The sequence below is a fragment of the Coregonus lavaretus genome (genome assembly GCF_964263955.1).
Source record: "Coregonus lavaretus genome assembly, chromosome: 24".
NCBI classification, from domain to species: Eukaryota; Metazoa; Chordata; class Actinopteri; order Salmoniformes; family Salmonidae; genus Coregonus; species Coregonus lavaretus.
The window spans coordinates 26,398,155-26,520,050 of record NC_140011.1 but is presented as its reverse complement, the minus strand read 5'-3'; the positions used below and the strand labels follow the sequence as shown (position 1 = coordinate 26,520,050).

The window sequence follows — 121,896 nt, the reverse complement described above, 5'->3', positions numbered from 1 at the left end:
ATACCCTGCTGGAATTCGGATTAAGCTGTTTGCAAGTCCTAATAATTTGAAATATTGCTCAGAAAAACAGGTGTTTTAATTAGCGTATGCTTACTTCAATTATGACCTTATACTGATTAAAATAAGTATAGTAAGGTGTTTACATGACCATTGCCATACTCTGCCTACTGCCATAAATCAGTTTAATATCGAATTATTAGTGTATATGTAAATGTACTCATTTAATTGATATGGAGGACTGCTTCTTCTGAGGAGTACCAATATGGCCGGTGGCTTCAAAGCCTCTCATTGGCCAATACATATGCCGCGTTCAAGACAACTCAGAAATCGGAAATGTCCGATTTGGAAAATCATTGTAGATAGGAAGCTCTACACAAAAACTGAACGCACATTTTAACTCGGAGGTTCTGATTTTCAGAGTTGTCTTGAATGTGGCAACAGCAATCCAGGGTGTAATGCCACATTCAAGTCAACTCGGAAACTCGGAACCTCCGAGTTAAACTTTGTGTATGTTTTTTGCGTAGAGCTTCCTATTGGTTGATTCTGATACTTTCCAAGTGGGAAACTCGGACCTCATCTTTCTACAACAAGTTTACAAGTTACGAATTTGAACGCAGCATATACATCATTGCCCAAGACTCACATGTGACGTGACGTCAAATTTGGAAGTGTCCAAATCAGACAGGAGCTTCTCAGGGAGCAAACCAACCTTGAGCCGGTAAGAGCAAGAAAGAATATCCCCAAATATTGGTAGAATGGAGAAGATAAATGATGAAATGCTATGTTTACAATGTTTCCTGAAATGTTAGACATTTTATTTAACAACACAATCATCGAAATGGTCAGATACCCAGTAAGCTAGCTAGCTAGACCATGCCAGTCCACAGTAATCACACATCAAACCTATCATGTCCCCCCTTGGCCTTGGATTTGTCCCAATAGCTTTTTATTCTCCAAACTGTTTTGTGAGTAAAAGTGATACACCTGAACAGGGGTTTTAAAATCTTACCCTACGATCGAGGTCGGGAGTAGGCTACTGCTGGTTCTGTTCTACCTGATAATTAATTCCACCTACTTGGTGTCCCAGGTCTAAATCAGTCCCTGATTAGAGGGAAATAATGATTTAAAAAAAGCAGCGTAACGGCTTCAAGGTCTAGATTAGAATTTTAGGGACCTAGAGTAACTAAAAATCATTTTCAGAAATGTATTCTATTTGTTTCCAGAGTTTTCTCAACACTGTATAGGTCTACCATGCCAATTGCTCTATTCATGCTGTTGATACCAGTTCAACATGTTGAAGTGGCCTATTTAAAAAAAGAACAATGATAAACAGGGAATATAAAACAAGAAGACAGAATATATGGTGAAGTAAGGAGTTTTATTAAAAAGCAGACTTCTCAATGTTGCATTTGAAAGAAATCAGTTACTCTTCAACTACACAAATGTCAACCTCAAATAAAACTGATGGGGGAAGGAAAAAACATAATGGGGTTGGAGATTTAATATTCTTTATGCAACATCAAAAGTGTCATCTTGTGTTTGTCTTGTATATATTATTGATGCTTGAGTTAGAAGGCGCATATACATTTTAATCGTCGTCTTTTAAAATATAAAGCAGTCACAGAGATCCACCCCCATTAAAACCATTTTGCCACGTTCCAACCCTATGGAACTCAATCTCTCAGAGATCGACAAATGTCAAGTCACTTGTCCTATAGATTTGTCAAGTAGGCTAAGTTATCCCAAAGCGCTACCCTAGGATCAGCTTAAATTACCCTCATCCTGAACATGACATTTAGGAGTAAAAAACATAGCAGGTCCTGGATCAGTACTTAATGGGAACTTATATCTAAAAACAATCAGGTTCTCAATCAAATCTACAGCAGCTGAGAGAGGTGCACTGAGAACCTATAGTTGCCTAGGCCAGTGGGACCTCAAGTACCCCCAACAGTACATATTTTTGTTGTGGCCCCGGACAAGCAAACCTGATTCTACTTGTCAACTTATCATCAAGCCTTTGACAAGTTGAATCAGGTGTTTTTGTCTGGGACTAAAACAAAAAGGTTAGGGCTACTCGAGGACCGGAGTTGGGAAACACTGGCTTAGGCAATCCTGAGGGCCGGAGTTGGCACTGCCACGGTCTTCCACTCTGGAGTAGGTAGCTCACATGGACCAATAGCAAAGCTGGAAGCAACAAGGCAGGAATTAGCAGAAGCCCAGCTATTGATGACAGATCTCCCATAGCGCATGTGGGTCTTCCCTGTTCTGATTGTCAGCGCTCTGAGCACATGGCTTTGAAGGTTGCTCCCAGAGACTTAACTCTGTCATCCAACCTTCACTCTTAAATTTTTGAAAGATGTTTGTATTTTTTCTTTCTTTTGCTGGTATTATGTCCTAAGACAAACAAACAAACTTAGTGCAGTTATTTTCTTAGTCTGTCCATAGGGTCACATGCACATCCTTTACAATAGTCAGTCTTCCAATTCCTCAGACCTTACTGTAGTAAGCTGGGTGGGTTTATGCAAACAGTCAATAGGTTTTGTATTGGTAGACAAAATGGACACTCATTGATGGCCATCTGCTTTGTAAGAAGCGACCATAGCAAAGAACTTGATATAACTTCGAAGTAAAATGTGTCAAGATCATAGTCTTCAATAATGTAGGAATAATGGGCGTCTGTGTATCAGCATGCATTACAGACATTGAACAAAAAGCCCATTGTTACTGAGGCTGATCCTATTTCATCATGTCGAAAATCCATATGAAAGGACCTGTAGTTACTGTATATTAGAACCTCTCCTTTCAGGACTAAAAGCCACACCAGGGGTATTGAGTTAAAGCTCTGTAGAAGTGGGTACTGTAGGAATTGGGAAACCAAATGGCACACAAAGCAGTTGGTTATGGGGAACACTTAACAGCTCAGAGTACTGTGTGCAGACTGTTCACAGTGCATTGCCAAAATGGTGGATTTATACACCCACTCAGCACAATCCCATATTCTATCCTGCTCATTGTAGAATTTGTGAAGGTTTTGTTGGAAAAGTTGGACCAAAATGCAATTTCAGATTAGCACTGATTTCTGGTAGTCAATAGGCCTCTATTTAAACATGGTAAATTATAACATTGTATTATGTTACATAGGCTACATATTATGGGACAGCATTTTTTTTTAAGCCACCACAAACAGAGCTCACTCTCTTTAGGTTAGCCATGACATTCTCTGAGCTTCACTCAGTTTTCTAGTGCAACATCATTTCATTTCCAACTTCGCCCCCACAAAAATACATTAGGGCGAGAGCCAAGAAAACAGTTTGTGATTTTTTTTTTTGGGGGGGGGGGGGGGGGGGGGGCATGGACAGAATTATGTACAGAAGATGCAGTAAGGCATGCAGGAAGCGAATCAGATATAAACAGGTTGAAGCATTAAAAAAGGTAAATAAACAAAGACAATATACATAAACAAGGGTTCCTATGGGTGAAAGATTGTACTACTGTAGCCTACTCCATGACTCATCTGAAGCTTTTCCAGTCTATGTGGTCATTTATGGTGATGATCAAGTCTACATGTTATTCAGGTGGCTTTGAAATAACAAAGTGACACCAATAACTAAATATTCTGCACTCTAGCAGTACAGACCACTACTGACAAGTAGTGGAGTAAACTTGGTTGTTATATCATCCAGTAGCATGAAACTAACAAAGGTTTCTAATCTATATGATACTATGCCACTATTCTAGTCTGTCAGAATCTCTAGACCTATACAAGCATGTCCATGCAAAATGTCACAGTATTGTTTTTCTCGAGTTTACACATATTTTGCTGAAATTTAGGAAGGCAAATGGTTCGGGGCTTAAGTCCAGAATCATTATTATTATTTGCTTACAAGAACACAATAAAGCCTTAGGGGTAATTTTCCAAGAAAAAGCAAGTCACCTCCCATATCCTAACCTTGCCTGCCAATGTATTCTGAGAAAACAGAGCCTATTTACCGTCAGCATCTTTTACCTTAGCATTCAGAACTGTACATAAAACTTTACCTGGCTCTCCATTATGTCATCAGGACTCGAAAGCTTGTTTCATTATTTGCTGATGTCCCAATGCAAACAGTTGGTGATTTAGCACAACACTCTCTCCCCCTGCAGTCTCGATTAAGGCACTGATCCCCGCCCCTTCTTCAGAACAGAAAAACTCACCTCCCTAATGACAGTATTTAACTGGAAAACCATTTCACTTCCCCTTAGAGCCAGTAGTGGTTGCACATGCAAATCGACCAAAGGAGAAAGCAGTTATTACCTATATTACCGGTTTGGTATTCAGTCTATCTTTCCTATCTTATTTGTGACTTGCAACAAGCAGGTTTACTTATAGATGAATAGATGAATAGAGATTGAGAACAAGGAAGATAATTGGTTTCTTGTTGGGGATGTGGATAGAATAAGTCTATAGGCCTACAAACATTGCTAGTTCGACTGTACATTTGTGGATTTTCCACAATGGAAGACCTTCACAGTCCTTTATTGAAATCACAGAGCAGCTCCAGTGGCCTTTAGAGGGAAAGTCAGATACCCAACCTTTTTTTTCAAAGAAGTGTTATTCCATTCTTCTAATGACTACATACAACACTGTACAAGGTGCTAGAAAATACTTTTCTCTTGTGGCACCAAGATAGTGTATTTTACTGTACAGTACTGTTCCCGTACTCTACCAAGGCTAGGTGAAGCAGTTCTACAGTTTACATTTACCCATAGTCACACACACCCATTCACCCATCCCCCTCCCCGGCCATATTCTCCATTGCAGGTCACATTTCTCCAAAAAATACTCTTGTAAACATTTTTGTTTTCTCATTACCTAGTGCAATTATAACTCGGTGCTCCTTATTACAGAAACAGGACCATGTTAAAGCTTCCCCCAAAATAACCATAGATATTAAACACAACACAACGGGCCCAGTCTTAAAAATGGCACATATTTTAAAACATTTGAATTTGACAGAGGAAATGTGATCTTGTTTGTTCTCTCTTGTTTTGTTGTTATGAGATCCCAAGCCAATATGATAACTGCCAGCCTCTTGAATCTTGGCTTAGTGTAGGCTGTAGTCGAATGACACTGAGGACCAAATTATATTTGTTTCTAAAACCAGATCAATCTTGTTTTCACTTAATATAGAACAATAACATATAACAAACATGATGTGCTTTTGCATCATGCGATTATAAGACAACAATTCAAAGCAAGGCTTTTCAGAAGGCTGGCCGTTCAAATTATTGTCTTGGAAGTTGATTATTTAGGTTTTTGGGACCACTCCAATTCTACTGTCTCCTTACCTCATGTTTTTACCCAGGTTTTATGCTCAAGTACACGTTCATAAACTACAACATACAGTGTGGGTGTCTGATAGGCCTATCAATGTGTTACCCCAAGCAACCATTCCGGTAGGTTATTGACCAACAATTATCGTTAGAAGCTATTTAGACTCCTTCCCTACATTTGGCAAAAAGTATCAGAGCGAGAACAGACAAAATATATAAAAACAAAAGTGCAACAAAACTAGTAAATGTCGCTGTGCAACACTTCTCGTCTCCCCCCTGCCGTAGAGCAACAGTCGTCGTCAGCATGACCGAAGTCCACAAACCTCAAATCCTCCAATCGAACAGGGAGATATTGGGGCAAATTTCAGTTAGCCTACTTCTTTAGAACAGTCTAGGCAGCCCCATAAGCTCCCCATTAATCTCTTCCTATAACCTCTTCAAGTGCAAATACAATAAGCCAACAGAAATATATCATATTAGTTTCATTCAATAATTTACAAAAAACAAAATGGCGGAGGATGCAAAGAAGCTGTAGGCTGGGTGCTGTAGTCTTAGTGCTGATCCTTACGATCACGCCGTAACGTTAGTAAAACAGTGCTTTTCTCTGCATCTCACTTTGAAGTCCTCACTACTATGTAGTATGCTCATTTCAGCATGTCTCTAGTGCCCTCCACCCCAGATGAAAGCCAGGCCATACCGAGGTTACACAAACCTGGGTGAAACATAGGCCAAACACAGGTGAAATGCATGACTCCGAAGAGAAACGCATATAAAAGTATCTCCTTCCATATTAATTATATATCTTCAGGCAACTGCAGATGTTGTTTATTTTCTGTATGCAGATTCATAAGTGGCTCTGTTGTTGATGTGTTTTAGATTCTCTGTATTCGTTTTGCATGCAAGCTTTGTGTTAGTGCATGTTCGTGTCTCTGACATTTCCATTACTCAGAGTGTGTATTACTGTGTTCTATTGTAAGGGTATGCTAAGTTTGCAAGCACTGTTAAGCTGATTTGTCAGAGTCTCAGATGCACCGGTACTGTATTAGAGGTTAAAATCCCAAGCTGTGTGGGAACAGTGTGTGTGTATGTACTGTATGTACGTGCGTCTATCCGTCAAAAGACACAGGCATTGCATTGACTGGCTAATCGAAGATGACGTCATCTTGTCTAAGGATGATCCATAGACAAAAAGCTCTTCATGTTTCCAGATAATTTTTTCAATTGCGTGGAAAACCACAACCCTTAAGAGACAGGAAGGGAGGTTAAACGTTTATCCTCTCTCTCACAACATCACATGCTAGTTTTTTCCCCCACATGAAATTGTTCAACTGATTTGCTGTATGTTGCGATGAGATCATATTATTTCTTCCAAGAATTTAAGAAGGAATATGGTAATTTGTATTAAATACACTGAGCCATGTTGCTCCTGTAGAGTACTGTATGGTTAGTCTCTCACACAGCCAGTGATCTGTTTCAAGGTTACTTAGGTTATTTATAGAATCCATGCTGCTTTCCTAGAAAGAGGACTATCATTTTACTGTCTTATCTGACCCACACTCCATAGATGTACAGTAACTGTTACTGTTGTGTAGCAAGTTCTACAACTATGCAGGAATGATAACACAACAGTGTTACTTTGTTCAGTTTGAACTACAATGTGGTCTTGAAGATGAATACTAAAAATTGTCTGGAGAAAATGACCTGATGTCTCAGGTCTAAAGTAAAGTTCTTCCATGTTCAAATGAGAGCTTTTTTATCCTCGCTAAGTAATTATGTTTGTTCCCCAGCAATGCCTGTGTCTGTTCAGCACAACAAATCTTGTACTCCCTGCCCTGCTAAAGAATACACTGCAGTGTGTGTGTGTTGTACAGTAAGTTCTGAGAGCATGGCTTTTTGTGCTGAGAGGTTACCTTAGGAAAGCGCGGAGGAAGAGGGGTGGAAGAGGAGAGAAAGAGCGAGCGAAAGAAAGTGTGGTGGTGGATGGATCAGAGATAGACGTCGGAGGACGTTCACTGCCCGTTCATTCTCAGGTCCTCTCCAAACTCCTCCCCTTCCTGTCCCGGGGCCATGTCACCCCGCCCCCCGGCCTCGCCTCCTGGCATCAATGTCCCCTCCAACCCCGCCTCCTCCTCCTCCTCCTCTTCTTCCTGCTCCTCCTCCCCTGCCTGGGGACCAACAATTTCTGCATCCACACCCTCCCCTCCAGCCTCCCCTGACCCTGGGCTGACCGCGTCCAACAGAGAGTGAGTCCTGAGTGGGTCCTGGCGCTCTGGGTACAGCCTCTGGTCCAGGGACAGGCTAGAGGGGGTCAGGGATTTAAAATCAGTTTCGAAGGGGAGCACCACCCCAGGTCCAGCGGCTCCAAGGGCCAGGCCCAGGCCCACGCCAGCGGCCACCCCCACACTGGCCCGGTAGACCTCCATGCTGTCAGGTAGCATGGACTTGATCTTGGGTAGCCAGCGTTTGCGGACACGCCGCGCATTGGTGCACATGTCTGCAGCAATCACGTTCATCTCGCTCTCTTTGAAGTTGGGTGCAAAGTTCTGACAGTAGACTGGAGAGAGAGAGACAGAGAGAGAAAGAGACAGAGAGATGGAGAGACAGAGAGAGAGACAGAGAGAGAGAGAGAGAGAGACAGAGAGAGAGAGAGAGAGAGAGAGAAAGAGAGAGAGAGAGAGAGAGAGAGAGAGAGAGAAAGAGAGACACCGAGAGAGAGAGAGAAAGAGACAGAAAGAGTTGGAAGACATTCACTTTTGGAAATCAGCAGCTGTTTTACCTGTGGCTCAGTCTATATGAATAGTTGATAAAAAACAGAAAAACCAATATTACACTGCGACAAATTACAGTATGTCATTTTTTAAAAATGTACTAGAACTTCCATAAATTCATAAATGCTTGTGCTTTCATAACCTAAAATGGCTAATGGCTATCGACTAGTCTGGAACATCACACATCTTCATTCTAAATCTCATAAAACATCTACAATAGTTTGACTCTGAAACAGTAACATCATTCAACAGAGGCTGCCATACCCCTGAACCATTTTCCTCCATTCTAAACAACCAGATATTTAACAATGTAAGATCAACGTTTGATCAACGTCAGACTCACGTTTGACAGCGTTGAGCACACGGCTGTCCAGAGGTTTCCTACTGGGGTCACTGGTAGAGGAGCGGATGCCAGTTCCACAGCTGTTAGCCAGGGTGTTCCTGCAGGCACACAGAGCCAACACCAGAGGGCAGCGTGAACACCACTCCCATAGGAATACACGTTTCAAAACGACTGTACTGCACTGAAAACCGTAGGTTTATGTTGACTTGAGAAGATATATTCATACATAAACTCAGCAGAAAAAGAAATGTCTCTTTTTCAGGACCCTGTCTTTCAAAGATAATTCGTAAAAATCTTAATTGTAAAGGGTTTAAACACTGTTTCCCATGCTTGTTCAATTAACCATAAACAATTAATGAACATGCGCCTGTGGAACGGTCGTTAAGACACTAACAGATTACAGACGGTAGGCAATTAAGGTCACAGTTATGAAAACTTAGGACACTAACGAGGCCTTTCTACTGACTCTGAAAAACACCAAAAGAAAGATGCCCAGGGTTCCTGCTCATCTGCGTGAACGTGCCTTAGGCATGCTGCAAGGAGGCATGAGGACTGCAGATGTGGCCAGGGCAATAAATTGCAATGTCCATACTGTGAGACGCCTAAGACAGCCCTACAGGGAGACAGGACGGACAGCTGATCGTCCTCGCAGTGGCAGACCACGTGTAACAACACCTGCACAAGATCGGTACATCCGAACAGGTACAGGATGGCAACAACAACTGCCCGAGTTACACCAGGAACGCACAATCCCTCCATCAGTGCTCAGATTGTCCGCAATAGGCTGAGAGAGGCTGGACTGAGGGCTTGTAGGCCTATTGTAAGGCAGGTCCTCACCAGACATCACCGGCAACAACGTCGCCTATTGGCACAAACCCACCGTCGCTGGACCAGACAGGACTAGAAAAAAGTGCTCTTCACTGACGAGTCACGGTTTTGTCTCACCAGGGGTGATGGTCGGATTCGCATTTATCGTCGAAGGAATGAGCGTTACACCGAGGCCTGTACTCTGGAGCGGGATCGATTTGGCGGTGGAGGGTCCGTCATGGTCTGGGGCGGTGTGTCACAGCATCATCGGACTGAGCTTGTTGTCGTTACAGGGAAGACATCTTCCTCCCTCATGTGGTACCCTTCCTGCAGGCTCATCCTGACATGACCCTCCAGCATGACAATGCCACCAGCCATACTGCTCGTTCTGTGCATGATTTCCTGCAAGACAGGAATGACAGTGTTCTGCCATGGCCAGCGAAGTGCCCGGATCTCAATCCCATTGAGCACGTCTGGGACCTGTTGGATTGGAGGGTGAGGGCTAGGGCCATTCCCCCCAGAAATGTCCGGGAACTTGCAGGTGTCTTGGTGGAAGAGCAAGAACTGGCAAATCTGGTGCAGTCCATGAGGAGGAGATGCACTGCAGTACTTTATGCAGCTGGTGGCCACACCAGATACTGACTGTTACTTTTGACTTTGACCCCCCCTTTGTTCAAGGACACATTATTCCATTGCTGTTAGTCACATGTCTGTGGAACTTGTTCAGTTTATGTCTCAGTTGTTGAATCTTGTTATGTTCATACAAATATTTACACATGTTAAGTTTGCTGAAAATAAACGCAGTTGGCAGTGAGAGGACATTTCTTTTTTTGCTGAGTTTATATACTAAACTTTGTGCAAGTAAGGGCCTTGAAAACAAGGAATCTAAATGTAAGTTGGATATGTGTATGGATTTTGAGTCTGAATACGATCATTCATGAAACAGACACTTCATCATGAAAACTATACTGGTAAAGCTAACAGCTTCTGGATCTGAGCCACACCTAAAACATGTAAATCATTTAACTATTAATCAATACCTTTTAGATTATCTTTGACTTACCTGTCGAAGAAGGTGGCGAGCAGGCGACGCAGTAGGACTTTGTGTTTGATGCCAGCACACAGGTGACAGTTCATTAGCTGGCCTCGTGTCATAAACACAGATGTTCCTTGGGTGGTGTGAGAGAGAGCTTCCTGAGTGAAATAGGTTTCCCCATCACGACTCCATTACCCCTATGTATTTCTATCGCTACTTTACAACCCAACTCTGCCAACCTCTCATTTCTTTCATTAAACATTTATGCTGTAAAAGTACTCTCACCCAGACAGTGCTATTTCACCCCATCACTTATCTTCATTTCCATCACTTATTTTATGTGACACCTCTTGAATAAATACGATTTCCATCGTATTCATTACAAATGGCAAATCAACTGGAACTTGAACATTTCATAAAGCATTTGATCTAATCTCTACCTTCTACCTCAACCCTTTTACCAAAGACCAACAGAGATCTCAGCCTTGCTACTTCAAAAAACTGGTCTCATCTAACCAGTATTCACCAATCCCCCTCTCTTTCTCCCCTCCTGCTGCCTACCTCCAACCAGCTCCAGTTTCTCCCCCGGGTCTCCTTCGGTGTAGAGCTTGGGGTGGCAGCGGTAGCCGATCTGGCTAACGAGGCTGGCGGGCAGGGCCACCAGGTCCCTACGGATCAGCACACAGGAGCGACTCTCCAGGGACAGGGGCATGGCTGCCATCTCTGGCTTTTCCTGGACTGGAGAGGTACAGGTGAGGAGAGGGAGAGGGTTAACTCTATAGTGGAGAGTTATGGATAGAACAATAAACCCTTTCTATAGAGGGGGAGGCAAAATCACCCTGGGTGAAATACAGAGAGACAAAGAGAGACAGGCAGACACACAGACTACTATCTAGTCCTTCTACACTGCTCTTACATATTTCAAAGAGAAAGCTAGATAGGATTTAACATCAGGATACACAAGGTTGAGGTGATCTCCATTAAAAGTGAGGGTGTTTAATAAATGATTCAAGGCCTATCACAGCTAAGTTCCAGATAAGCAACGTGCTGTATCAGCATCTTGAGAGACACAGGTTTCAAACTGGTTACAAACTGTGGATTAATTTCCCTCCCAAAACCTTCACATTGACCTCTAAGATTGCACACACACACACACACACACACACACACACACACACACACACACACACACACACACACATACACACACATACACACACCTCCACTCCACTCCACTCCACTCTACTCTACTCTCAAATATCCCACAATGTCACCCTGGGGTGTTCTGACTGATTGTAGATAGAATGGATTTCATAAATATCTGAAACTCTAGACTTTGACAAACCTGTCCAATAGCAATGCCCTGAGCAGTGAAACATATAAACCTCTGCAGTAGGGACAGTGAGGTGTTTTAGTGTCTGTGTGTGTGTGCGTGCATGCGTGTGCATATGTGCAAGTATGCGGGCGTGTGTTTGCATAAAAGCCAATTCATGCTTGATCTGAAAATTGAGGGTGTGAAGCAATTGCGGAGGCATTCAGAGGCCAAATGAAGCTCCGTACCGCATCGCCGGTAACAATGTGGAGGGCTCTGTATAGCGTATTGACACGATTGGTTGGTGGTAGGTGGTGGCGGGAGGTCCAGTATAAACACAAACTCACTTCCTTGACAACTTCCTTCACAACAGCTCTGCTCAGCGAAGCGAAAGAAGTATAAATGCCCTGACTTTTACAGATGCCGTATTGCAGTAAATGCTGTACGGCCACTGCAGATGTCGGATTGACCATGCAGAGCCTTTTAGTCATGTAATTAATACAGTAATTATAACTTCATATAGCATTCCCACAAGTCTACATAAATAAGCCTTTTTATAGCCCACAAAAAATGAGCATAACATGACACAATGCTAATAGTGCATGATGTTCATGATTTATGTCATGAGATGCATTATATGAAATCCCATTTTATGAAGCCACATGTGACATTATATATGACACATTCATGATTTTGTAAAACAATGTATAGGACAGCCTAGAAGACTGGCATGCACAGCTATCAAATGTGGTGCGGCAGGTAGCTTAGTGGTTAAGAGCGTTGTGCCAGTAACCGAAAGGTCTCGGGTTCTAATCCCCGAGCCGACTAGGTGAAAAATCTGTCGATGTGCCCTTGAGCAAGGCACTTAACCCTAATTGCTCCTGTAAGTCGCTCTGGATAAGAGCGTCTGCTAAATTACTAAAAAGTGTTACCTGATACAAGAGTACTAACCTGATCCAGCTCACATGCAACATTCAGTAATGTTCAAATTTAAAATTGCCCCTTAAAACCTATTTTATACATGGCTGTTTTTGTGTGTATAAGGTGGATGAATTTACATAACATGCATATTCTTTGATTCTAACATTTAAAAATGAAAAATATATTGCTTCATTTTTGCATGTCTCATGAACAGTGTTGGGGGTAACGCGTTATAAAGTAACGTGTTACAGTACTCTGATTACTTTTTTGTGGTAACGAAATAACCTAACACATTTGTTTTTCAATTTAAGTAATCAGTTACTAAGTTACTTTTTCAAATAAGTAACGACTTACTTTTACAAATTATTTCCCTTTTTCTTTGTTGGCTCAAATAAAAAATGAAAATCCCTCCCCATACGCTACTGTACATTCGTCGTGCTCTTCCTGTTTCTACAAGAATGTTGAGGCGGGTAGCTGGCATAGTAGCTGGTAGCTAGATAGCTAGCGAGATGGCAGAGACAATAGCCTTTATCGTGGAATTATTCACATTACTTTGAATTGGTAGAAGAAAAGGACAGATGTTACCCCTCAAATCTTTAGTAAAGCAGGATTCACACGCAAATACAGGATCATCATGTTCAGGCGAATGCCCCATTTACTGTCAGGTAATAAAGCAAACAATGTAGCTAGGTGATCAAGTTAGGCTAAGTTGATAAGAATGGACACTTCTCCAGCTCCGTCTTCGCCATAAACATAATGGAAAGGTAACTACAATTACACAATGTGATCGTACTGTATAGTTTTACATAAAATCTCTCTGCCCAGTTCGTATCTGTGTGTAAAACAGATTGGTAGACAGTTGTCGTTGTATTTGAGCTCTCATTTTTCATGTGCCCAGTTGGTTTTATATATGTATTTACAGTACTTATGTGTAAATAATTCAACAAAATCATTTATTTTAAGTATTGTAAAGGAGATATTGTGTCTGTAATTATTACTTGGTATAGCCCAGAGTTATAGATTAGGCTACGGACAGTAGGCTATGCAAGCCATTCAAAGGTAGTGTACGCCCTTTACTGGGCATAAGAATGAATGACCAACACGTGCAAGGCATCTTCAGAGGGTTTTCTGTTTTTGGTAACGCAAAAGTAATGTAACAAGTTACTTTCCATAGTAAGTAACGTTGTAACTAGGGCTGATCAAGACCCAAAAATATATTAGTTGACCGAGAGTCGTCTGTTTTAACTTGTATTTATCCATATTTAGACACACCCTATGTGTTTTAATAAAATCAACTATATGTACTGAGCTTGCCTAATTCTTTAAGTGCACTGTTTGATGAAATAACTAAGACACAGAAATGACTCAAGAGGGAGCCAGACATCAAGATAACCAGAAGAAAAAACCTGTTCCCAACCGTCCCCATTCCGCTCTTGTTGGCCTTTGCCTTTTTCATGTGGAGGCCCAATTTACAATTTATCTTACAATTTCTACTGATCTGTGTGCCAGTTATGATTTTCATATGCACATTTTCGTGGAACAGTTTAATTTCAATTATACTAACGTATTTTAGTTATATTGCAAACTAGGTAAAAATAGCCTACATAAAGCCAACAAACAAAAACATTGCAGGTAGAAAATATATTGATATAAATAAATATCCTATAAATCACTGGCTACACATGGAGGATTGTTCATGTTCTCTAATCGCATTCATCTCTCTACTCTGCCTGCCTACAATTAACTTGAAACATTGTATCAACTATCAACTGGGTATGGCCTGCAACTCGCGCTAGCAAACTTAAATTACTCCAGGGCCTCAGAGTTTCCTGTGCCAGTGCGCTCCAGACAGACACAGCTCTATTTGCGCAAGGGATAAGAAGTAATCCTTTTTTATGACGTTTCCACTGGATCAGAGCATGACCTTTTTCCCTTTCACACCAAGGGTCGGTGGTTATCGAAAGGGAGAGAGCTGGAAAGATTTTTCAAATACATTGAGGAACTATTGTCATTCTTAATGGATGTAAAACAGACTTTGTTGACTTGCTGTTTGAGGTGAATAAAAAAATACTTTGAGAAGCTCCACAGCTCATTAGTGGTGGTGAGTTAATACAATCAGAAATACTATCAGACATCCCCAAATGAGCACATTTATACATTTGCGCACAGACCAGGTAGCCTAGACCTACTTTTATACGTAATCAGGTGCGCGTCCTTCCTCAACAATATGACAGGAGCGCTCCAAACAAAATACAATGAATAAATTGACAACTCATAAATGGAATGAAATAAACCAAAACTTGTTTCTCACAAGTGTAGCATAGGTTTGTGAGCTCTGTAAACAACGTGTCCACGACAATGTGAATGGTAAACGACTGTAATAATAATATATTGAATGTATTAACAGAAATTGCCATAACCAAACAAACATTGTAAATGAGAAATTATGGGAATTAACGGTAAATGTACTACTGGTAGTATATGTAATGGTGAGTTGCTAGACATTAACAATCAAAGGGCAAACAATTCACACAATGAAGTTGACAATGACTGTGCACAAATTGGAGGGAGAGAGCGCATTCTGGAGAGAGACAAGCCTTGTGCATCTAAGCCACACCACCCTTCTTCTTGACTCAACATTTTAAATTATACCCAAGACACATTATTTTCACACCTACTGTAGGCCTAAGGAATACTCTCACAAACTGTGTTGGGTCCAAAGCAGTAGCCATTTATGGAAAACCAATGCAATTTCAAAACTAATGCAATTTCACTTATTTTCAAAACGTTATCAAATTTGTTCGGGCAGGTTTCGGCATTCGTCGTCACCGGCTTACTAGCTACTGCCGCTCCCATTCTTATCACTCCACTTGTCTTGTCTTGTCAATCACACACACCAGGTGCTCATCCCCTAATTAGTCTGTGTATAAGTGTTCCCTCTGCCCCCTTGTCTTTGTGAGTGATTGTTCTATGTGGGAGGAGAGTAGCTCGGTTGAGATACTCTCTCATTTATTTTGCCAGGGTTGATTTTCCCCTGTGTCATTACATTTATTGTATTTTCTGAGACTGTGTTTGGTCAGGGAGGATTGTTTCCCCTGTACCTGTTTCGATTGCCGTTGTAGGCGCATTGTACGTCTGGAAGGAATACATCTACATCTGGTTATTTTACTCCTGCGCCTGACTCCGTCCATCATTCACCACAGAATCACTCACCCGCTGATATGGAGTCAGCAGGAGAAGACCACATGCCTGGAGTCGTGGCATGGGTCCAGGAGCATTCCACAATGCTGGCCAGCTTGGGGGAAGCGATGGATCGGGTTCTTCAGGTCGTCCAACGCCTGGAGAGGAGAGGACCCGATCTGTCGAGACCAGCTGGCCAACCGGATCCAGCCACCTACACCCCAGCACCCGGAGGGATCCAGATACCCCGGCCACCGGCGTTTGATGGGACGGGAGCGCGCTGTAAAGGATTCCTTCTCCAACTGGAGCTGTATTTCTCCAGCATCAGGCCGGCGCCATTGGAGCGAGAGAAGGTATCCGTCCTCGTTTCCTGCCTCTGTGGGAGAGCCCTGGAGTGGGCCAGCGCGGTGTGGAACGAGCGGGCCCTGATCGACCATTTCCGGTGCCACCTATGGGAGGACATCCGACGGGAGATAGCCTGCCGGGATGCCATGCAATCGTTTTCCCAACTACTATCGGAGGTTTATCCGGGGCTTTGGCAAGGTCACAGCTCCCATTACCTCCTTGTTGAAAGGTGGGCTGTCCCGGCTCTGCTGGTCTGCTGAGGCTGACCTGGCCTTAAGTACTGGCCCACCCCGATCCATCACTACCGTTCGTAGTGGAGGTGAATGCGTCCGAGGTAGGGATAGGCACTGTCCTATCTCAATGCTCGGGCACGCCACCCAAGCTCCACCCCTGTGCCTTCTTTTCTAAGAAACTCAGCTCGGCGGAGCAGAACTACGGCGTTGGTGATCGGGAGCTGCTGGCTGTTGTCCGAGCTTTGACCGTGTGGAGGCATTGGCTCGAAGGGGTGAAACACCCTTTCCTCGTCTGGACAGACCACCGTAACCTGGAGTACATCCGGGCAGCAAGGAGGCTGAATCATCGCCAGGCCAGTTGGGCCCTCTTCTTCACCCGGTTTGATTTCACACTATCATACATTCCGGGTACGAAGAACGTGAAGGCAGATGCACTGTCCCAGCTGTATGACACAGAGGAGAGGCCCAGAGACAACACCCCCATACTCCCGGCCTCCTGCATCGTGGCGCCGGTAGTATGGGCGATGGACGCGGATATAGAGCAGGCATTACGCACAGATCCATCTCCACCTCATGTCCAGCTGGGCTGCGGTACGTGCCTGATCTTATCCGTGATCGTTTGATCTACTGGGCACACACGTCACCCTCCTCTGGTCACCCAGGTATCGGTCATACAGTGCGCTGCCTGACCGATAAATACTGGTGGCCTACCTTGGCTAAGGACGTGAGGGTGTACGTCTCCTCCTGCTCGGTGTGCGCCCAGAGTAAGGCACCTAGGCATCTCCCAGCGGGTAAGTTGCAACCATTACCAGTTCCACAACGACCATGGTCTCATCTAAGTATTGCTTTTCTTACTGATCTTCCCCTCTCCCAAGGTAACACCACCATCCTGGTCGTTGTGGACCGCTTTTCTAAAGCCTGCCGCCTCCTTCCTCTGCCCGGTCTCCCCACGGCCCTACAAACTGCGGAGGCCCTGTTTACTCACTTCTTCCGGCACTTCGGGGTACCAGAGGATATAGTGTCCGACTGAGGTCCCCAGTTCACGTCTAGGGTCTGGAAGGCGTTCATGGAACGTCTGGGGGTCTCGGTCAGCCTGACCTCTGGATTCCACCCTGAGATTAATGGGCATGTGGAAAGGCTTAATCAAGATGTGGGTGGGTTCCTGCGGACCTATTGCCAGGACCGGCCGGGGGAGTGGTCGGTGTTCTTGCCATGGGCAGAATATGCCCAGAACTCTCTCCGCCACTCCTCCACTAACCTAACGCCCTTCTGAAAAAACAAATAAATTGCTAGCTAGCAATGTTTTCCTTCTTTGGACCTGCGTTTACAATGTATCCAGTTTCGGTTTGTGTGGTTGTTGGTTTAGCTTTCTGTAACTTTGTAGCAATGGTCTGCGTGTGTAGGTGCATATTGCGTCATGATTGCAAGGTGTCCCAGTATCTTTTCCAACTGTCCCGATATCTTGTCCAACTGTCCCGTTATTTGGTTTTAATGTCCATTCTAGAATGCACTTCTAGCCAATCAGAAACGAGTATTCAACAATGCTGTGGTATAACATGTATTATATGTTATTTCTAACAGTAAATATTATTTCTACAGGTAAATGTGTGCTTTACCATTGTGGTATAAGCGGGAAAAACGCTTACGTTCTGTACATTACCTTGGAAAAATGAACTCCGCAAAGGGACTCGGCTCCGCCTCGTCCCGCTGCATCGTCCATTATTTTCAAGGTAATGTATAGAATGTCGGCATTTACCCCTTACATATCAAAGTGAACACTAGGGAAATAGCTGGCAGTTATAGTAATGTAATCAACATGTTACCATGTAGTTCTAAGGTAAATACCAGGTACAGGATATACAGTAACAGAGAACTGCATTATTAAGCAACAATACTTACTTCCATATGGGTTGGCTGAGCGCCCATAGATCTGACTGTAGGCCTCTTCCGTTATCCCGTCGTACGGCTCTTCCTCAAACTCCTCATCCTCATTCTGGTAGGAGGTGGGGCTGTCCGTGGTAGGCAGGCTGGAGGCCCCAGGACTGGACCTCTCTCCCCCGGCCACTGGATAGGGCTGCATCCCTGGGAAGATGGTGGTTCCCCCCGCCCCCGTGTAGAACAATGAGCTTCCCTTGGAGAGCCGCCCTCCCAGCTCAGATGAAGAGGACCCTTTCTTATGATGACTCAGGCTGGGCAACGGATCGCACCCCTCCTGTTTGATCCTCCGCGTGGGCTGCACCAGAGAGGGGGACCAGCCCGGCGGCCCCAGGATGGACGTCCCTGCCCCGGCCAGTGTGTTGTTGCTGGGGCTCTGGGGCTCTGAGCCTGGTTGCTGCTCCTCCATGGCTGCCGTCTGGGAGTCACAGTGGGGCGAGTTGGCCTTGAACATCAAGTCCATGCCCCGCTCCACAATATGCTGGATCTGAAGATACCCGGCAGTGTACATCACCACCAGCTGCTCGCTGGCTGCCATGGTCAGCTTGCCCGTGTAGCAGAAGGATAATATCAGCTGAAAGCAGGCGGGAGTCACCGACGAGGGCAGCTCGAACTGGCTCTTGGACGAGCTGCTGAACAGGTCTCGGAAGTAGAGGCTGCTGGCGGCTAGTACGGCCCGGTGGGCCTTGAAGGCCTGGCCTTTAACCAGGATGGAGACATCACAGTACTGACCCAGCAGGCGCTGCTCGTTGAGGGAGCCCAGCACCGTGTTGCCGAAGTTGGGGATCTCCAAGTGGAGCAGCTGGGACATGGTGGTGGAGGAAGAGGAGGAGGAGGAGGAAGGCTTCAGAGAGTCACCACAGACAAGGCCAGAGAAAGGGACATCTGTACAAGGAGAGAAGGAGGGATGGATTAGACAAATTGGAAAACTTGAGAAGAGAGGAGGATAGAGTATGTGAAAGACAGAGAGTAAAAAGACAGGGAGATAGATAAGTGAAAGCGATGTGTGAAAGGGAGGGTAGAGCGGGAAGGGGAGGGAGAGAGAGGGGGAAGTTGGAGAGAGAGCAGAAAGAGACATGTGAGAGAAGAATGTGTGAGCGAAGAGAGAGACATGGGAGAACTGCAGAAATATGGTATAAAAACATGAATTAAAGTAATATGCAAAGTAAGTATTCAAAGTAGTAGACTTCAATGATAAAAGGAACAGTCAATATAATCAGTGTAATGATATAACTGACATGTATTTTTCCAACTCAACAAGTATGCTCCCATCACTTTGACTGTATAAACTAAGCTGTAGCCAGCAAGGAAACACATGCATTATAACAGGAAAAATTAACTTCAGAGAAAACAAATAAATGTGACTTTGATAGCTCCCTTTACAATAACACCCAGTTACAGCCAGACATGCTCCCCAGACACATTTGCATACGTTCCTTCTTTCCATGAACCTTATCTCTGTGTTTTTCTCCAGCACACACTCGCCAGTTTCATTATTGAGCAACGCAGCAGAACGGTTTCCAGGAATACAAACTGAAAATTGTCAACCCCTCTCTCCCTCCTCCATAGACACACACATAGCCCTCTCTTCTCTTCTCCTCTCTCTCGCACACACACTTAGAGGGATGCAAGCACAAACACACACGCACACACACACCTCCATCCCAGACAGCTCTGACCTGTACAACCCAGTCCTCAGGAAAGGAGAGTGGTCATACCATGAAGCTTTCACACGCCAGCACCAGAAGAGAAGAAAGGAGCCTTGCTCTCTGTCTCACTCAGAGCTCTGATCTTTTCTCTCTCCCTCTGTTTCTCTCTTTTAAAGATTTCTCCCTCGCTCTTTCTCTCTCTCTCCTTTCACTCACCCTCACTCTCTTTCTCTCTCTCTTTCTCTCTCCCTCTGTCTCTCCTAGGGCTGAATTCAACAAGTGCTGCTGCAGCTGGAGAGAGCGCATCAATGATGAAGGGAGTGGGAGGCTTTCTGTGTGTAATCAATGCAGCATCTATACTTATGTCGCAGGGAGAGAGAGCGAGAGAGAGAGAGAGAGAGAGAGAGAGAGAGAGAAAAACACAGGCTACAGTTACAGACAGAGAGAGAGACGGAGACGAGGGAGGGAGGGGGTGGTCTGAGACAGAGGGAAAGTCATCTAAGGACAGTACGAGCAAAGAAAGACAATTGCGTTTGGAACAACTTCAGCTCCTATCTGGACGTAGGCAATGGCCAAGAGAGAGAACTTCATCAAATAACTAAATAAAATGAAAGTTGAATCAGAGAAAAGGGGGAGAAGAGAGAAAAGGAGTTAATTATACTGTCGGAAATCTGAAGGTGAAAGTAGCGCAGTCATTTGCTCTGAAATCTCCCGTTTAATGCAATAGCTTATTGAGAATGTGACTCACACAAAAACAGCTCCTACCATTACCATTACTGATTCTGAATGATGGAAAAGATGGAACTTGCTAGCGTTTGTGCAAGTATTACGTTAGAGTGTCCGTTTAAAATGCTGTGACTGTCTGTTGGGGGATTTCTAACATGAGTGAGTGAGTTCTCCCAGTGAGATATCATTGAGTTCACTCTATTAGTTTGTTCAGGTAGACATCTTCCTCTGTTGTTGTCTGGTTGCATTTTTGCACAGGCACTAAGCAGGGCTCCCGGACTGCTGTTCGGGGTGGATTAGAGAAGGAAAAAGGACCCCAGACGTCATTGAGTTTGACAGAGGAAAGCCCAGGGATAGGTTAGACAGCAGCTTACAGTACAGAGAGTGTCTCTGCTAAGGACCGTGAGGGAAGCTGTGAACATAAAACAACCATGACACAGACTGACACACACATGAGAGACAGAGAGTGAGACAAGAGAGGGAGAGATAGAGAGGGAAAGAGGGAGAGTGTGGGGTGTGCGCAACATGAAGTGTATGTGTGTAAAAAGTTGGAGATTCATTCGTAATTTACTCACTGCTTAGCTATGTAAACAACACCTGCTATGTAAACAACACCAGCACACACTCTCTCTCTCTCTCTCTCTCTCTCTCTCTCTCTCTCTCTCTCTCTCTCTCTCTCTCTCTCTCTCTCTCTCTCTCTCTCTCTCTCTCCTCTCTCTCTTCTCTCTCTCTTCTCTCTCTCTCTCTCTCTCTCTCTCTCTCTCTCTCTCTCTCTCTCTCTCTCTCTTCTCTCTCTCTCTCTCTCTCTCTCTCTCTCTCTCTCAGACAAAAACCCAGTCTGCCAGATGTAATGAAAATAGAGATACCAAAACTGGCCAAACGTCTCCCTTCACCACAGGAAAGAAAATGGAGAAGGGGAATCACACAGTCAGTTAGTGTGGTCCCACATCAGCATTCACATTCCTGCCACAGCAGTGGTGATGTCTGCATAAAACACTAAAACTCTCAGACACTTTCGGTCCCATTTAACACCTGCATACCGTCATTGACACGCGTCCCTCATACTGTCTGTCTATCTGTCTGTCTGTCTGTCAGCCACGCTGAAGCTTAGGATACCTCTCCCCCCTCACCTCCCTCCTGCTTTCTCTTTCCCCTCCCTCTCTTCACACCACTTTCCCTCTGAGCTGCTGTCTTTCTGCCAATTAATGCACACGGGGCTGCAATGCAGTGAGTCCCGCGCGCGCCACAGCAGAGAGAAGTGAAGCATGCTGGGTATAGAGTCTACAGACATGCATGTACGTGCCAGCCTGGGCAGAGAGGGGGAGGGGGGGCCTGAAATATGTTGAGTCAGGCAGACGGGACGACACAGCACTGCGCACAGTGAGAGAGAGAGAGAGAGAGAGAGAGAGAGAGAGAGAGAGAGAGAGAGAGAGAGAGAGAGAGAGAGAGAGAGAGAGAGAGAGAGAGAGAGAGAGACAGAGAGAGAGAGAGAGAGAGAGAGAGAGACAGAGAGAGAGAGAGAGAGAGAGAGAGAGAGAGAGAGAGAGAGAGAGAAAGAGAGAGAGCCACATGACAAGAATAACAAGATACTTCCATCAGAGAGAGTAATGCATCTGTGTGTGAGTGTGTTTGTGTGTGTCCCTTCACAGTCAACGTCGTTCCATGAGATGTTGTTTAATCTGTTTTTTAAAGGTAATTTACTGTTTGCTTGAGTAATTGATGATAGAAGGGAGTTCCATGCGATCATGACTCTGTATAATAATGTGCGTTGCAGAGAATTTGTTTTGTACTTGGGGACTGTGAAGAGACCCCTGGCGGTGTAGTCCCGTGTAGCTCAGTTGGTAGAGCATGGCGCTTGCAACGCCAGGGTTGTGGGTTCGATTCCCACGGGGGGCCAGTATGAAAATGTATGCACTCACTAACTGTAAGTCGCTCTGGATAAGAGCGTCTGCTAAATGACTAAAATGTAAAAATGTGGCATGTCTTGTGGGGTATGTATGGGTGTCTGAGCTGAATGTTATTTGATTATGCAGACAATCTGGAATTTGCATCACAGTAATATTTCTCATAAAAACCAGAAAAGAAGCAGTTAATCTCTCATCAACCCTCAACCAGCTGGCACACATGTTGTTGATGTTAGTTCTGTATGTGCAGTTAAGGGCAAGGTGTCCTGCAGCTTTGCTAGGTCTTTTTTTACTGCACTTGACCATATTACCGGACAGTTATCAAGATGGGACAAGACCAGAGCCTTAACAACTTGTACAGTTGATTTTTGTGTCAAAAAACACAGAGCATATTTTTATAACAAACATACCCCTCCCCATCTTCACAACAACTTTGTCAATATGACTTGACCATGACAATTGACCATCCAATCTTATACCTAGGAGTTTAGCTTCCTCAACTTGCTCAACGGTTAACCCTTTATGCACAACTCCAGTTGAGATTCAGGTTTTAGAGAATGTTTTGAGCCAAATTCAATGCTTTTAGTTTTAGATGTTCAGAATTTAAGACCAGTTTATTTTTAATCACCCATACTCCTCACTTAGAATTTCAGTGAGCTCACTGGCTTTGGGTGCTGACATGTAGAGTGTGGAATCATCCGCACACATAGTCATTCTAGCTTTCTGTAAGACCAGTGGCAAATAATTTGTAAAAATAGAGAAGATTAACGGCCCAAGGTAACTGCCCTGAGGGACACCGCACTGTACATATCTGATGTTATAGTAGCTTCCATTGAAGAACACTCTCTGGGTTCTATTGGATAAATAACTTTCCAACCATGTGATGGCAGGTGATGTAAATCAATAGCAAGTCAGTTTCTTCAATAACAATTTATGATCAATAACATCAAAGGCTGCACTGAAATCTAACAATACAGCTCCAACTATCATCTTATTATCAATTTATTTTAACCAATCATCTGTCATCTGAGTCAGTGTAGTACAAGTTGAGTGCCATTCTCTATATACATGCTAAAAGTCAGTAGTTAACTTGTTCTCTGAAAAATAGCATTGTATTTGGTCAGAGATAGGCATAATATGGAGAAAGGTCTCATGTGGAGATGCTGGTGCATAGCTGCGGGAGGTAGGGGTGCTGAGGGTGCAGCACCCCCTGAAAAATCGGAATAAGTAGACCTGTATTAGCGGACCGATATAGCTGTCTGTAGCGCAGGCAAACCCCCCCCCCCCCCCCCCCCCCCCCCTCCTGGATTTTCCCGCTAGATAGTCTGTTTTCCCAGTCATTTGTAATAATGATTCACAGATAGTGCTGATGTCATCTCGCGTGGACTTACAGTTTGTTTTCATCTTGCTGCAAGTCTCTTTCAGGGCATCCACCTCTCCCTGGGAGAACTGCAAACTGTTCTTAAGGTCTTGAGACTCTCTGGTCAGATCGTCCATTATTTTGTGGAGTCCACCAGTTTTTGGACAAATCTCTTGAAGCTATTTTCCTGTTGCTGTAACAATTACTTGTAGACATCTTTTTGTTGATTTAAAAGATCACGCACCTGTGATAGCAAAACACTGTCCTCTCCATTACTCCAAACTTATTTAACTTTGGGCGGCATGATGGTAGCAACGTAGGCTTACTCTGGAATTCCACGCAATTCCAGCCAGCACAGCTCACAGGGCCGATGGTGTCACGGTTTCGGCCGAGGCTGCTCCTCCTCCTTGTTCGGGCAGGTTTCGGCGGTCGTCGTCCCCGGAGTACTAGCTACCACCGATCTATGTTTCATGTTCGTTTGGTTTTGTCTTGATGTTGTACACCTGTGTCTAGTTAGTCCTCATTAGTGTCCTATTTAGTTCTCGTTGTGTGTGTCAGGTGTTGTGTGTGATTGCTCTTCTGTTTGGTGTTCTAAGCTACGTGTTTCCCTCCGTTGTTTTGGAGAGGTTTTCGCACATGTTAGTGCGCCTATTGTTTGACGCCTGTGTGCGCCTTTATTTCGCCTCCGGGCTTGTTTTGCTCGTGTACTACGTGAATATTTCACTAAAGTATTTTGGACTTAGTTTCTGCGTCCTGCGCTTGATTCCTGCACCACACCCACCTTCAGCACCCCTGACAGAATCACACACCATTAATGAATGGAATCAGCAGGAGCAACAGTCACGCCTGAGTCGCTGGAGGAGCATGTTCGCGGCCAGGATGACCAGATCAGACAAATGGGGACCGCTCTACAGGACGTCATCAACACCCTGCACCGATGGGAGTCCAGAGGGGTATCCACACCTCCACCTACCTTGCCACCCCCATCGGCCGGTCCACCAGTCCCAGGTCCGGAACCCAGTGGGATTCGGCTCTCGCTCCCGAGGGCGTATGACGGCACAGCTGCCGGGTGTCAGGGGTTCCTCCTGCAGGTGGAGCTCTACCTGGCCACTGTACACCCGGTGCCCTCGGGACACGAGAGCGTTTCCGCCCTCATCTCCTGTCTCACGGGCAAGGCGTTGGAATGGGCCAACGCCGAGTGGAGGAGGATGGACGCCACCACCATCTCCTACGCCGAGTGCGGGGGAGCGTCTATTCCACCTGAGACAGGGGAGGAGGAGCGCACAGGCGTTCGCACTGGAGTTCCGGACTCTAGCGGCAGACGCAGGGTGGAATGAACGGGCCCTTATCGACCATTTTCGATGTAGCCTACGGGAGGACGTTCAACGTGAGTTGGCCTGCAGGGACACCAATTTCACCTTCGACCAGTTGGTCGACATGTCCATCCGTCTGGACACCCTGCTGGCCACCCGTGGACGTCCCGAGTGGGGTCCGTCCATTCCACCCTCCGGCACCTCCGAGCCGAGCCCTATGGAGCTCGGGGGTGCTGGCGCTAGAGAAAGGAAGAGGAGGAGCCCGAGGGGGCCTGTCCCCTGCACCAATTGCGGTCGTGGAGGGCACACTGCGGCCAGGTGCTGGGGAGGGTTCCCCGAGGGAGGAGACAACAGGCCACGCACTGGGGAGCCTTCCCAGGTGAGTAGACGCCCCACTTACCCAGAGCTCTCTGTTGCGCTCTTTTGTATACCTGTTTGTTTTCCACAGGTTGCACCTCATTCCCAGCATAAGGCGCTAGTAGATTCAGGCGCAGCTGGGAATTTTGTTGATAGGAAGTTTTGTTTAGATTTAGGGATCCCTCTCCTGCCTGTTGACAAGCCTTTTCCCGTTCATGCTTTAGATAGCCGCCCGTTGGGGTCGGGGTTGATTAGGGAGATCACAGCGCCACTTAGGATGTGTGCGCAGGGGGGTCATGAGGAGACTATACAGCTGTATCTGATCGACTCTCCTGCGTACCCGGTGGTGCTGGGAATTCCCTGGTTAAGTACCCATAACCCTGCTATTTCGTGGCAACAGAGGGCTCTCAATGGGTGGTCTGCTCAGTGTGAGGGGCGATGTCTGGGTGTTTCCGTAGGGGCAACTTCGGTGGAAAGTCCAAACCAAGTGCCCGCACTGCACATTCCGCCTGAATATGGGGATTTGGCTCTCGTGTTTAGTAAAGCTAGGGCGACGCAGTTGCCTCCTCATAGACAGGGGGATTGTGCGATTGATCTCCAGGCAGGAGCAGCGCTCCCACGGAGCCACGTGTATCCTTTGTCTCAAGAGGAGAGAAAAGCTATGGAAACTTACATAGCCGAATCTTTGAGACAGGGATACATACGGCCCTCCACTTCTCCCGCCTCCTCAAGCTTCTTTTTTGTGAAGAAAAAAAATGGAGGTTTGCGCCCGTGCATTGATTACCGTGGTCTCAATCAGATTACTGTGAAGTACAGTTATCCACTCCCTCTGATTGCGACCATGACGGAGTCATTGCACGGAGCGCGGTTTTTCACAAAACTGGATCTCAGGAGCGCGTATAACTTGGTGCGCATTAGGGAGGGCGACGAATGGAAAACAGCGTTTAGTACCACGTCAGGTCATTTCGAGTATCTCGTCATGCCATACGGGTTGATGAATGCTCCATCAGTCTTCCAATCCTTCGTGGATGAGATTTTCCGGGATATGCAGGGGCAAGGGGTGGTCGTGTACATTGATGACATTCTAGTGTACTCGTCTACCCGAGCCGAGCATATAGCCCTGGTGCGTCGTGTATTGAGGAGGCTGTTGGAGCACGACCTGTATGTCAAGGCAGAGAAATGTCTGTTTTTCCAGGAGTCGGTCTCCTTTTTGGGTTATCGGTTGTCCGTGTCAGGGGTGAGAATGGAGGTGGATCGTGTGTCAGCCGTGCGTAATTGGCAAACCCCAACCACTGTCAAAGAGATGCAGCAGTTCTTGGGCTTTGCGAATTACTACCGGAGGTTTATCCGGGGTTTTGGACAGGTGGCATTTCCCATCACGTCCCTTCTGAAAGGGGGTCCGGTGCGCCTGCAGTGGTCAGCTGATGCGGACAGGGCCTTTAGGAGACTGAAGGACCTGTTTACGTCGGCTCCGGTGCTGGCGCATCCGGACCCCGCATTACCCTTTCAGGTCGAGGTAGACGCGTCTGAGGCCGGTATAGGGGCCGTACTCTCTCAACGGTCCGGCACGCCACCTAAACTCCGCCCCTGTGCTTTTTACTCTAAAAAGCTCAGCCCGGCGGAGCGAAATTATGACGTCGGGGACAGGGAGCTGTTAGCTGTAGTTCAGGCCCTTAAGGTGTGGAGGCATTGGCTTGAGGGGGCTCAACACCCTTTCCTCATTTTGACTGACCATCGGAACCTGGAGTACATCCGGGCAGCGAGGAGACTGAACCCTCGCCAGGCTCGATGGAGTATGTTTCTCGCCAGGTTCGTATTTAAAATCACGTACATCCCTGGGTCCCAGAACGGTAAGGCAGATGCGCTGTCCCGGCGGTATGACACGGAGGAGAGGTCCGTTGAGCCTACTCCCATACTACCGGCGTCTTGTCTTGTGGCACCGGTGGTGTGGGAGGTCGATGCTGAAATCGAGCGGGCGTTGCGTATCGACCCCAGCCCTCCACAGTGTCCTGTGGGTCGGAAGTACGTTCCGCTCGAGATTCGGGATCGACTCATTTACTGGGCTCACACGTCACCCTCCTCTGGACATCCGGGTATTGGCCGGACAGTGCATTGTCTTAGCACTAAATACTGGTGGCCCACGTTAGCCAGGGATGTGAGGGTTTATGTCTCCTCCTGCTCGGTGTGCGCCCAGTGTAAGGCGCCCAGACACCTGCCCAGGGGTAAGTTACAACCCCTGCCCGTTCCACAACGACCATGGTCCCACCTCTCAGTGGATTTTGTGACAGACCTTCCCCTCTCTCAGGGGAATACCACCATCCTGGTCGTTGTGGACCGGTTCTCTAAGGCCTGTCGTCTTCTCCCTATGTCGGGTCTTCCTACTGCCCTACAAACCGCAGAGGCACTATTTACCCACGTCTTCCGGCATTACGGGGTACCCGAGGATATAGTGTCTGATCGAGGCCCCCAGTTTACCTCCCGAGTATGGAGAGCGTTCATGGAGCGTTTGGGGGTCTCGGTGAGCCTTACCTCAGGGTACCACCCGGAGAGTAATGGGCAGGTAGAACGAGTCAACCAGGATGTGGGTAGGTTTCTGAGGTCGTATTGCCAGGACCGGCCTGAGGAGTGGGCTCGGTACATTCCCTGGGCCGAGATGGCCCAGAATTCTCTCCGCCACTCCTCTACCAACCTAACCCCCTTCCAATGTGTGTTAGGTTACCAGCCGGTTCTGGCACCTTGGCAGCAGAGCCAGATCGAGGCCCCTGCGGTGGATGATTGGATGAGGCGCTCGGAGGAGACGTGGAACGCTGCACACGTCCACCTGCAGCGGGCCATCCGTCGACACAAGGCGAGCGCCGATCTCCACCGCAGTGAGGGGCCGGTGTACGCACCCGGAGTTCGAGTCTGGCTCTCTACCAGAAACCTACCCCTCCGCCTGCCCTGCCGGAAGCTGGGTCGGCGGTTTGTGGGGCCTTTTAAAGTCCTGAGAAGATTGAACGAGGTGTGTTATAGGTTACATCTGCCTGTTGAATATAAGAATATTAACCCCTCGTTCCATGTGTCTCTTCTCAGGCCGGTGGTAGCTGGTCCACTCCAGGAAGGTGCGATAGGAGAGACTCCTCCGCCCCCACTGGACATCGAGGGGGCTCTGGCGTACACCGTTCGGTCCATCTTGGACTCAAGACGCCGGATGGGGGGTCTCCAGTATCTCGTGGAGTGGGAGGGGTATGGCCCGGAGGAGCAGTGCTGGGTGCCGCGGAGGGACATCCTAGACCCGTCTCTCCTGTCGGAGTTCCACCGGGACCATCCCGCGCGCCCTGCTCCGCGCCCTCCTGGTCGTCCCCGAGGCCGGGGTCAGCGCACGGCTGGAGCCGCGCGTCAAGGGGGGGGGGGGGGTACTGTCACGGTTTCGGCCGAGGCTGCTCCTCCTCCTTGTTCGGGCAGGTTTCGGCGGACGTCGTCCCCGGAGTACTAGCTGCCACCGATATATGTTTCATGTTCGTTTGGTTTTGTCTTGATGTTGTACACCTGTGTCTAGTTAGTCCTCATTAGTGTCCTATTTAGTTCTCGTTGTGTGTGTCAGGTATTGTGTGTGATTGCTCTTCTGTTTGGTGTTCTGAGCTACGTGTTTCCCTCCGTTGTTTTGGAGAGGTTTTCGCACATGTTAGTGCGCCTATTGTTTGACGCCTGTGTGCGCCTTTATTTCGCCTCCGGGCTTGTTTTGCTCGTGTACTACGTGAATATTTCACTAAAGTCTTTTGGACTTAGTTTCTGCGTCCTGCGCTTGATTCCTGCACCACACCCACCTTCAGCACCCCTGACAGATGGAAACAGCAACAAACAGCAGGGCTTTAAATTGCCACAAGCTCAGGAATATTAGCGGTCCCAGCCACAAGGGCTAACCACATCGCGGGCTGTGTTCAAACTGTCAAGGAAACCTGGCTAGCTCAATAGCAGGCAGCTAGGCTAGCTGCTTTGCCAAGCAGCAGCTCTTCAGACTTTAGGGTTTGGTAGTGTCCCGGGACAGATAGTAGCGGTCCCAGCAACTGAAGTAGCCGTCCCAGCAAGAATCTTAATTTGATCAGTCTTTTGTTGCTGAGAATTTTCCTGCACAGCAGAACATGCAAACGTGTAGTGTATGCAAGTTTTAAAAAGGCTTCTAAAGTTTGTAATTTCCACTTTGAAATTTCAGACTTGATTTGCCCTAACGAAAAATGTATCAACCCCTACAAAAATGTCCATTCATTATAATCCACATAATGATTAAAAATGTCTGATGCTGCAGGATTATTTTCCTGCAGTAGCAAACTGGCTCAAATTAAGATCCTACATCTGTAGGCTTAACACAATACATGTTTTAATGCATATAGTACAGCAGCACCTTTCAATGCTCATAATGTGTGCTATTGTATAAGCCTGTGATGATTCTATATCCCTTTGAGGATAGATAAAAGTCCATTCAAATTCTATACAATATTAAACAGAGGCAAACAGGCTAACAGCTTTCAAGCACAAAGTCTAGTCACTGCTATAATGATGAGGCTATACATTCTCAATATGAACAATCCCTCTCTATAAATATTCAGATACTGCAGTTGTTCTCATGTCTAAAGTTTAACAGACAACAGATTCCATCTACATTGTTGAGACAGTCGGCTCCATGGCAACAGTTCTACCAATCGGGAGAGCGCTTCGGCTCTCTGTCTGAGAGGAGCATTATGGTATGCATTGAGAGAAGTGAGAGAGAGTGAAAGAGAAAGATAGAAAGGAGGAACAAAGAAGAGGTGTATGAGTGCTTATAGCTCCTTATAATACAACGTCAGGCTTTGTTTGACTACTCCCGTGGGAGAAGTTGTCTGCGCAAAGTCAATGTCAGATAATTTCTGTTTGTCGTTGGAATCGTTTTGTGAATTACGACTTACGTAACATACATACAGCGATTTGTTTGTTGTTGATATGAATATTGTCTAGATTATTTTGTTCAACGCTTTCTTAGCTGTCTTTAAGCTCTCTTTATCATCGCAATGGCTACATATACAACACAACGTACAGTGTAAACGTACAGAGCATAACACATATTTATCATATTCATACAACACAACATCCATATATTCCCTAACTAGTCTGGTGCATAGCCTTATGGTTATCGTAGTAACTAACTACTATTTCTCTCAACCTCAACACTCACATCTCAACCACCCTTCACTTGAGTCCCTCAACACAGGTTTCTGACACTGTACTCCTGTAGTGGTACCTGTCTCTATCCCTCAGTAGCAGAGGGGAGGGAGTAAAATCAGTAGAGGGACTGCCAGTGAGTGCGCTAATGGACTCCAAGTGGGCGTAGGAGGTAAACAAACAAACATTCACAGCAGCCCCACTGACAATGAATACAGCATGAGAGAGAGGGGATGGAGGATGAGAAAGGGAGAGTGAGAAAGACAGGCAGACCTGGCTCTCAAGAGAAGACAGGCTATGTGCACACTGCCCACAAAATGACGTGGAAACTGAGCTGCACTTCCTACCAAATGTATGACCATATTAGAGACACATACTTCCCTCAGATTACACAGACCCACAAAGAATCTGAAAACAAATCCAATTTGGATAAACTCCCATATCTATTGGGTGAAATACCACAGTGTGCAATCACAGCAACAAGATTTGTGACCTGTTGCCACAAGAAAAGGGCAACCAGTGAAGAACAAACACCATTGTAAATACACCCTATATTTATGTTTATTTATTTTCCTTTTTGTACTTTAACTATTTGTACATCATTACACCACTGGTTGCCCCACTTGGAGTACATTAGCGCACTCACTGGCAGTCCATCTACTGACACTTGAAATGTCTTTATTCTTTTTGAACTTTTGTGAGTGTAATGTTTACTGTTAATTTTTTTATTGTTTAATTCACTTTTGTTTATCATCTATTTCACTTGCTTTGGCAATGTAAACATACAGTATGTTTTCCATGCCAATAAAGCCCCTTAAATGTAATTAAAAATTTAATTGAAAGAGAGAGGGGGTGGAACAGGGGAGACAGAGAGAGGTTGGTAAAAAGGGGGACAGAGTAACAGAGGCAGAGACATAAAAAGAGGAACAGACAGAGAAAATGACCTAGGTGGAGAGAGAGATAACACAAAAAAATGGCATTAGAGTGCTTGAAGAAGATAGCAGTAGAGAACTCAGTATTACACTAGAGAATTGAACAGGTCATTCCCTTCCGTCCAGGGAAACCCCTAGGAGTGGGTGTGTGTGGAAAGGTGGCATCCTATGACGATGCCACGTTGAAAGTCACTGAGCTCTTCAGTAATGCCATTCTACTGCCAATGTTTGTCTATGGAGATTGCATGGCTGTGTGCTTTTATACACCAGTCAGTAACGGGTGTGGCTGAAATAGCCGAATCCACTAATTTGAAGGGGTGTCCACATACCTTTGGTGATGTAGTGTATGTCCATTATTCCATGGCCAAACACATAGGGCATTCATGGAGAGACCTTCAAAAGATTCCTTTAGCAATACGATCTTTATAAGATCTATATTAATACATCATCAAAGAAGGCTTATGTATTCTTAGTGATTGTAAAACTGCAGTAACAATATAATCTAGTGTGATGGAAAATGTTATTGTGTGAAGAGACTGCCTTGAAAATATTCATCTTGTCTTTCGTGTCATAAATAATCCTTGGTTCTTGCCTGTGCTCAGTAAAGATATGAGGGGGGTGACATGACCCCCTCCTTAGGACCATCTGGCAGAACGCCCAGAATATGTTCTATAAGTTAAGATAGGAGACAGTGCCAGACACATGCAGGAACCAACCCTGTGAACCATGCCTATGTAACTTGTCTGTGTAAGCAGTATATAAGAGATCTAACGGGACTGCCACGACGGAGCTCACTTCAGACCGGTACTTTATACATCTAAGTTTGACTGTGACCTCTCCAGCTTGCTGTTAATAGACATTGATTAATTTAAGATTGACTTTGAGTGTCCCTGTGTAGAATTTCCACGACATGAGCATCAATATCCCCTAATAGCAATCTAGCCAGGGACACAAACGTTTGCTGTTTGCAACTCCCTTGTGTAAGTATTAGATCAATCATAGCATCCCTAGGAGTAGAGTTGAAACATGGCTCCCTTCGCGGCTTGCTCTCCTGGCTCATCCTGTAGACTTATTACATGCAAATGTGTCATCGTCATTTACATGCATGCTGCCAATGGTGTGCCCTTGTGTTTAAAGGCCCAATGCAGCTGTTTTTATATCTTTATCAAATCATTTCTGGGTAACAATTAATAAGTACCTTACTGTAATAGATTTCCATTAATATTGGCAAAGATTTATTTTTTAGCAAAAAACTATTTGTGACTCGTTTCAGGAAACTAGGCATATGTCGCGCTTCACTACTTCACAGGAGCGTCATTTGAACTAACCTTTCTTATCAAAATGCGTTTTTTGGAATTTTTTGTGAATTTTTATGTGCCTTAATAACAAACTTGTATGCCATCTATAAATACGAATAAAATTGTTAAATTACGAGCCTAGTTGGTTTAGCCATAGAAAAAGACAGCAAACATGATTGGCTGAGATAATGAGTGGGCTGGCCATGCCGAGAGATGAGTTCGGATTGGTCTGCCATGTAGCACACTTCTGTCTATAATATGAGCTGGTCAGTATGTGTAGGTAATCCTTTCTAACGCGGCTTCTTTCAAAGATATCACCCAGTAGAATTGCATAAGTGTTGCTCTCCACTCTCTGGAGGACCGAGTTTTGAAATCAGTGGAGTATGATAGCTAAGGAGATGGAGAAAATTCTGGCTTTTGATTGCAAATATGCAGACGGAGTCGAAAAGAGAACACACAGAAGGCTCCAGATAACATCTTCAAACTAAGGGCAACCATGGCATCCGTGACAGAGAGGGAGAAGTGTGTCTAGCTAGCTACATTTTCAGATATTACACGTTTCTAATTTTGTCCGAAAGTCATTTTCATTTCAAGTTAAAGTGTACTGTTAGCTAGCTAGCTAATGTCAGTGGTGTAAAGTACTTAAGTAAAAATACTTGTAAGTACTACTTAAGTAGTTTTTGAGGTATCTGTACTTTATTTTACTATTTATATTTTTGACTACTTTTACTTTTACTTCACTAAATTCCTAAAGAAAATTATGTACTTTCTCCTCCGTACATTTTCCTTGACACCCAAAAGTACTCGTTAAATTTTGAATGCTTAGCAGGACAGGAAAATTGTCTAATTCACACACTTATCAAGAGAACATCACTGGTCATCCCTACTGCCTCTGATCTGTCGGACTCACTAAACACATGCTTAGTTTGTAAATGATGTCTGAGTGTTGGAGCGTGCCCCTGGCTATCTGTAAATGTATCCGTCTGGTTTGCTTAATATAAGGAATTTGAAATTATTTATACTTTTACTTTTGATACTTCAGTATATTTTAGCAATTACATTTACTTTTGATACTTATGTATATTTAAAACCAAATACTTTTAGACTTTTACTCAAGTATGATTTTACTGGGTGACTTTCACTTTTACTTTAGTCATTTTCTATTAAGGTATCTTTACTTTTACTCAAGTATGACATTTGGATACTTTTTCCACCACTGGCTAATGTTAGCTGGCTGGCTAGCTAGCTAACATTACGTGTATGATCTGTGTAGTAATATTATTCGTATCTCAGAGCCATTTGCATTGCTAGGTCTAGGTAGGATTATGGTTCATTGTCTAAACAAAAAACTCTACTATGCAAGTAACTTCAATAGAATGTTTATGATGTCACTGCGACAACTGTCGATAGACGTAGCTGGTAAATTCGCTCTAGCTATCTACTCCGATTTCAGAGCACTCTCGTCTGAGTGTGCCAGAGCGCAGAATAACTGCTGAATTTACGAACGCTCAACACCCGTTGAATATGGCCGGTGTCAGCAATCGTTGGTTAAAAAATAGCGTAATTAAATTGTTGTCAGCAGCACAGTTGCAGTCACCAAAGCTCTGGATAACATACAAACAGCCTAACCAGCTCTGCTAGGGTGAGTAAAATGGTCAGAGTGAGCTGTTCTCTCATTTGTGTCTGTAAGTAGCTAGCAAGCTAGCCAACGTTAGCCAGTTAGCTTGGGTGCTTGACTGCTGTTGTTAGGTCAGAACACTCGGATCAACCCTACTTTTCGTCCAGAGCATCCAGTGTGCCCCCTGAGAGCGAAATGCTCTGAATTTACGAACGGCCAGAGCACACTCTGGCACTCAAGATTAAATTTACGAACACACCCGTAGTATAAACCAGCCTTTAGTCTTGAAATCTTTGGTTGTTTAGTACATAGCCTCACATATTAATATTTAAAGAGTTGGGGCTCAAATCCTAAATGGGTGTGAATGATGCTGAATGGGTGTAGACAAAGAAGAGCTCTCCAGTAGGTACCAAAACATTCAAGGGCCATTTTCTCAAAAGTGAGGTTACAAGTTGATCAACTTTCAAAGCAGAATTACTTTCCCATTGTTCCTCAACTGTAGTGTATGATATACAATTTTCTAGCTCTGAGTCTCTACTTTTATCCAATGTAAAAAACACAATTTCAAATTTTGCTACATAAGACCGAATCGAGCCGGTCGGTCACATTTCTCAAGCAAGAATTTTGCCAGGACTGTCTGGGAGTAGTCTTGAGTGTGGATGGGAAAACTGAAAACTAGCTGTTATTGGCAGAGAGATTTGGAACTCTCATTGTTATTGGTCTATTAACCAATTTACTGCATGGTCATGGAAAGCTGAAACTCCGGCCCATGAAAACCTGCTGATTAGAAGGTCCTGTGTAGATTGTATTTTCAACCAGCAACTATCAGGAAATAACACTGATTAAATGTTTTAACACTTTTACAGTGTTTGTTTCATCATATGTTGTACAATATGATACAAAACACAGGGAAAATAATTTTGACTGCACTGGGCCTTTAAGTGCAGGGGGGTCAACACTACAGACTCGGGCCTGCAGAATGTTACTGTCTCATACAGGGATATAGTTTCCACTCGGTCTGAGGTAATGGGAGGTGTGTGTGTGTGTGTGTGTGTGTGTGTGTGTGTGTGTGTGTGTGTGTGTGAAAGAGAGGTGGCGAGAAAGTGTAGCATGTATGCATGTGTATGAGAGTAAGTTGGTGTGAGTTTGAAAGAGAGAGTGAGAGAGAGTGTAGGCGTGTGCCTGAGTGTGTTCTTGTTTGTGTACAGTATGACACAGAGAGAGAGAAACGAGTGTAGGCGTGTGTGTGTGTGTGTGTGTCTGTGTGTGTGTCTGTGTGTGTGTGTGTGTGTGTGTGTGTGTGTGTGTGTGTGTGTGTGTGTGTGTGTGTGTGTGTGTGTGTGTGTGTGTGTGTGTGTGTGTGGAGGACAGAGTTGGGTACACCATCCTCTGCAGCGTAAGAGGACTCTATAACTCAATCTACAAAAAAACTCTGCTGTCTTCCTGTGCCATTGAGTCACCTGTTTTTAAGGACGGAACGCCCTGATTCTATATGAGTCAGCAGAAGAGAGGGGGAGAGAGAAAGGGAGAGAGAGAAATGAGATTAGAAACACAGAGATACATGGCATATGAAGGGAAAGTGAGTGAGTGAGAGAGAGAGAGAGAGAGAGAGAGAGAGAGAGAGAGAGAGAGACAGAGAGAGAAAGAGAGAGAGAGAGGGCAGAGGCACATAGTGATGAATGAGAGACAGAGACACAAACTGTAGTAGGCTATAAGCGTCTTGAAATTGGAAACTGATTGAGTGAGAGAGACGACAAAAAAGACAAAGAGAGAGAGTGAAAGACAAAGTGAAAGACAAAACATGCTAGTCAGGTCAGCAGAGCACATACATAACCTCCACTCTTAGCTGAGTGAATTACTGTATATCATGTGATGCACGTCTGACATCAGAGTGGGGCAACATGGCTGCTGATGCGCAAACTGAAAGGAGGACACATCATTCAGCATCACCGGTCACTGTCACTGCCGGCACACCGAAATGTACACAACACCCTCAGTATACTTCTGAACTGGAGCACAGAGAATTGGTTGCAGGGAAACTACTGTAAACCTGCAGGAAATATTGAATTTCATATCCAGCAAGGTCCATTTTATAACCTACAGATTTTCCATGGTAAGGACTTGGCAAACTTCTGCTGTACTTTGATGTGGGTCTATCCATGCCTCTAAAAATATACTGAACAAAAATATAAACACAACATGTAAAGTGTTGGTCCCATGTTTCATGAGCTGAAATAAAAGATCCCAGAAATGTTCCATACACACAAAAAGCTTATTTCTCTCAGATTTTGTGCACAAATTTGTTTACATTCCTGTTAGTGAACATTTCTCCTTTGTCAAAATAATCCATCCACCTGACAGGTGTGGCATATCAAAAAGCTGATTAAACAGCATTATCATTACACAGATGCACCTTGTGCTGGGGACAATAAAAGGCCACTCTAAAATGTGCAGTTTTGCCACACAACACAATGCCACAGATGTGTCAAGTTTTGAGGAAGCATGCAATTGGCATGCTGACTGCAGGAATGTCCACCAGAGGTGTTGTCAGATAATTTTATGTTAATTTCTCTACCATAAGCAGCCTGCAACGTTGTTTTAGAGAATTTGGCAGTACGTCCAACCGGCCTCACAACCGCAGACCACGTGTAACCACGCCAGCCCAGGACCTCCACATCCAGCTTCTTCACCTGCGTGATCGTCTGAGACCAGCCACCCAGACAGCTGATGAAACTGAGGAGTATTTCTGTCTGTAATAAAGCACTTTTGTGGGGAAAAACTAATCCTGATTGGCTGGGCCTGGCGCCCCAGTGGGTGGGCCTATGCCCTGCCAGGCCCACCCACTGGGCCCCTGCCCAGTCATGTCAAATCTATAGATTAGGGCCTAATGAATTTATTTCAATTGACTGATTTCCTTATATGAAGTGTAACTCAGCAAAATCTCTGAAATTGTTGCATGTTGCGTTTAACTGCTACAGTACCTAGCCAAGTCTGGTAGACCACTGATTTCCTTATATGAAGTGTAACTCAGCATGTTGCGTTTATATTTTTGTTCAGTGTAGTTTTATTGCTTCCACTTGCTTTCCACAGGCACAGCTAGACACGCAGGTATGGCGCTTTCCACGAACACACAGCTAGACACGCAGGCAAGAACGCACACACACACACACAGTGGAAGCAATAAAACTACACTGAACAAAAATATAAACGCAACATGCTGAGTTACACTTCATATAAGGAAATCAGTGGTCTACCAGACTTGGCTAGGTACTGTAGCAGTTACACCCCCCATACTCCACATATACGTGAACTCAAATAACATGTCACCTTAAATAACCCGTATTACTGGAAACCCCTGACCAGTCCACTCAAAGGAGGTGTCTTTTCCTATAGACCTAGTAATAAACAGCATAGACAAAGACTTCCTTATATTTACATGGGATTGACCTTCAGTGAGTTTACTTAAGAGAGGGAGAGTCATGGGTCTCCATGTAATCTCGATTAACCCAGAACTAAAATCTCTCGTCATTTGGTCAGATGCTTGATGTTTACGTAAACATTGAGCATCTGACCAAATTACACAAAATGTTAGTTCTGGGTTAACCGAGATTACATGGAGACCCGTAGTCTGTCCACGATAGATTAGTCTCCATGCATGATAGGATTCATAATAAGGGAATTGATTGTGGCAACTTTTTAAATCTCTTTAAATGTGTATCGCTGTAATAACTAAAATACTATGTAGTATGTTAGCACAATGTTGTAGTAATAATTATACTACTTCTATGACTTAATGTAAAGTGTTACCACACCTTTCATTGATATTTCTATAGCACATTTCCTACCCCACTGACTACACACAGTTAACAGTCAAAACACAATGACAAAAGCCCCCTTCAACATACAATTACCATGACAGGCCGGAGCATCTGATAATGCTATGCTAATTGCTAATGTGTGTTTGCAGTGGACTAGGGGGGCTGTGTAGCAGAGACTGTAGCGCCCTCAGATTCCAGGCTTTTTCCATTGGCCTGCACTGGCAGTCAACTAAACTCTCTGGCACAGACTGAACATACAAAGGACATACAGGGCAGGACTGCAGAGGGAGAGAGGGGTAATGGCGCCGGAGGAGATGGCTGCCGTTTTACGGGCTCCTAACCAATTGCGCTATTGTGTGTGTTTTTTTGCGTTATTTGTAACTTATTTTTTACATAATGTTTCTGCCACCATCTCTTATGACCGAAAAGAGCTTCTGGATATCAGGACAGCGATTACTCACCTCGTACTGGACGAAGATTTTTTCTTTAACGAGTCGGACGCGAAGGATTTACTTCAGACACCCGACAAGGCCCAAATCCCTGTCATTCGCAGGAGAAAGCGACGGAGATATCGGGGACGTAGGTCAGGGTGCCTTGTAAGGATCCGATGGAGAGTGGGTAATCTGCCTCTCCCATCAGTCCTATTAGCCAACGTACAACCATTGGATAACAAAATAGACGAGCTACGATCACGAATATCCTACCAACGGGACATTAAAAACTGTAATATCTTATGTTTCACCGAGTCGTGGCTGAACGACGACATGGATAACATACAGCTGGCGGGGTTTACGCTGCATCGGCAAGATAGAACAGCGGCCTACGTTAAGACAAGGGGTGGCGGTCTGTGTATATTTGTAAACAACAGCTGGTGCACGAAATCTAATATTAAGGAAGTCTCTAGGTTTTGCTCGCCTGAGGTAGAGTATCTCACGATAAACTGTAGACCACACTACTTACCAAGAGAGTTTTCATCTATATTTTTCATAGCTGTCTATTTACTACCAGAAACCGATGCTGGCACTAAGATTGCACTCAATGAGCTGTATAAGGCCATAAGCAAACAGGAAAACGCTCATCCAGAGATGGCCGGGGACTTTAATGCAGGAAAACTTAAATCCGTTTTACCTAATTTCTACCAGCATGTTACATGTGCAACCAGAGGGAAAAAAAACTCTAGACCACCTTTACTCCACACACAGAGCAAAGCTCTCCCTCGCCCTCCATTTGGCAAATCTGACCATAATTCTATCCTCCTGATTCCTGCTTACAAGCAAAAACTAAAGCAGGAAGCACCAGTGACTCAGTCAATAAAGAAGTGGTCATATCACGCAGATGCTGAGCTACAGGACTGTTTTGCTAGCACAGACTGGAATATGTTCCAGGATTCTTCCGATGGCATTGAGGAGCACACCACATCAGTCACTGGCTTCATCAATAAGTGCATCGATGACGTCATCCCCACAGTGACCGTACGTACATACCCCAACCAGAAGCCATGGATTACAGGCAACATCCGCACTGAGCTAAAGGGTAGAGCTGCCGTTTTCAAGGAGCGGGACTCTAAACCGGACGCTTATAAGAAATCCCGCTATGCCCTCCGACGAACCATCAAACAGGCAAAGCGTCAATACAGGACTAAGATAGAATCGTACTACACCGGCTCCGACGCTCGTCGGATGTGGCAGGGCTTGCAAACTATTACAGACTACAAAGGGAAGCACAGCCGCGAGCTGCCCAGTGACACGAGCCTACCAAACGAGCTAAATTACTTCTATGCTCGCTTTGAGGCAAGCAACACCGAAACATGCATGAGAGCATCAGCTGTTCCGGACGACTGTGTGATCACTCTCTCCGTAGCCGATGTGAGTAAGACCTTTAAACAGGTCAACATTCACAAGGCCGCAGGGCCAGACGATTACAAGGATGTGTACTCTGAGCATGCGCTGACCAACTGGCAAGTGTCTTCACTGACATTTTCAACCTATCCCTGACTGAATCTGTAATACCAACATGTTTCAAGCAGACCACCATAGTCCCTGTGTCCAAGAACACTAAGGTAACCTGCCTAAATGACTACAGACCTGTAGCACTCACGTCTGTAGCCATGAAGTGCTTTGAAAGGTTGGTCATGGCTCACATCAACACCATTATCCCAGAAACCCTAGACCCACTCCAATTTGCATCCCGGCCCAACAGACCCACAGATGATGCAATCTCTATTGCACTCCACACTGCCCTTTCCCATCTGGACAAAAGGAACACCTATGTGAGAATGCTATTCATTGACTACAGCTCAGCGTTCAACACCATAGTGCCCTCAAAGCTCATCACTAAGCTAAGGACCCTGGGACTAAACACCTCCCTCTGCAACTGGATCGTGGACTTCCTGACGGGCCGCCCCCAGGTGGTAAGGGTAGGTAACAACACATTTGCCCCGCTGATCCTCAACACGGGGGCCCCTCAGGGGTGCATGCTCAGTCCCCTCCTGTACTCCCTGTTCACCCATGACTGCATGGTCAGGCACGACTCCAACACCATCATTAAGTTTCCCGACGACCCCACAGTGGTAGGCCTGATCACCGACAACGATGAGACAGCCTATAGGGAGGAGGTCAGAGACCTGGCCGTGTGGTGCCAGGATAACAACCACTCCCTCAACGTGATCAAGACAAAGGAGATGATTGTGGACTACAGGAAAAGGAGGACCGAGCACGCCCCCATTCTCATCGACGGGGCTGTAGTGGAGCAGGTTGAGAGCTTCAAGTTCCTTGGTGTCCACATCACCAACAAACTATCATGGTCCAAACACACCAAGACAGTCAAGAAGAGGGCACGACAAAGCCTATTCCCCCTCAGGAGACTGAAAAGATTTGGCATGGGTCCTCAGATCCTCAAAAAGTTATACAGCTGCACCATCGAGAGCATCCTGACTGGTTGCGGCCTCCGACCGCAAGGCACTACAGAGGGTAGTGCGTACGGCCCAGTACATCACTGGGGCCAAGCTTCCTGCCATGCAGGACCTCTATACCAGGTGGTGTCAGAGGAAGGCCCTACAAATTGTCAAAGACTCCAGCCACCCTAGTCATAGACTGTTCTCTCTGCTACCGCACAGCAAGAGGTACCGGAGCGCCAAGTCTAGGTCCAAAAGGCTTCTTAACAGCTTCTACTCCCAAGCTATAAGACTCCTGGACAGCTAATCAAATGGCTACCTGAACATGCTCAAAGGGATATTCAATGTCTGTTTTACTCCTGAACTTATCTAGGCTTGCCATAACAAAGGGGTTGAATAATTTTTGACGCAAGACATTTCAGCTTTTCATTTTTCCTGAATCTTAGGAGTCGATTCCTAGCGGAATTGAATCTTGACATTCAGAAATGGTAGTCAACACCGGGAGTTGATGTGCAAGGAGCTCGAGGAATCAATAATTTTTTAGTTGAATCTCCACCACTACGTCATCGTCGTTAACAGTTGGAAAAATGGCAGAGAAAGGCAAGCGAAAGCAGCATAGTCCTGTATGGCAATACTTTGAGAAGTTAAATGAGAAGGAAATGCAAACTTTGCGAGGTGGAATTGAGGCACAGTAATGGCATCACAGGTGCAATGCTTAACCATCTCAAATGGACGCACCTTGAGGCCAATTGCTGGCAGCAGCACCGCTGCTTTGTTAATTCACTTAGAATTCTATTTCTTATCGTTTTAACAGAAAAATATGGCCGTTTAAATGTTACGAAAAACTGTCCATTTGCAACATCCCTAGTTGGATTTAAACCAAAGGCTTTCTTGAAAAGCTGTATTTTGAGGCGATTTTTGAATGAGTTGACTGTGTCGGCATTTTGTATGTGATGGGCGGTATCCAGATTTTCATACCTTCGGGGTATAAGGTATTAACGGCAGTGCACATTTCTTTCCAAAAGTAAAAGTACGATTTTAGGCAGCAGGGATCTTGATCCAGGAGGGGATTGGCAAGAAGCTTGATCTTGCAAGCTAGCCACTTAGCAAGTAAGTTGGCGAACCAAATTCATAGCTAGAGCACTGAGCTGGATATAATTTATTTGGCACATCTTAGATAGTTAACTTATAGTTATAAGCAGTGCCATATTCAGTGCATTTGGTAAGTATTCAGACTCCTTCAATTTTTCCACATTTTGTTACGTTAAAGCCTTATTCTAAAATTGATTAAATCGTTTTTTTCCCCTCATAAATCTACACACAATACCCCATAATGACAAAAACAGGTTTTTTGACATAAAAAAATAAAATAAAATAACGGAAATATTACATTTACATAAGCATTCAGACCCTTTACTCAGTACTTTTTTAAAGCACCGTTGGCAGCGAGTACAGCCTCGAGTCTTCATGATGCTACAAGCTTGGCACACCTGTATTTGGGGAGTTTCTCGCATTCTTCTCTGCAGATCCTCTCAAGCTCTGTCAGGTTGGATGGGGAGCGTTTTTAGGTCTCTCCAGAGATGCTCGATCTGGTTGAAGTCCAGATTCTGGCTGGGCCACTCAAGGACATTCAGAGACTTGTCCCGAAGCCGCTCCTGCGTTGTTTTGGCTGTGTGCTTAGGGTCGTCCTGTTGGAAGGTGAACCTTTGCCCCAGTCTGAGGTCCTGAGCGCTCTGGAGCAGGTTTTCATCAAGGATCTCTCTATACTTTGCTCCGTTAATCTTTCCCTCAATCCTGACTAGCCTCCCAGTCCCCGCCGCTGAAAAACATCCCCACAGAATTGTGCTACCACCACCATGCTTCACCGTAGGGATGGTGCCATGTTTCCTCCAGACGTGACGCTTGGCATTCAGGCCAAAGAGTTCAATCTTGGTTTCATCAGACCAGAGAATTTTGTTTCTCATGGTTTGAGAGTCCTTTAGGTTCCTTTTCGCAAACCCCAAGCGGGCTGTCATGCGCCTTTTACTGAGGAGTGGCTTCCGTCTGGCCACTCTACCATGAAGGCATGATTGGTGGAGTGCTGAAGAGATGGTTGTTCTTCTGGAAGGTGCTCCCATCTACACAGAGGAACTCTGGAGCTCTGTCAGAGTGGCCATCGGGTTCTTGGTCACCTCCCTGACCAAGGCCCTTCTCCCCCGATTGCTCAGTTTGGCCGGGTGGCCAGCTCTAGGAATAGTCTTGGTGGTTACAAACTTCTTCCATTTAAGAATGATGGAGGCCACTGTATTCTTGGGGACCTTCAACGCTGCAGACATGTTTTAGTACCCTTCCCCAGATCTGTGCCTCCACACAATCCTGTCTCTGAGCTTTACTGACATTTCCTTCGACCTCATGGCTTTGTTATTCCTCTGACATGCACTGTCAACTGTGGGACCTTATATAGACAGGTGTGTGCCTTTCCAAATCATGTCCAATCAATTGAATTTACGACAGGTGGACTCCAATCAAGTTGTAGAAATATTTCAAGGATGATCAATGGAAACAGGATGCACCTGAGCTCAATTTTGAGTCTCATATCAAAGGGTCTGAATACTTGGTAAAATAAGGTATTTCTGTTTTTTATTTTTACGTTTCTAAAAACCTGTTTTCGCTTTGTCATTATGGGGTATTGTGTTTAGATTGATGGGGATTTTAAAAAAATGTAATCCATTTTAGAATAAGTCTGTAACGTAACAAAATGTGGAAAAAGTGAAGGGGTCTGAATACTTGCATGGAGCCCCAGGCCGAGGGAGATTGACAGTTCTTTTGTGTTTCTTCCATTTGCGAATAATCGCACCAACTGTTGTCACCTTCTCACCAAGCTGCTTGGCGATGGTCTTGTAGCCCATTCCAGCCTTGTGTAGGTCTACAATCTTGTCCCTGACATCCTTGGAGAGCTCTTTGGTCTTGGCCATGGTGGAGAGTTTGGAATCTGATTGATTGATTGCTTCTGTGGACAGGTGTTGTCACGCCCTGGCTCAGGGGACTCTCGTATGTTGAGCCAGGGTGTTAGTTTCTATGTTTTGGTTGTGGGTTCTAGGATATTGTATTTCTGTGTTTGAGTGACTCCCAATCAGAGGTAACGAGTGTCAGCTGTTGGCTCGTTGTCTCTGATTGGGAGCCATATTTAACTATCTGTCTTTCACGTTGTGTTTGTGGTTTCTTGTTCTCAGTTTGGTTTGTGTATGTAACCAGAGACATCACGTTTTCGTCCGTTATTTTGATCGTGTGATCAGTTTAATAAATAATACTATGTTCACCTTCAACGCTGCGCATTGGTCCTCCTCCTCATTGGTAGACGAACGTGACAGAAGAAACCACCAAGATGGGACCAAGCAGCATGAAGAGGAGAGCGGAAGGACCTTGGATCAGGGGAGTAGGAGTTTCGGCTGGGCCACGCTTAGTGAAGAGGAGAGAGGCTGGTCGATGAAGCAATGGATCGAGGTTCTGGCGAGGACTAGGGAGGCCTGGTCCACGGGGAGAAGAGAACCCCAGAAAATTTTTAGGGGGGGGCTCACGACGTGGACGACGGGGCAGCAGGAGGCCGCGATGGAGCGGTCCAGCGGGTGTGAAGAGGAGGCCGCCGGGTTACGGGGGCCACTGGTAGAAGAGGGGATGGAAGGTGTGGAGGCACGGCGAGAGGTACTGGCGTGTGTTGCCAGTCCGGTCCGGCCCGTTCCAGATCCCGGTGTAGAGCCAGTGGTGTGTGTCCCCAGTACGGTCCGGTCTGTTCCTGCTCCCCGCACCGAACCTGCGGTGCGCGTCGCCAGTCCAGTCCGGCCCATTCCTGCTCCCCGCATCAAGTCTGTGGTGCGTCTCGTCAGCCCGGCTCTGCCCGTTCCTGCTCCCCGCACCAGGTCTGTGGTGCGCGTCGCCAGCCCAGTCCGGTCCATTCCTGCTCCCCGCGTCAAGTCTGTGGTGCGTCTCGTCAGCCCGGCTCTGCCCGTTCCTGCTCTCCACACCAGGTCTGTGGTGCGCGTCGCCAGCCCGGTCCGGCCAATCCAAGCTTCCCGCACCAAGTCTATGGTGCGTTTCGTCAGCCCTGTCCGGCCCGTTCCTGCTCTCCGCACCAGGTCTGTGGTGCGCGTCGCCAGCCCGTTCCGGCCCATTCCTGCTCCCAGCACCAAGTCTGTGGGGCGTTTCGTCAGCCCTGTCCGGCCCGTTACTGCTCCCCACACCAAGCCAGTGGTGTGCGTCGTCGGTCCGGCACGGCACATGCCTGGTCCACTGGAGCCGGATCCGCCGCCTAGGCGGAGTGCCCACCCAGTCCCTCCCCTGTTGTGTTTCGTTGGCGCGGTCGGAGTCCGCGCCTTTAGGGGGGGGTACTGTCACGCCCTGGCTCAGGGGACTCTCGTATGTTGAGCCAGGGTGTTAGTTTCTATGTTTTGGTTGTGGGTTCTAGGATATTGTATTTCTGTGTTTGAGTGACTCCCAATCAGAGGTAACGAGTGTCAGCTGTTGGCTCGTTGTCTCTGATTGGGAGCCATATTTAACTATCTGTCTTTCACGTTGTGTTTGTGGTTTCTTGTTCTCAGTTTGGTTTGTGTATGTAACCAGAGACATCACGTTTTCGTCCGTTATTTTGATCGTGTGATCAGTTTAATAAATAATACTATGTTCACCTTCAACGCTGCGCATTGGTCCTCCTCCTCATTGGTAGACGAACGTGACAGGTGTCTTTTATACAGGTAACAATCTGAGATTAGGAGCACTCCCTTTAAGAGTGTGCTCCTAATCTCAGCTCATTACCTGTATAAAAGACACCTGGGAGCCAGAAATCTTTCTGATTGAGAGGGGGTCAAATACTTATTTCCCTCATTAAAATGCAAATCAATTTATAACATTTTTGACATGCGTTTTTCTGGATTTTTTTGTTGTTATTCTGTCTCTCACTGTTCAAATAAACCTACCATAAAAATTATAGACTGATCATTTCTTTGTCAGTGGGCAAACGTACAAAATCAGCAGGGGATCAAATACTTTTTTCCCTCACTGTATACACTACCAGTCAAAAGTTTGGACACACCTACTCATTCAAAGGTTTTTCTTAATTTTTACTATTTTCTACATTGTAGAATAATAGTGAAGACATCAAAACTATGAAATAACACATATGGAATCATGTAGTAAGCAAAAAAGTGTTAAATAAATCAAAATATATTTTAGATTTTAGATTCTTCAAAGTAGCCACCCTTTACCTTGATGACTGCATTGCACACTCTTGGCATTCTCTCAACCAGCTTCATGAGGTAGTCACCTGGAATGATTTTCAATTAACAGGTGTACCTTGTAAAAAGTTAATATGTGGAATTTCTTTCCTTCTTAATGCGTTTGAGCTAATCAGTTGTGTTGTGACAAGGTAGAAGATAGCCCTATTTGGTAAAAGACCAAGTCCATATTATGGCAAGAACAGCTTAAATAAGCAAATAGTAACAACAGTCCATCATTACTTTAAGACATGAAGGTCAGTCAATCCGGAACATTTCAAGAACTTTGAAAAAGTTTATTCAAGTGCAGTCGCAAAAACCATCAAGCGCTATGATGAGACTGGCTCTCATGAGGACCGCCCCAGGAAAGGAAGACCCAGAGTTACCTCTGCTGCAGAGGTATTAGAGTAACCAGCTTCAGAAATTGCAGCCCAAATAAATGCTTCACAGAGTTCAAGTAACAGACACATCTCAACATCAACTGTTCAGAGGAGACTGCATGAATCAGGCCTTCATGGTCGATTCTGCAAAAAAACACTACTAAAGGACACCAATAAGAAGAAGAGACTTGCTTGGGCCAAGAAACGTTAGACCAGTGGAAATCTGTCCTTCGGTCTGATGAGTCCAAATCTGAGATTTTTGGTTCTAACCAGCCGTGTCTTTGTGAGACACAGAGTAGGTGAATGGATGATCTTCGCATGTGTGGTTTCCACGGTGAAGCATGGAGGATGAGGTGTGATGGTGTGGGGGTGCTTTGTTGGTGAAACTGTCAGTGATTTATTTAGAATTCACGGCACACTTAACCAGCATGGCTACCACAGCATTCTGCAGCGATACGCCATCCTATCTGGTTTGTGCTTAGTGGGACTATCATTTGTTTTTCAAAAGGACAATGACCCAAAACACACCTCCAGGCTGTGTAAGGGCTATTTGACCAAGAAGGAGAGTGCTGCATCAGATGACCTGGCCTCCACAATCACCCGACCTCAACCCAGTTGAGATGGTTTGGGATGAGTTGGACTGCAGAGTGAAGGAAAAGCAGCCAACAAGTGCTCAGCATATGTGGGAACTCCTTCAAGACAGTTGGAAAAGCATTCCTCATGAAGCTGGTTGAGAGAATGCCAAGATTGTGCAAAGCAGTCATCAAGGCAAAGGGTGGCTACTTTGAAGAATCTAAAATATACAATATATTTAGATTTTTTTTTTACTTTTTTGCTTACTACATGATTCCATATGTGTTATTTCATAGTTTCGATGTCTTCACTATTATTCTACAATGTAGAAAATAGTAAAAATTAAGAAACACCCTTGAATGAGTAGGTGTGTCCAAACTTTTGACTGGCATTCGGAAAGTATTCAGACCCCATCACTTCTTTCACATTTTGTTACATTATAGCCTTATTCTAAAATTGATTAAATGATTATTTCCCCTCATCAATCTACACACAATACCCCATAATGACAAAGCGAAAGCAGGTTTTTACACATTTGTGCAAATTTATTAAAAAATAAAAAACCGAAATACCTTACTTTAATAAGTATTCAGACCCTTTGCTATGAGACTCGAAATTGAGCTCAGGTGCATCCTGTTTCCATTGATCCTCCTTGAGATGTTTCTACAACTTGATTGGAGACCACCTGTGGTAAATTCAATTGATTGGACATGATTTGGAAAGGCACACACCTGTCTATATATGGTCCCACATTTGACAGTGCATGTCAGAGCAAAAACCAAGCCATGAGGTCGAAGGAATTGTCCGTAGAGCTCCGAGATAAGTGTCGTGACTTTCATTAATAAGATGACTGTTATTTTTCTAATTAACTAACTACACTACCGTTCAAAAGTTTGGGGTCACTTAGAAATGTCCTTGTTTTCGAAAGAAAAGCATTTTTTGTCCATTAACAGCAAATTGATCAGAAATACAGTGTAGACATTGTTAATGTTGTAAATGGCTATTGTAGCTGGAAACGGCTGATTTTTTATGGAATATCTACATAGGCGTACAGAGGCCCATTATCAGCAACCATCAGTCCTGTGTTCCAATGGCACGTTGTGTTTGCTAATCCAAGTTTATCATTTTAAAAGGCTAATTGATCATTAGAAAACCCTTTTGCAATTTTGTTAGCACAGCTGAAAACTGTTGTGCTGATTGAAGAAGCAATAAAACTGGCCTTCTTGAGACTAGTTGAGTATCTGGAGGATCAGCAATTGTGGGTTCGATTACAGGCTCAAAATGGCCAGAAACAAATAACTTTCTTCTGAAACTCGTCAGTCTATTCTTGTTCTGAGAAATGAAGGCTATTCCAAGCGAGAAATTGCCAAGAAACTGAAGATCTCGTACAACGCTGTGTACTACTCCCTTCACAGAACAGCGCAAACTGGGTCTCTGTTGACCCAAGCCCTCTTGGAAAGGAGGTTTTGGATGGGTCTTCGCTCAGCTCACTTGTAAGGCTCTGATTGTCTCCACTGACCACACTGTCTTCTCCTAACGCTGGCTGTAACACAGTCATTCATGAGGAGTATCTGTCGACAGGACCCCTTGGGAAAAATACGTTTAGAAACGTCTTGGTGCAGAATCTGACGCAAGGAGATATTACGATATCTCGTCACATTCAATCAGCAAACCTGATTGACCATTCTTTTCATAATTCCAGCCACAAAGGGGGGGGAATGCTAGCCCAGGCCCATTGTGAGCCTCGTCGAGGACGGTGGGGGGGTCGAGACTACGTGCAACACTGTACGAGGCCGCCCGATCAGGAAACAAATCTAGTTGTAAACTTCCCCATGAGAACAGAGAGGAGCGGAAAAGCCCCTCGACGGGGATAACCTTAGAACACAACTGAGATATCACTGAGGTGTACCACACTGGTCGTAAAAGAAGCAGTGGATTTTCCACCTCCAAAACAAATGGCAACAATAATCATTCCTTGCCATGTCTAGTAAAATACTCTAATCATGTGTTCCGGTAGGATAACATTTCAGAATAAATCGGTAGGATAGCTGATCCCCTTGGGTACCAATGCCAGAAACAGTCAGTCCAGCCACAATCAGTAAGAAGGTTAGAGACCTAACAAGTCGATTTGCCCTTGATAACAGCGACAGAGGAGTTAGTAGTCACTTAATAGAAGTCAGGAACCATGATCACACAGGGTACGACTGGTTCCGTGCTTATAGAGTACTTCCGTCGTGAGGTTAGCTCCTCTGTGGATAACATAGCTATCAAATAGACTCCTTCATACCTATCGCCACTACAATGGTGTAAGTTACATTGACTTGTAGTAAAACCACTACAGGCCCCCTTGGCATATAGCTTGGGGTTGGCACCGATTCTTACTGACCTCCAGTCATTGACATGGAAATTATCTGATGACATTAGACTCATTCTGAACAGGTTGCAGCCTACCAGGATACTTGGTTTTCATTCCCTTGATATGTGTGCTGATGTAAGCATAAACGCACATGTACAACTGAACATTTAATTAGGATTTATGCTAGGATCACTTAAGGGTCAGAGCAAAATTCCAGCTGTGGTAAAGTTGAAAATGTACCCTGAAGCCCTTTGCCTCTACAGCTACATGAATCACCAGTTTCTCCCCAGAGGTCCATAGGTCATCCCTGTAGACTGTCTGAAGCTAGTGCCTTACAGCTGTAGACTTATCATGTAGTTATCAACTTAGGTTAGTGCCCTAAGCAACACACCGCTAAGTAGGATCACCCTAGATATGACATTAGACACAATGCCATGATAGAGTAATTTAGCCAAGACCGTGGACGTATATAGAATACAGTCCAATTAGATGATTAAGGTGTGGTAACTATATTTTGTATATCTCTTGTTTGTGTTTTTGTTCATTTTTACTTTCATTTTCTTTGACTTAGGAAGTGATAGTGCCACAAACAAGTTCCCCATACGACCACCAGTTAGTGCCACAACGCCGCTAATTTGGGGAAGAAATTTAATAATGTATTTTGTGAGTGTGTGCAATGTTAACATCTGCCTAAGTTACTGCCCAGATCTACCAGCCTGGACAACCGGACGATGGGTCCGGAACGGCAATTCCCAACCCGGACATCCCCTGCCCATTCTTGTGGTGGTCTGCAGCTTGCAGAAATCCTACCAGGGTAACCAACCAGAGGGAGACCGCAACGATGATCCACAACAAGGACATCCTGTGGTCATTTTTATGGTGGGTTGCAACTTGCAGAATCCTTCCAAGGTTGAACCCACCAGAGGGGGACTGTCATGACTCCTAGCTGAGGATCCAAAGGCCTCAGACCAGTTTGGCAAATGGCTGATAACAACCAGACCCTCTCACCCACAGAAGAGGGGAAGGGGGGCTGGGCCTTAACACTTGGCACCTTAACACTTGGCCGTAAATTAGGCAGGAGGGGAATCTCTCCATTGCCTCTCAGTATTGGTAAAGGAATGTGCTTTGTCTCCAGAAGACCTTTGCGCCAAAACTTTTACGTCCAAAAAGTGAACACTGGATCAATATTTCCAACATCAGAATGTGGGGAATGGTCATTGGGGATCTAAAGAATAATCATGTCATATTGTTTATTATTTTGTGATTTCATTAAGGATGGTATCAAGAAATAACTGTAACTCGGAAGGTGTACACATTCTATCCGTCAAGTTTACACCCAAATGTTGTATAAAATATATGATTAAAGATGAGAGTATTTTTGTTAAGATAGGAATGTGATTTTTGTTTTCTAATGAGATAATTGTTTTTCATGTAAACTATGCACAGTGACTAGCCACGCCCCAAGTCAGCACAGACATCAATCAATCAATTTCAATTTTTATTTTATATAGCCCTTCTTACATCAGCTAATATCTCGAAGTGCTGTACAGAAACCCAGCCTAAAACCCCAAACAGCTAGTAATGCAGGTGTAGAAGCACGGTGGCTAGGAAAAACTCCCTAGAAAGGCAAAACCTAGGAAGAAACCTAGAGAGGAACCAGGCTATGAGGGGTGGCCAGTCCTCTTCTGGCTGTGCCGGGTGGAGATTATAACAGAACCATGCCAAGATGTTCAAAAATGTTCATAAGTGACAAGCATGGTCAAATAATAATCAGGAATAAATCTCAGTTGGCTTTTCATAGCCGATCATTAGAGTTTAAAACAGCAGGTCTGGGACAGGTAGGGGTTCCATAACCGCAGGCAGAACAGTTTAAACTGGAATAGCAGCAAGGCCAGGCGGACTGGGGACAGCAAGGAGTCACCACGGCCGGTAGTCCCGACGTATGGTCCTAGGGCTCAGGTCTCTCAGTTGGCTTTTCATAGCCGATCATTTAGAGTTGAAAACAGCAGGTCTGGGACAGGTAGGGGTTTCGTAGCCGCAGGCAGAACAGTTGAAACTGGAATAGCAGCAAGGCCAGGCGGACTGGGGATAGCAAGGTGTCATCATGCCCGGTAGTCCTGACGTATGGTCCTAGGGCTCAGGTTCTCAGAGAGAAAGAGAGAACGAGAGAATTAGAGAGAGCATACTTAAATTCACACAGGACACTGGATAAGACAGGAGAAGTACTCCAGGTATAACCAACTAACCCCAGCCCCCCGACACATAAACTACTGCAGCATAAATACTGGAGGCTGAGACAGGAGCGGTCCGGAGACACTGTGGCCCCATCCGAAGAAACCCCCGGACAGGGCCAAACAGGAAGGATATAACCCCACCCACTCCGCCAAAGCACAGCCCCCGCACCACTAGAGGGATATCCCCAACCACCAACTTACAATCCTGAGACAAGGCCGAGTATAGCCCACAGAGGTCTCCACCACAGCACAAACCAAGGGGGGGGCACCAACCCAGACAGGAAGATCACGTCAGTAACTCAACCCACTCAAGTGACGCACCCCTCCCAGGGACGGCATGAAAGAGCACCAGCAAGCCAGTGACTCAGCCCCTGCAACAGGGTTAGAGGCAGAGAACCCCAGTGGAGAGGGGAACCGGCCTGGCAGAGACAGCAAGGGCTGTTCGTTGCTCCAGCCTTTCCGTTCACCTTCACACTCCTGGGCCAGACTACACTCAATCATATGACCTACTGAAGAGATAAGTCTTCAGTAAAGACTTAAAGGTTGAGACCGAGTCTGCGTCTCTCACATGGGTAGGCAGACTGTTCCATAAAAATGGAGATCTATAGGAGAAAGCCCTGCCTCCCGCTGTTTGCTTAGAAATTCTAGGGACAATTAGGAGGCCTGCGTCTTGTGACCGTAGCGTACGTATTGGTATGTACGGCAGGACCAACTCGGAAAGATAGGTAGGAGCAAGCCCATGTAACGCTTTATAGGTTAACAGTAAAACCTTGAAATCAGCCCTTGCCTTAACAGGAAGCCAGTGTAGGGAAGCTAGCACTGGAGTAATATGATCAAATTTCTTGGTTCTAGTCAGGATTCTAGCAGCCGTATTTAGCACTAACTGAAGTTTATTTAGTGCTTTATCCGGGTAGCCGGAAAATAGAGCATTGCAGTAGTCTAACCTAGAAGTAACAAATGCATGGATTAATTTTTCTGCATCATTTTTGGACAGAAAATTTCTGATTTTTGCAATGTTACGTAGATGGAAAAAAGCTGTCCTTGAAACAGTCTTGATATGTTCGTCAAAAGAGAGATCAGGGTCAAGAGTAACGCCTAGGTCCTTCACAGTTTTATTTGAGATGACTTTACAACCATCAAGATGAATTGTCAGATTTAACAGAAGATCTCTTTGTTTCTTGGGACCTAGAACAAGCATCTCTGTTTTGTCCGAGTTTAAAAGTAAAAAGTTTTCAGCCATCCACTTCCTTATGTCTGAAACACAGGCTTCTAGCGAGGGCAATTTTGGGGCTTCACCATGCTTCATTGAAATGTACAGCTGTGTGTCATCCGCATAGCAGTGAAAGTTAACATTATGTTTTCGAATAACATCCCCAAGAGGTAAAATATATAGTGTCATGTCTGTGTGATGGAACGCCCCCTTTTACCAGAGTGAATAAAAATCCTTGGTAACAACATTTAGACCAGAAAGCGTGGAGCTGTGGCTACACGGCTGAAAATGGTTAGACCAGAAAGCATGGAGCTGTGGCTACACGGCTGAAAATGGTTCGAACGTCTCCCGAGTGGCACAGTAGTCTAAGGCACTACATCGCAGTGCTAGCTGTGCCACTAGAGATCCTGGTTCGAGTCCAGGCTCTGTCGCAGCCGGCCGCAACCGGGAGACCCATGAGGCGGCGCACAATTCGTCCAGGTGAGGGGAGGGTTTGGCTGGCATGGGTATTCTTGTCCCATCGCGCACTAGCAACTCCTGTTGGGGGCCGGGCGCAGTGTACGCTGACACGGTCACCAGGTGTACAGTGTTTCTTTCGACACATTGGTGAGGCTGGCTTCCAGCTTAAGCGGGCATTGTGTCAACAAGCAATGCGGCTCGGCTGGGTTGTGTTTCGGAGGATGCACGGCACTCGACCTTCGCCTCTCCCGAGTCCGTACGGGAGTTGCAGCGATGAGACAAGACTGTAACTACCAATTGGATACCAAGAAATTGGGGAGAAAAAGGGGTACAAATAAATAACACATTTGAAAATGGTTGGAATGTTGAACCTCAACACAAGGTGAAGAAGATAAACTCACTAGACCAAAAAGCATTGGCAGACTGCAGCTATGCATGTAAAGTGATCTAGAACTTTGACTAACCACACGAGGGGGAAGGAGAAAATCCCATCTCAGACAATCACTGAGTATCTGCTCTGAGTACACTCCACTATAAGCCAGAACAAAGAAGAAGGACATTGTGACCTATGGTGGACAATCTGAGCCTTACAAGTGAACTGAGCGAAGACCCAGCCAAAACCTCCTTTCCAAGAGGGCTTGGGTCAACAGAGATAGACGAGCGGCAAACACGTAAATACATTCAATTTATAAAAACCTGTTTTTGTTTTGTCATTATGGGGTATTGTGTGTTATTTAATTAGATTTGTATTTATTTAATCCATTTTAGAATAAGGCTGTAACGTAACAAAATGTGGAAAAAGTCAAGGGCTCTGAATACTTTCTGAATGCACTGTATATACACACACACACACACTGAGTGTACAAAACATTAGGAACACCTGCTCTTTCCATGACATAGACTGACCAGGTGAATCCAGGTGAAAGCTATGATCCCTTATTGATGTCAACTGTTAAATTATCTTCAATCAGTGTAGATGAAGGGTAGGAAACAGGTTAAATAAGGATTTTTAAGCCTTGAGACAATTGAGACATGGATTGTGTATGTGTGCCAATCTGAGGTTGAATGGGCAAGACAAAAGATTTAAGTGCCTTTGAAGGGGGTATGGCAGCAGGTGCCACGCGCACCGGTTTGAGTGTGTCAAGAACTGCAACACTGCTGGATTTTTCAAGCTCAACAGTTTCCCGTGTGTATCAAGAAAGGTCCACCACCCAAAGGACATCCAGCCAACTTGACACAACTGTGGGAAGCATTGGAGTCAACTTGTGCCAGCATCCCTGTGGCAAGCTTTCGACACCTTGTAGTCCATACCCCAACGAATTGAGGCTGTTCTGACGAACTGAGACTGTTCTAGGCCTATCTATCGGCAATCAAAAGCTGTATCTCGCTATGTAATGCAGTATCTCACAATTTCTTGGCTTGCAATTTCTCTGAACTTCAATAAAGCAGGGCCTATCATCAATGAATAGGCTAGGATATTCTACACGCATAAGGGGGTGCAACTCAATACTAGGAAGGTGTTCCTAATGTTTTGTACACTCAGTGTATATATATATATATATATATATATATATATTGAAAATGATACCGTCTGTATTTCAAAATACCCCGGTATACGGTATATACGGTATACAGCCCAACCTATTCCAGAGCCTGGGTGTTGAGCAGCTGAAGGCCTGGGCACCCATGGTGGAGAAGCGGAATGGAGGGGTGACAAGGAGACCAGCAGAGGAGGAGCAGAGGGAGCGGGAGGGGGCATAGACTGGGAGGTTAGAGAGGTCGGTAGGTGACAGAGAGGTGCCAGGTTGTGGAGGGCTTTGTAGGTGAGAAATGTCTTAAAAGTCAATCCGGAATTGGACAGGGATTCAATGTAGTTTGATGAGGATTGGTGTGATGTGTTCAATTGATCTGGTGCAGGTGAGGATTCTGGCAGCAGAGTTCTGGACCAGTTGAAATTTGTTGGTGAGTTTGGTGGGGATACCAGTGAGGAGTGTTGCAGTAGTCCAGTCGGGAGGTGACGAAAGCATGGATGAGGGTTTCGGTGCTGGAGTGTGACAGTGAGGGGCGGCGCCTGGAGATATTGCAGATGTGGATGAATGCTGTGCAGGTGATGGTTTTTATGTAGGGATCAAATGAGAGGTTATGGTCATGGGTGACACTGAGGCGTTTGACTTTGTTGACAAAGGGACCTGGAAACCGTCTATGGTGATGCTGAGGTTGTCCCGTTTGAAGAGAGTGGATATGGAGCCGATGAGCATGACCTCCGTCTTGTTGCTGTTGAGTTTTAGGAGGTTCATGCTCATCCAGCTGCGGATGTCTTGGTGGCAGCTGAAGAGGGAGGGGAGTGGTGGGTTTGGTGGAGAGGTAGAGCTGGGTGTCATCAGCATAGCAGTGGAAGTGAACTCTGTGATGGCGATATAGATTACACATGACAATAGTTGCCCTATAAACAGTTTTAATCTGCATATGCAACTGCCATACATGGTGGATACCTCGTGTTCTGGCCTGGAGCAGGGCAGGTGTAACCGTCATGTGAGGCCTAGTGTGTTTTATGCTAAACTAAGCCAATATGACATTCTCTCAGGAGACTGACCAGGTAAAATAAAGATGTCATTCTTATGTCATACTTTATAAAGGACTTATAAAGGATTTATAAAGGGTGACATAACAGCTCCCCTAAGTAGGTTGTATTGCCAAATGTGGCATTATCAATTCCCCCCAAAAGCTGTGCTTTTTAACACATGCTAATTAAGATGCAATTGCAGATTGTCATATTACAAGGTATCCACAGGTTTTCACATTACATTATTTGCCCTACAAACAGTTTGAATCTGGATATGCAGATGGTGGATCCCTTGTGGATACCTTGTGTTCGGCCTGGAGCAGGACAGGTATAACCGTCATTTGAGGCTTAATGTGTTTATGCTAAACCAAATTAATAACACATGCTCTCAATAAACTGACCAGGTAAAATAAAGATGTTATGTATACTATATAAAGCATTTATAAGTTGTAGTTCATCTAAAGTGAAACCATAGTAAGATACTGTGCAGAAGTTACACTGAACTCGAGCTGCACTACTTTTTTATATACTTGACTGTCAAGCACACTGTGTGTGCATGCACATATGTGTGGTGTGTGTATTTACAGATGTAGAATCTTAATTTGATCAGGTAGTACAAAGTTGTAGTGCATTGGAGGTTTAAAAAGGCTTCTAAAGTCTGTAATTTCCTTGCCCTAACGAAACATTTATCAACACCTACAAAAAAAGTCAATTAATTATAGTCCACATAATAATTCACATTTCCTGTTGCTGCAGGATTATTTTCCTGCTGTAGCCAACTGGCTCAAATTAAGATCCTACATCTGTAAGTATTCCAAATAGTCAAGTCACTTAAAAGCCTAGGGGACTGAGGGAATAACATGTACTGTAGGTCACTTAGATATATTAGCCTGTAATTGAGCGAAAGCCATAATCGGATAAAGCCTTTAATAAGAGAGAGCCGGACCCTCAAAAAGATAAGGGAAATGAAAATGCTGTTTTGAGCCCACACACTCTCAAGACCCATTTAGTGTTCACTGGAGAGATAACTCCAATGGTATTGTTTTCTGCCATAGCAAATTAATTTACATTTCACCTCAAGGTCCATGGACAGATACACATTAGTAATACCACTGACCGAGAGCTTCTGTATAGCATAATCTTATAGATAATGTAGGTAACACTTCCTTTTGAAGGTCTGCTATACTTCTTATACACATTACTATAGTTTTTTCAAAAATCAAGGTAAATTCATGTACTATATGATTACAAGTCCCCATAATAAATGATTAACATTTAGTGTTTTGTATGTATTCACAAATGCTAATGATACATTAACAAATTATTTAATGATTTACAAAACATCTATTAATGGTCTACAAACTATTTACTGATGGTTTTATAAGTGGTTTACAAGCAAACCTTCAGGAGGTTGCAATGGATACTATTGATTTATTTTCAGCCAAACCAAGACAAATCTACTCTTGAATTTTAGTATACAGTGGAAACGGGGGAAACTGAATGTGTGAGGCTATCAAAATGTCATTAGAATTCCATAATCATCCCACCCTTCAGTACTTCTCTTCATTTGCTGCAATGGCTATGTGCTCTCATTCATAGTGAAACACTTGGAACAGTAGAATGCACACATACTCTCTCTCGCACTCTCTCTCTCCTCCTCTCAAGCACGGACACATACACACACAGGCGCACACAGACACACACACACACACACACAGACACACACAAAACTGGCGTGACATCCATGCCATGTGATCTTACCAGGCATTATGCCAAAGGCCAATCATGTCACTTACCAGAAATCTCACACAGAGAGAGAGAGCACAAGAGAGAGAGAGAGAGAGAGAGAGAGAGAGAGAGAGAGAGAGAGAGAGAGAGAGAGAGAGAGAGAGAGAGAGAGAGAGAGAGAGAGAGAGAGGAAGGGAGGGAGGGAAGCAAGGACGTGGAGAGTAAAGGGCCTTTAGTTTTGCAAGAGCTCCTTGTCAATCCTCTCCACAACGTACACTGAAAAAGCATATGAAGCATTATGACTTTTCTCTGTTATCTCCAATGTTCTTGAGGCAGTAGGCCCCAAGTAACAAGGAGCACATGAGTTCTTATGTTAAATTGTTCTGGAGAGCATGTTTACTGTCCATTGTCGCAGTTCTTGGAAGACTTCCTGAAATGCACAGAATGAGCCAAAGCACCCAAATTAGTTACATTTCAAGAATCTGAATCTCTCTCTCTCTCACACAGGGAATCTCTGTGTGTGTGTTCATTTAGTGGGTTAACAGTTAAGAAAACACACTTTTCGCTCCTCTACTTTTCTTTTAAACCCCTCTTGTAGATCGATTTACACAACTAGGGTGTTTTGAGAAAAACGCCAAAGAGGAAAAGAATATGACAAACAATCCACTGTTGACCAAACAAGAACCAACGCCATGCTACACTACCTACAGTTTGATTTAATCTGCCACCCAAAATGTCAACAGTAGTTCAAATAAAGTCAACATATGTCGACATCACTAGTTAGGCTCCATAGGTAGGCCAACCCAGAATAAACACATTTTTATTGATTACATATGCTTAGAATGTTTGAAAGATAGAAAATAATGTGTCTCGCCATACAGATACAAATCAATCAAACTATTTTCAGTCCATTTCACACAATAATCCTTAAACACTATATTATATGGAAAAAATAAGGAAAAACTAAAAGAGAAAAAAGGTTTGAAACCATACCCATAACTAAACACACACATGTCAAATAGAATAAGGCAATGCAGTACTGTATGACGGAACCCACTCCACATCTAAATGACAGGAACTGTGTAGTGGACTCAGTTGACCTTGTGATGGGATCTGCGACAACACCGCTGGCCCAGAGCAACTGTACAAACTGTACATAAAGATGACGTATGAGAAAATAATGTATGCCTGCTCTGTATCACGTACCATGCACATTGTCATCCCATTGTTCCATCATCATCTCTAGAGGGCCTCACAGACAGAGGCCAGACGAACGCTGTTTAGGGCCTTTTTACACAGAGCCTTTGTAGTATGGTCACTCCCTCCCTCCCTCTCACCAAGTGCACTAGCTAAACCAAGGAGCCAAAGAGACTGTCACGACTTCGGCCGAGGCTGCCTCCCCTCCTTGTTCGGGCAGGCTTCGGCGTTCGTCGTCACCAGCTTACTAACCACTGCCGCCCCAATCATCATCACCTTTGTCTTGTCTTGTCAATCACACACACCTGCTTCTAATCCCCTCATTAGTCCGTGTATAAGTGTTCCCTCTGCCCCCTTGTCCTTGTGGGTGATTGTTATTTGTGAGAGTAGTATAGCTCGGTGGAGCTACTCGTACATTTTGTTGCCAGGGTAGATTTTCCCCTGTGCCTATGTATTATTGGATTCTACCGTTACAGTGTATTTGCCAGGGATGAGAGTTTCCCCTGTGCCTGTTTCATTGATCGCTATTTGAGCGCATTTGTCCACGAAGGAATAAACTCTGTATTCGGTGACTACTCTCCTGCGCCTGACTTCTTCCATCACACTCATCACAGAGACAGAAATCAACACTAGGCGTCATTTTGCAGTGAGCACTGTAAACAAAGAATTAGAAAATCTCAACTCAAATATTGGTTGTCAAATAAATAACATTTACTCCCACATACTGGAAGTTAAATGAAATATTTTCTCGCATTCCAAGCACAAAGACGTTACTATAAGGTTGACTATTCATATTACAAAAACCAGACTCAAGTTACGGTAGTACAAAAATATGAGAAAATAGTTATACTGGTAGAGCAACATAGTGGGTGGGTAATATAATAATACTTTTAGCAAAAATGTTTATTTTTAATTCACAATCTGTAGAAGCAATGAGAATAGAAAGGTTCAGAACTTTTGTAAAACATCACAGTACGGTTGAAATATATATGGCAAATAGAAATCCTATATGGATGGTGTTAAGAGATAGATGGGAGGTATTGAATAGAGTAGAAGGATGGGACTAATAACAAATAACAACAAATAATAACAAAGATATCTAATAATGTAAGCATACTGTGTCCATAATAAGTATATAGGTTGTATGTTGGGAGCTTTTGGGAAAGAGCACAGTTAGAAAGATATGGCATATAGAAGCAAACCGGATGGACATCATGAAAATGATCGGAGAGGTTGAGAGTAGAAGAAGTTCAGGAGCAAAAAAAAAAAATATATATATATATATATATATATATATATATAATAGAATTATTGTAAAATTAACTCTGTCCATAAGGTGTAGATAGTAATTATACATTTACATTACATTTTAGTCATTTAGCAGACGCTCTTAACCAGAGCGACTTACAGGAGCAATTAGGGTTAAGTGCCTTGCTCAAGGGCACATTAACGTCATTTAGCAGACGCTCTTAGCCAGAGCGACTCACAAATTGGTGCGTTCACCCTATAGCCAGTGGGATAACCACTTTACAATTTGGGGGGGGGGGGGGTTAGAAGGAATACTTTATCCTATCCCAGGTATTATAGACCGGAAGTAGAGGCCTGGGCATTGTTGTTCACTAATTTACTCCAAGTAGGGAAAGGATGGTGGGGTTGAAAAGTAATAAAGGGGAGTATATATATAAATAAAAAAAATAAAAAAAACATGGGGGATTGGAAGTGATGCAGACAATTACATTGATAGAAGATACAATCTATCTGCAATATTAAGCTGATCCATTCCCCCCGGGAAAAAAAAAAACAACCAAAAAAAACATAGTGTGTGGGTCCTACAATGCTGGAGAATAAACATAGAGGAAGGTTACAATAAACCTAAACATTTCCTTTACAGTCGATCGCCCCTTATGATAATGAGTCCATACTGTTCGGTCAAGCATCTGATGAACGGTGAAGTCAGTTGAGCGAACCCTACAACCTCTCTCTCTCCCCATGTACATGTCTCTCAAAATGTGTGTGTGTGTCTCTCTTCTCACTGCCCCCCTTGGCCCCCCTGTGGAATGTTTTGTAGTGTGGGGCCTATGGAGGAAGGGCATCTGAGGACATGGCACACACAAATACAGCTGTTGAGCGCCATCACAGCGCTTGGCAGCCGTCCAACTCAAAGACGGTTGGCGGTGAAGGTCTTGGTTGAGAAAAAATGTATTAACAAAAAGCACACTCCTTCCATGTACTGTATGTTGTGTTAAACATTGAAGATAATAACTTGGCAGTACACCTCGTTGCCCTCACTGACTTCCCAGCAATAAAGCAACCACTAAGAAAAAAGGTGTCATTGTGTGAAGCACACTATATATACAAAAGTATGTGGACACCCCTTAAATTAGTGGATTCGGCTATTTCAGCTACACTTGTTGCTAACAGGTGTATACAATTTAGCACACAGCCATGCAATCTCCATAGACAAACATTGGCAGTAGAATGGCCTTACTGAAGAGCTCAGTGACTTTCAACGTGGCACCGTCATAGGATGCCACCTTTCCAACAAGTCAGTTCATCAAATTTCTGCCCTGCTAGAGCTACCCGGTCAACTGTAAGTGCTGTTATTGTGAAGTGGAAACGTCTAGGAGCAACAACGGCTCAGCCGCGAAGTGGTAGGCCACACAAGCTCACAGAACGGGACCGCCGAGTGCTGAAGCGCGTAGTGCGTAAAAATCGTCTGTCCTCAGTTGCAAAACTCACTACCGAGTTCCAAACTGCCTCTGCAAGCAAGAACTGTTCGTCGGGAGCTTCATGAAATGGGTTTCCATGGCTGAGCAGCCGCACACAAGCCTAAGATCACCATGCGCAATGCCAAGCGTCGGCTGGAGTGTTGTAAAGCTCATTGGACTCTGGAGCAATGAAACGCGTTCTCTGGAGTGATGAATCACGCTTTACCATCTGGCAGTCCGACGGTCGAATCTGGGTTTTGGCGGATGCCAGGAGAATGCTACCCACCCCAATGCATAGTGCCAACTGTAAAGTTTGGTGGAGGTGGAATAATGGTCTGGGGCTGTTTTCATGGTTCGAGCTAGGCCCCTTAGTTCCGGTGAAAGGAAATCTTAACGCTACAGCATACAATGACATTCTAGACGATTCTGTGCTTCCAACTTTGTGACAACAGTTTGGGGAAGGCCCTTTCCTGTTTCAGCATGACAATGCCCCCGTGCACAAAGTGACGTCCATACAGAAATGGTTTGTCGAGATCGGTGTGGAAGAACTTGACTGGCCTGCACAAAGCCCTGACCTCAACCCCTTCGAACACCTTTGGGATGAATTGGAACGCTGACTGTGAGCCAGGCCTAATCGCCCAACATCAGTGTCGTACCTCACTAATGCTTGTGGTTGAATGTAAGCAAGTCCTCACAGCAATGTTCCAACATCTAGTGGAAAGCCTTCCCAGAAGAGTGGAGGCTGTTATAGCAGCAAAGGGGGGACCAACTCCATATTAATGCCTATGATTTTGGAATGAGATGTTCGACGAGCAGGAGTCCACATACTTTTGGTCATGTAATGTATATAGGAAGGCAGGCAGCCTGTCACACCCTGGTGCTGGGACTCATTATTGTTTATCCAGGGTGTGTGCAGTCTATGTGTTTATGTTCTATGTTGGGTGTCTAGGTTGTTGTTTTCTAGGTTGGTTCAATGACTCCCAATCGGAGGTAACGAGTGTCAGCTGTCGGCTCGTTATCTCTGATTGGGAGCCATATTTATTTCTGTATGTTTTCCTGTGGGGTTTGTGGGTTTTTGTTTCCTGGTTACATGTTCCGTATGTCAGTATTTTTGTAACTTGAGAACTTCACGTATCGTCTTTTGTTTTGTTTTCGTGAGTACGTTTATTAATAAATGATGTTCACTCGCAACGCTGCGCTTTGGTCCGCTTCTTCATATGTAGACGATCGTGACAGAAAAACCCACCAAAAGAGGACCAAGCGGCGTAACAAGCGGCAACAGGACCTACCTACGCAGGATTTATGGGAGCCTCCTAAGGACTTTTGGACATGGGAGGAGATACGGGCTGGAAAGGGTCCTTGGGCACAACCGGAGGAGTACCACCGCCCTCGTGAAGAGCTGGAGGCAGCTGCAGCCGAGAGGAGGTGGTATGAGGAGGCAGCGCGGAGTCGAGGCTGGAAGCCCGTGGTTACTCCCCAAAAATTTCTTGGGGGGGGGCTAAAAGGGAGTGTGGCGAAGTCAGGTAGGAGACCTGCGCCTACTCCCTGGACTGACCGTGGAGAGCGGGAGTACGGGCAGACACCATGTTACGCAGTAGAGCGCATGGTGTCTCCTGTACGCAGGCATAGCCCGGTGCGGTACATTCCAGCTCCTCGTATCGGCCGGGCTAGATTGAGTGTTGAGCCGGATGTCATGAGGCCGGCCCCACGCAGCAGGCCACCAGTGCGTCTCCTCGGGCCGGCTTACATGGCACCAGCCCTACGTATGGTTTCCCCGGTTCGCCTACATAGCCCGGTGCGGGTTATTCCTCCTTCCCGTACTGGTCGGGCGACGGGGAGCATACAACCAGGTAGGGTTGGGCAGGCTCAGTGCTCAAGGGAGCCAGTACGCCTGCACCACGCACCGAGCCTCATGTGTGTTCCCAGAGTCCTGTGCGTCCTGTTGCTGCTCCCCGCACTAGCCCTGAGATGCGTGTCCTCAGCCCGGGACCACCAGTTCCGGCACCACGCACTAGGACTTATGTGCGTCCCCAGGGTCCTGCATGCCCTGTTGCTTCTCTCCGCACTAGCCCTGAGATGCGTGTCCTCAGCCCGGTACCTCCAGTTCCGGCACCACGCATCAGGCCTACGGTGCGCCTCAGACGGCCAGAGTCTGCCGTCTGCCCAACGGCGCCTGAACTGCCCGTCTGCCCAACGGCGCCTGAACTGCCCGTCTGCCCAACGGCGCCTGAACTGCCCGTCTGCCCAACGGCGCCTGAACTGCCCGTCTGCCCAACGGCGCCTGAACTGCCCGTCTGCCCAACGGCATCGGAACTGCCTGTCTGCCCAACGCCGTCTGAACTGTCCGTCTGCCAAGCGCTGCATAAGCCGCCCGTCTGCCATGAGCCTTCAGAGCCGTCCGCCAGACCGGAGCCGCGAGAGCCTTCCGCCAGACAGGATCAGCCAGAGCCTTCCGCCAGACAGGATCAGCCAGAGCCTTCCGCCAGACAGGATCAGCCAGAGCCTTCCGCCAGACAGGATCAGCCAGAGCCTTCCGCCAGACAGGATCAGCCAGAGCCTTCCGCCAGACAGGATCAGCCAGAGCCGTCCAGCCGGGATCCGCCAGAGCCGTCCAGCCGGGATCCGCCAGAGCCGTCCAGCCGGGATCCGCCAGAGCCGTCCAGCCGGGATCCGCCAGAGCCGTCCAGCCGGGATCCGCCAGAGCCGTCCAGCCGGGATCCGCCAGAGCCGACCAGCCAGGATTCGCCATTCAGCCTGGTACTGCCCCTTAGTCCGGTACTGCCCCTTAGTCCGGTGCTGCCCCTTAGTCCGGTGCTGCCCCTTAGTCCGGTGCTGCCTCTTAGTCCGGTGCTGCCTCTTAGTCAGGTGCTGCCCCTTAAACCGGTGGGGGTCATTTGGAGGAGGCTACATAAGCGGGAAGTGACTATGGTGGGGTGGTGGTCTAGGCCGGAGCCAGAACCGCCACCGAGGAGGTATGCCCGCCCAGCCCTCCCCTGTTTGGGGGTTTTGAGGCGCGGTCGCAGTCCGCGCCTTTAGGGGGGGGTACTGTCACACCCTGGTGCTGGGACTCATTATTGTTTATCCAGGGTGTGTGCAGTCTATGTGTTTATGTTCTATGTTGGGTGTCTAGGTTGTTGTTTTCTAGGTTGGTTCAATGACTCCCAATCGGAGGTAACGAGTGTCAGCTGTCGGCTCGTTATCTCTGATTGGGAGCCATATTTATTTCTGTATGTTTTCCTGTGGGGTTTGTGGGTTTTTGTTTCCTGGTTACATGTTCCGTATGTCAGTATTTTTGTAACTTGAGAACTTCACGTATCGTCTTTTGTTTTGTTTTCGTGAGTACGTTTATTAATAAATGATGTTCACTCGCAACGCTGCGCTTTGGTCCGCTTCTTCATATGTAGACGATCGTGACACAGCCAAGTACATGCCTACACACACAATGTGCCTATAGGTTTAGTTTGAGTCCATAAGCAGAGAGTTGGGAGTCGCTCTGTCTGTATATCTTCGTCTTGTTTGGTATGACAGCTCAGATGGATTTCACAGTGTTGAGAGCTGTGTGTTAAAGGCAAACCTGTAGACTTGGAGTGCTGGATGCCAGCCATGTTAGTTAAAGCTACACACACACACACACACACACACACACACACACACACACAGGAGGCAAATGAGGCCAACCTCCAACTCGACACCATTCCACCTCATATAGATTAAAATAGAGGGGACATCTTGCAATGTACTGGTTTAACAGCTGTAAATCATCTCCAAACAATAACTAAACAACATAAAGTGTGTGTGTGGGAGAGAGAGAAAGAGTGTGAGAGAATGTGAGAGAGAGAGAGACAGAGAGAGAGAGTGTGAGAGAGTGTGTGAGCGAGAGAAAGCGAGAGAGCAGGAAATGAATAAATTGCCACAAGTCACATGTGAGGCGCAAACAGTACAGCAGGCATTGGTCACATGTCAGGGGCTTCAAGGGAAACAGACAGTGAGTGACATGCCAGTCAGACCCCATGTCATGGAGAAGCACTGATCCAATGTGTCACTGTCAGAGTGAATGGTTGTAAACCTGGGATTCTGCCAAAAGACACTGACTTTCTTTGACGATTTTGATAATTCTGTCATTTTTTGCCAACAAACAGCAAGGATGTAGCCTATTGAGATTCCATTGAATCAATAATGGACTATTATCTATTCACATTCACAAAGAAAATAATGTATGCTTATTCATGTGTCTCCATAGGCTAAGGCATGTAGGCTACATTCAAACATGTACAGACCCATTTAAGTATCAGACAGAATTACAAGAGGACATCTTAGTTAGATTATACCAAATTTATAAGCAATTCTCCACGCTGCATAGGCTACTTTATAGTCTACTCCTGAGGCTTCCGACTTAGATTTATTTTCTGTACACCATGACTTCACAAATTATGGTAGCACCGAGGACATGAAAATACTATGATATATAAGGTTGAAGCGTATATTATGCCACAAAATATTCCGTTCTGATAGCCGTGAGTCGCGTTGACCTAAGTTCACAGTATAGCCTCTCTCATTTGGATCCCATAACTTTAAGATCCACAGCTATGAATAGGCTACATGGTATGTAACATACTGTATATCTGGGGGTGTGGTTAGCTCGGTTACATGTGTGTTATAATGCCTATAGCCTACAAAGGGGTGGAGGGGTGGAGGGAGGAGGCGTTTTTGTTTTGGACATAACAGTGACTGATAAAAAAAAGTGGTCCCCAAAATGTTCATAAAGTTCATTGTCAAAGTAGCATTTCAAAGTTCATTGTCAAAGTAGCATTTATTTTCTAAACATCTGCGCAAATTCCTCTAGCATTATCAAAGTAGCATTTCTAAACATTGCGCAAATTCCTCTAGCAAAGCCTAGGCTGCTGGCGAGTTATATTTTTCGGGAATCCAATTGCATTAAATCAATGTCATGGTTCTAACAAAACCACAAAATCTACGAAATTATTAGGCTATTCTACAATACTATAAAAAGTGAAATCGTTGTTGTAGTTTATGTCAATGTCGCTATGTCATTCGTGAATTACTATATCAAGCGATGGATATGAAAGATGAGCAGATTAAACCTAACCTACATACGAAGAAATAAAACATGGCAAAACCATATGCGTTATACAAACAAACACTATAGCCTACATATCAAACCACGATTAAGACAAATATTTACCCGATATGTCGCTCCTCCATAAAAGGGTGCTGTCAGTAGTCGGCACAGCTTTATTTCTTGAGATGTAAAGTTTCCAGGTTCCGTCTGTAGCATGGGCAGGCCCCGAGTTCACCTCGTTTGCTCGCTCGCTCTCCTATCTTGCCTGCACGCCCCCAGCGCTCTCGCTCTCTCTCTCTCTCTCGCTGCTCTCTCGCTCTCTCCAATATATCCCTGTGCAGGAAGTGAATGCCGCTCACATGGACGCTATATGAACTGTGCGCATAGCCACAGACTGACATCATTCTACAGTCGATACACTTTCATTAAAGACACAGACTCGGAGTTTAGAGAGGCTACTGTACAGTCTTTCAGATGTTATGTACTTTACTGTAAATACAAAAAACAGTAGCTATACTCGGCGGGTGGTACTGGCAAGAACGAATGCCATGGAGCGCTCTACGTTATGCACCTCGAAGTTATGACACCTTTACATGAACTCGATTCATATGACTGAATTCACCACAAAGTTAATTGTTTTACTGTACCGAAATCTCGCTAAATAGCAAGCACGCAACATATGGAGTGTGCACTCTGGAGTACATTTACATGCATGGTTACCTCACGTGGCCTATTAGTTGCATGATGCGCATGTGTGCAGCTCATAACTTTAGGGAACCAACTGCGGGCTAAATATTATGACCTGAAGTCAACTGTCCCCTAACTACTGTATCCGTTTTACTGTAGTTAATCCATATACCACCCACTGTCAGAAAACAAAATGTATTTGCATTCACTGATATGTCTATCCATGACTATTTCCAGAAAATCTGATATTACATTTAATGTTTGTAGACCATGCCCTTAAACCTCAACCAACTGTGCATATTCATGACGCCAAAAGCAGCTGATCTTTACCATGTCTGACCAAATATTCATTTACATTGAATCATTTAGCAGACGCTCTTATCCAGAGGGATTTACAAATTGGTGCATTCACCTATTCCAACACATGATTAAACATATTATTTCAGTGTGTGCACATCAACAGAGGGTGCAGTGTAGACTATTCCCACTGTTAATAAACACATGTACGGTCATTGGTAATGGTTAATAACCATAAGGTCCCCATCATTAATACTGTATACATGTTATAATGTATCCTAATGTATTTCCGTATACAACACAATTGTATGAGAAAAATCGAAATACCACAACACAATATGGAAATGTGTCTCTTGAATTCTATGAAACCATAAATTATCAGTCCACATACATTGCAAACAACTACAGCATATCAAGCTTCGCCACAGTATTTATTATATAACAGAGAATACATGGTAAAGAATGACCCAAATAAAAACACATGAAGCAGACTAAGATATATATATTTATATATATATACACATTTATTCATATGCTCTTCCCGAGCAGCTTTGGTAATATGAAAATGTTCAATACAATTCCCTGAATAACAGCAGCAACAGAATAACAATAACATACCATGTCCATTTCACATGTACTTTTCCACATAAGCATTCTGAACAGTTTCGGACAGATTGAGATATTTTTCATATTAAAATGGCAGCATTTTACATCCATAATAGAAGTAGACCCCTCACTGCATTGCCATGAGTGTTAATGAGGGTCAATGTTTGTCACTAGTTACCACAGCCACAAAGTCAAAATGGCTGTATAATAAAAATACATGAAAATAAAAATGAGCTTTTTGGCCTTCATTTAAGGTTAGGGTTAGGCAAAAGATTATCAGTGTGGTTAAGGTTTAAAATCAGATTTTAAGAATATAAATTGTAGAAATAGGCAGGGTTTAGCCATAATTTTGACTTTGTGGGTGTGGTAACTAGTGACGACCAGGTTCAATGGAGGGTCAACTCACCTGGCATCCATCAACTCAGGGAATGAACTAGACTTGAACTGTTGGTGAAAATAACTTGCAACTCTCATTTCATACAAGGTGAATTCTTTACATTCCTCAACTGAACTGATTTGGAATTAACCCCAACCATACTTGGTAGGCCGTCATTGTAAATAAGAATTTGTTCTTAACTGACTTGCCTAGTTAAATAAAGGTTGAATAAAATTAAAATAAAAAAACCCAACCCTACTTGCCATAGGCCTACTATACATGTCTATATATTGCATTGTACAGCTACAGTGCCTTCAGAAAGAATTCACACCCCTTTACTTGTTCTACATTTTGTTGAGTTACAGCCTGAATTTAAAATGGATTCAATTGTGAATTTTGTCACTGGTCTACACACCATACCCCATAACGTCAAAGTGGAATTATGTTTTTTGACATTTTTACAAATTAATCAAAAATGAAAAGCTGAAATGTCTTGAGTCAATAAGTATCCATCCCCTTTGTTATGGCAAGCCTAAATACACTGAGTTTACAAAACATTAAGAACACCTGCTCTATCCATGACATAGACTGACCAGGTGAAAGCTATGATCCCTTATTGATGTCACTTGTTAAATCCACTTCAATCAGTGTAGATGAAGGGTAGGAGACAGGTTAAATGATTTTTAAGCATTGAGACAATTGAAACATGGATTGTGTACGTGTGCCATTCAGAGAGTGTATTGGCAAGACAAAATATTTAAAGTGCCTCTGAAAGGGTAGTAGGTGCCACGCGCACTGGTTTGTGTCAAGAACTGCAACGTTGCTGGATTTTTCAAGCTCAACAGTTTCCTGTGTGTATCAAGAATGGCCCTCCACCCAAAGGCCATTCAGCCAACTTGACACAACTGTGGGAAGCATTGGAGTCAACATGGGCCAGCATCCCTGCGGAAAGCTTGAAACCTTGTAGAGTCCATGCCCCAACGAATTGAGGCTGTTCTTAGGGCAAAAGGAGGGGGTTGAAACTCAATATTAGAAAGGTGTTCCTAATGTTTGGTATACTCAGTGTAAGTTCAGGAGTAAACAATTGCTTAACAAGTCACACAATTTGCGTGGACTCTGTGTACAATAATAGTGTTCAACATTATTATTACAATTATCTGTAAGGTCCCTCAGTCGAGCAGTGAATTTCAAACACAGATTCCACCACAAAGACCAGGGAAGTTTTCCAATGCCTCGCAAAGAAGGGCACCTATTGGTAGATGGGTACAAATAACAAAAGCAGACATTGAATATCCCTTTGAGCATGGGAAAGTTATTACACTTTGGATGGTGTATCAACACACACAGTCACTACAAAGCTACAGGCGTCCTTCCTAACTCAGTTGCCGGAGAGGAAGGAAACCGCTCTGGGAATTCACCATGAGGCAAATGGTGACTTAAAAATAGTTACAGAGTTTAATGGCTGTAATAGGAGAAAACTGAGGATGGATCAACAACATTGTAGTTACTCCACAATAGTAACCTAATTGACTGAGTGAAAAGAAGGAACCCTGTAAAGAATACAAATATTCCAAAACATGTATCCTGGTTGCAACAAGGCACAAAAGTAATACTGCAAAAAATGCGGCAAAGTAATTAACTTTTTGTCCTGATTTATGTTTGGGGCAAATCCAATACAACACATTACTGAATACCACTCGCCATATTTTCAAGCATAGTGGTGGCTGCATCATGTTATGGGTATGCTTGTAATCGTTAAGGACAGGGGAGTTTTTCAGGCTAAAAAAGAAACGGAATGGAGCTAAGCACAGGCAAAATCCTAGAGGAAAATCTAGTTCAGTCTGCTTTCCATCAGACACAGGGATATTAATTCACCTTTCAGCAGAACAATAACCTAAAACACAAGTCCAAATCTACACTGCAGTTGCTTACCAAGAAGACAGTGAATGTTCCTGAGTGTCCGAGTTACAGTTGACTTAGCTCAGCTGGTAGAGCACGGCGCTTGTAACGCCAAGGTAGTGGGTTCGATCCCCAGGACCACCCATACACAAAAATGTATGCACGCATGACTGTAAGTCGCTTTGGATAAAAGCGTCTGATAAATGGCATATTATTATTATTACTTGAAAATCAATTACCTGAAAATGGTTGTCTAGCCATGATCACCAACATCTTGACAGAGCTTGAAGAATTTTGAAAAGAATAATGGGCAAATGTTGCACAATCCAGGTAAGGAAATCTCTTAAGAGACTTACCCAGAAAGACTCACAGCTGTAATCACTGCCAAATGTGCTTCAACAAAGTATTGAGTTAGGGGTGTGAATACTTACGTAAATGAGATATTTCTTTATTTCATTTTCCATAAATTAGCAAACATTTTTAAAAACATGTTTTCACTTTGTCATTATGGGGTATTGTGTGTAGATGGGTGAGAATTATTTTTATTTAATCCATTTTGAATTCAGGCTGTAACACAACAAAATGAGGAATAAGTCAAAGGGTATGAATACTTTATGAAGGCACTGTATGTCAAAAATGCAATCCTTCCATCCTTTCAGTTTTAACAGGACATACAAACTAGGCTAACAAATCTGAGTGGCCCAGAGTATGAGGCATATGATGTGTAGTCCCCTGTAGCTCAGTTGGTAGAGCATGGCGCTTGCAACGCCAGGGTTGTGGGTTCGTTTTCCACGGGGGGCCAGTATGAAAATGTATGCACTCACTAACTGTAAGTTGCTCTGGATAAGAGTGTCTGCTAAATGACTAAAACATTTAATGTGTTGATCCTAGAACAATACAGGGTTGTGATGCTTACCCACTTCGGCCCAATGCCAGTCCTCAGCCACATCGCCATTTTAATTGGTCAAAGTAGTCAACTGGGTGGGGTTTCCTATGGGTTGTAGCCTCACTGGCGCTGCCCATGCTGTCACAGATGCTATAATGGCACAGATATTAAGATGAGTCCTCCATCTCTGTGCTCCATCCAACGACTGGGGCCGAGTGCCAAATCTTTGTAATGGTTTTCTTGCCTCCTTCCCTTAGTATTGAGCACTGATCTGAAACAGACTGAATAGAAAGTAGCATGGTGGAAACTTGTCTTGCGCACTGTTTACTGATTAAGTACTGAAACAGAGGCTGTGACTATAACTAGGGCCCAGACATTTTCCTGGCCAGGGCCTCGGCTTGCAGAAAAGGGAACAAGGAAAGGAGGAGAATTTAGGAGAAATTGATCATGATTTCAGTAGTTAAAATGAACAGTGAGAAAGTTATTGGCAGATGGTGAGTGAAAACTACAGGCTTTACACATGACCACACTGATAGATAAACGTTCTGAATAGGTTCTCATCCTATCATTACAGCCTTTCCTATCCTTATCAGATCAGTCCTAGTGTAGGGAAGGAGATGAGTAAAGGAGACCATTGGGACACAGCCACAGCCATTGTTTTGGTTGGCAGAGACTGAGGTGTCTGGCTGTGATTGGCTATTGTTTTCTGAGGGAGGCCGAACAGAGTGTTCTCTCTACGAGAGGGATTCTGAAACCATGTGAGGGACTAAATGAACACTTCACCCAAAGCCAGTCACTGTACCTAACTCGCACTGTTACAGACTCGATGACACAGCTCAAGCAGCAGGCTATGCCCATGTCGGATATTATTGGCATCAATCACACACAATCTGCACATACACACACTGATCCATATACTTTACAGCACGATACAGTTGCTTTTTTTAATCAAGAGGATGTATAAAATAATAATGTTACAAAAAGAATGTCGGTCACCTAGGGAATTGATTCCAACACCAATACGAACGTATCCTTTATGTTTAGAATTAAACATTTTGCGTCATTTGTTTTCTCCAGTCAAACAGAAGATAGCATGTTTTTTCCTTCTAGGGTCTTGAGAGGCATCCCACCCCTCATGGTCCAAACTAAAGTAAGGCTTGTTATTACAGAAGTCTTAGTGTTAGAGTAAGTATGCATCAGCCTTTTGCAGGCAAATAGCACCAAAGAGTGTCACTATATATTCTGTCCGCCTTCTATTCCTGGTCATCCTTACGCCTTCATTGCAACTACTGCTGTGTGGTAGTGTTTTGGTACAAAATGGCTGCTGTGCATTAGGTAGAGGTCTGAAATTGGTATATAACAGTGATCCATGGTCACTGTTGTCACCAGAAGCTACATGTCCACAAACACCATGAAGCACCAGCCCAGGCCTCCCACCAGGAACATTGTAACCTGCATACTGTAGATAAACAGGTTGTTGAGCACCCCGAAGTCAAGGCGCCGGTGTCCTAGCAACAGCAGGATGACGGACAGCTTGTACTGCAGCCGCAGGAAGACGCGGGCGCTCACGTACTGCAGGCAGAATAGAGCGGACAGCGCCACCCAGAGGAGGGAGGTCAGAAGGCTGCAGCCGAAGTAGAGCAGGAAGCGCAGGAAGCCGTACATGCAGCGTGAGCGCAGATACAGGTCAAAGTTGTTGTACTTGGTGCGCACAAGCTGGGTGGTGCGTGCAGGCCCACAGGCCGAGTGCATGCAGGTGGTGTGGGGACCATGGAAGCTGCGCACCCGCCGAGGGATGGGGATCACAGGCATGAGGGGGAGAATTGAGTCCCAGGCTTCTGTGGGGAGTCCCAGCAACAGGCCTTGTCCTCTGCTTCAGGGGTGGTGGGGGTTAGCATCATTGACTGGCTTAGAGCTTAACACAGAACCCCAGGCATGGAATGTAGACCTCTGATTAGGTCTGTTTGGAGTCTGTCGCTACAGGCATCCAAAAGGCAACAAGGCTCTGTAAAGAGGGCACAACACATTTGTTACATTACTGTGTTACACACCCAAATAAATATGGACATTGCAATGAGCGCTCCCTCTCTCTCACACACCCACTATGATAGCAGTGTGACATTAGGACAGCCTTGATTGTAAAAGCAGTAAATCATGGTCTATGCTGCCTATGTATATTGAAAATATGATGCACATTCTCAAATATATTTTAAAATCTCTATTATGGATGTAGCCTGGGCCAATAGACTTGACCACTTGGAAACGTCGTTTGACATTACAATATGTATCTTATTTTTAAAGCCATTTATCATGTTGAAATTGTACATACCGTTCGTTTAGAAAATGAAGGATTTCGAGTTCTTGAAAGATGCCTTGCACAATGAATTCTGAGCATTCGATTCGATGCTCAAACATGAGTTCCTCGTACCATGTTATAACTCGTCGCATAAAGACCTTTCAAAAAAGCAACAAACAGTAATTACAGCCCTCTGATACATAATTATATTGATATAGATGGCTAGGCTTCCTACAATGTAACTCAACAGGGGCGGTAGTGTTGCTCCGACAACCTGTCAATACGTCCCGTCGTAAAATGTTTCAGTCATTCTTCTCCTCCTCTTCCTCTTCCTCCTCCTCGTCTTCTTCTTCTTCTTCAGTGGGGTTAATCGGCGGTTGGCATCCAACGTTATGATGCATTACTGCCACCTACTGTACTGGAGTGTGGGCCAGCGACAGGGAGAAACTAAATCCTACCTGCCAGCCGTTGCTCTTAAATAAAAATAAAAATAATTTGTAATTCTTCTCAAGACAACATCTGAAATTAAATTTTTGACAGTATTAAAACTGTATTTGGTTCTCTTTTTTGCTACGGGGGTGATAGAGATTGTTATTGTGAGAAAAAGGGCTTGCCAGGCTACCTCCCCAAAGTCCAAGTTGCATAGAGGCTAATGATTTTCGTGAATGTGTGAAAACAGTGAAAAACTCTTCAGTATCAATGTCAGTCAAGCCAAACTGCAATATGATTTAGAAATGAAAAAAGTATTGGAGAGAGTTTAGCGATAGAATACATGGCCACCTCATGTCATATCCTCAGAGAACAGAGATCACCCTCAATCTTTCATTGTAATGTTGTGAGACAGTGAACTGATAGTTTCACCCTAACACAAAAGGCCTAACCTTAGGTTTAGCCATTGCCTGCCCACTGCAGTCATTCCTAAAACATGTTGACCTAGTAAGTGTGTTTTGAAACCTTTAGATTAATTCAAATGTATATCTAAATATGTTTGATAAAGTACACTTTAAAGTTTAAAGGTCCAATGCAGCCGTTGTCTTAAATCTCAATATCAAATCATTTCTGGGTAACAACTACGTACCTTACTGTGATTGTTTTCCAATCAAAATGGTCAAAAATAAACAAAAATAGCTTCTTAGCAAAGAGCAATTTCTAAAGCAAGAATTTTGCTAGGATTGTCTGGGAGTGGTCTGAGTACGGAGAGGGAAACTGAAAACGATCTGTTATTGGCAGAGAGTTTTCGAACTCTCTTTCTTATTGGTCTATTAACTAACGTACCACCTGGTGATGTCATCAGGCAGGCCAAAACTCCATCCCACCACAACAGGCTGAAATTTCAAGAAGTATTTTCAAACAGCTCTTACACTAAAAGGACATTATCATCATTTGTACAATTTCACAGTATTATTCTAACCTCATAGTGTGGAAATATAATATATAAAACACAGGAAAATCACATTTTTGACTGCACTGGGCCTTTAACTCATAAATTCATGAAACATAGTTCCTTTAGTCATAGTTTGTTCCTCGACAGTGGTACGAGTGGTAGGCTAGCCATAAACTTTACATAGCCATAAGATCCTCAAAGACTATAATGTATATAAATAATAAACTTGGCAAGCATTTCACTTTCTGACATCACTAGGTCATGCACTTTTGGCCGTGGTGCCGTGTCATCCCCTGAAGAGGGGCGCATGTCACCCCTGTAAACTGGCTCTAACTTTTCCAGCAGATCAAGCAATCTTCATTCGGCAGATTTACGAGGTGGCCGAATGATTACATCCCGGCTATTTGTCGTCCGGCCAGACGGTCGGGGAGAGACAAGGCACACACAAATAAATCATAAACAGAGTCGTTTTTAAAAAGAGTTTATTACAGTCGTTAATAGTGGGCTGGATCACTTTGCACAGGATTTAAAGGTATATTATGCAAAACCTGAAAAACAAACCTTATAATACTTAATCAAACATGCATAAAGCTGTCGCCAGGGCTTAATAAATTCTCCCAATTACCTTGCATCCAGATTGTGATTGCTTTTACTAATTAAATCAACAGTGTAATAATTTGAGTGGTGGCTGAGGATGGATATCAGATTTGGAAACACAGAGATAAGGACTTCTGCGGAGAGCTCTGGTGATTACGATTAAAATGGGAGGGCATCTATTCCATCCATTACAGAATGCTTTATTACGCTACATGCCCAGTTGCCCACCAACTGAACTGCTTTGTAGGGAGAGCTCTACTAACCAAATTAGGTTGTCACAACATTGTCACATGGTAATGTCACAACTTATTTGCAACATTGTTATAACGTCATGCAGCCTATTAGTAGTAACAAAACCCTGTCAAACTCTACAAATGCAGCAGAGTGCCATGAAAGATTGTAAAAAAGAGACCTAGAGCCTAAGTCTTGTAGTGATGGTACTGGCGATTAAAGGATGTTGATGGAGTGAAAGGAGATAGTCGCAGCACCAGGGATCCAAGTTTAGACATTGTTATTTTCTTGTAGGGATCCAAAGAGCAAAATGGAAAAGTATTGCAGGAACTTTAGTACAAAAATATACACTAATTAATAAAAGTAAACTGATGGTTTAAATAATGACAACAATAACCCTGCGTAGGCCTACAATACACCTAGAAAGGCTACCTTGTCACACCCTGGTTCTGGGACTCTATATGTTGAGCCAGGGTGTGTTCTTTCTATGTGGTGTTTCTATGTTGGGAGTTCTAGTTTGTTTATTTCTATGTTGGCCTGAGTGACTCCCAATCAGAGGCAACGAGTGTCAGCTGTGGCTGGTTGTCTCTGATTGGGAGCCATATTTAAACTGTCTGTTTTTCCCTTTGTGTTTGTGGGTTCTTGTTCCGTGTTGGTCTATGTTACCTAGGACGTTACGAGTTGTTTGTTGTTTTGTTCATTGTCAGTATTTATCACTATAGATAAATAAACATGTTCGTTCATCACGCTGCGCCTTGGTCTATTCCGTACGACGATCGTGACAGAAGAACCCACCATACAAGGACCAAGCAGCGTGTCCAGGAGCAGGCAGACTGGACATGGGAGGAAGCGCCGGGAAAGGAGATGGAGAGGTTGGCGATGGCCCAGGTGGGCAAATCGTGGTCCTGGGAGGACATGCTCGGGGGCAAAGGGCCATGGGCTAGGATTAAGGCCCTGGCGAGAGAGGAGCAGCGGCGTCAGCAGTGTCATCGTCGGACGGACGAGAGGCAACCCCAAAATGGGGGGGCACACGGCATGGGCGGCTGGGCAGCAGGAGGCTGCCACAGGGCGATTTGGAGAGGAGGCCACCGGGTTTGGGGGGCCAGAAGGCAGGTTGGCGGAGCCTGGATGGAGAGCGGAACCAACTTCCCGTACTCAGGCATGGCAGCATGGGACTGGGCAGGTTCCGCGGTATGCGGAGCGGCGTTCTGTGCCACGAGTGGTCCGGCATAGTCCTGTACGTCCTGTGCGAGCACCCCGCACGTGTTGTGCGAAGGTGGGCATGCAGCCAGGACGGAGTGTGCTGGCTCAGCGCTCGTGGCCTCCAGTGCCTCTCCTCGGTCCTGGATATCCTGCGCCAGTGTCACGTGCTGTTATGCCAGTACGGGTACACAGCCCTGTACGTCCTGTGCTGATGCCTCACACAGAGTGTGTGAGGGTAGGCATTCAGCCAGGACGGGTTGTGGCAGCTCTTCACTCCAGGTCTCCTATCCGTCTCCACAGCCCGGCCCGGCCTGTCCCTGCTCCTCGCACCAAGCCTACGGTGTGCGTCGCCAGCCCGGTCCGGCCTGTCCCTGCTCCTCGCACCAAGCCTACGGTGTGCGTCGCCAGCCCGGTCCGGCCTGTTCCTGCCACTCGCACCAAGCCTACGGTGCGCGTCGCTAGCCCGGCCCGGCCTGCTCCTGCCACTCGCACCAAGCCAGGGGTGCGAGTCGTCAGCCTGGTCCGGCCTGTCCCTGCTCCTCGCACCAAGCCTACGGTGTGCGTCGCCAGCCCGGTCCGGCCTGTCCCTGCTCCTCGCACCAAGCCTACGGTGTGCGTCGCCAGCCCGGTCCGGCCTGTCCCTGCTCCACGCACCAAGCCTACGGTGTGCGTCGCCAGCCCGGTCCGGCCCGTTCCTACTCCACGCACCAAGCCAGGGGTGCGAGTCGTCAGCCCGGTCCGGCCCGTTCCGGCTCCACGCACCAAGCCAGGGGTGCGCGTCGTCAGTCCAGCACAACCCGTGCCTGGGTCACCGGTGCCTGGTAAGGTACCGGTCAACTGCTCCACTACGGAGCTGAAGCTAACCGCTCCTGCTACGTCCAGTTCAGCTCCAGCCAGCGGGGCCAGACCGGACCAGGGGCGCTATGGGGGGTTTATTGGAGGGTGGTGGGCAAGGCCGGAGCCAGAACCGCCGCCGAGGAGGAATGCCCACCCAGCCCTCCCCTGTTTTGCTCTAGTTGAGGCGCGGTCGCAGTCCGCACCTTTAGGGGGGGGTACTGTCACACCCTGGTTCTGGGACTCTATATGTTGAGCCAGGGTGTGTTCATTCTATGTGTTCTGTTTCTATGTTGGAAGTTCTAGTTTGTTTATTTCTATGTTGGCCTGAGTGACTCCCAATCAGAGGCAACGAGTGTCAGCTGTGGCTGGTTGTCTCTGATTGGGAGCCATATTTAAACTGTCTGTTTTTCCCTTTGTGTTTGTGGGTTCTTGTTCCGTGTTGGTCTATGTTACCTAGGACGTTACGAGTCGTTTGTTGTTTTGTTCATTGTCAGTATTTATCACTATAGATAAATAAACATGTTCGTTCATCACGCTGCGCCTTGGTCTATTCCGTACGACGATCGTGACATACCTCACCAGTTGGTGAGCATTAAACGAGTAGCAACAGCTGTGCTGGATTGTGGTCGACATGGATGATAGTTGTGATGGTATGGGTGGGGATGATGAAAGTCATGGACCTGGATGGTCTGTGGTGAAAAGGAAAAGTAAAAACAATTGCCCTGCTATAAGCGCTGAGAACGTGAAGAGGGTGAAGGTAGTGAAAAACAAAAGTAATGATGTGTTGGAATGGAAAGTTGTAATCGTGTTTGACGCAACCACAGGGTCTCATCTACACCCTATTCGATTAACCAATGCCGTTAAGAAAGAGATATTGGAAGTCACATTAGCCCGGTTCATTGGTAATGGTAGAATGTTAATATTCTGTGCTGACCATGTTCAGCAAGGGAAGATTCTGAAAATGAAAACTCTCAATGGGAAGAAAATCACAAGTCATGTCCCTGGAGCTTCAGCTAAGCCAGTCCTTCTCAAATAGTGGGGCGCGCCCCCCTGGGGGGGCTCGGAGCGATGCCAGGGGGGGCGCGTGTGACCCCGGGGAACATGCTTTTTATTGCCGCAGGGAGTAGGTTTTTTTTGCACCGAACAAGAGCACACAGCACAGAGCAGGAGATATGAAGTGCAGATAACAAACCCTTAAGAGACACCATGGAAACATATCTAACAGGGATGAAAAGAAAGGCGGAGAGAGACGGAGATAATGAGACAAAGTCTCCCGAAAGCTAAGACGAGGAAATATGACGAAGCGTATGTAGCGCTTGGCTTCACTGTGACTACGGTGGGAGACGAGGAAAGACCGGTATGTTTACTGTGTCTAAAAATGTTGGCAGCGGACAGCATGAAGCCAAATAAATTAAGGCGTCACTTAAAGACATTACACCCCAATCACGCTGATAAGCCTCTTGAGTTTTTTCAGCGAAAACGTGCCGAATATTGCCAACAATCGTCCCGCTTTGTGAATGCTACTTCAGTAAACCAGCGAGCACTGTTAGCATCATATAAGGTGGCGTACCAAATTGCTCAGTGCAGAAAACACCACTCCATAGCAGAGGAGCTGATACTGCTGGTAAACTCAAAGACAAACTTTTTGCCTTACAGTTCGATGAAGCAACTGACAGCAACAAAGACTGTTTATCGTTTATGTACGTTTTGACATGACAAACTCCCTGTGTGAGGATCTACTTTTTTGTAAATATGTCAGAGACAGAGCCACAGCTGAAGAGCTATTCAAAATGCTGGACTACTTCCTGACTGAGAATGGGCTAAAGTGGGAGAACTGCATTGGTGTTTGCAGTGATGGTGCACAGACCATGGCAGGGATGAGAAAAGGACTTTGGGCACTCATCAAGAAGGCCTCACCTAATGCTGAGTGGACACACTGTGTTATACACAGAGAAGCACTGGCATCAAGGCACCTTTCCTCTGAATTAAGTGAGGTTATGACTGACAATGTAGGTGTAGTCAATTTCATAAAGACCAGACCACTAAAAACAAGAGTCTTCTCTGCTATCTGTGAGGAGATGGGAGCTGAACATCAAGCTGTGCTGTTTCACAGTGAAGCAAGGTGGCTGTCATGAGGAAAAGTCTTGTCCCGAGTTTTTGAGCTCAGAGAGCAGATTAGAATGTTTTCGGAGCAGGAGCACAAGTATGACCTCGCAGAAAAATGTAGTGATGAGAACTTCCTGGCAAAGCTGGCCTACCTGAGTGACATATTTGGAAAGCTAAATGAACTAAATCTACAGCTTCAAGGGAAAGATAAACACCTCAGGTCACAGACAAGATCAGCTCTTTCACTCGAAGGCTTGCAATGTGGGGCAGGCGACTTGATGAAGGAAATACTGATTCATTCGAGAACCTGCATGAATTTGTTGACACTACTGACTATGATGCCACCTCAGTGATTCCATATATTAAGGAGCATATTTCATCACTGATGGGATTCTTTAAAAAGTACTTCCCTGAAAACAGTTCCCAATATGACTGGGTGAGAGATCATTTCAATGCACCAGCTCCAACTGGTTTCAGCTCTGCAGAGGAGGACCAGTTCATTGATATCACGTCTGACTCCACATTGAGACTGAGGTTCACATCATAGACACTGAGTGAATTCTGGCTGAGTGTAGAGAGGCAGTATCCACTCTTAGGGCAGAGGGCTAAGAGTGGATACTGCCTCTCTTTGTGAGACTGGCTTCTCTGCTGTTGCTGCACTGAAGACCAAGTACAGGTCCCAGCTAAACATTGAGCAGGAGCTGAGAGTTGCAGTATCATGCTTCAAACCCCGCTTCGAAAAGCTGTGCACTGCAAAACGTGCTCATTGTAGCCATTAATCCTGACTTCCTCATTTTGATAAAAAATAAAATAAAAATCAGCACAAATTGTTTTATTCATTTTTGTTTTATAGGTCAAAGTGTTTCATATATTGTGTTCCTGAGTTAATGTTGCTGATCAATTTGAATGTATTATTATTTATTGATTATATTTAATTTTATTTTTCAGTATCAAATGGTCAAAAAATGTTTACAGTTTAAATAAGGGTTGCATTTTTTTAAAATTTCAGGCAAATTGATGCACTTTAAGTATTTTCTGTTACAATGTTAATAAAGTTATTCTTTGTTGTAAGTTGATCTATATTTCTTTCTTTTTTATTTTCTTTAATGTTAATAAGGATACAATGTTATGCAGAGGTGTACATATAACAATTTTATAGACAAATTATACTATTTACAGTCGCGGCGGAGAGTTGGGGGGCGCGAAATGTTTACTTCTTCCTAGGGGGGGCGTAACAGAAAATAATTGAGAAGCACTGAGCTAAGCTGAGGGGGGTCATTTCTGGGGTTCCACTATCTATGTCCATAGATTATATAAAATAAAATATAGAGGGGGGCATAGTGGTTGAAGCCAAAAGGCTGTTCAGTAAGAAAGAGGGGCAGAGAAGTGAAAGCCTGTCAGTATTATTCATGTTTGAGAAGGTTGTACCTAAGAAGGTACATATGGGCTTCCTGGCTTTCACTGTTAGAGCGTTTGTCCCACCACCATTAAGGTGTTTTAAATGCCAAAGAATGGGACATGAAGCGGTTCTGTGCAAAGGAAAGAAAAGAGAAAAGATGTACCAAGTGTGGAGGGGAACATGACTATGGTCAATGTGGGAACAATGTCAAGGTTAAATGTTGTCATTGTGGGGGGGAACACAGTGCAGCATTTGGTGGATGCCAGGTGCAGAAAGAGACTAGAGAGCCCCAAAATCACTCATAATGTATCTTATGCAGATGCTGCGAGGCAGATTGGTGGAACTGTTAGGCAGAATGATGGAAATAATAGGGTTACTCCTGGAATAAGTGGACCTACTGTAGGAAATGTTGCTTTTGTTGGTCCAGACACAGATACGAGACCTGCTCAGAAATCTTGCTCTCACAAATGTGTCGTTTCAAAGGACACTTTAATAGTTAATCAGATTTACTTTGGAACCTTCATTGGAAAGGTTATCAACCTGACTGCGTTTGGGGAAAGAAGAACTGCCAAGTTGAAGATCATTGTGGAAGCAGCAACAGAGTTTTTAGGAGTAACAGATGTTACTGTCGCCATGATTGTTGATATGTTGGCTCCTAATAATACTAATGATGGAATGTCTCAGTATGATGATAATTAGAGTTATGTTTTTTGTTATCCTTCAGTGGAATGCCAACAGCCTTATTACTAATGGTCAGGAGTTTAAGAAATATGTAATAGATTTAGAGATCAAACCTGATGTGACATGTGTTCAAGAAACATGGCTTAGACCACATCTTGATTTTATTATTCCTGGTTATTGTTCAATCTGCTCTGATAGATCATTTGGACAGGGTGGTGGTTGTGCCACGTTCATAAGAGAAGGTCTTGCATATCGTAATATAACTGTCCCATCTGAATATTAATGTGTGATGGTGGAAATCTACTGTGCAGGTAGTAATATTAAGTTAAAACATTTTTACAACCCTTGTCGTCAACTATCTGTAGCGATGTTTGACGAAATATCAGGAGAATTGGGCTCTAGAGAAATATGGTGCGGCGACTTTAATGCACATAATAGTTTATGGGGAAGCACACATACAGATGCTAATGGTACTATTGTGGAAGATATGATGGAAACAAGAGCATTAGTATGTCTTAACGATGGATGTGGTACAAGAGTTGATGTTGTTAGATGGGTTACATCCTGCCTGGACCTCACAATGGCTTCTAACTCTATTGCATCTATGTGTGAATGTAATGTAATGAATGATTCTATTGTTGGAAGTGATCATTTCCCTATATTTTATACCATGAACTTTGTTGTTACTATTCCAGATAGGGTACCATTCAGAAGATGGTGCTTTCATATAGCAGACTGGGAAAAGTTTGGTGATCATTGCTTAAAGTCTGTTGGAGAGTTGTCTTTAGAGAGGCTGGTTGATGTATGTGCTGCCTCTGTGACCTATCTGATTTTGAGTGCTGCGAATGTATATGTACCAGTGAGTGAAGTGGGTGAGAAAAGGAAGGTGGTTCATTGGTGGACTGAAGAGTGCACTGCGGCTATTCGAGAAAGAAATATGGCTTACAGAGTGTTGCGTAGGAATATGACTCCTGAGAATCTAGTTGATTTCCAAAGGAAGAGAGCTTTAGTACGTAGGGTCATTAAGTCTGTCAAGAGAAATGCATGGAGACAGTTCTGCTCTACAATAGGCAGGTGTACTGAGCTGGGGGATGTATGGTCTATGTTGAAGAAGATGACCGGAAGAAGCAAGTCCACTCAAATTCCAGTTTTGGTTGTGGGTAAAAAAAATTGCCTAACTGATTAAGAAAAGGCTGACTTGTTGGGGAAGACATTTTCTAGGGTACATAGTTGGGCTACTTTGGAGGAAGTATATAAGTAACGCAGGTGTGAGATTTTAAATGCTCATGTTAATGTGTATAAGAAAAGGGATACTGTTGACTCTTCTTTGGATGCTGATTTTACCATACATGAGATGCGTTCAGCCTTAATAGGCTGTGGATATACAGCCCCAGGACATGATCAGTTGTGCTATGTAATGTTTAAGCATCTACCCGATGAGGTCATCCATGTTCTCCTGGGATTATTTAATAAGATTTGGAGTGAGGGGGTTATTCCTTCTGGTTGGAAACGTGCAGTAATATTACCTTTTGTAAAGCCTGGTAAGGACCCTTCATGTGCTGATAGTTATAGACCAATAGCACTGACCTCTAATTTGTGTAAACTGATGGAAAAGATGATAGTCAATAGATTGTCATATTTCCTGGAACATAGAGGTTTATTGAGTCAATGTCAAAGTGGATTCCGTAAAGGTAGATCTACTTTGGATGCATTAGTAAAGGTGAGCAATGAAGTTGAAAAAAATAAGTAATGGCTTCTGTCTTTTTTTTTTTTACATTGAAAAGGCTGATGACACTATGTGGAGAGAATACCTACTGATTAAGATGGAAAGACTTGGTATTGGTGGGAGATTATATAACTGGGGTTTGGCCTTCTTATTTAATCACTATTTTCGAGTTAAAATAGGATCCATTTTATCTGATGCCTATGGAGTTGACAATGGTATTCCTCAAGGCAGTGCTATCAGTCCTATTTTGTTCAACATTATGATTAACGATGTGTTTTCGAATGTAGGTAGTGGTATTGGGGCTTCCCTATATGCTGATGATGGAGCTATTTGGAAGAGGGAAAGGAATGTCTCGTGATCAAATCTATGCAAAAAGCTATAGTGGATGTTGAAAGATGGTCGATTGACTAGGGTTTTAAATTGTCAGTGGCGAAGTCTTGTTGTATGTTCTTCTCGAAGAAGAAAGTTGCTGATAATATACAGTTGTTTCTGTATGGACAGCCTATGGGGAGTGTTTCTAAGCACAAATATTTGCGTCTATGGTTCAATGAGCGATATACAGTACCAGTCAAAAGTTTGGACACACCTACTCATCCAAGGGTTTTTCTTTATTTTTACTATTTTCTACATTGTAGAATAATAGTGAAGACATCAAAACTATGAAATAACACATATGGAATCATGTAGTAACCAAAAAAGTGTTAAACAAATCAAAATATATTTTATATTTTATATTCTTCAAAGTAGCCACCCTTTGCCTTGATGACAGCTTTGCACACTCTTGGCATTCTCTCAACCAGCTTCATGAGGTAGTCACCTGGTATGCATTTCAATTAACAGGTGTGCCTTCTTAAAAGTTAATTTGTGGAATTTCTTTCCTTCTTAATGCGTTTGAGACAATCAGTTGTGTTGTGACAAGGTATGGTGGTATACAGAAGATAGCCCTATTTGGTAAAAGACCAAGTCCATATTATGGCAAGAACAGCTCAAATAAGCAAAGAGATTACGTTAAGACATGAAGGTCAGTCAATACGGAACATTTCAAGAACTTTAAAAGTTTCTTCAAGTGCAGTCGCAAAAACCATCAAGCACTATGATGAAACTGGCTTTCATGAGGACCGCCACAGGAAAGGAAGACCCAGAGTTACCTCTGCTGCAGAGGTATTAGAGTAACCAGCTTCAGAAATTGCAGCCCAAATAAATGCTTCACAGAGTTCAAGTAACAGACACATCTCAACATCAACTGTTCAGAGGAGACTGTGTGAGTCAGGCCTTCATGGTCGAATTGCTGCAAAGAAACCACTACTAAAGGACACCAATAAGAAGAAGAGACTTGCTTGGGCCAAGAAACATGAGCAATGGACATTAGACCGGTGGAAATCTGTCCTTTGGTCTGATGAGTCCAAATTTGAGATTTTGGGTTCCAACTGCCGTGTCTTTGTGAGACGCAGAGGAGGTGAACGGATGATCTCTGCATGTGTGGTTCCCACCGTGAAGCATGGAGGAGGAGGTGGGATGGTGTGGGGGTGCTTTGCTGGTGACACTGTCAGTGATTTGTTTAGAATTCAAGGCACACTTAACCAGCATGGCTACCGCAGCATTCTGCAGCGATACGCCATCCCATCTGGTTTGCGGTTAGTGGGACTATCATTTGTTTTTCAACAGGACAATGACCCAACACACCTCCAGGCTGTGTAAGGGTTATTTGACCAAGAAGGAGCGTGATGGAGTGCAGCATCAGATCACCTGGCCTCCACAATCACCCGACCTCAACCCAATTGAGATGGTTTGGGATGAGTTGGACCGCAGAGTGAAGGAAAAGCAGCCAACAGGTGCTCAGCATATGTGGGAACTCCCTCAAGACTGTTGGAAAAGCATTCCAGGTGAAGCTGGTTGAGAGAATGCCAAGATTGTGCAAAGCTGTCATCAAGGCAAAAGGTGGCTACTTTGAAGAATCTCAAATACGAAATATATTTTGATTTGTTTAACACTTTTTGGTTACTACATGATTCCACATGTGTTATTTCATAGTTTTGATGTCTTCACTATTATTCTACAATGTAAAAAATAGTAAAAATAAAGAAAAACCCTTGAATGAGTAGGTGTGTCCAAACTTTTGACTGGTAGTGTATTTCCCCCAATATATATGGGCGATTGGAAATTATGCAGACAATTACATTGATAGAAGCCACAAGCTATCTGCAATATTAGTCCCGTGACACTTGTGGGGGTTGTAGAGCCAAACCGTTCGGACGCTACAGACATTTTCTTGAAAATACTGATTTCTCATGGTCTGACAAACACACCTGAAGCTCGGCCACCTTCCACAGCAGATGCGGAAGGCCGACATAGGTGGATGCCGTGGATTGAGATACAGCCCATGCAAAAAAACATCTCTAGCTTAAATTGACAGATTTTGATAGGGATTTTTAAAATTATGTTACTTAGATTAAATCAAATCAAATCAAATCAAATTTTATTGGTCACATGCGCCGAATACAACAGGTGCAGACATTACAGTGAAATGCTTACTTACAGCCCTTAACCAACAGTGCATTTATTTTAAACAAAAAAAGTAAGAATAAAACAACAACAAAAAAGTGTTGAGAAAAAAAAGAGCAGAAGTAAAAAATAAAGTGACAGTAGGGAGGCTATATATACAATAGAATAAAGTGACAGTAGGGAGGCTATATATACAGGGGGGTACCGTTGCATAGTCAATGTGCGGGGGCACCGGCTAGTTGAGGTAATATGTACATGTGGGTAGAGTTAAAGTGACTATGCATAAATACTTAACAGAGTAGCAGCAGCGTAAAAAGGATGGGGTGGGGGGGCAGTGCAAATAGTCCGGGTAGCCATGATTAGCTGTTCAGGAGTCTTATGGCTTGGGGGTAGAAGCTGTTGAGAAGTCTTTTGGACCTAGACTTGGCACTCCGGTACCGCTTGCCGTGCGGTAGCAGAGAGAACAGTCTATGACTAGGGTGACTGGAGTCTTTGACAATTTTGAGGGCCTTCCTCTGACACCGCCTGGTATAGAGGTCCTGGATGGCAGGGAGCTTTGCCCCAGTGATGTACTGGGCCGTACGCACTACCCTCTGTAGTGCCTTGCGGTCAGAGGCCAAGCAGTTGCCATACCAGGCGGTGATGCAACCAGTCAGGATGCTCTCGATGGTGCAGCTGTAGAATTTTTTGAGGATCTGAGGACCCATGCCAAATCTTTTTAGTCTCCTGAGGGGGAATAGGCTTTGTCGTGCCCTCTTCACGACTGTCTTGGTGTGTTTGGACCATGATAGTTCGTTGGTGATGTGGACACCAAGGAACTTGAAGCTCTCAACCTGTTCCACTACAGCCCCGTCGATGAGAATGGGGGCGTGCTCAGTCCTCTTTTTTTTCCTGTAGTCCACAATCATCTCCTTTGTCTTGGTCACGTTGAGGGAGAGGTTGTTGTCCTGGCACCACACGGCCAGATCTCTGACCTCCTCCCTATAGGCTGTCTCATCGTTGTCGGTGATCAGGCCTACCACTGTTGTGTCGTCGGCAAACTTAATGATGGTGTTGGAGTCGTGCCTGGCCATGCAGTCATGGGTGAACAGAGAGTACAGGAGGGGACTGAGCACGCACCCCTGAGGGGCCCCCGTGTTGAGGATCAGTGTGGCAGATGTGTTGTTACCTACCCTTACCACCTGGGGGCGGCCCGTCAGGAAGTCCAGGATCCAGTTGCAGAGGGAGGTGTTTAGTCCCAGGATCCTTAGCTTAGTGATGAGCTTTGAGGGCACTATGGTGTTGAATGCTGAGCTGTAGTCAATGAATAGCATTCTCACGTAGGTGTTCCTCTTGTCCAGGTGGGAAAGGGCAGTGTGGAGTGCGATAGAGATTGCATCATCTGTGGATCTGTTGGGGCGGTATGCAAATTGGAGTGGGTCTAGGGTTTCTGGGATTATGCTGTTGATGTGAGCCATGACCAGTCTTTCAAAGCACTTCATGGCTACAGACGTCAGTGCCACGGGTCGGTAGTCATTTAGGCAGGTTATCTTAGAGTTCTTGGGCACGGGGACTATGGTGGTCTGCTTGAAACATGTTGGTATTACAGACTCAGTCAGGGACATGTTGAAAATGTCAGTGAAGACACTTGCCAGTTGGTCAGCACATGCTCGGAGTACACGTCCTGGTAATCCGTCTGGCCCTGCGGCCTTGTGAATGTTGACCTGCTTAAAAGTCTTACTCACATCGGCTACGGAGAGCGTGATCACATAGTCGTCCGGAACAGCTGGTGCTCTCATGCATGCTTCAGTGTTGCTTGCCTCGAAGCGAGCATAGAAGTGGTTTAGCTCGTCTGGTAGGCTTGTGTCACTGGGCAGCTCGCGGCTGTGCTTCCCTTTGTAGTCTGTAATAGTTTTCAAGCCCTGCCACATCCGACGAGCGTCAGAGCCAGTGTAGTATGATTCAATCATAGACTCTTAAGGATTATGATAGACAATCTAAACAAATGTATTTAAAACAGGAATAAATATCAAGAGTTGATCATGCCCTTTGTATTTAATTAACTGTTTAATGAGCTAAACTAAACAATGGTCAGTGCTATCCAGAATCCTTGGGACCTCCCTACCCTAAACCATAACACCTACTCTTACCCGGCTAACCCTAACCTTAACCCTAACCCTAACCTTAACCCGTCCCTTAACCATTTTAAATTTCAACTTCAATGTGATAGGGATGTCCCAAGGACCACAAAACAATGCTGCAGGCGCTAACCCTTTGGCAGTTACCAATAATTGGATCAGCATTTGAGGGCTATGTGTTTCTCCACAAAGATATTTGATATGATCAGCCTGGTCTCGTAGACTAGATGTAACATTGTAAATGTAAATCCAGAACACTGAAATGTGTATTGGTCGCATACACATACAGTCGTGGTCAAAAGTTTTGAGAATAACACAAGTATTGGTCTTCACAAAGTTTGCTGCTTCAGTGTTTTTAGATATTTTTGTCAGATGTTACTATGGTATACTGAAGTATAATTACAAGCATTCCATAAGTGTCAAAGGCTTTTATTGACAATTACATTAAGTTTATGCAAAGAGTCAATATTTGCAGTGTTGACCCTTCTTTTTCAAGACCTCTGCAATCCGCCCTGGCATGCTGTCAATTAACTTCTGGGCCACATCCTGACTGATGGCAGCCCATTCTTAATCAATGCTTGGAGTTTGTCAGAATGTGTGGGTTTTTGTTTGTCCACCCGCCTCTTGAAGATTGACCACAAGTTCTCAATGGGATTAAGGTCTGGGGAGTTTCCTGGCCATGGAACCAAAATGTTATGGCAAGGTGCTCCATCATGCTGGAAAAGGCTTTGTTCGTCACCAAACTGTTCTTGGGTGGTTGGGAGAAGTTGCTCTCGGAGGATGTGTTGGTACCATTCTTTATTCATGGCTGTGTTCTTAGGCAGAATTGTGAGTGAGCCCACTCCCTTGGCTGAGAAGCAACCCCACACATGAATGGTCTCAGGATGCTTTACTGTTGGCATGACACAGGACTGATGGTAGCGCTCACCTTGTCTTCTCCGGACAAGCTTTTTCCGGATGCCCCAAACAATCAGAAAGGGGATTCATCAGAGAAAATGACTTTACCCCAGTCCTCAGCAGTCCAATCCCTGTACCTTTTGCAGAATATCAGTCTGTCCCTGATGTTTTTCCTTGAGAGAAGTGGCTTCCTCGCTGCCCTTCTTGAAACCAGGCCATCCTCCAAAAGTCTTCGCCTCACTGTGCGTGCAGATGCACTCACACCTGCCTGCTGCCATTCCTGAGCAAGCTCTGCACTGGTGGTGCCCCGATCCCGCAGCTGAATCAACTTTAGGAGACGGTCCTGTCGCTTGCTGGACTTTCTTGGGCGCCCTGAAGCCTTCTTCACAACAACTTAACCTCTCTCCTTGAAGTTCTTGATGATCTGATAAATGGTTGATTTAGGTGCAAACTTACTAGCAGCAATATCCTTGCCTGTGAAGCCCTTTTTGTGCAAAGCAATGATGATGGCACGTGTTTCCTTGCAGGTAACCATGGTTAACAGAGGAAGAACAATGATTTCAAGCACCACCCTCCTTTTAAAGCTTCCAGTCTGTTATTCTAACTCAATCAGCATGACAGAGTGATCTCCAGCCTTGTCCTCGTCAACACTCTCACCTGTGTTAACGAGAGAATCACTGACATGATGTCAGCTGGTCCTTTTGTGGCAGGGCTGAAATGCAGTGGAAATGTTTTTGGGGGAATAAGTTCATTTTCATGGCAAAGAGGGACTTTGCAATTAATTGCAATTCATCTGATCACTCTTCATGACATTCTGGAGTATATGCAAATTGCCATCATAAAAACTGAGGCAGCAGACTTTGTGAAAATTTATATTTGTGTCATTCTCAAAACTTTTGACCACGACTGTACACATGTTACGCTTGGTACGGTTACGTAAAATACAGAAGTTTTCCTATGATATGCTCATCCAGAGGCGGCGCTCCTAGTGGTCGGGGACTTTAATGCAGGGAAACTTAAATTAGTTTTACCTCATTTCTACCAGCATGTGCAACCAGAGGAAAAAAAACTCTAGACCACCTTTACTCCACACACAGAGATGCGTACAAAGCTCTCTCTCGCCCTCCATTTGGCAAATCTGACCCTAATTCTATCCTACTGATTCCTGCTTACAAGCAAAAACTAAAGCAGGAAGTACCAATGACTCGCTCAATACTTGCATACTATGTCACAATGTGCAGATATGTGCAACAACTCATTGCTTTCTCTCTCTCTCTCTACTGTGTGTGCGTCTTGCTAAATGTCACTCAAATGACGAGGGGCTGAATTTATTGGCTGAAACTCGACTCGCTAGGGGGCTGGCCCACATGTGGATAAAAAAGTGACTGCAGAAAACAGTCACTTTCAAACTAGGGATTTCACTCAATGTTGTTGCTAGTACTTGGTTAAGTTTACAATAAAAGATCAGATATACAGTACCAGTACCAAATTTGGACTCCAGACCAAAGGACAAATTTCCACCGGTCTAATGTCCATTGCTCGTGTTTCTTGGCCCAAGCAGGTCTCTTATTATTATTGGTGTCCTTTAGTAGTGGTTTCTTTGCAGCAATTCAACCATGAAGGCCTGATTCACACAGTCCCCTCTGAACAGTTGACGTTGAGATGTGTCTGTGACTTGAACTCTGTGAAGCATTTATTTGTGCTGCAATTTCTGAGGCTGGTAACTCTAATGAACTTATCCTCTGCAGCAGAGGTAACTCTGGGTCTACCATTCCTGTGGCGGTCCTCATGAGAGCCAGTTTCATGATAGCGCTTGATGGTTTTAGCGACTGCACTTGAAGAAACTTTCAAAGTTCTTGAAATGTTCCGTATTGACTAACTTTTATGTCTTAAAGTAAAGATGGACTGTCGTTTCTCTTTGCTTATTTGAGCTGTTCTTGCCATAATATGGACTTGGTCTTTTACCAAATAGGGCTATCTTCTGTATACACCTCCCACCTTGTCATAACACAACTGATTGGCTCAAACGCATTAAGAAGGAAATACATTTTATGAAGACACCTGTTAATTGAAATGCATTCCAGGTGACTACCTAATGAAGCTGGTTGAGAGAATGCCAAGGGTGTGCAAAGCTTTCATCAAGGCAAAGGGTGGCTATTTGAAGAATTTCAAATATAAAACATATTTTGATTTGTTTAACACTTTTTTGGTTACTACATGATTCCATATGTGTTATTTCATAGTTTTGATGTCTTCACTATTATTCTTCAATGTAGAAAATAGTAAAAATAAAGAAAAACCCTGCAATGAGTAGGTGTGTCCAAACTTTTGACTGGTACTGTAGGTCAACCTCAATGACTGGGGTCTACCATACGGGTGTCATCCCAGTTATAATGAAACAATATATTTATAATTCATGTGTACGTTACCCATTATGACAACCTGAACCTCCTTGCGAGAGGATAAACCCACAAGTACAACACAGAGTACATGTAATATCTGCACAAGTACAATGTAATTACTAGATGTTACACAGGATTTAGCTACTTAAAATGAAGTGTATCTTGAGGGATACTTACTTGTAATTAATGTGTACAGTGCCTTCGGAAAGTATTCAGCCCCCTTGACTTTTTCCACATTTTGTTATGGTACAGCCTTATTCTAAAAATAATTAAATTGTTTTTTTCCCTCATCAATCTACAAACAATACCCCATAATGACAAAGCAAAAACAGCCTTTTTAGAAATGTTTGCTATTTTATAAAAAATTTAAAACTGAAATATCACATTTGCATAAGTATTCAGACCGTTTACTCAGTACTTTGTTGAAGCACCTTTGGCAGCGATTACAGCATCGAGTCTTCTTCGGTATGACGCTACAAGCTTGGCACACTTGTATTTGTGGAGTTTCTCCCATTCTTCTCTGCAGATCCTTTCAAGCTCTGTCAGGTTGGATGGGGAGCGTTGCCGCATAGCTATTTTCAGGTCTCTCCAGAGATGTTCGATCGGGTAACAGTCCGGGCTCTGGCTGGGCCACTCAAGGACATTCAGAGACTTGTCCCGAAGCCACTCCTGCGCTGTCTTGGCTGTGTGCTTAGGGTTGTTCCCGGGGAAGGACTGCCCGCTCCATGATCTCGCCATCACGGTTGACAACTTCATTGTGTCCTCCTCCCAGAGTGCAAAGAACCTTGGCGTGACCCTGGACAACACCCTGTCGTTCTCCGCTAACATCAAAGCGGTGACCCGATCCTGCAGGTTCATGCTCTACAACATTCGCAGAGTACGAACCTACCTTACACAGAAAGCGGCACAGGTCCTAATCCAGGCACTTGTCATCTCCCGTCTGGATTACTGCAACTCGCTGTTGGCTGGGCTCCCTGCCTGTGCCATTAAATCCCTACAACTTATCCAGAACGCTGCAGCCCGTCTGGTGTTCAACCTTCCCAAGTTCTCTCATGTCACCCCCCTCCTCCGCACACTCCACTGGCTTCCAGTTGAAGCTCGCATCTACTACAAGACCATGGTGCTTGCCTACGGAGCTGTGAGGGGAACGGCACCTGCTTACCTTCAGGCTCTGATCAGACCCTACACCCAAACGAGGGCACTACGTTCATCCACCTCTGGCCTGCTAGCCCCCCTACCTCTACGGAAGCACAGTTCTCGCTCAGCCCAGTCAAAGCTATTCGCTGCTCTGGCACCCCAATGGTGGAACAAGCTCCCCCACGACGCCAGGACAGCGGAGTCACTGACCACCTTCCGGAGACACTTGAAACCCTACCTCTTTAAGGAATACCTGGAATAGTATAAAAGTAATCCTACCCCCCTCCCCCACCCCCCCATAAAAAAGTGGTTGTCCCACTGGTTATCATAAGTTGAATGCACCAATTTGTAAGTTGCTCTGGATAAGAGCGTCTGCTAAATGACCTAAATGTAAATGTCTTGGGGGGTACTTTCTCGTAATGAATGTGTACTTATATAGTATGTTAGACATCCTGAACCTAATTTTAAAGCTTCTGTAAGCACCACCAATGTGAGAAAATATAATCACTAATATACCACAGAGTACTTGTTATATCTGCATAAGTACAATGTAATTACTAGGTATTACACAGGAGTTAGCTAGTTAAAATGAAGTGTATCTTGAGGTGTACTTGGAATTATTTTGGACCGACAAAGTACGTTACCCATTCTGACAATCTAATCGTCAGCTTCTGAAAGCGCCACCCAAGTGAGAAAATAAACACAATATTACACCACAGAGAGCATATCTGTAATATCTGCATAAGTATAAGGTTGTCGATAGTTCTTACGCAGGAGTTAGCTATTTAAAGTGAAGTGTAACTTTACAGTTACCTATGAGCAATTTCTATATAATTACTTATTACTCATTACCAACTGAAAATACCTACAAACAAAAGAAGAGCTTCTACTTTAGTCAACTCTATTGCAACAGAACTTACATTTCTTACAAAATAATAAGGATTTTTATTGTTAGATTTATAATTTCATCAAACAAAGATATACACTGAGTATACAAAACATTAAGAACACCTGCTTTTCCCATGACATAGACTGGTATTTTTGGTATTTTATTAGGATCCCCGTTAGCTGTTGCAAAAGCAGCAGCTACTCTTCCTGGGGTCCACACAAAACATGAAACATTACATTTACGTCATTTAGCAGACGCTCTTATCCAGAGCGACTTACAGTTAGTGCATACATTATTCTTTTTTATTTTCATACTGGCCCCCCGTGGGAATCGAACCCACAACCCTGGTGTTGCAAACGCCATGCTCTACCAACTACCTCTACCAGCAACTACCCTACCCTGGACGACGCTGGGCCAATTGTGCGCCGCCCCATTGGTCTCCCGGTTGCGGCTGGCTACAGCAGAGCCTGGATTCGAACCAGGATCTCTAGTGGCACAGCTAGCACTGCTACTCTATTAAAACCTCTTAAATGTAATGGCAAAATGTAGATTTCCGCCTAAATAGACATACCCAAAAGTAACTGCTATTCATGTGTAATTACATGATTCTGACAAAATTGGTATTTTTGGAAAGAAGACATCTGGGAGATTATGAGGAAATGATTATTATTAATTTAAATGATCAGAAGATAGATAGGAGTTACAGTGGGGGAAAAAAGTATTTAGTCAGCCACCAATTGTGCAAGTTCTCCCACTTAAAAAGATGAGAGAGGCCTGTAATTTTCATCATAGGTACGTACACATCAAGGGGCGGCAGGTAGCTTAGTGGTTAAGAGCGTTGTGCCAGTAACCGAAAGGTCGCTGGTTCTAATCCCCGAGCCCACTAGGTGAAAAATCTGTCGATGTGCCCTTGAGCAAGGCACTTAACCCTAATTGCTCCTGTAAGTCGCTCTGGATAAGAGCGTCTGCTAAATGACCAATTATTATTATTATTATTAACTATGACAGACAAATTGAGAATTTTTTTCTCTCCAGAAAATCACATTGTAGGATTTTTAATGAATTTATTTGCAAATTATGGTGGAAAATAAGTATTTGGTCACCTACAAACAGGCAAGATTTCTGGCTCTCACAGACCTGTAACTTCTTCTTTAAGAGGCTCCTCTGTCCTCCACTCGTTACCTGTATTATTGGCACCTGTTTGAACTTGTTATCAGTATAAAAGACACCTGTCCACAACCTCAAACAGTCACACTCCAAACTCCACTATGGCCAAGACCAAAGAGCTGTCAAAGGACACCAGAAACAAAATTGTAGACCTGCACCAGGCTGGGAAGACTGAATCTGCAATAGGTAAGCAGCTTGGTTTGAAGAAATCAACTGTGGGAGCAATTATTAGGAAATGGAAGACATACAAGACCACTGATAATCTCCCTCGATCTGGGGCTCCACGCAAGATCTCACCCCATGGGGTCAAAATTATCACAAGAACGGTGAGCAAAAATCCCAGAACCACACGGGGGGACCTAGTGAATGACCTGCAGAGAGCTGGGACCAAAGTAACAAAGCCTACCATCAGTAACACACTACGCCGCCAGGGACTCAAATCCTGCAGTGCCAGATGTGTCCCCCTGCTTAAGCCAGTACATGTCCAGGCCCGTCTGAAGTTTGCTAGAGTGCATTTGGATGATCCAGAAGAGGATTGGGAGAATGTCATATGGTCAGATGAAACCAAAATATAACTTTTTGGTAAAAACTCAACTCGTCGTGTTTGGAGGACAAAGAATGCTGAGTTGCATCCAAAGAACACCATACCTACTGTGAAGCATGGGGGTGGAAACATCATGCTTTGGGGCTGTTTTTCTGCAAAGGCACCAGGACGACTGATCCGTGTAAAGGAAAGAATGAATGGGGCCATGTATCGTGAGATTTTGAGTGAAAACCTCCTTCCATCAGCAAGGGCATTGAAGGTGAAACGTGGCTGGGTCTTTCAGCATGTCAATGATCCCAAACACACTGCCCGGGCAACAAAGGAGTGGCTTCGTAAGAAGCATTTCAAGGTCCTGGAGTGGCCTAGCCAGTCTCCAGATCTCAACCCCATAGAAAATCTTTGGAGGGAGTTGAAAGTCTGTGTTGCCCAGCGACAGCCCCAAAACATCACTGCTCTAGAGGAGATCTGCATGGAGGAATGGGCCAAAATACCAGCAACAGTGTGTGAAAACCTTGTGAAGACTTACAGAAAACGTTTGACCTGTGTCATTGCCAACAAAGGGTATATAACAAAGTATTGAGAAACTTTTGTTATTGACCAAATACTTATTTTCCACCGTAATTTGCAAATAAATTCATTAAAAATCCTACAATGTGATTTTCTGGATTTTCTTTTCTCATTTTGTCTGTCATAGTTGACGTGTACCTATGATGAAAATTACAGGCCTCTCTCATCTTTTTAAGTGGGAGAACTTGCACAATTGGTGGCTGACTAAATACTTTTTTTCCCCCACTGTACATCGTTTAGAATACACAAGATCAAGCACACACAAAACAACCGTTTTTAATTTTTTAATTTTTTTAAGTAATCGTTCATTGACAAGCTTTAAGTGAATTATTGATGACTAGAGTTGGAAACACATCAGATGGCTTCCACAACATGTGTACAATATCAGAAAAAAAATGGGATTGATAGACCTAACAACTAGAAATGGGCAGAAGTTTTAGTATGTGGTGTCAGGTGTGGTCATGGGACATTTCCAAGTGTCCCTAAACCTCTCCAAAGTGGCATATGTCTGTAAATTAGATCATTCCTGTGATGAGGTGGTGTTGAACGAGTCAGGCGCAGGAGGGTCAATCACAGAATAACAGGCTTTAATCCGCAAAATACAGGTTTACGCAGAAAACCTCCAGGGCACAAAACAGGCGCACTGGAAAATACAAGGCACACGGGAAATACTCCCGTCGATGCAAAATACACGAGCTCCACCGAGCTTCACTCACCTCCACAATAAACAATCACCCACACAGACAAGGAAGCAGAGGGAACACTTATACAATGACTAATGAGGGAATAAGGACCAGGTGTGTGTGATTGAAGACAAGACAAATGGAGTGATGATAAATGGATCGGCAGTAGCTAGTAAGCCGGTGACGGCGAACGCCGAAACCTGCCTGAACAAGGAGGGAAGGCAGCCTCGGCGGAAGTCGTGACAGTATCCCCACTTTGACGCCGACCCCGGCCTCGGGGACGGCCAGGAGGACGCGGAGCAGGGCGAGCCGGATGGCGACGGTGGAAATCCCATAACATGGAGGGATCGAGGATATCCCTCACCGGGACCCAGCACCTTTCCTCCGGACCGTACCCCTCCCACTCCATGAGGTACTGAAGGCCCCCCACCCGACGCCTCGAATCCAGGATGGAATGGACAGAGTACGCCGGGGCCCCCTCGATGTCCAGAGGAGGTGGAGGGACCTCCCACACCTCAGACTCCTGGAGCAGACCAGCTACCACCGGCCTGAGGAGAAACACATGAGACGAGGGGTTAATACGGTAATCAGGGGGAAGTAATAACCTATAAGTGACCTCGTTGACTCTCCTCAGGACTTTGAACGGCCCCACAAACCGCGGGCTCAGCTTCCGGCAGGGCAAGCGGAGGGGCAGATTCCGGGTCGAGAGCCAGACCCGATCCCCCGGTACAAAGACGGGGGCCTCACTGTGGTGGCGGTCAGCGTTGGCCTTCTGACGACGCACGGCGCGTTGGAGGTGAACGTGGGCAGCATCCCACGTCTCCTCCACGCGCCGAAAACAGTCATCCACCGCAGGAGCCTCGGTCTGGCTCTGGTGCCACGGTGCCAGAACCAGTTGGTAACCTAGAACACACTGGAAAGGCATTAGGTTAGTGAAGGAGTGGCGGAGAGAGTTCTGGGCATATTCTGCCAATGGCAAGAACACCGACCACTCCCCCAGCCGGTCGTGGCAGTAGGACCGCAGGAACCTACCCACGTCCTGATTTACCCGTTCCACCTGCCCATTACTCTCGGGGTGGAACCCAGAGTCCACCTGCCCATTACTCTCGGGGTGGAACCCAGAGGTCAGGCTGACCAAGACCCCCAGACGTTACATGAACGCCTTCCAGACCTTGGACGTGAACTGGGGACCTCGGTCAGACACTATATCCTCTGGTACCAAGTAGTGCCGGAAGACGTGTGTAAACAGGGCCTCCGCAGTTTGCAGAGCCGTGGGGAGACCGGGCAGAGGAAGGAGGTGGCAGGCTTTAGAAAAGCGGTCCACAACGACCAGGATGGTGGTGTTACCTTGGGAGAGGGGAAGATCAGTTAGAAAATCAACACTTAGGTGAGACCATGGTCGTTGTGGAACTGGTAAAGGTTGTAACTTACCAGCTGAGAGGTGCCTAGGTGCCTTACTCTGGGCGCACACTGAGCAGGAGGAGACATACACTCTTACGTCCTTAGCCAAGGTAGGCCACCAGTATTTTCCGGTCAGGCAGCGCACTGTACGGCCGATACCTGGGTGACCAGAGGAGGGTGACGTGTGTGCCCAGTAGATCAGACGATCACGGATAAGAGCAGGCACGTACTGTAGCCCATCTGGACACTGAGGTGGAGAGGGATCCGTGCGTAATGCCTGCTCTATATCCGCATCCATCGCCCATACTACTGGCGCCACAATGCAGGAGGCCGGCAGTATGGGGATGTTGTTGCTACGCCTCTCCTCTGTGTCAAACAGCCGGGACAGTGCGTCTGCCTTCATGTTCTTCATACCCGGGATGTATGATAGAGTGAAATCAAACCGGGTGAAGAATAGGGTCCATCTGGCCTGGCGAGGATTCAGCCTCCTCGCTGCCCGGATGTACTCCAGGTTACGGTGGTCCATCCAGACGAGGAAAGGGTGTTTCGCCTCCTCGAGCCAATGCATCCACATGGTCAAAGCTCGGACAACAGCCAACAGCTCCCGATCACCAACGCCGTAGTTCTGCTCCGCCGGGCTGAGCTTCTTCGAGAAGAACGCACAGGGGCGGAGCTTGGGTGGCGTACCCGAGCGTTGAGACAGGACAGCTCCTATCCCAACCTCGGAAGCATCCACCTCCACTACGAACGGTAGTGATGAATCGGGGTGGGCCAGTACTGGGGCTGAGGTGAACAGACCCCGCAGTTTGCTGAAGGCCAGGTCAGCCTCAGCAGACCAGCGGAGCCAGGACGGCCCACCCTTCAACAGGGAGGTAATGGGAGCTGCGACCTTGCCAAAGCCCCGGATAAACCTCCAATAGTAGTTGGCAAAGCCAAGGAAGAGCTGCACCTCCTTAACTGTGGTTGGAGTCGGCCAATTACGCACGGCTGAAATGCGATCTCCCTCCAGCTCCACACCTGAGGTGGAAATGCGGTATCCAAGGAAGGAGACGGACTGCTGGAAAAACATACACTTCTCTGCCTTAGCATAAAGGTCATTTTCCAACAGTCGGGCCAGCACCTTGCGAACCAGGGACACATGCTCGGCGCGCGTAGTGGAGTACACCAGGATGTCATCGATGTAGATCACTACACCGCGACCAAGCATGTCCCGAAACACCTCGTTCACAAAGAACTGGAAAACTGAGGGAGTGTTCATCAAACCATAGGGCATCACCAGATATTCATAATGCTCCGTGGTTGTGCTGAATGCTGTCTTCACCTCAACACTGGGGCCCCACAAGTGTGCATGCTCAGCCCCCTCCTGTACTCCCTGTTCACTCATGACTGCGTGGCCAAACACGCCTCCAACTCAATCATCAAGTTAGCAGATGACACAACAGTAGTAGGCTTGATTACCAACAATGACAAGACCGCCTACAGGGAGGAGGTGAGGGCTCTGGGAGTGTGGTGCCAGGAAAGTAACCTCTCACTCAACATCAACAAAACAAAGGAGATGATCGTGGACTTCAGGAAACAGCAGAGGGTGCACCCACCTATCCACATCGACGGGACCGCAGTGGAGAAGGTGGAAAGCTTCAAGTTCCTTGGCGTACACATCACCAACAAACTGAAATGGTCCACCCACGCAGACAGTGTGGTGAAGAAGGCGCAACAGAGCCTCTTCAACCTCAGGAGGCTGAAGAAATTCGGCTTAGCACATAAAACCCTCACAATCTTTTACAGATGCACAATTGAGAGCATCCTGTCGGGCTGTATCACCGCCTGGTACGGCAACTGCACTGCCCACAACCGCAGGGCTCTCCAGAGGGTGGTGCGGTCTGCCGAATGCATTACCTGGGGCAAACTACCCGCCCTCCAAGACACATACAGCACCCGATGTCACAGGATGGCCAAAAAGATCATCAAGGACATCAACCACCCGATCCACTGCCTGTTCACCCCGCTATCATCCAGAAGGCGAGGTCAGTACAGCTGCATCAAAGCTGGCACCGAGAGAATGAAAAACAGCTTCTATCTCAAGGCCATCATACTGTTAAATAGCCATCACTAACACATTAGAGGCTGCTGCTGCCTATTGAAATCACTGGCCACTTTAAGAAATGGAACACTAGTCACTTCAATAATGTTTACATATCTTGCACTACTCATCTCATATGTATATACTGCATTCTATTCTATAATATTCTACTGTATCTTAGTCCATGCCGCTCCGTCATTGCTTGTCCATATATGTATATATTCTTAAATCCCATTCCTTACTAGTTTTGTGTGTATTGGGTATATGTTGTGAAATTGTTAGATATTACTTGTTAGATATTACTGCACTGTCGGAGCTATTTCGCTACACCCGCTATAACATCTGCTAAACACGTGTATGTGACAAATAAAATGTCATTTGATTTGATCGATGAAACATTTTATTCCATACAGTTTGACAGTGGACTGCATTTTGTAGAATTTACCCTTTGCCAAAGTTTCTAAAAATCGCCTTGTTTAGAAGGAGTGCAAGGGTGAATTAAGTTATTGCACACACCCACTTCACAGAGTAGGCTTCTCTTAACGGAAATATGCAAATAAATGCTAGAACGAGCCAATAGGATCTCAATAGCTCGCACTTGGCTCTGCTCACCTCCTTGCTTGTTCTGCCCACTATGATTAATTTGCTCCCATTGGAAACAACAGGCTCTGGTCTATCTTGAGTTAGTTATACAAATCTTTGGTGAAACCCTTGCAAGGTTACACGATGGAATAAGAGTTTGTCTTATGACCATTTTAAGTGCTCTTATAAACCATTATTCAACCAAGCTTAATAGACAGATTGGTTGTTTTGCAACAAAATTGACAAGTGCGCAACTATGGGCCAAAACAGAAGGGGTTGCCTTAGATTGTTGACAACATGTCAGTCATATTTAGTCTACAATGTTTATGGAAAACATAACAAAATTTGCACAATGAGAACTTGTTGTCTCTCAAATACATTGTTACAGTTGTTGGTTAGGTAGCTAGCGAATTTTAGCCATATTAGCATTGACATGAAATCAGTAAAAACACCTCAAAACAAGACATGGTATCAAGAACATGATGAAAGAGCCAGTTACGATTCCCCACATGGCAGTTTCTTGTCATTCTTGCTTGCAATCTGGCCATCCAGAATTACAACAACACGCTGACTTCTGCCCTACTGAACCACGCACATTGTTTTCGGGATGTTGTCATCTAACCAATCTATAGGCTTACAATTTGGCAATCACAAATGACTATCTCACAATTTTAACAATGTGTCCCCCCCCCAAAAAATAGTTATGATTAAAGTAATTGACCCATTGTCAAATGCCCCGCTAAATGATTTAACAATTTAACATTTTTTTAAAAATGTGAACCATTTGTGCACATGTTTTTGCCATTGGGCCTGGGCATCAGACTCAATATTTTTATTGCAGAGTTCTGTCAATGATGTGGTTCGTTTTCAATTAGCTTACACTTATCATGTGGTTTGTGGAGGCTGAAATATGGTGCTTTGGGATGCTATCGAAAACTTTAACATTTGTAACAAGCGTTTGTTGTTACACCCTTGTAATTACAGACTGCAATTACCACCAGTTACATATTGTTATTGCAGTGTAACTATGAATTATTACAATTAATTACAGTATTTGTTACAGTGTAATTACAAATGTAATTACACTCTAGTAAGGATCCCTTAAAATGAAGTGTTACCCATTCTCCTATTTGTTTAAAATGTAGTGGTAAATATGTTTTACAGAGGTAAATATGAAAATAAAAGCTTCCAAATGAAACAAAGACCCCCACCTCTGTCATGTTTTAAACCAAAGGTGTCAAACTCATTCCATGGAGGGCTGAGTGTCTGAAGGTTTTCGCTCCTCCCTTGTACTTGATTGATTAATTAAGATAACTAATTAGTAAGGAACTCCCCACACCTGGTTGTCTAAGGTTTAATTGAAATGAAAAACCAAAAAGCTGCAGACACTAGGCCCTCCAAGGAATGAGTTTGACACCCCTGCTTTAAACCATTTATTTTTATGTGGAGGCGCTGTCCACTCAGTAGTGCAGAATTTTGGCCTTGGCTGAGCTCCTTTACACATAGATTTTCCTTTGTACTTCCTCATTTCCGCCATTTGTTTGCCATGCGTCCTTGATAAAAAATAGCCTTTATTCTAATGCATTAGATTTATCCATTGATTTATCATTGTTTGCTTTTGTCAGTCAGCTGTTTAGAGCGCTCATTGCTTAGTTTTTCAGGTGGGCATGGGTACTGGTGTTCTCTGTGCCATCCGTAGCCAGAAGTAGTAGACCATTTATGTAGCTTTATTATTTGTTTTCTTTCCTGGATCAGCTGATGATGGTCGACAATATCACTAGACAACTAGCCTACAGCTAGACACCAATGCCCATCCAATCCATCCAACAAGTATTCTATACGTGTCACATCTGCTCCTGCAACGCCCTCTACTGCTCATCCTGTGTCTCCTTGACCTGCAGCCACTCCCCCAGTACTCTCTCCCTCTCCCTCTCTCTCTCTGTGTGTGTGATTGTGTGGGCGGAGACAGGTGTGCTGGAGTCAGAGCAGATCCCCACCAGCTGCAACCTGTTCCATAATCAAGACCTCTACAAATACTCAGTCCTGCCACTTCCACACTGCCAGATCGTAATCTCTGCTCATTCTGCCCGCTCTGACTCTGGTCCCTGTCTCCAGTTCCACGTCTCATCATCCTGCTACTCTGTCCTGGATTCCCCATTCTACTACTTCCTTGGATTCGCCTCCGGACCTGCTCACCCTGTCTCAACCCCCTTCACTCCAGCCTCAGCCTCCACACCTGGTTTCCAGCAGTTTCCCCTGACCTGCACTCCATCTTCCCCCTGTGTTTCAATAAATACCTTGGTGTTACGGATACAGGTATCCTGTATGTGTATTTGTTTTTCCTCTCCTTCTGCCCTAATCACAGGTGTCCCTTGTTTTCCTGATTGGTGGTCGTTGGTGTGTCCCACCTGTCTGACATCCGTTCGTCTGCTGATTGCTGAGGAGGACCAATCAGTGGACACTCCTCTGTATTGCACCACCTGTTTCTGGTTTTTCATTACCATATCACATCACACATCCCCTGGTTTTAAAAAGCCAGTCAGTTGTGTTTTCTGACGAGAAGATTCTTTTTTTCTTTGTGAGTATGTATACTGTGGTGTCTTGTTTTTGTGTACTCACTTGTTTGCTGTTTAGTCCATATTGTACCTATGTTGTTTGTTTGTGCCTGGGAAAAGGGGGGTTTAGCAAGTCGCCCTTGGGCATACACTACCTGTAGGAAAACCTTGTCTAAACACACTAGTTAGACCTGAGCGGACCACCCACTGTATTTTTGTATGGTTAGCACCTGCATTGTTGCCGCCGTCACCTGGGAGATCGAGTACCATATCCACCAGGCTCAGAAGAACCAGCCTGACCCGGGTAACAGTCCTAGTAATGCTCTGTTTGTCCCAGATTGTGTTCGCTCTGATGTTCTTCAGTGGGGCCATTCTACCCACCTCACCTGTCACCCTGGTATGAACCGGACCCTCGCCTTCCTGTGTCAGCGCTTTTGGTGGCCCACCATGGAGAGATGTCCGGGAGTTTGTCTCAGCCTGTTCGGTTTGTGCCCGGAACAAAACCTCCACTAAACCCACTTCCGATCTGCTCCGCCCTCTTCCCATACCCAGTCGCCCCTGGTCACACATACAGTTGAAGTCGGAAGTTTACATACACTTAGGTTGGAGTCATTAAAACTCTTCTTGTTAACAAACTATAGTTTTGGCAAGTCAGTTAGGACATCTACTTTGTGCATGACACAAGTAATTTTTCCAATAATTGTTTACAGACAGATTATTTCACTTATAATTCACTCTATCACAATTCCAGTGGGTCAGAAGTTTACATACACTAAGTTGACTGTGCCTTTAAACAGCTTGGAAAATTCCAGAAAATGATGTCATGGCTTTAGAAGCTTCTGATAGGCTAATTTACATCATTTGAGTCAATTGGAGGTGTACCTGTGGATGTATTTCAAGGTGTACCTTCAAACTCAGTGCCTCTTTACTTGATATCATGGGAAAATGAAAAGAAATCAGCCAAGACATCAGAAAAAAAATGGTTGACCTCCACAAGTCTGGTTCATCCTTGGGAGAAATTTCCAAATGCCTGAAGGTACCACGTTCATCTGTACAAACAATAGTACGCAAGTATAAACACGCAGCCGTCATACCGCTCAGGAAGGAGATGCGTTCTGTCTCCTAGAGATGAACGTACTTTGGTGCGAAAAGTGCAAATCAATCCCAGAATAACAGCAAAGGACCTTGTGAAGATGCTGGAGGAAACGGGTACAAAAGTATCTATATCCACAGTAAAACGAGTCCTATATCGACATAACCTGAAAGGCCGCTCAGCAAGGAAGAAGCCACTGCTCCAAAACCGCCATTAAAAAGCCAGACTACGGTTTGCAACTGCACATGGGGACAAAGATCGTACTTTTTGGAGGAATGTCCTCTGGTCTGATGAAACAAAAATAGAACTGTTTGGCCATAATGACCATCATTATGTTTGGAGGAAAAAGGGGGATACTTGCAAACCGAAGAACACCATCCCAACCGTGAAGCAAGGTGTTGGCAGTATCATGCAGTGGGGGTGCTTTGCTGCAGGAGGAACTGGTGCACTTCACAAAATAGATGGCATCATGAGGAAGAAATTATGTGGATATATTGAAGCAACATCTCAAGACATCAGTCAGGAAGTTAAAGCTTGGTCGCAAATGGGTCTTCCAAATGGACAATGACCCCAAGCATTCTTCCAAAGTTGTGGCAAAATGGCTTAAGGACAACAAAGTCAAGGTATTGGAGTGGCCATCACAAAGCCCTGACCTCAATCCTATAGAAAATGTGTGGACAGAACTGAAAAAGCGTGTGTGAGCAAGGAGGCCTACAAACCTGACTCAGTTACACCAGCTCTGTCAGGAGGAATGGGCCAAAATTCACCCAACTTATTGTGGGAAGCTTGTGGAAGGCTACCCGAAACATTTGACCCAAGTTAAACAATTTAAAGACAATGCTACCAAATACTAATTGAGTGTATGTAAACTTTTGACCAACTGGGAATGTGATGAAATAAATAAAAGCTGAAATAAATCATTCTCTCTACTATTATTCTGACATTTCACATTCTTAAATTAAAGTGGTGATCCTAACTGACCTAAGACAGGGAATATTTACTAGGATTAAATGTCAGGAATTGTGAAAAACTGAGTTTAAATGTATTTGGTTAAGGTGTACGTAAATTCCGACTTCAACTGTTGCTCTGGACTTCGTCACTGGCCTTCCCCCATCTAACGGTAACTCCGTCATCCTCACCATTATTGACAGGTTTTCCAAAATGGCTCACTTCATTCCCCTCTCCAAGCTCCCGTCCTCCAGGGAGACTGCAGACCTATTAGTATCCCATGTGTTTCGTCTGCATGCATCCCCACTGACATCGTTTCTGACAGAGGACCCCAGTTTACCTCCCAGGTATGGAGATCCTTTGGTTCAGCTCTTGGTATCAGTGTCAGTCTGTCTTCTGGATATCACCCCCAGACCAACGGCCAGACCGAATGGGAGACTGCCCTACGCTGCGTGACTTCTGCTAACCCTTCCTCCTGGAGCGCTCAGCTACCCTGGGTTGAATATTCCCACAACACCCTCACCATGCCTCGTCAGGTATGTCACCCTTCGAGTGTGCTCTAGGTTACCAACCCCCCTTGTTCCCCGCCCAAGAGGTTGAGGTTGCGGTTCCCTCTGTCCAGGACCATCTGCACCGTTGTCACCGTACCAGGAGGAAGGACCGGGCTGCCCTTCTTCGTGCCTCCGACAGGACCCAGTCCCAAGCCAACCATCGCCGCGCTTCAGCTCCAGTCTACACCCTGGGTCAAAATGTATGGCTCTCATCGAAGGACCTGCCATTGAAGGTGGCATCGAATAAACTTTCCCCCCCGATTCATTGGTCCCTTTGAAATTGACCGTGTCATTAACCCCTCTGCGGTGCGCCTTAAACTCCCAGCCTCTCTCAGGATCCATCCTACCTTCCACGTATCCCTGATTAAACCTGTCTGCTCCAGTCCCCTGTCTCCTCCTGCAGCAGCTCCTCCACCCCCTCAGCTCATCAATGACCATCCTGCCTATACCGTCCAGCGGCTTCTGGACGTGCACCGTCGGGGTCGTGGCTGGCAGCACCTGGTGGACTGGGAGGGATACAGGCCTGAGGAACGCTGCTGGGTGACCCGCCATCACATTCTGGACCCTTCCCTCTATTTCTATACCTCACACCCAGGGGGGGGTGCTGTCACATCTGCTCCTGCAACACCCTCTACTGCTCATCCTGTGTCTCCTTGACCTGCCACCACTCTCTGTCTCTGTCTCTGTCTCTGTCTCTGTCTCTGTCTCTGTCTCTGTCTCTGTGTGTGTGTGTGATTGTGTGGGTGGAGACAGGTGTGATGGAGTCAGAGCAGATCCCCACCAGCTGCAACCTGTTCCATAATCAAGGCCTCTACAAATACTCAGTCCTGCCACTTCTACACTGCCAGATCGTAATCTCTGCTCATTCTGCCCGCTCTGACTCTGGTCCCTGTCTCCAGCCCCACGTCTCATCATCCTGCTACTCTGTCCTGGATTCCCCACTATTACTCCCTTGGATTCCCCTCCGGACCTGCTCACCCTGTCTCAACCCCCCTCGCTCCAGCCTCAGCCTCCGCACCTGGTTTCCAGCAGTTTCACTTGACCTGCACTCCATCTTGCCCCTGTGTTTCAATAAATACCTTGGTTACTTCATCCCAGTGTCATCGTCTGAGTCTGCTCTTGGGTTCCGCGTAACAATACGTTAATGACAGTAGGCCTATAAGGTGACTCTTTCGGTTAGAATCATTCGATTTTGCAATGGCATAGGCCTACATTATTTGAATTTGTGTGCCCATGAGAACTGTTTTCACGGCGAAACCTAATGAAATGTTATGATGTAGGCATAATTACACTTACAGTGCATTTTCCAAGATCTCCAAGATCCGTGATTCGTACAGGGTTTAAGTTCAATGTTCTAATGAAATTGTGAAATGCTTAATAATGACAAATAACACTGACATAAATGTCATTAATGTAAGGAAAGAAAGGTTGTGTTTTATGTCACACGATCTGTGAAGACTCCAAGCATTAACACATAAATTAAAGACAAGAATGAACTAAGGTGTGAAACATGTTTTGATTCAACTTATGTATTATATTGAATGTAGGCTACCTGTTCTGCATGTGTTCATGTGTGTAAAATTGCCTCGGCTGAGAGGGTAGGCTACCGGCAGTTGTGTAGGCCTAGTGGAGGACGCCGTTTACCCAACTCTTTCAGAAAAATGCTTTTAAAGTATAGGGAGCGTTCCTTTTTTTGGGGGGGGCAATCAGAGTTTACCCACCTATTTTTACCACTACATCACTGGTTTCTATTCATCAAATGGCATGAGTATACATGCAGTTTAGATGCTGGAATTATTTTGGAGTGGACAAACAAGCACAGGTAGCCTACTTTTTTAAGTGATTTGACAATCAGAGGAAAATATTATGACTGGTTGTGTTCATGCCACATTAAAAGGTAATTCATTCTTACTGTTTAAATGACATCTTTATTTTTAGGCCCATCCATTTTTTGTTTTACACTCAATAGAGACCCCTGAATGTCATGGTGTAATTCGCACTGATTACAGACGTGAGTCTTCATGGGTAAATCTATAAGAGCTTTGCACACCTGGATTGTGCAACATTTGCCCATTATTCTTTTCTAAATTCTTCAAGCTCTGTCAAGATGTTGGTGATCATGGCTAGACAGCTATTTAAGTCTTGCCATAGCTTTTTGAGCAGATTTAAGTCAAAACTGTAACTTAGCCACTCAGGAACATTCACTGTCTTCTTGGTAAGCAACTCCAGTGTAGATTTGGCCTTCTTGTAGGTTATTGTCCTAGTGAAAGGTGAATTCCTCTCCCAGTCTCTGGTGTAAAGCAGACTGAAGCAGGTTATCCTCTAGGATTTTGCTTGTTCTTAGCTCCATCCCGTTTCTTTTTATCCTGGAAAAACTCCCAAGTATTTGCCGATGTCAAGCATACCCACCCAATGATGCAGCCACCACCATGCTTGAAAATAAGGAGGCAGTAAATCAGTGATGTGTTTTGTTGGATTTGCCCCAAACATAAGGCTTTGCATTCAGGCCAAAAAGTGTATCCCTTTGCTATGTTTTTGTTGCATTATAACTTTAGTGCCTTGTTGCATACGTATATTTGTATTCTTCTTTTCACTCTGTCATTTAGCCCATTATTGTGGAGTCACTATAATGTTGTTGATCCATCCTCAGTTTTCTCCAATCACAGCCATTGTACTCTGTAGCTGTTTTAAAATCACCAATGTCCTCATGATAACATTCATGAGCAGTTTCATTCCTGTCCTGCAGCTTAGTTCAGAAGGATGACTGTATCTTTGATGTATCTGGGTGGTTTAATACATAATCCACAGCATAATTATTAACTTGACCATGCTTAAAGAGATATTCAATGTTTGATTTGTTATTGTTACCCATCTACCAATCACTGCCCTTCTTTATGAGCCTTTGGAAAAGCTCCCTGGTCGTTGTAGTTGAATCTGTGCTTTAAATTCAATACTTGACTGAGGGACCTTACAGATGTTGTATGTATAGGGGACAGGGTTAGTTGGACAGAGTGAGTCCATGTAACTTATTATCACATTTCAGGTTGAAGACCCAGATGCAGACAGTGTCGAAGTAACAAAAGTGTATTACAAAAACAGGGGGCAGGCAAACGACAGGTCAAGGGCAGGCAGAGGTCAGTAATCTAGATCAGAGTCCAAAAGGAACAGAATGGCAGGCAGTCTCAGGGCAGGCAGAGGTCAATAATCCAGGGTGGTGTGACAAGGTACAGAACGGCATGCAGGCTCAGGGCAGGCAGAATGGTCAAAACCGGGAAAACTAGAAAACAGGAACTTGAAAACAACAGGAACAAGGGGAAACCCGCTGGTAGGCTTGATGAAACAAAACAAACTGGCAACAGACAAACAGAGAACACAGGTATAAATACACTGGGGATAATGGGGAAGATGGGCGACACCTGGAAGGGGGTGGAGACAATAACAAAGACAGGTGAAACAGATCAGGGTGTGACACCTGATTTGTTAAGCCACATTTTATTCCTGAAATAATTTAGCCTTGCCTGAACAAAGAGGCTGAATACTTATGCAATGACTATATTTTAGTTATGAATTTGTATTTATCTTAAATAAATATAAATCTTCCATTTCGACATTACAGAGTATTTTGTGTAGATTGTTGACAAAAAAAATGACAATTATAATAATATGCCATTTAGCAGACGCTTTTATCCAAAGCGACTTACAGTCGTGCGTGCATACATTTTTTGTGTATGGGTGGTCCCGGGGATCGAACCCACTACCTTGGCGTTACAAGCGCCGTGCTCTACCAGCTGAGCTACAGAGCACCACAATTAAATCCATTTGAATCCCACTTTGTAACACAATAAAATGTAAAGAAATCTAATGGGTCTGAATACCTTTGCAAGGAACTGTAGATTGTGGGTTATGTATTGTACACAATGGTTTGTTGATATTCTGCTATTTTCCCCATATAGGAGCACAAGCCTGAAAAATATACATACAGTGGGGAGAACAAGTATTTGATACACTGCCGATTTTTCAGGTATTCCTACTTACAAAGCCTGTAGAGGTCTGTAATTTTTATCATAGGTACACTTCAACTGTGAGAGAAGGAATCTAAAACAAAAATCCAGAAAATCACATTGTATGATTTTTAAGTAATTAATTTGCATTTTATTGCATGACATAAGTATTTGATACATCAGAAAAGCAGAACTTAATATTTGGTACAGAAACCATTGTTTGCAATTACAAAGATCATACGTTTCCTGTAGGTCTTGACCAGGTTTGCACACACTGCAGCAGGGATTTTGGCCCACTCCTCCATACAGACCTTCTCCAGATCCTTCAGGTTTCGGGGCTGTCGCTGGGCAATACGGACTTTCAGCTCCCTCCAAAGATTTTCTATTGGGTTCAGGTCTGGAGACTGGCTAGGCCACTCCAGGACCTTGAGATCCTTCTTACGGAGCCACTCCTTAGTTGCCCTGGCTGTGTGTTTCAGGTCGTTGTCATGCTGGAAGACCCAGCCACGACCCATCTTCAATGCTCTTACTGAGGGACGGAGGTTGTTGGCCAAGATCTTGCGATACATGGCCCCATCCATCCTCCCCTCAATACGGTGCAGTCGTCCTGTCCCCTTTGCAGAAAAGCATCCCCAAAGAATGATGTTTCCACCTCCATGCTTCACGGTTGGGATGGTGTTCTTGGGGTTGTACTCATCCTTCTTCTTCCTCCAAACACGGCAAGTGGAGTTTAGACCAAAAAGCTCTATTTTTCTCTCATCAGACCACATGACCTTCTCCCATTCCTCCTCTGGATCATCCAGATGGTCATTGGCAAACTTCAGACGGGCCTGGACATGCGCTGACTTGAGCAGGGGGACCTTGCGTGCGCTGCAGGATTTTAATCCATGATGGCGTAATGTGTTACTAATGGTTTTCTTTGAGACTGTGGTCCCAGCTCTCTTCAGGTCATTGACCAGGTCCTGCCGTGTAGTTCTGGGCTGATCCCTCACCTTCCTCATGATCATTGATGCCCCACGAGGTGAGATCTTGCATGGAGCCCCAGACCGAGGGTGATTGACCGTCATCTTGAACTTCTTCCATTTTCTAATAATTGCGCCAACAGTTGTTGCCTTCTCACCAAGCTGCTTGCTTATTGTCCTGTAGCCCATCCCAGCCTTGTGCAGGTCTACAATTTTATCCCTGATGTCCTTACACAGCTCTCTGGTCTTGGCCATTGTGGAGAGGTTGGAGTCTGTTTGATTGAGTGTGTGGACAGGTGTCTTTTATACAGGTAACGAGTTCAAACAGGTGTGTGAGAGCCGGAATTCTTACTGGTTGGTAGGTGATCAAATACTTATGTCATGCAATAAAATGCAAATTAATTACTTAAAAATCATACAATGTGATTTTCTGGATTTTTGTTTTAGATTCCGTCTCTCACAGTTGAAGTGTACCTATGATAAAAATTACAGACCTCTACATGCTTTGTAAGTAGGAAAACCTGCAAAATCGGCAGTGTATCAAATACTTGTTCTCCCCACTGTAAATAATATCATGTCAGTCTGCACTTTCACCACTAGATAGAGCTGTTTGTCCAGGATTTCATCCATCTCTGCATGCTGCCTTCTCAAACGCAGTAAGTAGACGATGTACAACGAGAGGTATGGTGAGCTTCACTATTTTATTGTGATAACAATGTACATTATAACTCACAGCTTCTTTGTCTAGCATATTTCACATGTTGCTTTCTGGTCTGTTCTTAGAATAACATAATATAAAAAGTTGTATTAGGTTACATTTCCCTTATACCAACTTACACTTAAAATATACAAATGTATGCACACACACTCACTCACATACAAACTAATGCACCCACACACACTTGGGTCAATGGTAAAGAGCTCTTCCATGGGCATGGCAGCAAACTGCCTTTTTTCATATAAGTGGGCAAATTTGAACAATGTCCAGCTTATACATTAACAACATATCCTTTGATAAATGGGCAGATTCAGCCGCTATTACAGTTTCTACCTCCTTAAAGCAAACAGCACTAAAATGGTGCCAAAAGTTGATGTCCTTTCCTCCTACAGCGTCTCCTTAATTAATGCATCTAGTCCAGTGCCCACACTGTTATTAAGAAAAACGACTTCCATAAACCGGTGTCTGTGATTTTGGTATCCAAGCCCATCGTAAAGGAGGTATACTGGTCCTAATAATTAATTACGGCAATATTAGCACCTCATATGTTGTTCCCTTAAAACTCGAGGGCATTTGGAACACACATCCGCTGGCTACTACATCCTTCCAAAGTTCTAGGGCCACAAATACTGTGTGCAGTTTTTCTTTGGGATTGAAGTTGTTCATTACACTGAATAAACTCTGACGTCAACCCTGAACCACATACACATGGCAGTACTTTTATATTTATTTATTTCACTAAGAAAAATGCCTGATGCGAAGTTTGCAGTTGTGTGAAAGGCCTGAGAATATGACCTTGTTCGTCAAGCGCTGTTGGCCTAAATCTACAGCAAAATCCCAGCAGCATTTCCCAATACATCGTCGTCCAGCCCTAGAGTGACCACACGGCATAAGATTAAAGGGTTAAGATGTCAAAATCCTCTTAGAAACCCAAATACACTTGGGGTAAATCAATTAATTCATTAACTAAGTAGAGGTCACAGCCAATAGTTGAGGAAAGAGAGACTTTAATTAGAGGAAGTTTAATTAAAAGTGTGTTTGGGGGTGTGGCGTTATGAGCTAGTTCAATGCATCTCCCTCTAAAGATCCATGAGGGCTGTCGCCAAACGCCAGAGGTCCACTGTTCTGTGTCTGGGTGTATTGGCTGGCTCCTTAGAAACCAGGATATGGACTTAAGTGGAATTTGTTTTTAAAGTATTTGGGTTTTCACAGTTTTTATCAAATTGTTTTGAGTTGAGTTTTGTGTCGAGTTGAGCTTTGTTTCATTAGTTTGTTATAAGATGTGAAGAGCTTGTGTGTGTACGCGTGCACAAGAGTGTGTCTGGGTCTGAGGGACAATTTCAGTTTGGGTAAAAAACAAATGGATTTGCAAAGAAATATATAAAGAAATCCCTTTGAAAGATTGAATGTCTCTCCTCCTTCCCTCTACTTTCCCACAATCTTGGCTGATGGTATTCCATGTAATTAGAAGCTGGGAAGAGGTTAAAAACACACTGATCCTTTTCGCAGGGATTTGAATTGCTTTTCTGTGAGTAGTTCTGCCTAAGGGCACAGACCTTTGGGGGGGCAAGGTGCTCAAAATAAAAAAGGCCAATTTATTTTCTGCATCATCACACATTGTAAGCAAGCTAGTGCCAGTGACTCATAGGCCTAGAGGCCACGAGAAACGATTGACATCGGGAAAAGAGTGGCTATCAGCTAATCAGAGCGAATGATGTAAATATGCTAGCTAATCAAATCAAATCAAATTGTATACACGTGTTTAGCAGATGTTATAGCGGGTGTAGCGAAATGCTTGTGCTTCTAGCTCCGAAAGTGCAGTAATATCTAACAATTTCACAACATACAGTGGGGGAAAAAAGTATTTAGTCAGCCACCAATTGTGCAAGTTCTCCCACTTAAAAAGATGAGAGAGGCCTGTAATTTTCATCATAGGTACACGTCAACTATGACAGACAAAATGAGAAAAAAATCCAGAAAATCACATTCTAGGATTTTTAATGAATTTATTTGCAAATGATGGTGGAAAATAAGTATTTGGTCAATAACAAAAGTTTCTCAATACTTTGTTATATACCCTTTGTTGGCAATGACACAGGTCAAACGTTTTCTGTAAGCCTTCACAAGGTTTTCACACACTGTTGCTGGTATTTTGGCCCATTCCTCCATGCAGATCTCCTCTAGAGCAGTGATGTTTTGGGGCTGTCGCTGGGCAACACAGACTTTCAACTCCCTCCAAAGATTTTCTATGGGGTTGAGATCTGGAGACTGGCTAGGCCACTCCAGGACCTTGAAATGCTTCTTACGAAGCCACTCCTTCGTTGCCCGGGCGGTGTGTTTGGGATCATTGTCATGCTGAAAGACCCAGCCACGTTTCATCTTCAATGCCCTTGCTGATGGAAGGAGGTTTTCACTCAAAATCTCACGATACATGGCCCCATTCATTCTTTCCTTTACACGGATCAGTCGTCCTGGTCCCGTTGCAGAAAAACAGCCCCAAAGCATGATGTTTCCACCCCCATGCTTCACAGTAGGTACGGTGTTCTTTGGATGCAACTCAGCATTCTTTGTCCTCCAAACACGACGAGTTGAGTTTTTACCAAAAAGTTATATTTTGGTTTCATCTGACCATATGACATTCTCCCAATCCTCTTCTGGATCATCCAAATGCACTCTAGCAAACTTCAGACGGGCCTGGACATGTACTGGCTTAAGCAGGGGGACACGTCTGGCACTGCAGGATTTGAGTCCCTGGCGGCGTAGTGTGTTACTGATGGTAGGCTTTGTTACTTTGGTCCCAGCTCTCTGCAGGTCATTCACTAGGTCCCCCTGTGTGGTTCTGGGATTTTTGCTCACCGTTCTTGTGATCATTTTGACCCCACGGGGTGAGATCTTGCGTGGAGCCCCAGATCGAGGGAGGTTATCAGTGGTCTTGTTTGTCTTCCATTTCCTAATAATTGCTCCCACAGTTGATTTCTTCAAACCAAGCTGCTTACCTATTGCAGATTCAGTCTTCCCAGCCTGGTGCAGGTCTACAATTTTGTTTCTGGTGTCCTTTGACAGCTCTTTGGTCTTGGCCATAGTGGAGTTTGGAGTGTGACTGTTTGAGGTTGTGGACAGGTGTCTTTTATACTGATAACAAGTTCAAACAGGTGCCATTAATACAGGTAACGAGTGGAGGACAGAGGAGCCTCTTAAAGAAGAAGTTACAGGTCTGTGAGAGCCAGAAATCTTCCTTGTTTGTAGGTGACCAAATACTTATTTTCCACCATAATTTGCAAATAAATTCATTAAAAATCCTACAATGTGATTTTCTGGATTTCTTTTCTCAATTTGTCTGTCATAGTTGACGTGTACCTATGATGAAAATTACAGGCCTCTCTCATCTTTTTAAGTGGGAGAACTTGCACAATTGGTGGCTGACTAAATACTTGTTTCCCCCACTGTATGTAAACATTATTAAAGTGACTAGTGTTCCATTTCTTAAAGTGGCCAGTGATTTGAATTGGCAGCAGCAGCCTCTAATGTGCTAGTGATGGCTATTTAACAGTCTGATGGCCTTGAGATAGAAGCTGTTTTTCATTCTCTCTGTGCCAGCTTTGATGCACCTGTACTGACCTCGCCTTTTGGATGATAGCGAAGTGAACAGGCAGTGGCTTGGGTGGTTGATGTCCTTGATGATCTTTTTGGCCTTCCTGTGACATCGGGTGCTGTATGTGTCTTGGAGGGTGGGTAGTTTGCCCCCGGTAATGCGTTCAGCAGACCGCACCACCCTCTGGAGAGCCCTGCGGGCGGTGCAGTTGCCGTCCAAGGCGGTGATACAGCCCGACAGGATGCTCTCAATTGTGCATCTGTAAAAGTTTGTGAGGGTTTTAGGTGATAAGCCACATTTGTTCAGTCTACTGAGGTTGAAGAGGTTCTGTTGCGCCTTCTTCCCCACACTGTCTGCGTGGGTGGACCATTTCAGTTTGTCAGTGATGTGTACGCCAAGGAACTTGAAGCTTTCCACCTTCTCCACTGCAATCCCGTTGATGTGGATAGGGGGGTGCACCCTCTGCTGTTTCCTGAAGTCCACGATCATCTCTTTTGTTTTGTTGATGTTGAGTGAGAGGTTATTTTCCTGGCACCACACTCCCAGAGCCCTCATCTCCTCCCTGTAGGCGGTCTCGTCATTGTTGGTAATCAAGCCTACTACAGTTGTGTCGTCTGCAAACTTGATGATTGAGTTGGAGGCGTGCTTGGCCACGCAGTCATGGGTGAACAGGGAGTACAGGAGGGGGCTGAGCACGCACCCTTGTGGGGCCCCAGTGTTGAGAATCAGCGAAGTGGAGATGTTGTTTACTACCTTCACCACCTGGGGGCGGCCCGTCAGGAAGTCCAGGACCCAGTTGCACAGGGCGGGGTTCAGACCCAGGGCCTCGAGATTAATGATGAGCTTCGAGGGTACTATGGTGTTGAATGCTGAGCTATAGTCAATGAACAGCATTCTTACATACAGTGGGGAGAACAAGTATTTGATACACTGCCGATTTTGCAGGTTTTCCTACTTACAAAGCATGTAGAGGTCTGTCATTTTTATCATAGGTACACTTAAACTGTGAGAGACGGAATCTAAAACAAAAATCCAGAAAATCACATTGTATGATTTTTAAGTAATTCATTTGCATTTTATTGCATGACATAAGTATTTGATACATCAGAAAAGCAGAACTTAATATTTGATACAGAAACCTTTGTTTGCAATTACAGAGATCATACGTTTCCTGTAGGTCTTGACCAGGTTTGTACACACTGCAGCAGGGATTTTGGCCCACTCCTCCATACAGACCTTCTCCAGAACCTTCAGGTTTCGGGGCTGTCGCTGGGCAATACGGACTTTCAGCTCCCTCCAAAGATTTTCTATTGGGTTCAGGTCTGGAGACTGGCTAGGCCACTCCAGGACCTTGAGATGCTTCTTACGGAGCAACTCCTTAGTTGCCCTGGCTGTGTGTTTCGGGTCGTTGTCATGCTGGAAGACCCAGCCACGACCCATCTTCAATGCTCTTACTGAGGGAAGGAGGTTGTTGGCCAAGATCTCGCGATACATGGCCCCATCCATCCTCCCCTCAATACGGTGCAGTCGTCCTGTCCCCTTTGCAGAAAAGCATCCCCAAAGAATGATGTTTCCACCTCCATGCTTCACGGTTGGGATGGTGTTCTTGGGGTTGTACTCATCCTTCTTCTTCCTCCAAACACGGTGAGTGGAGTTTAGACCAAAAAGCTCTATTTTGTCTCATCAGACCACATGACCTTCTCCCATTCCTCCTCTGGATCATCCAGATGGTCATTGGCAAACTTCAGATGGGCCTGGACATGCGCTGGCTTGATCAGGGGGACCTTGCGTGCGCTGCAGGATTTTAATCCATGACGGCGTAGTGTGTTAGTAATGGTTTTCTTTGAGACTGTGGTCCCAGCTCTCGTCAGGTCATTGACCAGGTCCTGCCGTGTAGTTCTGGGCTGATCCCTCACCTTCCTCATGATCATTGATGCCCCACGAGGTGAGATCTTGCATGGAGCCCCAGAACGAGGGTGATTGACCGTCATCTTGAACTTCTTCCATTTTCTAATAATTGCGCCAACAGTTGTTGCCTTCTCACCAAGCTGCTTGCTTATTGTCCTGTAGCCCATCCCAGCCTTGTGCAGGTCTACAATTTTATCCCTGATGTCCTTACACAGTTCTCTGGTCTTGGCCATTGTGGAGAGGTTGGAGTCTGTTTGATTGAGTGTGTGGACAGGTGTCTTTTATACAGGTAACGAGTTCAAACAGGTGCAGTTAATACAGGTAATGAGTGGAGAACAGGAGGGCTTCTTAAAGAAAAACTAACAGGTCTGTGAGAGCCGGAATTCTTACTGGTTGGTAGGTGATCAAATACTTATGTCATGCAATAAAATGCAAATTAATTACTTAAAAATCATACAATGTGATTTTCAGGATTTTTGTTTTAGATTCTGTCTCTCACAGTTGAAGTGTACCTATGATAAAAATTACAGACCTCTACATGCTTTGTAAGTAGGAAAACCTGCAAAATCGGCAGTGTATCAAATACTTGTTCTCCCCACTGTAGGTATTCCTCTTGTCCAGATGGGATAGGACAGTGTGCAGTGTGATGGCGATTGCATCGTCTGTGGATCTATTGGGGCGGTAAGCAAATTGAAGTGGGTCTAGGGTGACAGGTAAGGTAGAGGTGATATGATCCTTGACTAGTCTCTCAAAGCACTTCATGATGACAGAGGTGAGTGTTACAGGGCGATAGTCATTTAGTTCAGTTACCTTTGCTTTCTTGGGTACAGGAACAATGGTGGCCCTCTTGAAGCATGTGGGAACAGCAGACTGGGAAAGGGAGAGATTGAACATGTCCATGAAAACACCAGCCAGCTGGTCTGCGCATGCTCTGAGGACGCGGCTAGGGATGCTGTCTGGGCCGGCTGCCTTGTGGGGGTTAACATGCTTAAATGTCTTAATCACGTCGGCCATGCAGAAGGAGAGGCCACAGTCCTTGGTAGTGGGCCTCGTCAGTGGCACTGTGTTTTCCTCAAAGCGGGCGAAGAAGGTGTTTAGCTTGTCTGGAAGCGAGACGTCGGTGTCGGCGACGTGGCTGGTTTTATTTTTGTAGTCCGTGATTGTCTGTAGACCCTGCCACATACGTCTCGTGTCTGAGCCGTTGAATTGCGACTCCACTTTGTCTATATACTGATGTTTTGCCACTTTAATTGCCTTGTGGAGTGAGTAGCTACACTCTTTGTATTCTGCCATATTCCCAGTCACCTTGCCATGGTTGAATGCGGTGGTTCGCGTTTTCAGATTTGCGCGAATGCTGCCGTCTATCCACGGTTTCTGGTTCGGGTAGGTTTTAATAGTCACAGAGGGCACAACATCACCTATACACTTCCTGATAAACTCAGTCACTGTTTCAGTGTATATGTCTAAATAATTTTTTTAGAAGCTACCCGGAACACATCCCAGTCCGCGTGATCAAAACAATCTTGAAGAGTGGATTCCGATTGGTCAGACCAGCGTTGAATAGTCCTTAGCACAGATACTTCCTGTTTGAGTTTCTGCCTATAGGAAGGGAGAAGCAAAATGGAGTCGTGGTCAGATTTGCCGAAAGGAGGGCGGGGGAGGGCTTTATAACCATCCCGGAAGTTTGAATAGCAATGATCGAGGATTTTAGCAGCGCGAGTACAACAGTCGATATGTTGATAGAACTTCGGCAGCCTAGTCCTCAAATTTGCTTTGTTAAAATCCCCGGCTACAATAAATGCAGCCTCAGGATATGTGGTTTCCAGTTTGCATAAGGTCCAGTGAAATTCATTGAGGGCCGTCGTGGTTTCGGCTTTAGGGGGGATATACACAGCCGTGACTATAACCGAATAAAATTATATTGGGAGATAATACGGTCGGCATTTGATTGTGAGATATTCTAGGTCGGGTGAACAGAAGGACTCGAGTTCCTCTATGTTACTACAATTACACCACGAGTCGTTAATCATGAAACACACACCTCCGCCCTTCTGCTTCCCGGAGAGATATTTATTCCTGTCTGCGCGATGAACTGAGAACCCATCTGGCTGGACCGATTCCGACAGAATATCCCAAGAGAGCCATGTTTCTGTGAAACAGAGTATGTTACAGGCCTTGATGTCTCTCTGGAAAGAAATCCTTGCCCGTAGTTCGTCAACTTTGTTAAACAAAGATTGAACATTAGCGAGTAGAATACTTGGAAGCGGTGGATGGTGTGCGCCCCTCCTAAATCGGACCAGCAGGCCGCTCCGAGTGCCTCTCCTCCGCCGGCGATGTTTTGGGTCAGCCGCTGGAATCAGTTCAGTTGCCCTGGGGAGAGCAAACAAAGGATCTGCTTCGGGAAAGTCGTATTCCTGGTCGTAATGCTGGTGAGTTACCGCCGCTCTGATATCCAATAGTTTTTCCCGGCTGTATGTAATGACGCAAAACACTTTCTGAGCTAATAATGTACAAAATAATACATAAAAAAACAAAATACTAAGAGCTAGTCGCGAGGCCGCCATCCTCGTCAGCGCCAGGTTTATCTAGCTAGCTGGTTACCTATGCTGTCGAAACAAACTCGTTTTTAGTTGATTTGAGTTTGTTCTGTTGCTGACATCTGCCTCTTACTACCAAGCAGTCATTTCTCCATAACAGCAGCTATGTTTCCATTAACTTGTCCAGTGATTTTTTTGTAGACATTTAGTTCACATATAAACTAGATGCGACAATTGCCTGCTACGGCACTCTCACTCTCACACACAAGCACACACACACACACACACACACACACACACACTACACACTTGCAGTGTTATAGCACCAAAAAATGTGCTTAGGGGCAAATATGTACAATTATTGTATTCATTCAATTAAGTCCTTTTACCTGTGAATTCCCTGTGTAATTGATTAATGACAATTAATTACTTTTAGGCTTACTTTTTAAAAAATCGAACCACTTTTCAGTTGAGTAGAAAACAAGATAGAAGTCAAGATGTTAAAACAAAATATATATATATATTTTTTAAAGACATCAGTCTTGGTTTGGGGCGAACGGGAGCAATTCCCTCCTCTCCTCTCTCCATCCCTGTCCCCATGCATCCTCAGATTGGGCCTGGTGTTAATCCCTGGCATAAGGGAGCTTGGCTGGATTACAAACTGATGTGGAAACATCTGTATGGGGGCTGGATCAGCAGGGATAGGGCCTGGGGGGAGCAGGGGTGTGTTTGTGCGTGTGTGCGTGCGTGCGTGTTTGCGTTTGTGTGTTTGCTGATGTTGGGGCTATGATGTGATTGGGAGTGGGGTTTGAGCCCAAGATTTCCTGGATTTCCTAGGATGTTAATTTTACTGTAGGGGGATGTCTATATGGTCAGGAATTATAGCCTTGATCTATTTATGTGTTCACTGCAACAACCTGCTTAGCAGTTCACATGGTCAAACTGTGTGTGTGTGTTTTTGTGTGTGTGTGCTAGTGTGTTTGTACTAGTATGTGTGTGTTCTTGTATTCTTGTGTACTAGTGTGTGTTTACGTGTGTGTGTTTGGGGGCGGGGGGGGGCAGCTGGAGCTCTTTGACATTTTACCCTTTTGAGCTTGACATGTTACAGTGATGAAAAAAAGTATTTGATCCCCTGCTGATTTTGTACGTTTGCCCACTGTCACGCCCTGACTCTGGGGACTCGTATATGTTGAGTCAGGGTGTGTATGTTCTATGTGGTGTATTTCTATGTTGGGTTTCTATTATGTGTAGATCTATGTTGGCCGGTGTGGTTCCCAATCAGAGGCAGCTGTAGCTCGTTGTCTCTGATTGGGGACCATACTTAGGCAGCCTATTGGCACTAGTGGGTTGTGGGATCTTGTTCCGTGTTAGGTATGTTTGTTTTGTGTACCTTGGACTTCACGTTTCGTTTGTTGTTTTGTCATTGTGTTTATTCGGAAAAATAAACATGTACGGATATCACGCTGCGCCTTGGTCCGTCCCATCTGTAAACGAACGTGACACCCACTGACAAATAAATTATCAGTCTATAATTTTAATGGTAGGTTTATTTGAACAGTGAGAGACAGAATAACAACATAGAAATCCAGAAAAATGCATGTCAAAAATGTTATAAATTGATTTGCATTTTAATGAGGGAAATAAGTATTTGACCCCCTCTCAATCAGAAAGATTTCTGGCTCCCAGGTGTCTTTTATACAGGTAACGAGCTGAGATTAGGAGCACACTCTTAAAGGGAGTGCTCCTAATCTCAGTTTGTTACCTGTATAAAAGACACCTGTCCACAGAAGCAATCAATCAATCCGATTCCAAACTCTCCACCATGGCCAAGACCAAAGAGCTCTCCAAGGATGTAAGGGACAAGATTGTAGACCTACACAAA

General features: G+C 44.8%; 2 protein-coding genes across 2 annotated transcripts; both read right to left on the bottom strand.

Annotated features, from left to right (window-relative positions):
* Positions 1–1,359: 1,359 nt before the first annotated feature.
* LOC311100006 (nucleus accumbens-associated protein 2-like) lies at positions 1,360–67,245 on the bottom strand. The gene is made up of 6 exons (XM_084140736.1): positions 67,094–67,245; positions 18,158–19,078; positions 10,829–11,005; positions 10,295–10,400; positions 8,425–8,522; positions 1,360–7,867 (listed from the first exon to the last, which is right to left on the bottom strand). Exons 2-6 carry the CDS (start codon positions 19,002–19,004, stop codon positions 7,323–7,325), a joined length of 1,773 nt encoding a protein of 590 aa, XP_083996862.1. The 5' UTR covers positions 19,005–19,078; positions 67,094–67,245; the 3' UTR covers positions 1,360–7,322.
* A 4,024-nt stretch (positions 67,246–71,269) lies between these two features.
* LOC311099454 (transmembrane protein 250-like) lies at positions 71,270–74,315 on the bottom strand. Its single transcript, XM_084140138.1, has 2 exons — positions 74,051–74,315; positions 71,270–73,726 (listed from the first exon to the last, which is right to left on the bottom strand). The coding sequence occupies exon 2, from the start codon at positions 73,531–73,533 to the stop codon at positions 73,114–73,116; it is 420 nt and encodes a 139-aa protein (XP_083996264.1). The 5' UTR covers positions 73,534–73,726; positions 74,051–74,315; the 3' UTR covers positions 71,270–73,113.
* Between the last annotated feature and the right edge of the window lie 47,581 nt (positions 74,316–121,896).

Excerpts from the sequence above, each read along its gene's own strand:
- LOC311100006 (XM_084140736.1), bottom strand. The coding sequence starts at position 19,004 with ATGTCCCAGCTGCTCCACTTGGAGATCCCCAACTTCGGCAACACGGTG. Across the intron at positions 11,006-18,157 it reads CTCAGCCAACCCATATGGAA|TCCAGGAAAAGCCAGAGATG; the intron begins GTAAGTATTGTT and ends GTACCTCTCCAG. Across the intron at positions 7,868-8,424 it reads TGTGCTCAACGCTGTCAAAC|TCTACTGTCAGAACTTTGCA; the intron begins GTGAGTCTGACG and ends CTCTCTCTCCAG.
- LOC311099454 (XM_084140138.1), bottom strand. The coding sequence starts at position 73,533 with ATGCCTGTGATCCCCATCCCTCGGCGGGTGCGCAGCTTCCATGGTCCC.